Source organism: Lontra canadensis, unplaced genomic scaffold (assembly GCF_010015895.1).
Source record: "Lontra canadensis isolate GAN:19392208 unplaced genomic scaffold, GSC_riverotter_1.0 scaffold99, whole genome shotgun sequence".
Lineage (NCBI taxonomy): Eukaryota > Metazoa > Chordata > Mammalia > Carnivora > Mustelidae > Lontra > Lontra canadensis.
In genome coordinates, this window is record NW_022631093.1 from 896,813 (window position 1) to 1,018,708 (window position 121,896).

The 121,896-nt window shown below is 38.4% G+C and overlaps 1 protein-coding gene and 1 pseudogene across 5 annotated transcripts; one reads left to right on the forward strand and one right to left on the reverse strand.

Annotated features, from left to right (window-relative positions):
* The first annotated feature begins 5,822 nt into the window (after positions 1-5,822).
* On the forward strand, positions 5,823-121,245 carry CDC42SE2 (CDC42 small effector 2). Of its 5 annotated transcripts, none has more exons than XM_032837715.1 (6): positions 5,823-5,925; positions 46,664-46,832; positions 85,326-85,668; positions 114,750-114,851; positions 118,329-118,445; positions 118,890-121,245. In XM_032837715.1, the coding sequence occupies exons 3-5, from the start codon at positions 85,615-85,617 to the stop codon at positions 118,425-118,427; spliced, it is 255 nt and encodes an 84-aa protein (XP_032693606.1). In that variant the 5' UTR covers positions 5,823-5,925; positions 46,664-46,832; positions 85,326-85,614; the 3' UTR covers positions 118,428-118,445; positions 118,890-121,245. The 5 variants fall into 5 exon arrangements, with proteins under 5 accessions (XP_032693606.1, XP_032693602.1, XP_032693605.1 ...); XM_032837711.1 differs by having other exon boundaries at positions 5,825-5,925; positions 118,772-121,245; XM_032837714.1 differs by having other exon boundaries at positions 5,825-5,925; positions 118,848-121,245.
* LOC116855204 lies at positions 51,970-53,746 on the reverse strand (annotated as a pseudogene).
* Positions 121,246-121,896: the final 651 nt, after the last annotated feature.

The window sequence follows — 121,896 nt, forward strand, 5'->3', positions numbered from 1 at the left end:
TTCTCTAGTTGTCCCCAGGGGCATTTTTATTACAGTTTCTAACGCTTGTTGTTGTTGTTGTTTTTATTTTTGTTTTGTTTTGTTTCATTTTTTGGTTTTTGGTTTTTGTTTCGAGCTGAGGGGCTGTAATTGCGATTACATTTAACCCTTGAACATCATGAGTTTGAACTGTGTGGGTCAACTTACAGACATATTGTTTTTGATAAATATAGCATAGCACTATAAATGTATTTTTTTAAGGAACTTTTTTTCTTCCTTAGGGTTTTCTTAATAACATTTTTTCCCCTCTAGCTTACTTTATGGTAAGAATACAAATACATATCACATAAAAACTGTCATATGGGGCACCCGGGTGCCTCAGTTGGTTAAGCTTCTGACTCTTGATTTCAGCTCAGATCATGATCTTAGGGTTGTGAGGTGGAGCCCTGCATCGGACTCCCATGTTGGGCATGGAGCGTCCTTAGGATTCTGTCTCTCCCTCTCTGTCTGCCCCTCCCTTCCCAGCTCACACACTCTCTCTAAAAAAAAACAAAAAATATGTGTTAGTTGACTATCGTTATGTTATGTTATGTTATGTTATGTTATGTTATGTTATGTTATGTTATAGGTAAGACTACTTGTCAACAGTAGGCTATTAGCTAATTTTGCAGGGAGTTAAAAGTTAAACATGGAAGGGCTAGGCCCCTCCCTAACCCTGCATTGTTCAGGGGTCAGCTGTACATTTGAGGCTATGTGTTGAAGCTGCAGGTCCCCAAACTACCTGTCCCTATCCTTGCCTCCTCTATCCATGCTTCTTTTAAGTTTATTACCTAAAATCATCTCCCATACCACCAGAGGTATGCAATAAACAGAAAACACTACTCCCTTTTTCCCAGAGACCCACCTCAAATTCCTCTCCCTCTAAGAGACCTTTGCTGACAATACAGACCTCAGTGATCCCCTCCATGGCATTCATAAGGCTACTATGTCTAATTATTCAAATGCTGCTGTGTGACATTTCATTAAGGACAAATACCATGCTTTATACTAAGTTTTCCCACAGCACTTGGTATGCTACCTGGCAAACAGCAGGCATTCAATAAATATTTGTGGTTTGATGAACAGCAAGGGGCAGCTCTGGGTAAAAGTGTAGAGTGAAGTTTGACTTAGGTTCTTCTACCTTTGACTGCCTCCATCACGGAAAGGGCCATGGATCATGATACTCCTCTGAACTGGTCATTTTCTCCTTTCTCAATCAGTTCCAGATGTCTCCCAATTTTTCCTCAATCTCCCCAAATCACACTTCGTGTGCTCTGTGTCTCCTTATCACGTTGACTACTAGCTAAGGTATTTGGTGTTTGCCACGAGATTTTGTTCTATTTAAAATTGTGTCACAAAAAATTTTTTTGTATCTTCTATCACATCCAAGACAGACATATGTATACTTAATAGATGCTCAATAGATATTTATCATACAAATAAGTGAATCTGTGTTATATTGTTTGTGTCTTAAGGTTTTGCTGTTACATTTTTAGGAAAAAGTAAAAAATCACCCAAGTAATTCATTTAACATTGGTCAAGGGAATTTACTAAGTTTATTAACAAGTATATAAACATTTTATGGTTTTGATTCAGAATAATAAAAATAAGATCTTCTTTTTGCCTTTTTTTTTGGTTCTTCTTCAGCTCCTTCATTTGTCCACTTGGCCAATCTAAATGTTTCTTTTAAGGAGCAGTGTAAGTCTCTATAACTTTACATAGAACTGATGGTTCCTTCTCTGTATTCTGAGCATGCCATACATACTTCTAGTTAGGGGTGACCACATAATTTATTGTCTAAACCTGGACATACTGAGAATGAAAGTACGCACAAAAAACTATTAAGCCAGGATAAGAGGTGTCCCTGACAAACCAGGAAGTATGCTCATACTACTTTGAGAGTAGTTATTTGATAACTATATGTCTCTTGTCATTCAACTGTAAAGCTATTCTAGGTCTAGGCCTTATTTCTCTTAGCTTCCTTCTTATCTAGAACTGTGCCTACCACTCATGGTGGTAGAAGAAATGTTAGTGTCTCTTTAAAAATGTTCATTTAATTGCATATTATACTATCTTGCTGTAGAACTCAAACCATCCCATTTGGGTCCTATTATGAGCCATTTTCTCAGTAAAAAATATAGGGCATTGAGCTTAATTGTATGCTTGTGTAATGATGGTAGCTAGCATTTACCAGCACTTAGCATGTGCAAGGCCCAAGGCTAAGAATTTTGGTTGAGTTTGGATTTCTCACAGTTCTTGGAGGTAAGTGTTGCCATGATCCCATTAAGTTAGAAGAAAAGACACATTTAGAAAGATTAAGAATCTTGTTCAGGGTCACCCAGCTAATTATGTAGCAGAGTTTGAACCTCAGACTCTGATGCCATACACCATCTCTCCTATGTGTAAGAAATAACTGGTACTAAATTTTTAAAGTAATTTTAAAAGATTAATAATATACTTCTAGAAAAAAATTCATATGCTTTTGCATGTTTACAGGAGAATGTGTTTAAGTAAAGATTGCAGAATAAGGTCAATGTGGCTGCAATGTGAGGTCATGAGTAGTGATAGACAAACACATTCTTATCATTGTTCTTGGTGTTAACATCTCCATTTGTTATGAGACAAATATACCGTTAGTTTTGTTGAGATCATTTTCTTGTTTTCAAACTAGTAAGTGTGCAAAGCAGTTTGTAATACAAAAAACCTTTGTACTACAACAGTTGGGTGTACTTTTAGCAGTATTTTCAGTGCACATTATGTGAATAAATTATAAACAGTGTGTATTTTCTACCTTGTCCTTTTGACAAGATTCTATTTGGTAACAATTTTAATGATAGTATTATTGAAACAACATTATATTAACTCCAGAAAAATTATTATTTGTTACTATCGTAATTATAAACCATGTTTTGATGTTGATAAAACACATTATCAGTGGTTCTTAAGCAAAAATAGTCTAATTTTATAAAAAATAATCTAAATTGTGAGGATAATCTGTAGTTTTAACCTGTTTTAAATCATAAAGGATAAATTAAATGCATAAAGAGACTATACTATAAATATGATACTGAGCAAATAAATATATACACAGACTTTCATACAAAAGGTATCCTTCAAGAATTGTATTCTTAATTTTTTTTTCTACTGACAAGAGAGGTGTGTGAATAGCTGTAGCAACTAAAATTAGATTATTATCATGGGGCACCTGGGTGGCTCAGTTGGTTGAGCAACTGCCTTCGGCTCAGGTCATGATCCTGGAGTCCTGGGATCGAGTCCCACATCAGGCTCCCTGCTCGGCGGGGAGTCTGCTCTTCCTCTGACCTCTCCACTCTCACACTCTCTCTCTCTCAAATAAATAAATAAAATTAAAAAAAAATTAGATTATACGGGGCACCTGGGTGGCTCAGTGGGTTAAAGCCTCTGCCTTCGGCTTAGGTCATGATCCCAGGGTCCTGGGATCGAGCCCCGCATCAGGCTCTCTGCTCAGCAGGGAGCCTGCTCCCTCCTCTCTCTCTGCCTGCCTCTTTGCCTACTTGTGATCTCTGTCTCTCAAATAAATAAAATCTTTAAAAAAAAAAATTAGATTATTATCAGGGTATTCAGTTGCATATGATGTTTTATAAACATATGGGAAGCCTGAAAACAAATGTTTACATAATGAATGTTAACTCATAAACAAGTGATAAGAAAAGTTACTCTTAAGGCATTCACACAAAATAACTACATTTGCAATTCAAAGGAAGGATTAGAAACATACAGGACATATTAAGTTAAGGAATTTTGTTTTGTTTTGTTTTTTGTTTTTATTTTTTTAGCACCCCAAATTTCTTTTAATTTTGAGGTAATTATAGATTCACACAGAGTTGTAGGAATTTCCTGTTTTTTGTTTTGTTTTGTTTTGTTTTGTTTTTTGTTGTTGTTGTTTTTTGTCCGAGGAAGTTTTTAGAATTAATATGCCTTTGAATTTCAGGTCAGAAAGCTTCCTCTAGTTTATTATGTTATTCCTATTTTTTGAAGTAGGATACCAGAATATCACGGGTCAGGAAAAACTGCACTGAATGTCAAGTTTTCAATGTACTCAGGGTAACTAGAAAATTAAAATACTTAAATTATAATGTAGATAAAGATCTATGGTTAACTGATAGAAATTGGGACCAAGAGCAAGTTTAAAATTAAAAAAATATATATTTTTTTCTTTGCATTTTTTATTATCTCAGGGGATTTAAACATTTCATTTATTCTAGGTGCCAGGGTACATCAGCTGAACAAAACAGACAAAATTCCATTTTATATTGGGGAAGACAGGCATTAAGAGATACACATACGAAATAAATAAATTATAAAGACTGTTGCAAGGTTTAAAGTGTCATGGAAACAAAAAAGCCAGTTAAGGAATGAGAGTTTGGGTTGGGGCGGTTGCAATTTTAAATAGTGTGGTCAGGCTAAGCATCACTGTTGGGGTGAGATTTGAGCAAAGAGTTAAAAGAGGGAAAGCAGACATTGAGGAAGAATGTTCCCAGCAGAAGGAAGAACACTTCAAACGCCCTAAGTATTTGTCTGGACTATTCAAGTAACAAAGGGTGGAGCTGGAGTGAGAAAGGTGAAGGGAAGAGGCACAATCAGGGGCTTCGTAGGTCACAGTAAAGACCTTAGTTTTTACAGACGATGAAATAGGGAGCCACTGAAAGGTATCCTTCAAGAATTGTATTTTGGCCAGATGAGACTGGAGCTGACTTTTCTTGTAAGATAGTATTCTGTTTGTTGCTCAGACAATAGAGTTAATGGTGGGCAGAGAGACCATTTAGCTAGCAACTGAAGTAGGCCCCTGAAGTATGATCCAAGTCAGAGAAGACGGAAGTAATGCACTGATTGGCCTGATTCTGATTTACTCTGAGAGTACAACAGTCTTGCCTGACAGTGTGGAGGTGAAGATCAGTGAAGAAAGGGAGTCAAGGTCTCCACAAAGTATTTGTTATGAGCAACTAGCTAGGAGGACCGTGGCTAGGTCTTGAACTGCTTTTTGAGCAAGGGACAATTAGAAACTTAGGAGAGAAAGAAAACTAATATTGCACTAATATAATCAACCCAGATGAAGAAGACGTATATATTACTACATCATATTCCAAGTGTTGTAGGCCTGAAAACTTAATGTAGGGGTTTGGTGGAAGGCTGACGGCTGGATGGACACTCTTAGCTGTTACAAAACACAGCTAAAGAAGACTCAGATTCCAGGAGACAAGTAATTTCACACTTTTCAAATGTCAGGTGGAACTTCTAGGCCGTAAAAGCCAGTTAGGACAGATTCAACGATTCTGACGTTTACATTAATAAAAAGCGGTGGTCCGAGGATTTCAGGGCATCTTTCCAACAATTCCAACTGACAAGTGGTGCCAGGACTCTACGCCTAACCTGGGCAGCCTGGGAGCGTCCGCGGTCCCGCTAGGAGCGCAGGCACCGCCCCTCCGCGCGGTTCGGGGTGGGGGCTCGAGCCGCCGGGCGGAGGGCGAGGAGGGGCTGTTGTGCGCTCCCACCCAGCCCTGGTCGCCATCTTCCGACGCGTCCTTTCCCGCGCGGGCTCCAGCCCCAGCTCTCGGCGCTCCTCTCGCTTAGGAAGAGGCTTCCTAGCCCGCGCAGCTACACCGAGCTGCGTGTTGCGGGGTCGCTGGCTCAGTCCGACGCCCAGGCGGGGCAGGGGGTGGGGCCGGCGCGGCGGCGCAGTCCTCGCGCGGCTCTCCGGGCGCGCGCCGCCTCTCGCTCCGCCCGCGCGCGAGCCTGGGCGGGGAGGGAGGGGCCAGGAAGCGGCAAGCGCGCTGGGGAGCGCAGCTGCGGGCGTGGGGGTGGCAGGAGCCGCGGAGCCGGCACCGAGAGCGGCTGCGGCTGGAGCCGGCGGTCCAGACAAAGGCGACGGTGAGTGCCCCGCCGGCCCGGGTCGTGCACCGGCCCCCACACCTCGCCCTCGCGGCCTCCTGGGCGGGGGCCCGCAGCCTCGAACCCCCGCCGCCGAGGGTTCGGTGGGGAGCGCGGCCCGGCCCTGCCCCCCGCGCGCTGCGGGCTGTGGGCTGAGCCTGCGGCTCCATTTTCAGGTCTGGGCGAGGTCTTCCTGCGGACCCTGCCTTTGGTTTTTCTTCCATTCCTTCTGAGAAATGGTTACATGCTCAGTTCAAAATTGACGACAGGCGGGCGGCTGAGGGAGCCAACCGTCAGCCTGATGTAAAATGGAAATGAAAAGACCCCCTCCCCCCAACTTTGCAGGTCTGGGAGTCGGGAGGGGAGGGGCGAAGGGCAGGCGGAGAGGGCCGGGGTCCTTCAGGTGTGAGTTTGGGGGTGGGGCGGGAACCCCTGCCTGAGGAGCCGGGGCTCTTTCCTGAGGCGTGCGGCGCGTTCCGCTCGCGGGTCTCGCCTAGCTTCTCTTTGGGCCCCGGAGAGAAAGCCCTGCCTGACCACCTACACGGAGGAAGGAGCTCGTGTTACTCGTACAGGTTGTCTTTCCTTTGCCGCTTCAGTTGTGATTTTTGGTAACGGGTGTGGTAGGTAGCGGCTGTCCTATGCCCCATTTATCGCCGAAAAGCCCCGGTGGGCCGATTTCATGTGTACTTGAAACAACATTGGAATTTCTCTATAGTTGCTGTTATTTCAAATGATAAACTTTTGTAGGGGAATTTGGTGCTGATGTTCAGTTTACAGAACTGACATTTTGTTTAAAGAGTCTGGCTTATAGTAGGTGCTCAGTAAAAATTTGAATGAATGAACAAATTTTGAAACATGAAAACTGATTTCACAGCTATTAAAAATTTAGGCACAAACCCTCTTGACTCAAGGGAAAAACCGTTGGGAAACAACATGCAGTTTCTGTTTATATGCTGTTTTTTTAATTTTTACTCACCACACATGTAGTGTTGATGATCAGTTATTATCAATGTTACAAGTGTAGGAGATGTAGTTGAAATGTGAAATTTTTCATTTGGAGGAAAAGTCGGTAGACATTTTCTGTTATTTAAAAAATAAGTATTAAAAGACAAGGGTTATTTCTGATTTTCTTTCGAAAGAACAGAAATTAAAGAAGAGGTGTTTGGATTGTACTTTGTTCTTTTGAGACACCCAAAGTCTATTTCATTATGAATAGATAAGTTTATGTGCTTTTGGCGGGGCATGGTGGCATGGTCTTCAGTTGCTTTTTGAGCCAGAGGCTCTCTAAAGTTAGGGGAAAAAGAAAACTAATGTTACACTAATTAAACCCTACCGTTTATTCAGCCGGTGTTCATTAAGCACCCATTATATACTGGCACCTGTGTTGGTTGCTGAGTTTCTAGAAGCAAACAAAACCCACAATTATCGCTTTAACCTGAGCGTGAAGTTCTTTCCTCTTTATTGATGTTGCCAGTAAGGACTGTCTTACACCCCTACTGCCTACTTACAGGAAAGCTGGCAAGTGGAGTGCAGGAAGTATGGATCCCTAACAGGCTATTTAAAGGTTAATAAGTAACTTCATAGGGCTGAGATTATTGGTTTGCATTTTCTTATTGTCAGTTTAATAAAATCAGTCTACATTTTAAAATGAAGGGAGGAAAAGGTTTAACAAACTAATTTTTCCCCTCCTTCCATAGTGGATGATTTTGGTACAGTGTGTTTATAGAAGAGTAATGTACTTCTGGTTGTTTTCTCTAAATAATCTTTGCTATACAGTATTTCCTATTTTTTAAATTCTCCAAGGAGAAACAGTGGATTACTTTTCTACAAGAAATGTTTTAAATAAAGCACCTATTTGGAAGTTTTATTTTGACCTTTTAGTCGCTATTTACAGATAAATACAGTATTGACTTAATCATGGTGAAAAGGGAAGGACTACTAGTGATAATTTGTGGTTCCATATTTGGACTTTCCCCCTAGTATTGCGACTGTGATGGAACTGCTTACTAAAAGGAGAATGCTGTTTGTAGTATTTATTCTGAACATAAGGTTGCATTGTGTGCGTTTGTCTTAAATACATAGGATTTTTTTATATAAAAACACCTTGTTTTTATTTATTTTATTTTTTCTTTCTTTTTTTTTTTTTTAAAGATTTTATTTATTTGACAGAGATCACAAGTAGTCAGAGAGGCAGGCAGAGAGAGAGGAGGAAGCAGGCTCCCTGCTGAGCAGAGAGCCCGATGCGATGCCGGGCTCGATCCCAGGACACTGGGACCATGACCTGAGCAGAAGGCAGAGGCTTTAACCCACTGAGCCACCCAGGCGCCCCTACATAGGATTTTTAAAAAAATATATTTTATTTTTATTTATTTATTTGAGAGAGAGAGACAGCAAGAGAGAGCATGAGCGAGGAGAAGGTCGGAGGGAGAAGCAGACTCCCCGTGGAACTGGGAGCTGGATGTGGGACTCCATCCCAGGACTCCAGGATCATGACCTGAGCTTAACCAACTGAGCCACCCAGGTGCCCCATAGAATTTTTTTTTTAAAGTGCTTTTTTTATTTGGCCTTTCCAAAGGCCAAATTGATGTGTTCCAGTGTCATTTTTTTGAGCATTACAAAATAATGTAGATTAATAAATTTTTTCATAGATGGCATTTCAGTTTAGGTAGATTGACTTGTTAACACCTTATACATTATTGAAGATAATTTGTACTTTAAGATAGAACTTTCAGGTTTTTAGGTTGGCTGTTTTTTGTGGTTGTGCCTGGGAGTAATGTGGAAAGTAATCTCAAATTTTAGTGGTAGAGGGTTTTGTTTTATTATTTTTTTTAATGTACATTTATTGTAGGAAGAGTTACTTTGACAATATACTGTTGATAGTCTGGTGCTGATGAGAAACCTAGTGTAGTAGGTGATAATAGTGATGTTGAAGAAGGTGTAAGCAAGCTGTGATATGTTGAATAAAATGCTTGGTGTATTGTATTTGGTTAAGAACTTCATCATCAGAGCTCGTGACAGTCAACAGTATAGAGAAATACTAAAATTTTTTTCAAGAAATAAGAACCCATGGGAAACCTGGGTGGTTTGGTAGGTTAAGCATCTGCCTTTGGCCCAGGTTGTAATCGCAGGATCCTAGGATTGAGCCCTGCGCCTGCTCAGCGGGGAGCCTGCTTCTCCCTCTCCCTCCGCCACTCCCCCTGCTTGTGCTGTCTTGCTCTGTCTCTGTCAAATAAATAAATAAAATCTTTAAAAAAACCCATGATTACATTTTTGTACCATAAAAAAATACTATATTTTCATAGTATTATTTCTTTTTTTTTTAAATTTTTTATATTTTTTATTTTTTTTTGACAGGGATCACAAGCAGGCAGAGAGGCAGGCAGAGAGAGGGTAGGAAGCAGGCTCCCCGCTGAGCAGAGAGCCTGATGCAGGGCTAGATCCCAGGACCCTGGGATCATGACCTGAGCCAGAGGCAAAGGCTTTAACCCACTGAGCCACCCAGGCGCTCCCATAGTATTATTTCTATCTCAGAATAGTTTATAATGTTTTGAGTCTAAATAAATACCAGGATCATCCCATTTTATAATTGTTGGAGATTTGAAATGATGCTTTCTTCTTCAGGGTATGTGTGTGTGCGACAGGATGGGAGTAGGGAGTTTGTTCGTTTTTTTTTAAGACCCTTCAGAATGCTTTACAAAGTGTTTTATTGTATGTAATTTATAAAGTGATTAAGAATGATGCCCATAAAACATTGCAGCTGTGCTCATTTTTGTATAGATCATTAAAGTATCAGTTAGCATTTGTATAAAAACATTTCCAAAATGCTTTGTAAGTAATTTGTCACATTTATTCTCTAGGACAGGTTACTATTACATTTTTTATATCCCAGGTGTCACTTTTTGGAAGCGTTTACGTTTTCATCTGCTTTTGGATGAGTCTTGGGTACTTTTGTTAACATGTCTTAAGTTTTTTTTTTTCCCTCACACCTGGAAATGTGTATTGGTTTTCATCTGTTATAGTGTTCTTAATCTCAGTCCCCATGAAATATTTTAGCATTGTACTGAAAAATGTTAGTGATGTTTTTGAGAGGAACATTATGGATTCCCTATACATTCTTGAGAAGAACTGAGTGAAATGTGTACTTACCCTTAATTCTTACTTATTAGTTAGGTGAGGGAATTAATCCTGATTTTTTCCCCCATAGTGTGTGGAAAAACTTGAAATTTAGCTTGTTAATAATTAACTTCATGCATACTGCTGACTTACCTCAAAGCTTAAGAATACTGGAACTTTTCTATAATACAAACAAGTAACAGGGCAGGATTTAGCTGAAAGAGTTATGGGAATCCATCCAAAGGGAGTTTCTGAACTGAAAGCCAAAAGACTTGGTAATTAGCTATCTTTATCATGACACCATAAAATACCTGCAAATGTATTTTAGTCAAAATGGATTACAGTAAAACAAACTCCCTCTTTTTCCTAGAAAGCATTAGATAACTGCATGTTAAATTTAAGTATCTTTGAAAATGACTAAATGATGAGCACTGAAATTTTTTTTTTTTTAAGATTTTATTTATTTATTTGACAGAGACACAGGGAGAGAGGGAACTCAAGCAGGGGAATGGGAGAGGGAGAAGCAGGCTTTCCTCCGAGCAGGGAGCCTGATGCAGGCCTCGGTGCGGGTCTCAGTACCAGGACCCTGGGATCATGACCTGAGCGGAAGGCAGACGGTTAATGCCTAAGCCACCCAGGTGCCCTTAAATTTTTATTTTATATCTTACACTATTAGAAATTCATGCTAAAATTTGTTAAATCTTTGATTGGATTATTGTAAGCATCTTTTAGTAAAACAAAATCATTTTGTTCCATGTAGCTTAATAATATACTTCCACTTTTTGCTTAATAAAGCAAAAATGATTTTTTTGTATATTCAGAATTGTATATGTTTTCCACTTACATATGGTGAGAACCCATGGGTATTTGTGGAACTGGTATGTGCAGTGGATTGGACTTGATAAAACTTAAGGAGAAAACAACTCTTTCCCTGTACCTTCAAACTGTCGCTGTAGAGTAAGTATTTCCCTGCCTCTGGATGAGCTTTTAGGAAGGTCAGGTAGCTTTTCTAGTTAGTTTTAGGTAATAAGAATTCTTGTGCTTACTTGTCAATGATAGTGTTACTTTAGTCATTACAAGGTACAGTTCATTATAATCAGTGTTAAAACTCTTACACAATTCAGAACTTCTCTTTATGGCTCAGAACTTCTTGAGCCCTAGAAGTCTGCTTTGGAGTAAGAGTCCTAGTAGGTGTCTTTTATTTTACCTGTGCTGTCCATTCAGCTGCCCAGGGTCTACCTCGGTGGGGAGAGAGAATTGGGGGTGGGGGTGGTGGTATGTTTTTAATGTGGCTCATCCTCTTGTGCTCTGGCATTGGTGCCTTCTGAATCAGGCAGGTTGTTCAAAGTGGACTTTCTCCAGAAGTGCTGGAAGTGGTTTTCTTGGGGATTCCACATCTGGGAACCTTCCAGCTACAATTCTTGTGATACAATTCTTCCATTACTGTTCCTTCATCTTCCAGTTTCTCTCTGCAGGCTCACTGTGCCTAAGGAGAGATTTTGCTTTAGTCTTCACAGTAGTTCTGTAGCTTTTTAACCGGATCTGCTCTTTACTAAGATTATTTCATAAATATGCAGTTTTGTGCATTCCACTCTGACCTCAACATTGTACCTTTCCAGCTCTTTCTGTTAATTATCCCCACTTACACAGGACTTCTGTGTCTGGGACCTATAGCATGTTGCTAATGTACTGTCCCAAGCCTCCTTTCTCCATATCTATGCTTTGAATCCGTGGTCCTCTGTTACAGATTTTACTTTTGTACACCCTCAGTTCTCTGTCACACTTCTTTACTGTACTCATCTGGCTATCTGCCCCCTACCCCTTCTCCATCTAGTCTAGCCTATACATGGCATTTGAGTGGGACTTGAGGAAAAAAAACACCAATGCTCACCTCATCTCCCTGTAAATTCAGGAGGGTTCTTCATGCTCCCACAGTTCTGTAATCTTAAATATTTAATTTTTTAAAGTAATCCCTACACCCAACATGGCACTCAAGCTCAGAAGCCTGAGATCAAGAGTCACACATTCCACTGCCTAAGTCAGCTAGGTGCTCCAGTTCTGTAATCTTAGTACATTTGTTGATTGAATCACTCTCCCACTCCCCTAAATGACTATTTTACATCTCTCCTGAAACTCTCTCACCTCTTTGCATTTTCAGCTGATGACTTTGCTTCCTGTATATTAAAAATGAAAGCAATCAGAAGAAACTTTTTAATCTCTTTTTGCACTTATACCCACACTTACTGCATTTTCTCTTAAGCTATGAACATGGGTTCCATTCATCTTGCCCTTCTCTGGTCAAGGACATTGCATTGCCTCAGTATTCATCCCAGGCTCCTGCCTGCCAATGAGCTGTGTCATCCCTGTTTGCCATTTCTACTTGATCATTCCTGTCTGTGTAGAGATATGCTGAACTATCTCCCATCTTTAAAACAAACAAACCTCCCCCAACACCACATTTTTCTTATTTATGGCCATCAGTCCTCTGTATCTCTTTTGGGTCCATTACATTCAGTTTTTTTTTTTTTTTTTCTTTTATCTTCTTTTCTTTTTCACTCTAACTACTCTTGTTGAGGTTACTAATGACCTCCTTGGTGATATATTCCCTAGTCAGTTCTCAGTCCTAATCCTCTTGATACAGCAGCAGCAGCGTTTGTCATGGTTGATAATTTTCTTCTCTTTGAAACCTTTTTTTTCTTTGCTTCTGGGACACTATTACTTATTTTTAGTTTGTTTTTCTGATTCTTTTTTGTAGCCCCAACTTTTAAAAAATAAGGCAGTGTCCCAGAGCTCTATGTTTAAGTCTCTTCTATATTTATATGTTGTCTTTTGTAATCTCATCCTATTCTCTAGCTGGAATTACCATATATTTCAAACTAAAAATGTTCTCTTCAGCTTGGATCTCTTTCCTGACCTCCACACATGTGTACCCAACTTTTGAGTCGACATTCCTAATTAGGTATCCCATATTTCATAAGTCAAAACTGAACTTTTCATCTTTGTTTCTCTCCTACCCCAATTATTGTTCTTATCCCATCTCCCTCATCTTAGAGGTGTCAATCCCATCTTTTAGTTTTTTGTGGCTGAAACCTTGTAGACACTTTTTTTTTTTTAAGATTTTATTTATTTGAGAGAGAATGAGAGAGAGTGCACTAGAGTGGGGGAAGAGTCAGAGGGAGAAGTGGACTCCCTGCTGAGCTGAGAGCCTGATGTAGAACTTGATCCTGGGATTCCAGGGTGATGACCTGAGCCAAAGGCATCGCTTAACCATCTGAGCCACCCAGGCGCCCCCTTGTAGACATTGTTGATTTCACTTTCTCACACCCCCACATCTAATTCAAAATAATGTATCATGAATGTATGTCCTGTATTTACTTTAAAATCTATCATAAGACCACTCATGACGCTCTTTTCTAAGCAACCATCATCTTGCCTATCTTATTTTAGCAGTCTCTTTCCTGGTCTCTTTGCTGCTTCTGCTCTTTTCTGTTCTCAGGACAGTATCCAGGGTGATCCTTTTGAAATGAAGTTTAATTCTGTTACTTTGATGATCAAAATCCTTCAGTGGCTTTCCTAAGAGCAAAAGCCCCATACAGCAGGGCCTCCAAGGCCTTCCATCATCCGTGCCTCCTACCTCTCTGATGATATGTCCTATGACTTTCTCCTTGGTCTATTCCATGCCAGGCATATGGGTGTTCTTGAGCTTTCTTGAACCTGCCAAGCACAGTTTTGCTTTAGTATCCTTAGGGAAAGAGCTTTCTTTTATTCACTGCAGAATATCCAGTATTTGTAACAGAGACATGCCCATGATGGGCATTTACATTTGCTAAATGAGTGACTGCTTATCTTGTTATTCATGTCTTTGAAGAGAGCTTTTATGTATGTTTGTATAACCAAAAGTATTTTGACTAAAAATATTTCACTTAAAACCATGTAGTCCTAGAAGAATTAAGTAAAAACTTTTAGATACAAGGAGAAAAAGTATGTTAGATTAATTTTTGTGTATGGAAAGTGAAAATATATGGGAAAATGGTTATGGACAGAGGAGGTAGGAAAGCAACAGAGAGGTAAACGCAATAAAAAGAAAAGGCTGATTTGGAAGTAGGGTGACAACACTTAAACTATCTTTGGCTTGCTCCATACTTCTTTGGGCTCTTTCTTGAATTTTTTTTTTTTTTTTAAGATTTTATTTATTTGTTTGACAGGGAAAGAGAGAGAGAGCGCGCGCGCAAGAGAGCATGCACACAAGCATGGGACGCTGGAGAGGGAGAAGCAGGCTTCCCGCTGAACAGGAAGCCCAAGGCGGGGATCCATCCCAGGATCCTGGGATTCATGACCTGAGCTGAAGGCAGACAGTTAATGACTGAGCTGCTCAGGCGCCCTTATTTCTAGAATTCTGAGTGTTGGTAATTTACATGGACTTGGGCTCTTGACGTTGGGCTATAACACCTTTCTTTTATCAGGGATATTGGTTTAAGTGAGTTTGGGATCCAAAACTTGGTTGGTTTTCTATTGCCAAACTCCTTTTGTTAAAAAAAAAATAAGTTGCTGTTATCTGACTTTATCTGAGGATATTCTTAGTATTTATTAATTGTTTTGTAGAGAGCCCAAACAGAGGTGTCATAGCTTTAGAGAGAGATTTTCAGCACACAGAAATTTATTAGTATGCTGTGTTCTCTCGGTATTGCACAGCATGTTTACCACTCCCTCGGAAAAGGTGGGGCCTATAAGTAGTTTTATTGTAGTTCTGTGGTAAGCTAGCAGCTAGCTACATTAATGTGCACAATTTTATTGAGTGGTATTTATAAGCATACTTGTGCTCGTAAATGAAAAATACTTGAATGCATATAAATGCATTTTTAAAATTGTAATTTAATATTTAGGTAGGAAAAAGGAGTGTGGGGGAAATTAATGATAATGCAGACTTTCAGTCTTTCATTATGCTGAGATAAGATTTTGTAAACCCTTTTAAAAATTAATTAATTTTAGAGATTTTATTTTTAAGCAGTCTCTGCACCAAAATGGGCTCAAATCCACAACCCTGAGACCAAGAATAACACACTCCACTGACTGAGCCCGGCAGGTGCCCCTAAAATTTATTTTTAAACTCTTTTTTTTTTTTCTAAGTTATAAGTCTCATTTCCTGTTGATTAAAAAAATCTTTTAGGGGTGCTTGGTTGGCTCAGCTGGTTAAGTATCTGCCTTTGGCTTGGGGCATGATCCCCGTATTCTGGGATTGAGTGCCTGCTGGGCTCCCTGCTCAGCAGGAAGCCTGCTTCTCCCTCTCCTTATGCTCTGCCCCGCCCCCCAACTCCCCGCGCGTGTGTGTGTGTGCGTGCGCGCGCGCTTGTGTGTTCACACTCTTCTTGCAAATGGTTAAATCTTTAAAAAATCGTTAAAAAAAATTGTTAAAAGAGGTGGCTTAGAAGTTCCTGAATGAATAATTTTTTATGCATTAAGCATAAATTATTCTCCAAAAACCAGTCTAAACATTTTCCTATTTTTGTGTAATATGCAGTAATTTGTCTTGATTGACTTGTCTGATAGACAAGTCATGTGGCCATAATTTCATGTGGCCATAATGCGGACTTAATTTTCATGGCCATAGAGGTATGGGTATGTATGTGTTGGTATGTATCGTTTGTTATAATATGCAGATGTAATATAAACTTGTATATGCTTTATATTTTACTTTAACTCCTAAGCAGTGATATTTGGTCAGATTTGGTATATTTTTCTTTCATATTAAATAGGGAATTAAAATATAAAAATTTTCATATTAAAACATGACATTTTTAATTTTTTTTATTAAAATCTTTTTTTTTTTTTTAAGATTTTATTTATTTGACAGACAGAGATCACAAGTAGGCAGAGAGGCAGGCAGAGAGGGAGGAGGAAGCAGGCTCCCTGCTGAGCAGAGAGCCTGATGCGGGCTCTATCCCAGGACCCTGGGATCATGACCTGAACCGAAGGCAGAGGCTTTAACCCACTGAGCCATCCAGGTGCCCCGAAACATGACATTTTTTAAAGTTTATTTACAAATCTTGTAAAATCATTTTGGATGACATACTAACAAGTGTTTCCTTACGGTTTTGAATTAATTGTTCTATTTTGTAGGGTAATTATGTAATCTTCATTAGAATTTGACATTGGTCTATCTGAATTCATGTTACCATTTCACATATGAAATGCCCATATTGGATTAATAAGATTCTTATTTCTGGGACACCTGGGTGGCTCAGTCTGTTAAGCATACTTCTCTTGATTTTGATTGAGGTCATTATCTCAGGTGGTGAGATAGAGCCCTGCATGGGGCTTTGCACTGGGTGGTGGGCTCTGTGCTGAGCATGGAGTCTGATTAAGATTTCCCCACCTTCCCCATCTGCCCCTCTCCCCCATCTCTTGCGTGCATTCCTTTTCTTTCTCTCTCTCTCTCTCTCAAAAGAAAAAATCCCTATTTCTGAACTAGTAACTAGTCAAGCCTCTAAATTTATTTCAGGTATATTCATAGTTTGAGGCCTGCTATGGCCTGCTTTAACTTCATAATGTTCTAGGTGGATTGTGAAGTAACCAAAATAATCATATTGAGAAAAGTGAATATAAGTAATAGGCTGTCAACCAAGTCTCTTAAGGGGTTGTGAAAGTATGCATGCATTTATTCATTTAACAGATTTATCACACTACTCTTCCCAGTCTACTCAGAATAAAATACAAACTGTACTCTCCCAGAAAATACAAACTCACTCATACTCTGTCTATATAATATGGACCTTACAGCCTCTCAGAGTGGCTTACCTTTGCTCACTGCCTTTAGGCACAAATTAATTTCTCAGACAGGTCTTGCTTGTTCTAGGGTTATGGTTTTTATACTAGTTGTTTCCTCTGTTTGAAATGATGGTTCCCAGATCTTTGCAAGGGTAGCCTCTTATCTTTAAGATCTCAGCTTAAGTATCACCTCATTTCCTCGCCACTCAGTTTAAAATAGCACCCTCCCATCACTGTTACACTTTCTTTATAGCATTTGTCAGACCTTAAAGTTATATATATATATATATAGAGAGAGAGAGAGAGAGAGATGTACTATGTATTTTTAAAGATTTTATTTATTTATTTGACAGAGTGATCACAAGCAGGCAGAGAGGTAGGCAGAGACCGAGAGGGAAGCAGGCTGCCTGCTGAGTAGAGAGCCCGATGTGGGGCTCCATCCCAGGACCCTTGAGACCACGACCTGGCTGAAGGCAGAGGCTTAACCTACTGGGCCACGCAGGCGCCCCCAAATAATATATTTTTAATTTAAGTGTGACCTAAAGTAGATCATAAGCCTTATGAGAGCAAGGAACTCCTTTTTCTTGTTTCTTGCTGTCACAATGCTCAGAACAATACATGACACTAGATAAGTGTTTAGTAAAAAAGTGTTGAATGAATAAAATAAAGTAGTAATCTCATTTATTCTTTTTTAAAATTTATTCTTTATTGTGAATGAATTTTAGTGTATTGATGTCTTAAAGTGTCAGAAATGTATGCTTCCTAGCCTAGGGGAGTAGGAAATGGGATTATTCAAGTAAAAGCCTGATTTAAGGAAAGTATGAAAAAATTTAGGAACTGCTCTGATGATCCTTAGATGAGAGTACTGGGTAGAAAAACTATTGGTGTGTTGGAGCTGGTGCGCTGGTCTTTTGCATCTTTCCAGCTCCACGTTCAGTAACACTGTGTTGGCAGCCTGAAACTGGCTATGGTAGGACGATTTATGACATGGAGATCTACAAAAGCTATAAGTCAGGGTCTTTTTTCCAGAGAGGTAGTTGTTAAATATTTATCAGCAGACCACTGGATGGAACCATATGAAATTGCTGTTTTTATGGATAAAAATGCTTGACTATTGATGAACATTTTTTCTTATCATTTAACGTAGCAGAGTTATTTTGGTTTAAAGATGATTTCTTCCTTGTGGTCTGTGAAGTCAGTTCAGTCAGCGATTTACCTCAGTGCTGTACCTTTTTTGTTTTTCAAAGTTGCATTCCCTTCAGATCTGATGTTGGTTTGTAGATTTTTTTATTGTGTAAAAACTGGTTATTTGTGTGTTTGTATGTTAATTGCTTAACTGAACACCTTATTTTGACTGGTTGTTCCAACATAGGCATAAAAGATCTTGAGATGCCTTTGAAGGTGTTTTTGGTTTTCCTACTGAGTTGCTACGCCCATTGTAAGGTGGTCTTTTCCTGGTGAAGAAAGCGGAGTGGATTGGTTTGGGCCTAGATTATTAGATAACTTTTATTTTAAAATTTGCTTTTCAGAATGATTTACATAAATATACCTGAGTTCATCTTTTCTTTTCTTTTTTTTTTTTTTTTCTGGCTTGTTTTCTTCTTTTGCCCATATCCTCTAAGTGCTTACCTGATGTCTCTGATGATTTACTTCCTGCTACTCTGATTTTTTTTCCTATGGAACCATATCTCTAAATCAATGAAATGATGTGGTCCTATTTTTCAGGTTTAGTAGGTTTTCTCTATTGTCTCTTCTATGATCACCTGGACATTCCATTGCCATTTTTCACCCTTATCTCCCCTCCCCCCCAAGTTCTATAAAGAGATTATTTTCTTATAGGCACCTGAGGAAATTTATTTTAAAATTTCTTGAGGAAATTAAAAATTGAACTTTGTTGATTCACTGACAGGTTTTTTTTTTTTTTTTTAAGATTGTATTTATTTATTTGACAGAGACAGCGAGAGAGGGAACACAAGCAGGAATAGTGGGAGGAGAAGCAGGCTTCCTGCTGAGCAAGGAGCCTAGTGCAGGGCTCTATCCCAGGACCCTGGGATCATGACCTGAGCTGAAGGCAGATGCTTAGCGACTGAGTCACCCAGGCGACCCCCCAACTTTTTTTAAAAACCGAAATAAGATCTTAGTACACAATTTATCAAATACTGTGATCATAAAAGCATTACTTTTATTACTTCAGTTTGAAAAAAATCTCTTTGGAAAGTGAAAATTTTGTTTGACAGTGGGTAAAGCTGTAAGTAAAGTTGTGATTAAAAACAATGGTGTTTATGGAGAGAGAATTGTGGTAAGTCACCTCAACTCAAAAATTACTTGAGCAGTAATTTTTTCTTAAGAGCTCTTTTACCATTGCACAATAGCTTGATTGTGTTACACCAGCAAAGGAAAACAGTATGTGATTCTGTGTACAGTAGACTTATTTTAATAATAGCCCTAGGGTAAAATAAGGGGCTGTAGATAAGTTCCTGTTTTTTGGTCTGCCCCAAGTCCTAGTGATGCCTTAATATTAAAATAATTTTAGAAGAAAAATATGTTTTATTCAAGGCTTTTATCCGGTTTGTGACAATTTTATTAGATATTGCTATCCTTTTTAATATATCAATGAAGAATGAGGAGGTTCTTGGGAAAAAAAAGTTTTAGTTTAAGAATTCTTGTATTAAAAAGAATTATTGTATTAATGTTTGATTTTGTTTCATGTATGTGCAAATCCTTGTGGAAGAGTTCCTCAGATATATTGGTATATTCCATGCTTTGTAAATCAGTCCTAATCTTGTCAAATAGCTGTTTTGGACTAAAAGTAGTTCTTTAAAGCTAATGAAGAGTCCTTTGAAGACTGAATAATTTAAAGATTTTTTTTTCTTATTTGACAGAAACAGCGAGAGAGGGAACACAAGCGGGGGAGTGGGAGAGGGAGAAGCAGACTCCCCACTGACTGGGGAGCCCGAAGAAGGGCTGGCCCCAGGACCCTGAGATCATGACCTGAGCCAAAGGCAGATGCTTAACAGCTGAGCCACCCAGGTGCCCAAGGGTTGTATAATTTAAATGACTTTTTCTTTATCACAGTTATGTTCATCAGCTGTGGTAAAGTAGAAAGCTGGTTTCTTACCTTGTTTTTATTTATTTTTTTAACCTTGTCTTTTTATTTTTCTGTAAACTGCTTGCTCACAAGCTCCTGTACTCTGTATCTCTTTATTTTTTTTATTTTTTAATTTTTTAAAAGATTTTATTTATTTGACAGAGAGAGATCACAAGTAGGCAGAGAGGCAGGCAGAGAGAGTGAGAGGGAAGCAAGCTCCCTGCCGAACAGAGAGCCCGATGCGGGGCTCAATCCAAGGATCCTGAGATCATGACCTGAGTCGAAGGCAGAGGCTTAACCCACTGAGCCACCCTGGCGCCCCTGTATCTCTTTTTAAATAGCTGAAGTAGTCATTTCTCTTAATGTAGTTTTACTTCCTAAATGGTGCATATAATCCTGAAAACATGTCTCATGTGGTAAAGAAAAATAAAAGGCATTATAGTTGATGTGGCCTTTTCTACCAAGAAATGATCCATTTTTATATGAAGGGGAGATTGGCAGTTCCTGAAAAAATGCTTTTCAGCAAGTGATCACATGTTTGTAAATGTTGGAAGTTTCAGTGAATATTGATATAAATTCAAGAAAAATGTTTAGAATTATTTTGTACATTTGCTGTTTAAGAAATAGGTATTTTTTAAGACTTTGATTTCACAGTGGATTTTTAGCATTTTTGTACTTATTTTGTAAGTAAGGACCTTGTTTTTATAAAATGATACCTACAAAGCTCAGAAATTAGTCACATAATAAATGGCAGAAAAAGTGTTCCAAATGTCTGATTTTCAGAGCCATTGACTTTGGAAGCATTGTTAAGTGGCAGAAAGAGTAGGGACTTTGGAATTAGGCACACCTAAGTTTAATCCATAACTTTGTCACATACTCGCTGCATGGCCAAGGCCTCAGTCTTGGTGATTTTAATTTTCTTTCTCGATTAAATGAGGGTAAAAGGTTTGGTAGGATTGAAGTAATTGGCTTGTAGAAAGTGTTAATAATACTTCATTTCCTTTTTTGCTATCTCATATTATTTTATTATTATTTTTTTTTAAGATTTGATTGTATTTGACAGAGATCACTAGTAGGCAGAGAGGCAGACAGAGAGAGAGAGGGAGGAAGCAGTCTCCCTGCTGAGCAGAGAGCCCGATGCAGAGCTCCCCAGGACCCTGAGACCATGACTTGAGCCAAAGGCAGAGGCTTTAACACACTGAGCCACCCAGTCTCCCCACTTCATATTATTTTAAAACATCTCCATGGGCAACTGGATGGCTCAGTCCTTAAGCGTCAGCTCAGGTCATGATCCCAGAATCCTGGGATTAAGCCCCTCAAGGGGCTCTGTGCTTTTCGGGAGGCCTGCTTCTCCCTCTCCGGTTCCCTGGCTTGTGTTCCCTCTCTGTCTCTCTCTCTGTCAAATAAAAAAATAAAATGTTAAAAAAAAAAAGTCTCCAGGGTCAACTGGATATTTTACTTTAAAGTGAATTGCAGTCAGGAAACTGGAAATTCAAGTAACCCAGGTGAACTCATATTGTAGTGTCCTTTTAATCTGCCTATTTTAGGGGAGTGATTCTTGAGACTATTTAATTTAATTTATTTATTTGACAGAGAGAGGGACAGGGAGAGAGAGAACACAAGCAGAGGGAGTGGGAGAGGGAGAAGCAGGCTTCCCGATGATCAGGGAACCCGATGTGGGGCTTGATCCCACGACTCTGGGATCTTGACTTGAGCCAAAGGCAGATGCTTAATGGACTGAGCCACCCAAGTGCTCCTCTTGAGACTATTTTTAAAAACTTTCAGGAAAAGTTTTAAAGTTAAAAGCTGAAGTAGAACAGAGTGAGGCTGAGTTCATTATTGCTGGCCAAAATGGTAAGAAAGTAATTTTGGTTTATGGTATAACGGTTGTGTGCATAAAGAACTCTGTTTGTTTATTTTATTTTTAAGTAATCTTTACACCCAACATGGGGTTCAAAGTTATAACCCTGAGATCAAGAGTTGTGTACTCTTCCGACTGAGCCAGCCAGCCTCCCCACAGATGTGTATTTTAAAGGCTGAGAACTTACCCTTTGCAGAAAAAAAAAGTGACTAAAATGTGGAAAAAAGTGTTCAACTTTAATAACAGTAAGTTTCTCTTACCAGATTTAGGATTTAAGAAACGGTGCTGATTTACCTGAGTACAGTGACAAAGGTACTAAATTTATTGCTGGAGGGAGTATACATTTGTAGAACCTTTTTTTTTTTTTTTTTCAAAAGCATTTTGACATATATCAAAGACTGGCCTTTTTTTTTTTTTTTTTTAAATTTTAAGATTTTATTTATTTATTTGAGAGAGAGACAGTGAGAGAGAGCATGAGAGGCGAGAAGGTCAGAGGGAGAAGCACACTCCCCGTGGAGCCAGGAGTCCAAAGCGGGACTTGATCCCAGGACTCTGGGATTGTGACCTGAGCTGAAGGCAGTTGCTTAACCAACTGAGCCACCCAGGTGCCCAAAGACTGGTATTTTTTGTCTCTGAGGCTATAGCCTAAGAAAATAATCCTCAGGCTTTTTTTGAGGGAGGAGGTTCTTTTTTTTTTTTTTTTTTTTTTAAACCTATGGCAGCTTTATCGAGATAATAGGTGTGATACTGTGAGTTACAATAAGATATAACCTATTTAGTCTTCCCTTTTCTTTTAAAGATTTTATTTATTTATTTGACAGAGATCACAAGTAGGCAGAGAGAGGGGGGAGAAAGCAGGCTCCCCGCAGGGCAGAGAGCCCCTTCCCTTTTCTTGGTGCAGAACTCCTAAAACCCTTGGATTTCCTAAGAGAGCCATAAAGATGTATTTTGTTATGTTCCTGAGGTGACTTTTGGGAAGCACATACAGATGGTCTCTGGTTGCCAGGGGAACCAACTCTGTGATTTGATTATTGGAACTTTAAGTCCCACTTCTCTGACCTGGAGAGGGGCCAGGTGCTGGAATTTGAATTGCCAGACACCAATGATTTAATCGATCATGACTGTGTATTGAAGCCTCCATAAAATCCAGAGGATGGAGTAGGATAACTTCCTGGTGGTGAACACACGGAGGCGCTCCGGAGAGTGACATGCTCAGAGAGCAAAGAAGCTACAGACACCTTTCCTTTCCCTGGTTATCTCTTCCATTTGGCCTTTCAGAATGACATCCTTTCATAATAAACTGGTAATCTCATGACTGAAATGATTTTCAGACTTGTTTAAAATGCTCTGGCATTTTTTTTTTTTTAAAGATTTTATTTATTTATTTGACATAGATCACAAGTAGGCAGAGAGGTAGGCAGAGAGAGGGGGAAGCAGGCTCCCCGATGAGCAGAGAGCCCGATGTGGGGCTCGATCCCACGACCCTGGGGTCATGACCCGAGCCAAAGGCAGAGGCTTAACCCACTGAGCCACCCAGGTGCCCCTGCTCTGGCATATTAATCAAACCTGAGGAAGGGGTCCTGGGAACTTTAGAAGCACAGGTGACAGTCTGGACTTATGATTGGCCTCGGAAGGGCTGGGCAGTCTTGTAGGACTGAGCCTTTGGCCTGCCTGGGATCTGGTGCTGTGTCTAGGTATGTCAGGATCGAGGTGAATTATAGGACACTGAGGTGGTGTTGGAGAATTGCTTGGTGTTGGTGTGTTCTGCACCTCGGGATTGGTGTTAGGGTTGTTATTCACATAACGTATTTTACCTTTTAAGCATGTAAGTCAATGTTGTGCATCCATCAGTACTGTCTAATTTTAGAATATTTTCATCACCCCAAAAAGAAATTATCAGTTATTCCCCATTCCTCCATTTCTGCCAGCTCCTGGCAACCACTAATCTGTTTTCTGTCTCTTTGGATTTGCTTCCTTTGGACATTTTATATAAAGGATCATACAGTGTGTGTGTGTGTGTGTGTGTGTGTGTCTGTTTTAAATATTTTATTTTTATTTTTATTTATTTGACAGAGATCACAAGTAGGCAGAGAGGCAGGCAGAGAGAGAGGAGGAAGCAGGCTCCCTTCTGAGCAGAGAGCCCGATGTGGGACTCGATCCTAGGACCCTGAGATCATGACCTGAGCCGAAGGCAGAGGCTTAACCCACCGAGCCACCCAGGCACCCCATACAGTGTGTTTTTGTGAGTGGCCTTTTTAACTTAACATGGTGTTTCAGGATTCTTCTATGTTGTAGCATGTATCAGCACTTGATTCTCCCTTGTGGATGAATGTTACAGTTGTATGGATATACCACATTTCATTTATCCATTCATCCATTAATGGGTATTTGGGTTGTTTCCACGTTTTAGCTATTATGAATAATACTCCTATGAATATTCATATGCAGCTTTTTGTGTGGATATGTTTTATTTTTTTTAAGATTTATAAGAGAGGCATAAGCAGGGGGTGAGGCAGAGGGGGAGGGAGAGATAGAAGCGGACTCCCCATTGTGTATTACTGACAAATTCCTTCAGCCAGGATCATTCAGTGTTAGAATGTTACTTTTGTATGTTGCCCTAACAATTGTCTTATATTTTAAATAAAGTCATTTCGGACTACTGCTAAAAGAAATACTTTATGCTACAATTGAAAGACTAAAAAAAGCCAGCTGTCAACTCTGAAATGTGCTTTTATGGCAGTCAATATCACTTGAGCTGGAGAGAGAGAGAATGTCAAGCTGACTCCCCCTGACTGCAGAGCCAGTCTCTGGGCAGGATTTCACAACCCTTGAGATCATGACCTGAGCTGAAATCAAGAGTCAGGTGCTTGACTGACTGAGTCACCTAGGCACCCCAGCCATGTACATTTTAAACTTAACCATAGTCTATCTGTGAGAGTTCTTTGCAAGATACAAACAGTACTCTGGGATTTTCAGGTAGATATTATACAGGGAATTTGGTACTTAAAAAAATCATTGGATAGTTGGGAAGAGTTGGAGTCAGAGAACCATCACTGGATTGTGTTTGAGAACATGAGGCCATAGCTGAAAGGTCAGGAAGGTAAAACTGGGGACCCATCAAAGGAATGCTGAATATGTGATGTGACTGCTTCTTGCTGGCATCTGGTGACTAAAGTTACTGTAATTGCTTCTAATCACGTTGATTTTGTTGTGTCATTGCTTACCACTTAAATCAGCAGTGGAAGGATAACTTTGTAATTTTCTTTCCTTCACTTTTGCTTTCCAAATCTCAAAAGAGGACTTCTTACTGGTAGAAACTGATTTACATTCTGAATACAAACTATAACTTGAAGTCTGGGAAGTGTAGTTTATTGGTTTTATTTTGTTTTAGCTTTCCTGCACCTGAGATACAGGAAGGTGTGTATGTAAGGAGTAGTAGGAAAGAATGAATGCCAAGTGCTACTTGAGTAACCTAATATTCAACTGAAGCCTTCCTTTTTTTTTCCGGTGATAAGGCTAATTTATGTCTTTATATGCAGTGTATTTTGAAGATGGTAGGATGAAAGAAATCCACCTGAGATTTGATTTTTCTTTTCCTGTAATGTGAGCCCTTACCCTTCTATTACTTTCATAAAGTAGCATGTCTATTGTAATATTTCCATTTGAAAAACTCAGGTGTTTCTGGAAAGTTCTTTCATACTGTGTTTACCTCTGGGTTGAATAGGTGAGTAGGTGAATAGGTGAAATATTTTCAAAGAATATAACTGCAAAATACTATGTTTTTTTGGGTGCCTGGGTAGTTCAACTGTTGATTTCAGCTCAGATCATGATCTCAGGGTCACGAGGTTGAGCCCTACGCCAGGCTCTGAGCTAAGCAGGGAGTCCACTTCAGATCATTCTCTCTCCCTCTCCTACTGCCCCTCCCCCTGCTCATGCTCTCTGTCACCCTCTCTCTCTCTAAAATAAATGAACCAAAAAAAAAAAAAACACCTTAAGTTTTTCCTTTATTGTTTGTTTTTCTCAGGATTGAATTAACATGTAATTTATTTTTTTTAAGAATTTTATTTGTCTGGGAGAGAGAGAGTATGCACGTGCACACACAGAAGCAGGGGAAGGGGCAGGCAGAGGGGGACAAGCAGGCTTTCCATGGAGCAGGGAGCCCAGTGTGGGGACTCAACCTCAGGACCATAATGATCTGAGTTGAGGGCAGAGGCTTAACTGACTAAGCCACCCAGGTGTTCTCTAATACGTAAATGTCTTTTTAAAAATGGTTTATGCGGGGTACCTGACTGGCTTAGTGGGTTAAAGCCTCTGCCTCAGGCTCAGGTCTTGATCTCAGAGTCCTGGGATCGAGCCCGATTGGGGCTCTCTGCTCAGCAGGGAGCCTGCTTCCCCCTCTCTCTCTGCTTGCCTCTCTACTTGTGATCTCTATCTGATAAATAAATAAAATCTTTAAAAAAAAATAAATAAAAATAAAAAAATAATAAAAAATAAAAATCGTTTATGCTACCTCAGTTTGTTATTTTATCAATATAGGAGAAGCTGTAGTAATCTTTAAAAAGAATATGGGAGCTAGTAAAAGCTTTTCCCTTTATGATTTAGAATGAAAACATGTATGATTTCTTGATACTGAGCCTTTTTTTTTTTTTTTTTTTGATTTATTTATTGTGGCATCTATCTGGGTGGCTCAGTTGGTTAAGAGTCAGACTTTGGTTCAGGTCAGTGATCTCAGGGTCCTAGGATTGAGCCCTGCATAGGGCTTCTCCTCACTCAGTGGGGAGTCTGCTTCTCCGTCTGTGTGCCCCCTCCATCTTGTGTGCACATGCATGTGCTTTTTCTCTCAAATGAAATAGGTAGATGACCGGAGCCGAAATTAAGAGTCAGATGCTTAACAACTGAGTCATCCAGGGGCCATGATAGTGTTTTAAAGAAACTTTTATTTCCTCATAGAGTATTTATACCTCCCATATTCTGTGTTCAGTAGTTTGAGTATGGTGAGCATATCATTACATAGCCTTTTAATAAATAACTTTCAAATGCTATGTCTTAGGTTCTTCAATATTAAGTATTTTTTTTTAAGATTTTATTTATTTATTGGACAGAGATCACAAGTAGGCAGAGAGGCAGTTGGGGTGGGGGGGGGGAAGCAGGCTCCCAGCCAAGCGGAGAGCCCGATTTGGGGCTCAATCCCAGCACCCTAGGATTATGACCTGAGCGGAAGTCAGAGGCTTTTAACCCACTGAGCCACCCAGGTGCCCCAATATTAAGTATTTGAGAATATGTTGTTATATAGCTTCAGTTGGCATCTGATGTTTGCAAGAGAAAGTATTAAGTTCACCTGGAAACCTGACTCTGCTTTATTTATTTATTTTTTAAAAAATTTATTTACTGGGGGCACCTAGGTGGCTCAGTGGGTTGAGCCTCTGCCTTGGGCTCAGGTCAGGGTCCTCGGATCGAGCCCCACATCAGGATCTCTGCTCGGTGGGAAGCCTGTTTCCCCTCTCTCTCTGCCTGCCTCTCTGCCTATTTGTGATCTCTGTCAAATAAATAAAAATCTTTAAAAAAATTTTTTTTATTTACTCATTTAGAGAGAGTGCCTTCATGAGCAAGGTGGGGGGTGGGGAACAGAGGGAAAACCTCAAGCTGAGCCGGAAAACAAGAGCTGAGTACTCAAGTGACAGAGTCACCCAGGTGCCCCCTAAGTTTGCTTTAGAGATGGCTGTTGACTGCTTGCAGGGAACATGAAATTAGGGTTTTTTTGGGCACTGAAATTGAAGGGTTGGTCTCCATTTTTTTCCTCCCAGCTATTTTCTAATTTGATTATTTTTAAAGAGCTAGTAGTATTCTGTTGCTGTTCTAGTTAGTTCTAGAGCACTGTTATTCTATGTCTACAAGTTAATGTTATCTTTGAACTTTCTTATATATGTACCTTTAAAAGTTTTTTGAAAAACTTTGTACTTCATAAATTTTAAAACTGACATTAAAACTTCAAGTTTATGAAATTATCAAAGATGTAATTTCTGAAATACTGTATGTTGTCTTTGATTTTAAAGAATATGCTGCCAGACACTTTGACCCTATTTGTTCTGCTTACTCACTTTATTGGAAAGAACTGCTGTAAAATTTGTTAGCCCTCACTGTCAAGCCAGATTGTGTATGTTTTTCTTGTCAAAAGTGGCCGGACATTTGCAGTGCTAATAGAAATAATAACACCTGCACTGAACAACCACTGGACAACTATTTTCACTACCAGATTCTAACATAGATTGATTAGGCAATGAGTCTTGCTGTGAATTTCTTTGAATATTTCTTGCTTTGCTTAAATGAGACTCCATCTCTGCCAGTTATGCCTTTGGTGCATGGGGGACTTGTTAAAAATCAGTACCATATTAAGGTTTGAGATGAGTTAAGAAATGTGGCTTTCTCCTACAACATGGAAGTGTTACTGTGAAAGGGAAGGTGGAGGAAGAGAATGAATGATGCCTTGACACATCAATTTTATTTAATTAAAAAACATTTAAAGTAGGGGTGACGAGGTGGCTCAGTCCGTTAAGCGTCTGCCTTCAGCTCAGGTCATGATCTGGAAATCCCAGGGGGAGTTCCACATCAGATTCCCTGCTCAGTGGGGGAGTCTGCTTCTCCCTCTGCTCTTCACCCAACTCGTTCTCTCTCTCTCTATCTCAGATAAATAAATAAAATTCTTAAAAACAAAACAAAACACGTTAAAGCTCTTTTTAAAAAGTAGTTTCTATGCCCAACATGGGCCTTGCAAACCTACAATCCCTAGACCAAGAGTTGCAAGCTCCACTGACTGAGACAGCCCAGTGCTCCAGGGCTTTTCAGTTTCAGAAAGAAGCATAGAAGGAAGTTGGAGATCTGGAAATGAATTTCCTTAAAACTGTCCAGATCTGTCCTCTGTAGTACCTGGAAAGTATCAGACCTTACGCTGTGTTGAAGATCCTTGAGTGAAGGGAATAGCTTATCTTCTGCTTTAATTGGTGTTGTGTATTTATCCTTTTAAGTTTATTACCTTCCTCCTTTTTAATTTTGCCTTGAAAAGCTTTGTTTTGACAAACAGCAAAACCTTTGACCTTTGTGATGAAACCATTGTGGTTTTTCTTTTTTTTTCATTGTGGTTTTCATAGTACTCTATAGCCCTTTCATCATAGTAATCAGAACCTCATGAATATGATTGCCAGTGCAGAAATTAGAAAAAAAATAAACTGATTATCTACCTTACAGTTTATACCATGATAAGTTCTTGATTTTCCAGAGTTGATATGCAAAAGAAAACTTTAGAAATACTGGAAGAAAACATGAGTCAGTATAAAAACTTAGGTATGGGGAAACCTTCACAAGCCATCCAGTATATAGTAATCTCCATTATCTATGGCATAAGTATTTCTAAGACCCAAGTAGATGTCTGAAATAATGGATAGTAGTGAGCCCTCTGTTACTATACCTCTGTTACTATATTTTTTAATACATAAATATCAGTGATAGAGTTGATATATCAGGCATAGTAAGAAATAAATAACAGCATCTAATAATAGAACAATTGTAACAGTTTACTGTAATTTTTTGTGTGAATAAGTTTATATGAATGTGGGTTCTTTCTCTCAGAATAGCTTTTTTAAAAAAGTTCATTTATTTATTTTAAAGATTTTATTTATTGAGGGGTGCCTGGGTGGCTCAGGTGGTTAGGCGTCTCCTTCAGCTCAGGTCATGACCCCGGGGTCCTGGGATCTAGTTCCACATCGGGCTCCTTGCTCTGGGGAGCCTGCTTCTCTCTCTCTCTCTCTCTCTCTCTCTCTCTCTCTGCCTGCCTGCCTGCCGCTCCAGCTGCTTGGGCTCTCTCTGTCTCTCTCTTTGTGTCAATTGAATAAAATCTTTATTTAAAAAAAAAAAAAAGTTTATTTACTGAAATAAATACAGCAGGGGGAGGAGCAGCGGGAGAGGGATAAGCAGACTCCACACTGAGCATGCAGCCAGAGACTGGGCTGGATCCCCTGACCCTGAGAGCATGACCTGAGCCGGAACCAAGAGTCAGATCCTTTAACCAACTGAGCCACACAGGTGCCTGCTTTCATTGATTTTTTTAAAGTAATCTTCTATATCCAGTTTGGGGTTTGAACTCACCTCCTCAAGATCAAGAGTCAGGGGCACCTTGGTGGCTCAGTGGGTTAAGCCGCTGCCTTCGGCTCAGGTCATGATCTCGGGGTCCTGGGATCGAGTCCTGCATCGGGCTCTCTGCTCAGCAGGGAGCCTGCTTCCCTCTCTCTCTCTCTCTGCCTGCCTCTCTGCCTACTTGTGATCTATCTCTGTCAAATAAATAAAACCTTTTAAAAAAAAAAAAAGATCAAGAGTCATATGCTCTTCCAAGTGAGCCAGCCAGGCGCCCCTATCTTGATACAGCTCACTGTACTATAGTCCTCCTTCTTGTGATGATGTGAGATGAAAAAAATGCCTCTGTGATGAGTTGAAGTGAGGTGATCTACACAGGCATTGTAAGGCAATGTTAGGCTACTCTTGACCTGATTATATTTCAATAGGAGGATCATGTCCTTGTGACTGTGGTTGAAGATGGGTAACTAAAACCAGGAATAAGGGGAAGACTACTGTACTTTTTGTCATTAGAAAAGTAAATCTCTGGGGAGCCTGGGTGGCTCTGTTGGTTGAGTATCCCACTCTTGAATTTGGTTCCAGTCATGAACCGAGAGTTGTGAGATTAAACCCTGCATTGGGCAACCTCAGATTTATTGTTTGTGGGCCGTAGTGTTTTTTTAAGATTTTTATTTATTTATTTGACAGAGAGAGAGATCACAAGCAGGCAGAGAGGCCAGCAGAGAGAGAGGAAGGGAAACAGGCTCCCTGCTGAGCAGAGAGCCCGATGCGGGGCTCAATCCCAGGACCCCGGGATCATGACCTGAGCCGAAGGCAGAGGCTTAAACCACTGAGCCACCCAGGTGCCCCCCGTAGTTTTTTTTTTTTTTTTTTTAATACAGAATCTTACCTGTTTCAGAAATACAATTTTAAAAATACATGTAAAAGTTCAAGATTCTCATTTACATCTAAGTTATCTTGCAAATTTCATATATTTTCCCTCTTTTAAGTTTAGAGAAACCTTTCAAAGTGGTGTTGTAATAAACATGACCTAGTACCCATAAACCTTCCTGATGATTCCTTTGCTAAGTTTAGAGCTTATTTGGCTCTTGGTAACAGACAGGTTGTACATACACAGGAGTGGGTGGAATTGAAATTGTTAGGAAATTGGCTTTTGTGTTTTCTTGGAATAACGTATAGATCTTCCTCAACTTAGAATGGGGTTGGTTATATTGTACGTTGAGACTATCCAGAACCTAAAAGGCATTTGATGCACCTACCAAACATCATCCATTAGCTTATTACCTTACATGTTCTCCGAACACTTGCAGTAGCCTACAATTGGTCAATAAAGTGTGGAATATCTCATGTAATTTATTGAATGCCGAAAATGAAAAACGGAATGGTTGTAAGTTTATGTCATTTACCTTCAAGATAGTATGGCTGACTGGGAGCTGTGGCTCACCATTGCTGCCCAGCATCATAAGAAAATATTGTGCTCTATATCACTAGCCCAAGAAAATAACACAATTTGGAATTTATGAAGTACTGTTTTTTATTGAGTGTATGTAGTTTTCTCACCATGGTAAATGTTAAATATCCTTAAGCCAGGGACTATCTGTATTGATTACTAAACTGTTTTAAGATGGAGATCTTCATCCTGAGTAATACTATGTATAGTTGTTAATTGGAAATCTGAATGGTTGACCAAAGATATTTTTATAGCATATTATTTAGATTTGTTAAATTTTAATATAAAAATGAGAACTTCTTTTTCTTTTTTAAGGCTTTTATTGATTTGACAGAGAGAGCAGAGGCAGGGGAAACTGGAGAGGGAGAAGCAGACTCTGCACTGATCAGGGAGCCTAAGGTGGGGTTTGAACCTAGGACCCCAGGATCATGACCTGAGCCAAAGGCAGACACTGAACTGACTGAACCACCTAGGCACCCCTGTTCTTTATCTTTTCTATAAAGTATATACCCTCTTCACTCCCTCCCAGTGAGCAATTTGTCAAGGGCTACTTTGAGGCCCTGGTGTGCCAGGGCCTAATTGAAATGCGTACTGAGTGCTGTGCAAGAGAATGACGCAGTTTACCACATCTTAAGTCCTTAGAAAGGCAGTTGGGACAAATTAAATATGTATTGACTTTCTCAAAATAAGTTGATATTTCAGCACCCTCTGCATTTACCAGAAATAATACCACACTGAGTCACTCTTCTGGTGATTGAAAATGTACAGCTGGTAGAAGAAATTTCATGTTAATGGTTACTGTTATTGTGGGACGGCCACTACATAAAAGATGCAGAGACTTGTCCTTTAATATTCAGAAAAGTCTCAATATTAGCCTTATCTTTGGGCAAATAGGCTGAAATAATTGGAGACATTACTGTGTTCACAGCGTATATCAAAATCTAGATTAAATTAAATGTAGCAAACTCATTTCACATAATATAGCTAATTAATACAGGACAAAAAGGACAAATTACTGATCAGTTCGGAAACCATTATTTTGCCTTAAAGGGAAGATGTGTTGTCCCTTTTCATTATCATGTATGGTTTTCTTTTGTGGAATTTTATAAAAACATTGAGTTATTCAGTAAATACTTAGCACTAGCTGTGTGCCAGGAACTTAGGTAGTAGTTCGTTGCAAACTAAAATTGTTGTCTTCATGGAGCTTACTTTCTAGTTGGTGAAGACAAGCAGTGAATGAATGAGATATATAGAATGCCAGATAACTTGAAGTGCCATGAGGAAAAATAAAACATGGGATCAAGGCAGGGACCGTCAAGGTAGGGAACAGGTGATTGCAGTTACAAATAGGATGGCAAAAGAAAGGCTCAGTGACAAGACTATAAAAAGACGTCTGTTAGAGCATCATTTTTGATAAAGACAAATATTGGCAGCAGCCTAAATATCCATCTACAGAGGATTAGTTAAATATATTATGATATATCTATATAGTGGAATACTGTATAGCAAATAAAAATATAAGTCAGGGCACCTGGGTGGCTCATTTGGTTAAGCTTCTCCCTTTGGCTTAGTCATGATCCTAGGGTCCTGGAACCAGTCCCACATCAAGCTCCCTGCTCAGTGGGAAGCCTGCTTCTCTGTCTTCCTCTGCCCCTCACCCCCACTCATGTGTGTGGTGTGCATGTGTGTGCACTCGTTCGCTCGCTCTCTCAAATAAAAAAATCTTTTTTTTTTTTTAAGATTTTATTTATTTACCTGACAGAGATCACAAGTAGGCAGAGAGGCAGGCAGAGAGAGAGGAGGAAGCAGGCTCCCTGCTGAGCAGAGAGCCTGATGCGGGGCTCGATCCCAGGACCCTGGGATCATGACCTAGGCCGAAGGCAGAGGCTTTAACCCACTGAGCCACGTAGGCGTCCCTCAAATAAAAAAATCTTAAAAAAAAAAAAAAAAGTCATACCTGTAAGAATCATTTCAAATATAGGAAGTAATAAAAATTAGGTATGGAATGATAAATGGAGTATGCTACCATTATGCTACCACAAAAATTTGTATATTTTATATATGTAATTTTATAAATGTATGGAATATCATTGCAAGGATACATAAGAAAATGTTAATAGTGCTTATCTTGGGAGAACAGGGTGATTGGTAGACAGACTGAGGATGTAATAGTTCAAATTCCACCCAAGTGTCCGTGGATAGATGAATGTGAAAGTGATGTGGTGTGTATACCCAATGGAATATTACTCAGCTATAAAGAAGAATGAAGTCTTGCCATTTGCAGCAGTGTGGATGGAGCTAGAGTATTATGCTAAGTGAAATAAATCACTGGGACAAAGACAAATACCGTATGATTTCACTCATGTTGAATTTAAGAAAAGCAAATAAACAAAAGAGACAAACCAAAAAACAGACAATTAACTTTGGAGAACAAACTGATGGTTACCAGAGGGGAGGTAAGGGAGGGGGTAGATAAAATAGGTATAGGGGACTTACAGTGGAAAGCAGTCAATTATGTATAGAATTGTTGAGTCATTATATTATACACATAAAACTAATAAAACATTATATGTTAACTATACCGAATTTAAAATATTGAAAAGAACCCCAAACCAAAAAACTTTGAATTCATTGAAAAAAATTCACATTGCATTTATTTTGTATTTATATTACTTAGTCAAAATGAGTACATAACATGTAAAGAATGCAAGGACTGTTTGCCTAATTAGAAAGTGATGGAAAAAAATATGCGTATTTATAATACCCAATGGCCTAGATAGCAGTCTAGCCTAGATAGTGAATAAATTGATAGTTAATAGAAATATAGACTCAAAATTGTATTGAGCTGGAGACCTTGTTGTTGGCAGTTATAGTTGCAAAGCGATGCCAGTACTGTTTTCATTGGATGATGGATTGTAGCACTCACGATGGTAACATTTAGATTCATGTGATGTTTGTTTCTTTTCTTTTTTCTTTCTTTCTTTTTTTTTTTTTTTTTCCCTCTTCTAATCAAATGGAAGGTATTCATTTCCTTGGCCTGCCACAGTGAGGTACCATCAACTGAAATTTGTTATCTCATCATTCTGGAGCCTAGAAATCCAAAATTAAGGCATCATCAGGCCCAGGCTCCCTCAGAAGGGGAATCCTTCCTTGCCTCTTCCTAGTTTCTGGTGGTTTACAGGCGATCTTTGGCATTCCGAGCTTGCGGCTGCATGACTTCACAATCTCTGTCTTCCTTATCACATAGCATTTTCCCTGTTTTTATCTTCCCAAGGCTGCTTTCTTATAAAGATGCCTATAGTGGATTAGGGGCCCACCCTACTACAGTATGACTTCATTTTGACTGATTACATCTGCAACAGCCCTATTTCCACATAAGGTCATATTCAGAGGTAGTGGGGGTTAGGACTTGAACATGTCTTTTCTTGGGAGGGGGCAGTGGAGGGAAATGGATACAATTCAACCCCAAATAGAGGCTTGTCTCTTTACTGTTACAGCCTTCCATATCTACAAAAGTGTTTTGTAAAGTTGTATGGAAAGATAATGTTTCACAAATTTATTTTTAAATTTATTTAAATTTATTTTTAAAGACTCTATAAGGAGAAAAGATCCCATCTCTGAATCAAATCAAACTTAAGAGTGAAGTTTGTTTATTAAAAGTTATGTTTTGGGGTGCCTGGGTGGCTAAGTGGGTTAAAGCCTCTGCCTTTGGCTCAGGTCATGATCCCAGCGTCCTGGAATCAAGCCCCCATCGAATCGGGCTCTCTGCTCAGCAGGGAGCCTGCTCCCTCCTCTCTCTCTGCCTGCCTCTCTGCCTACTTGTGATCTCTGACTGTCAAATAAATAAATAAAATCTTAAATAAAAGTTATGTTTTAATGAGAATGGAGTATTTTTTTCTCAGTATTGTAAAGTAAAAGTATGGGGATTATAAATAGTAGAGAGTTAGAGATAAAACTGAATGACTAATTCAGACTTCGTGTTTATTAATAAAGTTATACCATGAAGATAAAGACCTCCTATTTTCTTGCGTGTTTGTTCTCACTCATGTAAAAGTGGCTTTTTCCAGATCAGTGTGACCTGAAGATATAACTAAATATGGCAGCAGAGAGGACAGAGTATTGAGCCCCCTTCCATGACCATTGAATTCTATAAAACATTAGGAAAACTTTAAAAATTATTTGTCCCCTTTCTCTCTTCCTCTTGTATAAATCAAAAGCCAAGTATTTGGTAGTCTACAAAGTCTCTTTAAAGATTATTCCCTAAGCCTTTTTGATACTTTTTTATCCTTTGAGAAATAAGCATCCTGTCTGAATAAACTGACCAATTGTCATTTAGATTTTCTTCCCCCCACCCCCCACTCAGGATCAAATAAAAAAAGAAAACTCTCCTTATTTGCAGTCTTACTTAATGTGCTTTTTTTCCTCTCTGAAATGTTCATTAATAGAGGAAAAATATGTATTCAGCTTTTTTAATGAGTGATTCCTCTGATTTCTTTGTGATACAGTTAAATCTTATATCTTAAGACATTTTGGTGTTTTTTTTTTAAGATTTTATTTATTTATTTGGCAGATTTATGTATTTGACAGATTTATTTGACAGGCAGGTGGGGGCCGGGGCGGGGGCGTGTGTGGAAGTAGGCTCTCTGTTGAGCAGAGAGACCGATGCAGGGCTTGATCCCAGGACCCCTGGGATCATGACCTGAGCCAAAGGCAGAGGCTTTAATCCACTGAGCCACCCAGACACCCCTTCAGACATGTTCTTAATAGAGTAGGCTATGGTAATATGTTTTAATTCAGCTGCCACCAAGTCATAGTTAAAATACTTTTATAAATTCATGTGTTTTTTAATAAATTTTGTATAAAATTTACTAGTTTATATAAATTTTATAAATTCAGAATGTTAGAATTTATTTGGTCTGTCAGTAATTGCTTAGTCTGATGTTCTCTCAAACGTGAGCATCTTTTCTTTAAATTTTTTTATTTTTAAAAAATTTTCATTGTTCCAAAATTCATTGTTTATGTACCACACCCAGTACTCCATAATACCCACCACCAGGCTCACCGAGACCCCCAATCCCCTTCCCTCTAAAACCCTCAGTTTGTTTCTCAGAGTCCACAGTCTCTCATGGTTGTCTCCCTTTCTCCACTTCCCCCAATTCACTTTCCTTTCCTTTTCCTACTGTCCTCCATGTTATTCTTTATGTTCCACAATCTTTTTAAATTTTTTTTTGTTTTAAGTTTTTATTTAAATTTCAGTTAACATATAGTGTAATACTGGTTTCAAGAGTAGAATTTAGTGACTAATGACTTACATATCACACCCAGTGCTCATCTGAACAAGTGCTCTCCTTAAAACCATCAAATGTAGGGATCTTTTTAGTATTCCTTATTTTTTAAAAATTTAGGGAGTATGAATTCATTACTTCTCTATCTAGTCCAGTATCTTTTGGCGGGCAGTTATACTTAATATGGTTCTTTTTTTAAATAAAAAATTGCCTTTCTGAAACTTATGCATAATGGCTTTGGTTCCATCCTCTTTGATAACCCACAGTAATGCTTCCTCTTTCTCATGCTGAATGCTTTGGCCTACACATACTTGAAGGCTGTCTTATCTCTGTTTTTTTGCTGAGCTAAATCTCTAGTTCCCTTAACTCTTACCTGACATCTTTTTCAGACTCCTCACCATTCAGCTCTTCTCTGGATATATTCCTTTTCTAATTTTTAATTTTTTTAAAAATTTGAGTATAGTTGACGTACAGCATTAACACTGGTTTGACATGTACAGCAAAGTGGTTCACCTTCTTTATGTGTTATGGTGTACTTACCACAACTTTAGCTACTGTCTGTCACCATATGATACTATTACAATATTGTTGACCATATTCTAAACGCTATGCTTTTATTTCTGTGACTTACTCATACCATGACTGTATCCCTGTATCACCCACTCCTCTTCACCAACTTGACCTACCCCCGCCCCAGTTACCTTGCCTCCCCTCTGACAACAACCATCAGTTTGTTCTCTGTATTTATAGGTCTAATTCTGCTTTTTGTTCGTTTACTCATTTGTTTTTATATATTCCACATGAGTGAAATCATATGGGGTCTGTCTTTCGCAATCTGATTTATTTTTACTTAGCATAATATCCCCTGGGTCCATCCATGTTGTTGCAAATGGCACAATCTTTTTTTTTTTTTTTTTTTTTTGTGGAGAGTGTGTGAATATCTTCACCCATTCAGTAGTTGGTCTTTTTGTTTTGTTGGTGGTTTCCTTTGCTGTGCAAAAGCTTTTTACTTTTTATTTTTTTTATTTTTATTTATTTATTTTTTTAAGATTTTATTTATTCATTTGACAGACAGAGATCACAAGTAGGCAGAGAGAGGCAGGCAGAGAGAGAGAGGAGGAAGCAGGCTCCCCGCGGAGCAGAGAGCCCGATGTGGGGCTCGATCCCAGGACACTGGGATCATGACCTGAGCTGAAGGCAGAGGCTTTAACCCACTGAGCCACCTAGGCACCCCAAAAGCTTTTTATTTTGATAAAGTCCCAGTAGTTTATTTTTGCTTTTGTTTCCATTGCCTGAGGAAACATATCTTAAAAAATGTTGTTAGGGCTGATGTTAGAGAAACTACTGCTTGTGTTCTCTTTTAGGATTTTTATGAATTCATTGCTTTAATCCATTTTGAGTTTACTTTGGGTATAGTGTAAGAAGGTGGTTCACTTTCATTTTTTTAACACATAGCTGTCACATTTTCCCAGCACCATTTATTGAAGAGGCCATCTTTCCCCCATTGTATATTCTTGCTTCCTTTCTCATAGATTAATTGACCATATAGGTGTGGGTTTGTTTCTGGGCTCTGTATTCTGTTCCATTGGTCTGTGTGTGTCAGTGTTGGTGTCAGTACCATACTATTTTGACTACTACAACATAGTAATATATCTTAAAATCTGGGATTGCGATGCCTCCAGCTTTGTTTTTCTTTTTCTGGATGTGTTCTGGTTAACAAAAATGTCTCTTAAGATACAGTACCCAAGACAGGGTGCCATATTCATGAACTTGTGAATCTGAAATTATTGACCTAAGTTCCTTTTCATGATGTGGAGGTATAAGCAGGATTGATAACTTCTTTAGTATAAGTGCCCTAAAGGGAAGGTGCCTGATACACTGTAGGAGCACCTAATACAGATTTGGGGGTTGAGGAAAGCTTCCTGAAGGAAGTGATGACCATACCAAGTTCTGAAGGGTATGCCAGGCAAGAGATGGACAGCAAGTGTGATGGCCTGTAGTCACAACAGAGAGAACCTGGTGTTTCGTGGAACACAACGAAATTGAAAATGGTTGGATGGCACAGTTATGGGGCATTGAGTGGAAAAGGAAGTAAATGATGTTAAAGGGAAACGGGGGACCATGTCATAAAGACCCTTAGAAATTGTATTAACTGAACTGTTCCTGAGGATAATAGTGAATCATTAATGGCAGTTTTAAGTAAAAAATAAAAAACACCACCAGCCATTCATTTTAGAGGGATCATTCTGTCCCAAATGCCAGTGAATTGGAGGGGCTGAGATGTGCCTGGAGATTGGTTAACAGTTATAATGGTATTTTTTAGATATAATGGTGGCACTCAGACCTTGACCAGTGGCTCTTAGGTTGGAAAGAAACAGACTGGAAAAATAGTTCAGGGAATTCCATTGTTGTTTGGCTATAGCTGGGAGTGATGGAAAGGTAGGAGTCAAGGATTTGGTTTGTGAAACTGGGTAGATGGGAGAATTTAATGAAAATCATTTGAATGGGGCGGGGGGGACACCTGGGTGGCCCAGTTGGTTAAATGTCTTCCTTCTGCTCAGGTCATAATCCCAGGGTCCTGGGATCAAACCCCACATTGGGCTTCCTGCTAAGTAGGGAGCCTGCTTCTCCCTCTCTCTGCAGCTCTCCCTGCTTGTGCTCTCTCTCTCTGTCAAATAAATAAAACCTTAAAAAAAAAAATCATATGAATGGGATTGGGATAGAGGAGTGCTGGGGAAGAAGTGGGGTTCAGTTAAGCTTGAGACAGAGTAGCACATGGGGGTGAGGTGTACTAGGTGCCTTTGGTTATGTGAGGTTGAACTGAAAGACATCTAGGCTGGAGAACCTTGGATAGAGCTTTGCTGGGAAAGTAGGTTTGGCTGTCATCAGTATACACATGGTAATTGAACTCAGGAGAGTGAGCTCAAATAACTTAGAAGAGCATTTGTACAGTGAAAGAGGAAGGCACAGGCTGAAACTCTTAAAGAACTGTGACCTTATTACATTTGAGCTAAACACCTTTGGTGTTTCTGATTGGATTAATTGGGAACCAGCAAAAAGAAAGAAATCAGGGCTGCTCCAATTTATTTATTTAGTAGAAACCCACCTAATCCTTTGATTGGAGAAATGAAAAATGATTCCTAAAATATCTCCCTTAGTCAGCTGTCAGTGTCTGAAATTCATGTTACTAGAGGTTCTCTACATTGGGGTAAGGCATTGTTTCTCAAGGAGTTAACCTGTTAAAATGTAGATATTCCTAAAGACAGCTAACATATTAATTGGTGGTGGTGATATTTCTAGGTCAGTAGGTTTTTTTTCTGGAATTCAGACTGAAGGAACAGATAGGAATTTGAGACAGATTAGGCTTGGAAAAAATATGACATTGTTGCGGAGTATAGGGCAACAAAGAGGCCTGGAGGTTACCAAGCACCTGGATAAAGAGATAAGGAGAGCGAGGGCCAGAGACTCTGTGTGTGTGTGTGTGTGTGTGTGTGTGTGTGTGTCTGCCAGTGTGTGTGCAAAATGGGGATGGTGAGTTGGAGAGCAAAGAGGTAATGCCATTAAAAAGAGCTAAGAGGGGCACCTGGGTGGCTCAGTGGGTTAAAGCCTCTGTCTTCAGTTCAGGTCAAGATCCCAGGGTCCTGGGATTGAGCCCTATGTTGGGCTCAGCAGGGAGCCTGCTTCCCCATCTCTCTCTCTGCCTCATTCTCTGCCTACTTGTGATCTGTCAAATAAATAAAATCTTTAAAAAAAGAGAGAGATAAGAGAACATTTGAGAAGAACTAAATAGATGGAAAATCCTGAAAGTATTTCAGTTACAAATTAGGGCAACCATATAATTTATCATCTAAAACTAGGACATATTGAGAACATGTTTTATCTAAACTGGGACATACTGAGGTAGGGGAATGACTTCTGAGTAATCACATTGTGAAAACTTGCATAAACTGGAGCTATCATTAGCAAATAACAAATGGTCACTGTAGTTATAATGTGCTTATTTCAATACAGTATAGTAAAATACTGTCAGTTTTTAGCTACTATGTGTCAAGCATTGTACTAAGCAAGCACTTTATACATCTTAAATACATTCTTAAAATACTCCTCTGAGGTAAGTAGCTGTTGTTTCTTTATAGTTGATGAAACCAAATCTCAGGGAAGTTTGCCTATAGTTCTCCATGGCAGTCAGCCTTGGAAACAGTGAAGTGACATAAATAAAATCCAAGTAAACTTTTAAACACTACATTATACGGCACTGGCTGTGGGTGCGCATCTGTATTTTAAAATGCCCTTTAACTTGGCTCAGAAAAATTACTCTTGTCATGTTACATCATGTATTAAATCCCATTCCCCTTCTGATTGCCATTTATCTGAAAGCTTACTTTGTGCCAGGCTACATTTGAGGCATTTTACATGTATTAACATAATTTAAACCTCACAATAGCCTTATGAATTACTTCCTTTTTATAGTTGAGGAGATTGAGGCATGGTGAGTAACTTGTCTAAACTCAACACATTTAGTAAGTGGCAGAGCCAGAATTCACACTCTGACAGTTTGACTCCAGGGCCCGTTTTCTTTTTCTTTTCTTTTCTTTTTTTTTTAAGATTTTATTTATTTATTTGACAGAGACCACAAGTAGGCAGAGAGGCAGGCGGGGGTGGAGGGGACAGGCTCCCCACTGAGGAGCCTTTTCCATTAGTTTTGAAACATTCATTCTCCCTGTTTAAAAGTTTTGCCTAATTCACAGCTACTCGTGTATATACCGTCGCTTCTATCCGTTTCTGTAACCCTACCACATCCTACACTTGTAGGGTCTAGGAATGTTAACAGCACCAGTGAACAGTACCAAGAAGCAAAATGTCTTGAGTCTTTAATTGTATCACCACTGCCTATGATACTATTGCCCAGATAACTTTTCACTTAAATTGTGTATCTGAATGGTTATATGCCTTTCTTTACAGTGTACTTGAGGAAATAAATGGTAGTGATTTATTGCAGTACTAATAGGTATTATAGTGTACTGATTAGTTAAGAATTTTAGAGCAAATTTCTTTACCTTTCTGAATGTGTAAAATGAAGAAATTGAACTAGGTTTCTCATAGATCTTTATTATTTTTTGCCAGGTCCATATTTCTTTGGGAAGAAAGAAAGAATTAGCATTTGAAATTAAATGAGCAAGGAGATGGAACACATACATAGTACATATTTTTCTTTCAGTATCAGAGTAATTTAATAGGGTCAAGGTCTGATAATTGAAGCCATTATACGTTGAGGAAAAGTGGAAACCAATCAGAAATGTTACTGTAAGACTTAGGGCTTTAGCTTCTTATAATTTGATTGGCTTAATAAGACTTTTGAATTGCAGGAGATTTGGGGACTTAAAAATGGATTTTTATTTTTAAATTCAGAAGAGCATTTGAGGGTTGCAAGGAATCATAAAGTTGGTCTAGATCAACTATCAGCTATTTTCAAATCACTGCCAGTAATATCCTGACTGCTGATGATAGGTGTCCTAGGCAGGACATCCCCTTTGAGGCAACAGTGGCTCAGAAAGGTATTCTAATATGTGGAAAATAGAGCCTCTGCTCATTCATTCTAGTTGTGTCATTTGTGCTGATGCAGAACTAGCATAATTTTTCTCTGTGACTGCCCTAAAAGTATTATAAGGTAGTGCTGTTAACCCATTTCTCTAAAGATGAAGCCCTTCTTTCATAGCAGTGTCATGGAACTGAGACTGATAGCTTGGAGAATAGATATCTCTGGATAGAGATGGGCTTACACACTTTTGATATTACCTAAAATAAAATTTAGTGATTAAATTCACCTGAAGAAGTAATGTAATTTTCTGTTATCAGTATAAATAACAGGTAGATGGGGGTAGAGGTGCCATTTAATAAGGTGTAAAAAGCACCAAGCCATGCCAGCAGTTAACAATTAAAATGGATCTTACTTCATCTTTTCTTCATCAATTCTAAGCAGAATGTGAAATACATTGTAGTAGTGATACTGAGATGAATGCTAATAAAATTCCTATATTAAAATGTTTTTGGTTGACAGGGAGAATTTTTTTTTTGTCTGATTCCTACCAAATATAATGAAAGCCTGGGGTACTTTGTGGACTGCATGTGAACGAGTAGTAATGCCACTAAATTTTCTTTTTGCACATGCCAAATTATATGAGGTTAGCTAAGAGTGCAGTTTTGGTATATGCTTTTTTTGTGATTGGTAATTATGGTTTTGATCTTTAGCATTGAGATAATACAGTTTTCAGTGGAATTATTTTCCAGAAAGAAAGATAATGGCCATGATTTTCATAGTTAATACATTGAAAGGGTCTTGCCTTTCATATGAATCCGTTTTGCTACCAGTTATTAATATGCAATCAATTTGTTTTAAACTTAAAATGAACTGCACCATTTAAGTGTTCAGTTTAATAAATTTTCAAAGTTTTTATACGTGTGGAATTACTACTACACTCAAAATAATGAAAATTTCTGGCACCTCCAAAAGTTCTTTTTTCAGCCATTGTGGATCTTCTTGTCCACCATCCTCTATTCCCAATCAACTGAATTGCTTTCTATCCCTAGAGATTCTAGAGTTTTGTGTATATGGATTCTACAAAAGGTACTCTTGGTATGGCTTCCTAGCACAATTATTTTGAGATATATCCATGTTAAATAGTGTATAATAGTTCATTATTTTTCTTACAAGTAGTAATGTATTGAATGGCTTTGCCATACTTAGTGTATTGATCCACCTCTCGATGGATAATTGTGTTGTTTCCACTTCTGAGTGTTAAAAATAAAGGTGCTAAAAACAGTCTTCTGTGGACATAGACTTTCATTTCTGTTAGGCAAATACCTAGGAATGAAATAGCTGGGTTTTATGTTAAGTATGTGTTTAATTTTTTAAGAAACTGCCAAACTATATTCTAAAGTGGTTTTACCATTTCACATTCTCATCAATAGGATATGATAGTTCCACTTGCTCCATATCCTTGCCAACGTTTGTATTTTTCTAATAAATGATGATGATAAGGTATATTTCCATGTGCTTATCTACTGTGGGTACATCATTGGTAAGTATGTTAAGATCATTTGTTCCTTTTTAAAATTGGGTTTTCTTAATGAGTTTTGAACATTTCTTTCTTGTATTCTTTATGGATACAAGTCATTTTCAGATAATAAATTTGCATCTATTTTTTTTTTCCCCAGCATGTGGGTTGTCTTTCACTTTGTTAAGTGTCTTGCAGATAGCAGATATTAGTGATTTTGATGAAGTCCTGTTTGTCACTTTTGTCTTTTACATAACATGCTTTTGTGTTTTATCTAAGAAATTTTTGCCTACGTTAAGACCACAAAGACTTTCTACTATGTTTTCTTCATGTAATTTTACAGTTTTAGGTTTTACTTTAGCTCTGTGATGGATTTTGAATCAATTTTTATATGTGGCACAATGTATGGCCATCCAGGCATTCCACCTCCATTTGTTGAAAAGGCTGTCCCTTTACCACCGAACTGACTTTGCAGAAAATCAATTGACCGTATATATGTAGTTTATTTCTGGACTCTCAGTTTTGTTTTATTAATCTATTTGTTTCTCTTCAGTACCACAGTGCCTTGATATTTGCAGTTTTTAAACAAGTCTTGAAGTCAGGTAGTATAAGGCTTCCAGTATTAATGATCTTTGAAGTTGTTTTGGCCGATCTAGCTCATTTGCATTTCTATGTGAATTTTAGAATCAGCTTCTCAGTTTCTACAAAAACTGCTGGGATTTTGATTAGAAATACATGGAATCTTTTGCTCAAGTTGGAGAGAACTGACATGTTAAGATCATTGACTCTTTGAACATAGTAGTGTATCTCTCCATTTATTTGTCATCTTTACACATCATTTGATAATTTGTAATTAATATTTTCCAGTGGTAATATTTCCAAAAGTGGACTTTTTTTTCTTTAAAGATTTTATTTATTTATTTAACAGACAGAGATCACAAGTAGGCAGAGAGGCAGGCGGAGAGAGGGAAGTAGGCTCCCCGCTGAACAGAGAACCTGATATGGGGCTTGATCCCAGGACTCTGAGATCATGACCTGAACCAAAGGCAGAGGCTTAACCCACTGAGCCACGCAGGTGCCCCCAAAAGTGGATTTTCTGATTGTTATTTGAATAGTTCTATAGAAACGGTTGATTTTTAAAATTCAAACTCTTTTCTTAATTTTGTTTTCAGATGAAGCATAGCATCCTAGTTCATTGTTAGTTTAGATTGGAAGAAACATGTAAGCTTACAAAATGTAATGGGTCAGTATCTTGCAAGGAATTAGGAATTAGGTATTACCCCCAGTATTTTGTCTTCATTTTTTTTTTTTTTTTTAAGATAATTTCTTTGAGAGAGAGCATGCACAGGTGGAGGGGCCGAGGGAAAGAATCTCAAGCAGACTCCCCGGAGCAGAGAGCCCCATGTGGGACTTGATCTCACCCAGAGATCATGCCCTGAGCTAAAATTGTCAGACACTTAGTTGACTGAGCCACCCAGGCACCCCAGTTTTTTAAGTAATCTCTGCACCCAACATGGGGCCTGAACCTACAACTCTGAGATCAACAGTTGCGTGCTCTACCTACTGAGCCAGCCAGGCACCCGCCGTCTTCATTTTCTTAAAATGAAATATTAGTATTCCTCATGATATGCAACCTTGAAACTTCAGAGTACCATTACTTAGTTGAATTTGTAGGTAATTTCAGGAAAGTAATTGATTCTGAAGGAGGAATTATTATTTTTATGGGATTCTGAAAATTCATTCAAATTACATATGTTAGAGAATCAAGTACTGTGGTACTAGTTTTGGGAGAATGAAAGAAAGTATATGATTAGGACTTTGAGGTTTGAGGCTTATGCGCATGAATCACATTGCAGCTTACCAAGATTCAGAAGACTGAGGAAGGCCTGAATTTGGGATTGTAAGTTCAGCTTGGACATGGTAGATTTTAGGCCAGTTGTTTGTTGACTGTGTTAAGTGCTTATATGTTTATTAGGAGGCTTGTAGATGAAGAAATATATCTTAGGTTAAAAATCTGCCTGAGAGGGGCGCCTGGGTGGCTCAGTGGTTAAAGCCTCTGCCTTCGGCTCAGGTCATGATCCCAGGGTCCTGGGATCGAGCCCCGCATCGGGCTCTCTGCTCAGTGCAGAGCCTGCTTCTCTCTCTCTCTCTCTCTGCCTGCTTCTCTGCCTACTTGTGTTCTCTGTCTGTCAAATAAATAAATAAAATCTTAAAAAAAAAAAATCTGCCTGAGGTCATACAGCTAAGTTATATTCAGAATTAGAACTCAAACCTAGGGCCTGCTGACTCCAAAGTGAATGTAGTTATTAGCCCTATACTATATTGTATTGTCAAGGCAGAAAAACATGCTTGGCTTTGACAGTAAAATATGTTCCCTATGAGCTATTTTAGAAATATAGGAGAATTTGCAAAGTCAGATGCCAGCAGGATCCAGACAGATAATTGAGTTGTGTTGCAAGAGAGTGATGACATCTGCAGGGAACTGCAAAGCCTGTGACCCATCCAAAGGATTAGCTGCTCATCAGCTCCACCAGATTGTTAGTTACCATGTGGGAATGTGGGCCCATTATTGCTAGATCTTCTGATTTTTTTTTCCCCCCAAGAGAGGTCAGAAATCTTAATTTTCATGTAGAGTCGTCTTCTGATTTATAAATGTAGGTAGGCAGCTGTCCTTTAATATACTCTGTGTAGGTCAGCCTTAATTTGGGTCCACCACACAAATGTGTGTTGGATTCTGTCTAGTGGGCAACCTTTGCTAAGAGTTTTACCTGGTACACTGTAGACACAATAATATGTATGATGTGAAAGGGTGATAACTGTGTAATAATCACACTACAGCTTTTGAAATGCAAGTTGCTTAGTTTGAACATGGTGCTTATTGAATCCAGTATTTAAGTTCAGTTTCCTTATGGATCAGTTAGTTATCGATGGGGGAAGAGGGAATTGTTCCCCGTAGCTTTTTTTGCCTCCTAATTGCATGCTTTCATTTGCACACAGGGCTGGTTGTGAAGTTTGTGGATGTTTGACCGAAACCTGGAACCCAAATGAGAAGAAACCTTCAAGGAACAAATTCTATTGATAGTGAGTCTACAGTCGTCTGTATGCATAATATGGAATGTTCTCAACCCACAGATAGCTAAATGGGTGACTCCATTGACAAGGAGTGGTGAGTCTGACTGTCCCCACTGATAATTAACTAAATCCTATCTTAAAAAGAGAACTCCTCCTCCTCCATTCTTAGCATTTACTCACTGTTGAATAGTAAGTTAATTTTTGTATTACAGAGAATGACAACAGTGCAGTTTAGGAAAGTTCCTTGTGCCTAACAGTGTATTTAGTGTGTGATTGCAGTTTGACTTTTTTATTCAGTTATGCACATCCTTTCCTTTGCCATTGTATTTTTCTCTTTTATTTCTTTTCCTAATTATACCATCTTCCAAGTCCTGTCTTCTTAAAATATTCAGCTAACACTAAAATGATGGTCGTGATAATTAACAGCATCTACTCAAATCTTGGTTAATGATAGGTGTTCTTGCCTTTGCAATCATTTTAGGAATAGATCCAGTTTTGGCCACTGAGTAATAGAAGGGAAATCTGTAAGAGGATTCTGGGAAAGGTTTCCTTGATTTTGAGAAAGAAGGAAAGCGTTGATCCCTCTTCTCCATAGAAGTGGTTTTATCTGGCTGTGACATCTGGAACTGCTGTGGCCGTTTTGCTACTAGCCTAAAAGTGTTGCCCTGATATCAAGGAAGGCAGAGGCAGGAGAACAGCAAAGAAGTAGAACTGGACTCTACATAACACATGTAAAATCACCCTCACTGTGCATTCCTTGTTAGCTGAGATAATACATTTCCTTAATGTTAAGCAGTTTCCCTGTAGGTTTTGTTACTTGCTGTAGAAATCCTCTCATTTGATTTCTCCTCTTTCTGATTACCCATTGTCTTTAGTGTCTCATGCATTTATTTCTCCTTGATTATGTTCTGTGCTGTCCAGTGATGCTCCTTTGTGTATGTTGCTTTTGAGGCACATTGTAAACATTTTTGAAGTTAAGGACTGTGTTTATATCCCTCCTTTGTCTAACACCAGTATTGTCTTCTTAATGAAGCCATCAGAGCTTATTTACTGAATTGAATTGTTTGAACAAATGAGAACAAATTTGAAAGACCAGTCTATAGAATTGAAAAATTACAGAGATTTTTCCTTCCTTCCTTCTTTCCTTCCTTCCTTCCTTCCATTCATCCATCCATCCATCCATCCATCCAAATTTTTATTTATTTCAGAGAGAGAGAAAGAGAATCTCAAGTAGAGTCCCTGCTCATGACGTGAGCCAAAACCAACTGACTAAGCCACCCAGGCACCCCTACAGTGATTTCCTTTTAATTCACATCCTCTTCTTTGACCACGCTGTTTCTCCTCGGGATTATAAATCTTGGCTTTTAAGATGATATTGTATAACACATATTCCAGTTCTATTCTTAAGAAAATGGTGGTTGTATTTTGCCTTTTGTTTTTTGTTTTTTTTTTTTCAATTTTATTGTAAGTATCAGAGCTTTTCCTATATATTTGAGTTCTGGCTTTCAGTGAAATAAATTTCACTCTCTGTTATAAAAACTGAATAGTTTATGTTCTATTTTCTCTGCTAATTATAGAAGTAAGGGTTGTTAAAAAGTATGAAACTTAGTAATTTGGAAATAATTAGTATTTGGCTTTGAAATGCACATTTACAAAAAGGCTCTCTATGCTGTACATCTCTACTCTATTCTTAGGACCTAGTTGTGTGTCTGTGTGTGGAGGTAGGTTTCGTGGTGAATCTCGTACCTTGTAAGAGGAGTCTTGAGTTACAGGATGGATTATTTACTTATTTTTTATAGCTCTATGAAACAAAACTACTTTTTTTCCCAACTCAAGATACTCATGTACTCTGCACTCTTTATTTAAATTCTAATGTTGTAATCTTGAAAAAGTTGAATGTAAACCTCTTTTGCTTTGAGAAAATATATAGTCTTGGTTTCTGTTTTATTAAAAAGGAAAATCATAAAGCCTGTGGGTAATTTTGTAATACATTTTGAATCCTTGAAAATGTGATTTTCACTTAGGGAAGAGTTAATTTTTTTTTCCTTGATGGGTTGTTATTAAAATTTGGGGGAATAACTTTTTAAGAGGGAGTGAAAGGTGTATGATATGCTTAACCTATCAATTTTAATTCAGTAATACCATTCAGTAATACTAGAAGTTGAAATCACTAAGGTCAACTCTAATGTGCTTTATTTCATAAATGTTATGAAGAGTTTGTCAGAATGGAACATGTGCCTTGACCCCAGGCAATCACAGCAGACATGTGATCTAAGCTAGATGAATCAGAATGATCTTAGGATATTTGCTAGGAATGCTGGGATAAAGGCACAGTTTTTTTTTTGTTTGTTTGTTTTGGGGGGGGCTGTATTTCAACAGAAATCAAAATGTACTGTCATTAAACTCCTGGCACCTACCTTCTGGCCATGAAAGGAAACCAGTTAAATAAGTAAACACTGAAGGAGAACAGAGAAAAACTATGCTCTGACCACTAGATCAAGTCCTCCCTGAAGATAGTATACCCCTAGACTTTATTTATTTTATGTGAGCCATTAAGTTCCAGTTTAATCCAGTGTGCTTTGGATTTTATGTTTCATGTATATTAAAACATCTTTTTTTTTTTTCTTTAAGATTTTTATTTATTTATTTGACAGAAATCACAAGTAGGCAGAGAGAGGGGGAAGCAGGCTCCCCGCTGAGCAGAGAGCCCGATGCGGGGCTTGATCCCAGGGCCCCGAGATCATGACCCGAGCTGAAGGCAGATGCTCAACCCACTGAGCCACCCAGGTGCCTCGTATATGAAAACATCTTAACTGATACATCCTTTATCAGCACCCATTCTAAACTATATAATGATAACTCAAGGACCTAATAAAACTTGTGAATTAGGCAGGTAAGTCTGATAATGCAGTCCATTATCAGGTGTATAGATGGCAGATAAGACTGTTCATTGATTGATTACAAGGATTGAAGTATTAAGTAGAAGAGTTAAGGTGGTGAATACTTAGTCCATGCCATTGCTAAGCAGTTTATTGTTAATTGGAATAGACTGACATGGTGTCCTAAATACTAGTAGGATTATTAACAGAGATTAATAATCTCTTACTAAACAAGGTTAGGGTTGTGGAAGAAAAGGAGTATCCATCATCTCTTATGACTAGCTCTTTGTTGGAGACGCCTGCTGAACCCTTCCTACCTTTGAAACAGTTGTGGAATTGGCAATCTTTTTTTAAAAAATATATAAATTATTATTATTTTTTAATATAAATTGTTATTCATTTTTTCTAATAAACCATTAGAAAAAGGTATAGTTCTCAATCCTTTATTCAATTTTTGTTTGTTTGCCTTATTCAGAATCTTGAGGCCAAATATACAGGGGGTTTCAGAATTCTTCTAATTTTAGAAAGGTTAATATAGTGCACACATTGTATTAATATCTCTTTTTTACTTAAGGGACAAGGTGGTTTCTGTTATTAATAAATACAAATAATAATGCCGTATATGAGTTGAATGAGTTGAACTGCTAAATGACATACTCTTTATACTTTCAACATTATCTTAACTATTTAACAGTTTTTTTAGTAATAGCCATAAAACATGAGGGATATGCATTCCATTTCTTTTTCTGTTCAGATTATCAAAACATAACTTTCTTCACATTTGAAAAATCCCCTTTCTTATGCTTTCACCTATACATCCTGTATCTCATTTCACCCATTTCTTTAACTTCTTTATTGCATTGTGTGCACCTTTACCTGACTACAGAATCTACAAGTAATTACATCTGACACTTAAGTAGAGCTTAGAAAGGAAAAATCTTCTCTCCCAAAGGTTTCCTTACTTCACTGATAAGTCTTCAAAAAAGAAAAAAAAATGCTCTTCATTCATATATTCCAAACTTGCACATTTCATCCACAAATCAGCAAGACAGTCTTTTCTCATTCAAAACAGGATTAGATAGAATTCTTTTACTGAGCATTTTGATGCTACAATCCACTAATCTGGGAACCCAGGGTGCTGTTCTACTGTATAAGGTCGTTTAGTGGAATAAAAGTCTATATAATTTATGGTTAATTTCAGTCCATCCTGTGTTGAATAATTAGTAATAGCTGGGAAGTAAATTCAGTCATCAGAATAAGGATCTTTGTAGATCTGAGGAGACTGCAAATACATCTTTGTATGTCAGGGTTCTTTCTGTTGGAATCATTTTGACTACAATACAGCTGTTGGTGCAGTAGCCTTCCATTTTCTTGCTGGTGAAGAATAAGAACTCATGTAAGTAGGTGAAAATTTTCTGGAGCCAGAGTACAGGCCTTTATGCTTGGTTTTCTTTTGGCTATTATAATACCACATAGGTGGCTAGATCCTATTGTGTTCAGAGCAAGGGTTTCTGATTCTTAACTGGGCTGGTGAGGAGGAAATGCTGCTGATGGATGACCTTTGTTAATCAGTGGTAGACAAAGAAGGATGCGAATTGAATTGGTTTCACTCTAACATGAAATAAAGGTATAACAAAATAGTTCTGATTGCACCCATTCTTTTTAGAAATGCTTTGGAGATCCTGATGCCATAATGTATTCAAGACCTGGGCTGCTTTCTTCACCGCTTTCAGCAATGATCTGTCTCCTCTGCTCTTGGTTATGTTTACTACCTTCTCTATCTCCCCTGAGTTGGCCAGGGCTTTGTTGTCCTCCATGTTTTTGCTGGTAACCTCATGCAGAGCACAGCAGTTGGCTTGTTTGGTCTTATCAGACAGTACATGGGGGCCATTGCTACTGGGAAGGTGGTTGGCCAGTTCTCTCATGCTGTGAGCTTCTTGTTCCAAACATCTAGCACCATATCCCTCAAAGCAGTTACTTCAGATGGAGCATCTATCATTATGTGCTCTCAGAAGTCCTAGAAGGATGGGTACCCCTTTGTCTTTGTGGGTGGTCACCTGGATGTACTCTGCAAACTAGTTTCCAGCAGGGAGGCTCTGGAAAGTTCAGTAGAGCCTTTCAAGGTAGCTGGTGTGCAACTTTCTGGTAGAAGAGTCCCGTAGCATCTTAAACCCGTTGGAGGACTTTGGCAGTCTCGGGATATGACCAACTCCATCCCATTGATCCTCTTGTGTCCTTCTCTTTTTTTTTTTTGTCCCCTGACATCCGGGATCCAAGTCCTTGCTGGGAGAGTCTTTTCCTGGTAAGGCATCCAGTTAATTCAGCCCCAGCAGCTGGGCCTGAGGGCCATTGGACAGGTTCTATGGGGTGCAAATGCAGGACACCACAGTCTTGGTGTTGTAATCACATGTGTTCACACATGTGTGGATCCCATGCAAAAGTGAGTTTACTAGCACCTCACAAGGTCGATTGCTTCTTCACTTCCTCCCCTTTGGAGCTGGCAACCTGTCATATTAGGCAGAATAAGTAAAGTCTGAAATTTAATTTTGTGATCATCATGAAAAGAGCTATTCCATCCAGAATAACTGGAACATTCACAGTGTTTGTTAAGGCCGAGAGAGCACCTTGATTGATTGTTGTCTTTATAATATCACATGGAAATAAATTCCAGAGAACTCCTGTAACAAATTCCTGTACTTCTGCATCAGTAGATTTGTCTCATCATTTGGAACAAGGCAGGTATCTTACCCCAACCAATATTTTTTATTGCCAATTTATTTTATTTTTGTCTGTAGACTTGGCAGACACAAGGTTTCCAAGGGCACCACAGCATTTGCTCTGAACTTTGTCCAAAAAGTCTACCAGATGCTTGATTCTTCCTTACCTGTACACTTCCATCTGTCCTTTGTTGTTGCCAAAGCACAGGTGCTGCAGGTAGGTGGCTGCATTTGCCTCACCTGATGGGAGGGGTGCTGCAGCATGTGAATGACTTCAGGTAGCTTGGGGTCATGCCAGGCAAACTCCCTGGGGTCTTTCTGAGTATTGTCTATTGATGGGGATCTTGTGCCAGCACCTCATGTGCTGTTGCATGCTGAAGTGTGCTAAAATGGCACTCCTGCATTCAGTGCCTTATTGGCCCGTAGGGCTCCATGCAGGTAGCTGTTGTGTTCAGAGCATAATTATTTCTTTGGTATATAAGGGTGCTCTGCTGACTGGACATCCTTTGCACGTTTCCAACACCTACTGTACCTGTGTGATACAGTGCTGCCTGTGATCTTTGGAGTTCACGGTTCCGAGATTTGGTCTCTGATAACATTGAGCTGTAACAGGTCTTCCCCTTGTATATAGGAGTGATGAGCAGCTTGGGAGACAGAGCTGAACTAGGGTCTTTCCTAAGCTGGTTGTACTTACTAGAATAGGAACTGTAAGCCTTTCAGGCTGTCTAGCCAGTGTGGAGCCATACTCTTCATAAATGGCATACTGCTGCTGTCCAAGTTGTTCTGTGTCATGAACTGCCCTTTACAGTGAATGTCACAGGTGTTGTGCAGTGGTCATCCCTGAGTGTTTGGGGGACAAAGAGCCCACTTGGCCTTGGGATGGGAAGCTACCTGAGTCTGTGCCTCCCATCAGGATCAGTGGGGATCCTGCTTTGGTGATGGTTTGGTACTGAAAGGTTGGTCTCTTTGGATTGGACATCTGCTGGGAGGTTATCGATCCAGCCCAATGGACAACTACTGGGGAAGAGAGTCTGTATGCAGAGTATGGAGAGGTTGCCTGCTGAACAAGTAGTGGGGTAAAGGAATATGCACTGGGGTTCAGTGGTTCGGAGTCACTCACTGACAGCCAAATCTACTCTCCAGAGAAGTTTTCTGTAACCCCTTTGAAGGAGACATGCCTCCTGATAACAAAAGAAAGACTGCTCTAGATGGAGCTGAACTAACCCTTCTCATGGCCTGATTGGCTACTGATGGCTGAACCAGTGTTTGTCCTTCAGCTCTTGAGTTTCTCACCAAATGGTTATTAGTTGACCTATGAATGAATGCTATGGTCTGTTGTCTGTCTTACTCAAATTCTAGCTGTTGTGAAAACTCCTTGTTTCCTGGTATTTACTCTTGGAATAAGAATCCATATATGTTGAACTTCTTGAATTATCTGGTGATGTTTCATGGAGAGATGTCTGTGCTGGTGAATAGAAGGTCCCTTGTGCTGATGCTGTCCTGATGACATCGTTGTTGGGATGGACAGTGTCAGAACTCCAGGCTCCTTTATACCTATACACTGGTATACTTTATACCAGTGTTTGGCACATCTGTTGATCTCTAAGGAAATGACTTCTCCGTTGAGCTGCTCCTTCAGGAAAACTAGAAAGGTAGTGGCCATGGTGTTTGGTTTCATGCCTGGGCCAGTGGAGGCAGATTTCTTTCCTTGGTTTCCGGTCCTGCACCAGTGAGGGCTGCTCAGGAATGGGTATTCCTCTTGCTAGGTTAGGCAGTGGCTATTGTCACTCTGGGAATGAGGTCTCTCTGCACTGAGGAGTTGCCCCTGCAGCACTGGAAAAAAATTAAAAAGTGCGTAGGGGGCTGCCCAACCCTCTCTCCCCATGTATACCCCTTTCCCTAAACTAGCTCTCCCACCACCTGTAGCGGTGGGTTAGAGCGGCTAACTTGCCTCTCTACCCTTTGCCCATGGTGTCACCTCCATGGCCAACATTGACAAGCACTCATTTTTATGCTTGAGAAAACTTAGAGGCATTAGGTGATTTTATGGAGGTTTATGTAGCTATGAAGTAAGAGTTGAGATTATACTCTGCATCAGTTTGGCTCTGATATGCATGTGCTTAACCTGTGTTGCCCTGCTTCTTCATGGTGCTGTACTGCTTAAATTCATCTGTTTATCATTAACATGAGTAAGATGATTATTCTTTGTTAAGTTTATTCAGCCAGCCTAACAAATATACTTCGTATTTCTAATAGTCCTGGAATTGATTCACTTAGCTTTTCTGGGAATATAGTCTGTTTGTAACAAAACGTAATTTTAAATTTTGCTTATCCTTTTCAAATTTTATATCATATTGGTTCACTTAGTAGTTACATTGGCTAGAACTTATGGGACATTGTGATTACAGTGAGCATGTTGTCTGGTTAATTTAATGCACCTAACATTTCACTAAATGCTTAACCATTAATTGGAATGTTGATACTATTTCACCCCTGAGCATGAAGCCAGATGTTAGTATTCTTTATAAATAAAATATGAAAGGGATTGAAGTACTTCTGTTATCTTAATAGTTTTTAAAAATCTGGAGTGCCAGGGTGGCTCAGTCAGTGAAGGATCTGTCTTCAGCTCAGGTCATGATCTCAAATAAATAAATAAAATCTTAAAATAAAAGCTATTAAAAATCCTATTTGGACATTTTTGTAAGCCGGATTTTAAAGTCTTAATTGTTGTTGTATCAGAATTGCTATAAACTAAAATTTGCTGTTACTTGTACTTGCTTATACTACATTTCATTTTTCTTTTTCAAGATTTAATTTATGAGAGAGAGAGCGTGCGTGAGTTGGGAGGGGGGTGGGCAGATGAAGAGGGAGAAGGAGACTCCTCGCTGAGCTGAGAGCATGATGTGGGGCTGAATCCCAGGACCCTGAGATCATGACCTCAGCTGAAGGCAGAAACTTAACCAATTGAGCCACTCAGGCACCCCATACTGCACTTCATTTTTAATCTCTCATAGTCTGTACATACATCTTTTAAATCTTCGGTATAATCATTTTTATACATTTAAAAATCTGTTTATTATGCTGTATAACTTGCTGAGTTATATTTGTCTATGTATTTAAAAAAATTCACTACATATCTCCCAGAAAGTACATATTTACTATTGTTGTAGTTTCTTGGTTTCATGGTCATGTGGCTGATTTCAAATTTGCCAGTTTTGCTGACTTGATAGCATCTTGCTGTGGGTGCCAGTATTTAGAAGCTCTCTGGTGGGGTTAGGTATTTCTCTCTCTCTTTTCTCTCTTTGTCACACACACAAACACATGCACATACACATGAGGAATAATTCATTTACCAAATGTGAGAGCGTAAGGACATGTGCATATAAAGAAAAAGGAGATAGAATGGGATTCCCCCATTTGGATATTGCTCCTGAATGGTTCAGAGTTTCTCCTGTTAAACTTGTAATTATCTGTGAAGTACTTTCGGAGTTTTTTAGGGAATGGAATAATTTGGTATTAGCTCTTTAGTTTTGTCAGTATGATCCAAAATATCTGTCTCTATCTATAGCTAGAAAATATTTTTGAAAAGTCTGATAATAGTGTTACAGTTTAAGGGAATGAAACTGATGTTAAATTCCTAGTTACTTTGGCTAATGATCCAGGGTTTAAGTATCTGGAAATAATGTCATTTGAGGGGCTGTGCTTTGCTTAAGTAAATAGAATTGGGGCTCAGTGTTGGGCCCATTCAGCAGCTAACCGTAGTATAATCATTCTTACCACAGCAGCTGGAATTTATTGTAGCTGTTGTTCTATGTTCTCACTGTAAAGGCTATGATTTCCATGAAGAAATCATAAAGGCAGGCCTTTTGTGGTTTTGATTACCGAGTGTTTTTCTGACTAGCATGAGAAAATGCTCTGCATGTTTTGTGCTATGTGGGTATAAGACACGCACACTTTTTATAAAGGAAGCCATTCTTTGGAAAGTAGTCACATGCAAGAAACCTATTTTCATTTATTGTTAGCATCTGATATTTGTGAATGGTTTTAATGTACCTGTTCACTGAAAAATACATAGAGGAAATGTTATTAATTAAAGGAAATGTGTTGATCTTAGGGTGGATATAGAAATTTTCCACTCAAGACCATATTCCCATGGTCATCTTCTTCTGTAGTTTTCTTTAAAAATGGTTGACCCATAGAACTGACCACAAGTTGAGTGCTATGAGTATTGTCATTGGGTATTTTAATTTATTTTAATTACAGTGTAGTTAACATACATTGTTGTTTTAGTTTCAGGTGTACAGTATAGTGATTCAGCACTTCCATACATCACTCAGTGCTCATTAAGATAAGTGTACTCTTAATCCTCTTATTTCACCCCCCACCTCCCCCTGGTAACCCTGTTTGTCATCTCTAGTTCATAGTGTGTTTATTGGTTTGTTTCTCTCTCTCTCTCTCTCTTTTCCCCTTTGCTCATTTGTTTTGTTTCTTAAATTACACATATGAGTGAGATCATAAGGTATTTATTTTTCTCTGACTGGCTTATTTTGTTTAGTATTATACTCTCTAGCTCCATCCATGGCATTAAAAATGGAAAAATTTTACTCTTTTATGGCTGAGTAATACTCCATTGTATACATATATACACACACTACCTCTTTATCCATTCACCTATTGTTGGACACTTGGGCTGCTTCCATAGTTTGGCTGTTGTAAATAATGCTGCAGTAAAATAGCGGGGTATATATTCTTTTGAATTAGTAGTGCTGTATTCTTTGACTAAATAACCAGTAGTGTGATTACTGGATCATAGGGTACTCCTATTTTTAATTTTCTGAAGAATCTCCATGTTGTCTTTCATAGCGGCTGTACCAGTTTGCAGTCCAGCTAACAGTGCACGAAGGTTCCTTTTTCTCCACATTCTGGTCTACACTTATTATTTCTTGTCTTTTTTATTTTAGCCATTCTGACAGGTGTAAGGTAAAATCTCATTGTAGTTTTGATTTGCATTTCTCTTATGGTGAATGATGTTGAACATCTTTTCATGTTGTCTGTTGGCCATTTGTATGTCGTCTTTGCAGAAGTCTCTCTTCATGTCTTCTGCCCATTTTTAAATTGAATTATTTTATTTTGTGTTGAGTTGTATAAATTCTTGATGTATTTTGGATACTGATTTTTTTTTTTAAAGATTTTATTTATTCATTTGATAGATAGAGATCACAAGTAGGCAGAGAGATAGAGAGAAGCAGGCTCCCTGCTGAGCAGAGAGCCCGATGCAGGGCTTGATCCCAGGACTCTGGGATCATGACCTGAGCCGAAGACAGAGGCTTTAACCCACTGAGCCACCCAGGTGCCCCTGGATACTGATTCTTTATTGGATAGGTCATTTGCAGACACCTTCTCCCATTTAGCAGGTTTTGTTTTATTTTGTTGATTTTTGCCTTTGCTGTGCAGAAGCTTTTTATTTTGATGTAGTCCTAATAGTGTATTTTTGCTTTTATTTCTTTTTCCTTAGGATGTATCTAAAACGATGCTGTTATGGCTGATGTCAAGAGAAATTATTGCCTGTACTTTCTTGTAGGATTTTTATGGTTTCGGATTTCCATTTAGGTTCTCAGACCATTTTGAATTTATTTTTGTGTATGGTATAAGAAAGTGGTACAGTTTCATTCTTTTGCCTGTAGCAGTCCAGTTTTCCTAGCACTATTTGTCGAAGGGACTTCTTCCCATTGCTTATTCTTGCCTCCTTTACTGAAGATTATTTGACCATATAATTATGGGTTTCTTTTTGGACTTTCTACTCTAGTTCCACTGATCTATGTGTCTGTTTTTATACAAGTACCATAGCGTTTGGAATTCTTCAGCTTTGTAACATAACTTGAAGTCTGAGATTGTGACACATCCAGTTTTATTTTTCAAGATTGCTTTGGCTATTTAGGGTCTTCCATATAAATTTTAGGATTTTTTTCTTCTAATTCTGTGAAAAATGCTGTTGCTGTTTTGATAGGGATTGTATTAAATGTGTAGGTTCCTTTAGGTAATATAGACATTTTAACAGTATTTTTTCTTCCAGTCCATAAGCATTGAATGTCTTTTCATTTCTTTGCGTTGTCTTCAATTTCTTTCATTGGTGTTCTGTAGTTTTCAGAGAATAGGTCTTTCACCTTTGATTAAGTTTATTCCTAGTTATTTTTTTATTCTCGGTGCAGTTATTGGGATTGTATTCCTTTTTTTTTTTTAATTAAAGATTTTTATTTATTTTTTTGACAGAGATCACAGGTAGGCAGAGAAGCAGGCAGAGAGAGAGAGGAAGGGAAGCAGGCTCCCTGCTGAACAGAGAGCCGGATATGGGGCTCAATCCCAGGACACCGGGATCATGACCTGAGCCGAAGGCAGAGGCTTTAACCCATTGAGCTACCCCAGGCGCCCTGGGATTGTTTTCTTAATTTCTCTTTCTGCTGCTTCATTACTAGTGTATAGAAATGCTGTGGATTTCTTTCTTTTTTTTTTTTTTTTTAAAGATTTTATTTATTTATTTGACAGAGAGATCACAAGCAGGCAGAGAGAGGAGGAAGCAGGCTCCCTGCTGAGCAGAGAGCCCCATGCGGGGCTCGATCCCAGGACTCTGAGATCATGACCTGAGCCGAAGGCAGCGGCTTAACCCGCTGAGCCACCCAGGCGCCCCTGCTATGGATTTCTGTACGTTGGTTTTGTATCCTGTGGCTTTACTGAATTCATTTATCAGTTCTAGTTGGTTTTTGGTGCAGTCTTTTGGGCTTGCTTCCTTTCTTTTCCTTTCTTTCTTTCTTTCTTTCTTTCTTTCTTTCTTTCTTTCTTTTCTTTAAGATTTCACTTTAGAGAGAGAGAGTGTGCATGTTCGTGAGGACATGAATGGGGAGAGCAGAGAGTTAGAGAGAACCCCAACCAGACTGCACTGAATGAGGAACCTGACAGGGGGCTGGATCTCACAACCCTGAGATTAGGACCTGAGCCAAAATCAAGAGTCGGAGGCTTAACTGACTGAGCCACCCAGGCACCCCTTTAAGGTTTTCTATATATAGTATCATGTTATTTGCAAATAGTGAAAGTTTTATTTCTTTACCAATTTGGATGCCTTTTATTTCTTTCTGTTGTCTTATTGCTATGGTCTTATTATTTTTTGTTTGTTTGTTTTTTAAGATTTATTTATTTTAGAGAGAGAGCAAGAGTGCATGTGAGTGGGGGGCAGGGGAAGAGGGAGAGAATCTTCAAGCAGGCTCCCCACTAAGCACAGAGACCCACGTAGGGCTCATTCTCCATGACACATGAGATTATGACCTGAGCCAAAACCAAGAGTCTGATGCTCAACCAACTAAGCCATCCAGGCGCCCCTTGTCATTGGGTTTTAATGGCCGAGAGGGAAGAATAAATTTTACTCTTTAAATGTTGGCTAACACTTTCATCCCTAATTACATCCCTAACTATTCTAAGGTAGAGTTACATTTCTTTGGTTCCCTTATATATTTCAAGTAGTTTACAAGGCAGATTTACCAGTAAACAAATCTTCCTAAAACTTTTTAATCCTTTTTTTTTTTTTTTAAAGATTTTGTTTATTAATTTGAGAGAGAAAAGAGAGAGAACAGGGGGAGGACCAGAGGGAGAGGGACATAAAAAACTCCCATGATGAGTGCCAAGTGTGACTTGGGATTCCTGGACTCCTGAGATAGTGACCTGAGCTGAAACCAAGAGTTGGACACTTAACCAACTCAGCCACCCAGGTGCCCCAGAACTTAAATAATTTTTAAATGTCCAGTAAATTAAACTTGGAAATTTATTATATCAGATTTTCTTATCTTTTAAATATTTTAATAAATAGAATATAAAATATAATAAATTATTACAGATACATAAGAGCACTAAAATATTAATAGTGTAGGTTTTGCTTGACTTGATCATTTCTGTATCAATTTCCATATGTTACCAGAGTTAGAATATTATTCACCCAAGGGAAACAATTACTGTCAAGGCCGGTCGAAGTAATATGGTTAAAAATCATGACTGTGTGCTATTAGGGTGAAAAGCTATAGATTTCAAATGGATTTCTGGGCAAAGAAACTTGAGGCTGATAGAGAGCTCTAGGACCTAGATGTGCCTGCCAAGGCTGAGCTGGTCATGGTTAGGATGGGTGTTTTTCTTAGGGTGAAGTTCTACCTGTCACTTAATAGGACCTTGGGAGCCATTCCTTTCTTCTATATACTTGAACACATAGGTTTTTAGTTTTATGCAATTCTTTGTACTCAAGTGAAATTCTGGTCTTTTAAATGAGTGGGGAGTAGAGGTTGGGACAAACATCCTTCCTGGTTCCCACTGTTAATTTTTTTTCTCCCTCAGATTCAGGGTCCCACTTCATCCTGGTGTTCTAAGCGTGTAGTAAACCACTCATTTAAAGCTCTTTATACAGGATAGAATTCTAAACCACTTATTTCAACTATAGTTCTCTACACTAGAGCCACAGAAAGTGATTTGGAGAACAGTTTCTGCCTCTGGAAGGAACTTCTTTTTGTTTCATGAACAATGACAAATCTGTATTGAGATGAAACATAGAGGCTGTAGTTACCCTTCTAGATACAGCCCCACTGTGTAATGGCTCCCCTTGTCCCTTAACCAGTACAGTTTTTCAGTTGGACACACAGTTTATTTCTCAAAAAGTAGATTACCTGTAGTAGAATCACCTTAGACTCAAAGAGACTTAGATAGAGACTCATTATTAGAATTCAGTATCTGAAAAATACTGTTCTAATTTATAATACAGCATGATGCCAACAAAAATATCAGAAACTGGGTTTTAAAGAATTAGGCTAGATGAATGTAAAATTTAAAAAGACAAAAAATACCCAGAAAAGTTATGAAAGAAAAGGAAGTAGTTCTTTCATAAAGTAAAAATTTATTCTAGGGGCACCTGGGTGGCTCAGTGGGTTGAGCCTCTGCCTTTGGCTCAGGTCATGATCTCAGGGTCCTGAGATCAAGCCCCGCATCAGGCTCTCTGCTCAGCGGGGAGCCTGCTTCCTCCTCTCTCTCTGCCGGCCTCTCTGCCTATTTGTGATCTACCTCTCTCTCTCTCTCTCTCTCTCTCTCTCTCTCTTTCTCTCTGTCAAATAAATAAATAAGTCTTTAAAAAAAAATGTATTCTAAAACAATAATGATGGAGGCACCTGGGTGGCTCAGTTGGTTATTGGACTCTTGGTTTTGGCTGAGGTCATGTTCTCTTGATCATGGGATCAAGCTTAGTGTTGGGCTCCATGTGCAGTGGGGAGTCTGCTTGAGATTCTCTCTCCCTCTTCTCTTCCTCTTGCTCACTCACTCTCTATCTAAAATAAGTAAATCTTTAAAAAAAACCCCATAAAATTATAATGATGAAAAAAATAAAATAGTGGAAACATTGTGATTCTGTATATGAGCTAGGTCAGTAGTATAGAATAGAAGTTGTTCCAGATTCATAGGGAAGTTCAGAATACAATAAAAGTGCATTTCAGGGGCACCTGGGTGTCTCAGTGGATTAAAGCCTCTGCCTTCAGCTCGGGCTAAGATCCCAGGGTCCTGGGATCCAGCCCCGCATGGGGCTCTCTGCTCAGGAAGGAGCCTGCTTCCTCCTCTCTCTGCCTGCATCTCTGCCTACTTGTTGATCTCTGTCTGTCAAATAAATAAATAAAATCTTTAAAAAAAAATGCATTTCAGATCAGCAGAGAAAAGGATTATTTTTTTTAATTGTAGTATTATAGCAAGGTAGTAGTCCAAAATTAAAAAAAAAACCAGATCCTTCAGAGGAAGAAAGCACATTTTTTCTTTCTTTTGGAGTTAGGAATTTTTTTCAAAGATTGGAAATACAAATACTCTAATGCATTGTTAATGGGCATGCGGTTTGGTATATTCTGTTAGGAGGAAATTTGGAAAATATTTGTGAAAATCTAAAATGCCTGCCAAAATTTAAATCTGTAAACCATCATACTGTACATGTGTGATATACAATATTATTCTGTGCATCATGTTTATAGACGTAAAAGATTAGAAATAACTCAACTTTACATCTGTTGGAGACTAGTTATACTCATGATAAAATACAGCCTTTAGGGCGCCTGGGTGGCTCAGTGGGTTAAGCCGCTGCCTTCGGCTCAGGTCATGATCTCAAGGTCCTGGGATCGAGTCCCGCATCGGGCTCTCTGCTCAGCAAGGAGCCTGCTTCTCTCTCTCTCTCTTTCTCTCTCTCTCTCTCTCTCTCTCTCTCTGCCTGCCTCTCTACTTGTGATCTCTCTCTGTCAAATAAATAAATAAAATCTTTAAAAAAAAATACAGCCTTTATAAATAGAGGGAGGCAGTTTTTTAAAAGTTACTGATACTGTCTGATTTCTAAGATAAAGTGTTACGTGAAAAAGCAAGGTGCCTAATGATGTGTGCAATCACATGAAAATATTTTAAAAAGGGAAAAATATATATGTGCATTCTTCTATGTGTGCAGAGCATCTGTGAAAGATTACACAAGAAACTAATACTTGTGGCTTTGTCTGAAGGGAAACTGGATGGCTAGGGATAATGGTGAGAAGATTTATTATTCATGATTTACTCTTGCATCTTTTGAGTTTTATACCATGGTGATATATTGGCATATTACTTACCAAAAAGACACACACACACACACACACACACACACACACACACACATTAATATGTAGTACTGAGGAACAAACATACTTATCCAAATTTTCATCTTTATCAACTCATCAGAATCTCTAAGAATCTCTAAGGGTGAGACTCACTTCCAATTACATTAGGAAGTTTTTTTTTTTATTGTGATATAAAACATATAACATAAAAATTACTGTCTTAACCATTTTTTAAAAGTATAGTAATATACTCCCATTGTTGTGAACAGATCGTCATCTTGTAAAGTGAACTCTAAAACCCATTAAACAAAAACTTCTGTTTACTTCCTCTTCCCAGCCCCTGGTACTCTCATTATACTTTGTTTCTGTGAATTTGAGTACTTAGATTAAAAGTGGAATTACTCATATAAGTGGAATATGGTATTTGTCTCTTTGTGACTGGCTTAATTTCAGTTAGCATAATGTGTTTAAGGTTCATTCATGTAGCATGTGGCAGGATTTCCTGCCTTTTTAAGACTGAATAGTATTGCATTATATGTGTGTATCACATTTTGCTTATATATTTGTTGGTTGATGAACATTTGGCTTCCTTCCACCTTTTGGCTATTATAAATAGTATTGCCTTGAACCTAAGTGTGTAAATATTCTTGGTGACTCTGCCTTCAGTTCTTTTAAATAGATAACCAGAAGTGAGATTGCTGGATCATTTGGTGGTATTATTTTTCAGATTTTTCAGGAATCGTCTATTGTTTACCATAGGAGTTGCACCATTTTATGGTTTTACGAACAACACAGAAGAGCTCCAGTTTATTCATGTTCTCACCAGTACTAATTGTCTGTTTTTTCTTTTTCTTTTTTCATTTATTGATTGATTGATTGATTTTGGTTACTAGCCATCATAATGGATATGAGGTAATCTCAATATATGCTTTTAACAAGCATTATAATCATATATTTATTGTATATGTAAAAAAGTTTATCAAGTATATTTAACCTAATGATTTCAGTTTGATTACCTAACATGCAACAAGTAGCCACTTTTTAGAACTTTTTCTCAGTATGCTTTGTTGTTGTAACTTGAGGTGTGTGTTGTATAATCAGATCTTAAAGGGCTAGTACCGTTTATTGTGCCTCCCCTGTTTTTTCCTTCTATTTAACCATAATTGAATGACCCAGGAACAGACTAGGCTGTATTTATTCCCAAAGAACTTTGCCAGTAGTTGAAATTCGAAGGTTCTATGTGTTATGAGAATTCCTACTGTGTACCAGCATTATAAACACTATGATTTAATAAAAACACTTGTCATTTTCACTTTGTAACATAGTATTTGACCTCTGTTTATTTCAGTTTTTAAAAAAGATTTTATTTATTTATGTATTTGAGAGAGAGCACAAGCTAGGAGAGGGGCAGAGGGAGAGGAAGAGTGACTACTTGCTGAACAGGGCGCCCAATGTGGGACTTGATCCCAGGACCCTAGGATCATGACCTGAGCTAAAGGCAGACTCTTTTCTTTTTCTTTTCTTTTAAGATTTTATTTTATTTGAAAGAGAGAGAGAGTGAGCATGAGAGGAGAGAGATCAGCAGGAGAAGCAGACTCCCTGCCCAGCAGGGAGCCCAATGTGGGACTCGATCCCGGGACTCCAGGATCATGACCTGAGCTCATGACCGAAGGCAGTCGCTTAACGAACTGAGCCACCCAGGCGCCCCTGAAGGCAGACTCTAAATAGACTGAGCCATCAGATGCCCTTGTTTACTTTTATTATTATTATTATTATTATTATTTTATTTTAAAGCTTTTATTTATTTATTTGACACAGAGAAATCACAGTAGATAGAGAGGCAGGCAGAAAGAGAGGGGGAAGCAGGGTCCCTGCTGAGCAGAGAGCCTGATGTGGGGCTCTATTCTAGGACCCTGAGATCATGACCTGAGCTGAAGGCAGAGGCTTAACCCACTGAGCCACCCAGGTGCCCCCCCCCGTTTACTTTTAATTGAAAAGTTTTACCTTCATAGTGAAAGTTTTGTGTTAACTCTTCTCACAAGATGAATTCAGTCTTAAGTTGTCTTTTAAGAGGAAGGTCAAACAGTCTTGAAGGATTTTATCCAGAGAACAAAAGTACATGAAATCCCAGTGAAAAATGGAAAAGGGCTATAAATCGTCTTCCAGTTTTTTTTTTTTTTTACTTCTCCAGGAAAATTTTAGGGGCATTATTTATTTGAAAGAGAGAGCACAAGTCGGGGTAGGGACAAAGGGAAAGGGAAGAGCAGACTCCCTGCAGAGCAGGGAGCCCAATGTGGGACTCAAAACAAAATTAATGCCTGGTAAAATATTTTCCATTTTAAGTAAATTAATTGCAGTTTTCTTTTCCTGACTTGAAGTTTCTGAAATTATTTTTTTGGCATTACTATCACAGAATTGCCTATTCTGTCTTGCTAGTATTTATTCTTTAGAAGTATTTAGTAGTGGTATTTAAAAGTATTGCATCATTGTATGAGTATCTAGCTATAACCTAAAATTACACTGTAAGTATTAGAAGTCATTTGAAAATAATTTTTGCTAGACTTTAAGTTTCACTACTGTGCAGTTTATGATTTTTCCTTTAAACATTTAAACTGAGCAGTTGGATTTATGATATTTGGTGTGTGAGTTGGTAAAGAAGGCTGCTAAGTGATAATATGGCTTGGGAAGGGTGGGGGTTTAATCCTCACTGTCGGTTTTGAGAAAGATAATGAAATCCTTTATATCCCTTTCCATAGACATGCATTTCAAAGACTTACATTTTAATAAGAATTGGTTGTGCAGCTGCAACCCTGGCAACACAGACTAGGAGAGAAGAATTGGGGCAGAATTCCAGAAATCAAGGCAGGCAGTGGTCTCATGTGGAGCTGAGCTAATGAAAACTGATAAAAATATAAAGCACTTAGTAGAAATAAGACCAGTCCTTTCTTTGGCATAGTGGATGTTGAAATTTTCCATACTATATTTTATTATTTAATAAGTCAGAAAGCTGTCATAAGCTGCTTACTCAATAAAAATAGCTGCATTATATTGTCCTTTAGTATAAAAACACCCTACAGACTCTGGGAAGCTAATATTTCTGGGCAGTATATCTAAAAAGTAATTGTTGCTGGCCCATTCTTGGTAAAGTATTGAGAACACAATGTACCAAGTTTGTCAGATTTTTAAAAATACGTTTTTTTTAAGTTTTACTAATTTAAGAACTAAATGCTCACAGTAGTTTTAATGTAAATTTCTTGTGGTTTTTGGGCTCTTGAGGTGCCCTCAAATGATATAATTTGTAAACATAGTCTTCTCTCTTAACACTATGACAGTGGTATAAAATCTGTCATGAAACGGTAATTTAATTATTACCAATATTTAGATTGTGTCTGGGATTTTCCCTGCTGCCATAAGAAGTATTGCCATAAAACATTTTTTGTGCATATAAAGATTTTGCTTTTTTTTTTTTTTTCTGGATTAATGTCAGTAACTTTTGGATTTTCAGAACTGATACTAACACAATACCTGTAAAAATTTTTGGTATTTTCTAAACATACTACCAGTTTACATCATCTTAATTTTTCTAGGAATGAGTTTTTTCCTTAATATCTTATTTGAGCTTTTAAATCTTGACTTTAGTTCTGGAAAGGTTTATTCTCATCATTTTTTAAAAAAAGATTTTATTTATTTATTTGACACAGAGAGAAAGATCACAAGTAGGCAGAGAGAGAGGGGGAAGCAGGCTCCCCACCTAGCAGAGAGCCCGATGTGGGGCTCGATCCTAGGACCCTGAGATCATGACCTGAGCTGAAGGCAGAGGCTTTAACCCACTGAGCCACCCAGGCGCCCCCTCCCCCACGACTCCAGTTTTAATAAGCTTTCCTTCCTTCAGTTTTATAGTTACTCCGTGTACATTTCTGGGTTGTCCAGGTCAGGCACTCTTCTTCAGATGGTATAAGTTGTTTAGTGTTCGTCTTTATTTTGCAGTAGTTTTCTGATCCAGATGTCTCTTTATTGTGGTTAGTAAGGTAATTATCCCCTGGGGTGGGGGGCTAGGGGACTATTATCTGCTGAATCTAATAGTATGTAGTGGGAATGACTAATAGCCACATCTTAGTTTGTGTCAGTCCAGGTAATTTTAAGGAGTGGGAGAGCTTGAGTCTCAGTACAAATAGCCACCCAGCAGCACCAAATTGCTCTTAAGTTTTCCTGTTGGTTGCTACTGCATCAGGCAACTTCTGTTCAGGGTTTATTTTTTAAGCTCTTAGAAATAAGTAGTAATACTTTCTGGAGATAAGAAATACTTATTATTTAATAGAAATAAGAAATAATACACTAAGAGGTAATTTCTTTTAGATTTTATTTAACTACCAGATTTGTAGGGTTTTGGTGGTATGGTGGGGAACTTAACTGAATGGAACCCCAAAGTGAATTGTATCATCCGTAGACAGATGAAATAGAGGGTGACCCTATAGATTTAGGCATACTACATATTATATGTAACCTAGTTAGTAATACATTTTTTGAAGTGTTCAAATCTCTTTTAATTCCTCTGTTGATAATTGCTATATTGCTAGGCTTCATACATGGTTATTGCTAAACAGTATCTGCCAAGGGGTTTGGATGCATATTGTGGATTTTTAAAATTATTTTGTTCTGAAATTAAAGTATGCAGAATAAAAAATCTGTCAAAATAAATGCATGTATATGTACATATGTACATACCTTTATAGTGAAATCGTACATTCAAAAATATATGCTGAATTTTTTAAATTGAAGTGCAGTTAACATAATATTGTAATAGTTTCTTATGTTACAACATCATGATTCAGCATTTTGTATACATTTGGACGTGATCACAGAGATAAAAAAATTTAGCTACCATCTGTCCCATACAGAGTTGCTAAATATTAGTAACTATATTTCCTGCGCTGTACATTGTATACCTATAGTTTGGCCTTTTAATCCCCTCCCCTTATTTTAAGTATTTTCTATTCCTCATCCCTCTAGCAAACACCAGATTGTTGTCTATATCTGAGTCTGGTTTCTATTTTGTTACATGTATTCATTCATTTGATTTTTTTAGATTCTATATAAAAGTGAAGTCATAGGGTATTTTCCTTTACAGTTTGACTTACTCTTTACTAAGGATTTTTCTCTAGGTCCATCCGTGTTGCTGCAAATGTAAAGATTTCATGCTTTTTTATGACTAATATTCTAGTGTGTATATAGAGTACATTATCTTTATCCTTCCATATTTGGTGGACATTTAGATTGCTTCCATATCTTGGATATTGTAAATCATGCTGCAGTGAACATAGCGGCATATATTGGTCCAAATTAGTATTTTCCTTTTCTTGGTATGAATACTGTGACGTAGAATTGATGGATTATATGGTACTTACATTTCTAATTTTTTGAGGAAACATTATGCTGTTTTATCATAGTGGCTGCACCATTTTGTATCCCCACCAAACAGCACATGAGGGTTCTCTTTCCTCCACATCTTGGCCAGAACTTATTTCTTGTGTTTTTGATACTAGCCATTCCAAGAGGTGTGAGGTGAGATCTCATTGTGGTTTTGATTTACAGTTTGCTGATGGTTAGTAATGTTGAACATATGTTTATGTGCCTGTTGGCTCTCTATATATCTTTGGAAATACCTATTCAGATCATCTGCCTAATTTTAATAGATTTTTTTGGATACTGAGTTGTGAGAGTTCTTTCTGTATTTATAATATTAACCCCTTTTTGGATAGATCTTTTGCAAGTATCTTCTCTTATTGAGTAGGTTGCCTTTTGTTATGTTATGGTTTCATTTGCCATCCAAAGCCTTTTAGTTTCAGGTAGACCTGTTTATTTTTGCTTTAATTGCCCTTGCTTGGTGAGATGATCCAGAAAAATATTGTTCAGACTGATGTCCAAGAGCTTACTGCCTGTGTTTTCTTCCAGGAATTTAATGGTTTCCAGTCTTACCTTTAAGTTGTTAATCCATTTTGAGATTATTTTTGTATATGGTGTAAGAAGGTGGTCCACTTTCCGGGGGGTGGCTCTGGCTCAGTTAATGTAGCGTGTGACTTTCAATCTCGGGGTTGTGTTTGAGTCCTGGGTATGGAGATTACTTAGTAAAAAAAAAAAAGAAAGAAAGAAAGAAAGTAAAAATATTGAAAAGGGAAGCTGGTCCACTTTCATTGTTTTCTTTGTAATTGTCCATTTCCTCAATACCATTTATTCAAGAGACTGTTTTTCCCATTGTACATTCTTGCCTCCCTTGTTGAAAATTAATTTACTGTATGTATCTGTGTGTGTTTATTGCAGGACTCTGCTATCTTCCATTGATCTGCGTGTCCTTTTGTGTTAGTACCATACTGTTTTGATTTCTGTAGCTCTGTAGGATAATTTGAAGTCAGGGATCATGATATATCCAGCTTTGTTCTTTCTTCACACTGCTTTGGCTATTTGGGTTCTTTTGTTGTTCCATACAAATTTGAAGATTCTTTGTTCTAGTTCCGTGAAAGATGCCATTGGTGTTTTATACAGATTGCATTGAATCTATATATTTCTTTGGGTAGATGGATATTTTAACAATTTTGATTTATGCTATCCATGAGAACAGAATAGCTTTCCATTAATGTCTTCTTCAGTTTCTTTTGTCTTTGTCTTACTGTTTTCAGAGCACAGGTATTTTTACCTCCTTGGTTAAATTTACTCCTGCATATTCTTTTTGATGTGATTGTGAATGGGATTGTTTTCTTAATTTCTCTATCTGATAGTTCATTATTAGGGTATAGAAATGAAACAGATTTGTGTACATTAATTTTGTAACCTGCAACTTTGCTGAATTTATTTAGTATTCGTAGTAGGGTAGTAGGGTTTTGTTTTGTTTTGTTTTTGGTTTTTTTTTTGTAGAATCTTTAGGGTTTTCTGTATATAACATGTCATGTACCAGTAGTGACAGTTTTACTTAGTTTTTTTAGTTGGATGCCACTGATTGATTGGTTTTTCTCATCTGATTGCTATGGCTAGGGTTTGCGTTACTATGTTAAATAAAAGTAGTGAGAGTGGGCCCTTTTGTCTTGTTTCTAATTTTAGAGGAAAACCTTCCAGCTTTTTACTCTTGAGTATGATGTTAATTGTGGGTTTGTCATATATGGCCTTTATTAAGTTCAAGTATATTCCTTCTGTATCCACTTTGTTGAGAGTTTTTATCATAAATGGTGGTTGAATTTTATCAAATTTTTTTTCTGTATCTGTTGAGATAATAATATGATTTTTATCCCTTTTTGTTTATGTGGTTTAACGTGTTGATGGAGTTGAGGCTATTGAACCATCCTTGTATCATAGAATTCGGTTCATTGATGTTCTGTTGAGGATTTTTACATCAATGCTCATCGGGAATTTTGTTCTGTGGTGTTTTTTGTCTCATTTTGGTATCAGATTATTTCTGGCCTTATAGAATGTGTTTTGGGGGTAGTGTTCCTTTTTCAGTTCTTTGGAATAGTTTGAGAAGGATAGGTATTAACTCTTTTTTAAATGTTTCCTATAATTCGGCTATGAAGTTCTCTGGTTCTGGACCTCTGTTTCTTGGGAGTTATTTAATTACTCATTAAGTCTTCTTAATAGTAATGGGTCTGCTTAGATTTTGTCCTTGAGGAAGACTTTAAAAAAATTTTTTTAAAAACCTTTATTTGAGAGAGAGAGAGAAAGAGCACAGCATGCTCATGCACAAGCACCAGTGCGGAGAGGGCAGAGGGAGAGAGAGGGAGAGAATCCTCAAGCAGACTGCCTCCTGAGTGTGGAGCCTGATGCAAGGCTCAATCTCAGGACCCTAAGATTATGATCCATAGTGAAATCAAGAGTCAGGCACGTAACCAACTGAGCCACGTAGGTGCCACTCCTTGACTCAGTCTTGGCAGATTGTATGTTTCTAAGAATTCATCCATTTTTTCTCTTGGTGGTTCATTTATGTGCATAGTAAACTCTTATGATCCTTTGTATTTGTGTGGTATAGGTTGTCATTTCTCCTTCTTGAGATTTTATTTATTTGAGCTCTGTATGCTTTTCTTGAGGAGTCTGTCTACAGATTTATCAGTTTTGTTTATCTTTTCAAAGAACCAGCTCTTAGTTTCATTGATTTTTGCCTATTTTTAGTATCAATTTCATGTATTTTTGCTCTAATCTTTATAATTTCCTTCCTCCTGCTAACCTTGGGTTTTGTTCTTTTTTTAATTTGCTTTAGGTATAAGGTTTGATTGCGATTTTTCTTGTTTCTTGAGGTAGACCTATATGGCTATAAATTTCTCTGTTAGAGCTGTTTTCACTGCATCCCAAAGATTTTTGGATCATTGTGTTCATTTTCATTTGTCTTCATGTACTTTTCGATTTCCTCTTTGATTTTTTTTTTCTTGACCTGTTGGTTGTGTAGTAGAATGTTGTTAAGCCTCCATGTGTTTTTTTCCATTTTTTTCTTTGCTTTGTGGTGGTGGTCAGAAACCCCTATAATGTGAATATTAGTATACTTGATGTCCTAGTATTGACTTAAAGTATTTCATTTTTTGGATTCCTTTTTTTTCTTTTTTTGCTGTGTTTATTTTTTAAAGATTTAAAAAATATTATTTATTTGAGAGAGAGAGCCAGAGTGGGCGGAGAGTCAAAGGCTGAAGGAGAAGCTGACTCCCCACTGAGCAAGCAGCCTGATATGGGGCTCTATCCCGGGACCCTGGAATCATGACCTGAGCCAAAGACAGATGCTTAACCATCTAGGTGCCCCTCCTTTTGCTGTTTTCATTGGGTGTTAACCACTATACTGTCTCTCAGATTGCTGATCTGCTCTTCTGCATCATTCAGTCTGCTGTTGATTCCTCTAGTGTATTTTACATTTTAGTTATTGTATTCTTCCACTTTGATTTTTTTTTCCCCAAGTATTTTCCATGACTTTACGTTTTTAAATTGTGTTCATTCTTTTTTCGAGTTTGGTTAGCATCTTTAGTTAGTTACTTTCAACTCTTTATCTGGTAGATTGCTTATCTCTGTTTCATTTTCTGTTCGTTTTCTGAGGTTTTGTCATGTTCTTCATTTGGAGCATACTCCCCCTGCCTCCATATTTGCTTTAGTCTCTGCTTATTTCTGTTAATTAAGTAGATCATTTCTATCTCCTGGTCAGTAAGGAATGTCTTCATGTAGAAGATGTTTTGTGGGGCCTTGTACAAATTCCCCTGGTCACCTGAGTCATGTGCTCCAGGAATGTTCTCAGTGTGGTTTGCATTTCCCCTCTTGTTGTGGATGGATCATGATTGATGCGGACTTGCTGGTGTGCAGGACTTTCCCCTGGTCTGTCTATCTCTTGAGGTCTAGCCACTAACTGCTGCATGCATGATGGTAAACAAGGAGGTCCTATGTCTTATCTGGCTGAGAGGTCCAATCATGACTGCTGTAGGTGCAGTGATATATGTAGTTGGCCCACAGTGCGGCTGGTTGTAAGGATATGCTGCAACAGCTGGGGTTTACTGGTCTTTTGGACAGCTTGCTATGAGGTATGGCTGTGTTGGTTATGGGAGTTTCAGTATTTGGGACTGGTCCCCCAGGGCAGGGTGTTTAGGAGGGGCTCAGGGCCAGCCAAGGCCACTGGCCAATTGTGGTGGGGGTAAGAGGGGTACTGTTTGGGAAGGACTCGCAAGTTGTGTGGGTGGGTTGGGTGAGGCGAATACACAGGACAGTGTTGGATCAGGGTTAGTGGAGCTACCGCAGTGAATGGAAAATATCAGAAATTGTTCTCACAGGCCGGCTAAGTAGAGGAGGGTAAGAAAAGGGACACCCACAAGAAGTTTGCTCCCCAGAAAACTTGCCATCAGATTGCTACCCCTCTTTTACTAAAATTCATTAGTGGATTTCCTTCACATGTAACCCAGGCACAGCTGCCTCTGTGCTGGGACTCTGAGCCATTGAGATGAAGCATGCCCTTTAAGAGCAGAGTCTTGTTTTCCTGCTGCCCTCTGGCTTTCTTGGATGTAAGCCCCATTGGTGTTCAAAGCCAGACATTGTAGGTGCCTGTCTTTCCAGTGCAGGAGCCCTGGACTGTGGAGTATCATGTGGGGCTTGGACCCTCGTTTATCAGGGATGGCTTCTCCAGTTGTGATATTCCTGCTGTGGGTCACTGTGCCTGTGGTGTGGATCCTGACTAAACTGCTTGTTGGCTCTTCTACCCTCTCACTGTGGCCTTTTTTTTTTTTTTAATATATCAGTGTGTATGATCCATTCTGCTAGTCTTGAGTTAATTGTCGAAGATAGTTGTTAAATATGTTTTTGTGGATTTTGGCGTTTCCCTGAGAGAAGGTGGGCTCAGGATCTTCATATTACACTTTCTTGATCCTACCTTCTGAAGTTTGTTTCTGTTATCCAGTTAAGAGGTGGTATTAGAGGGTTATTGATTACGTGATTGGAGTAAAATACTTTAAAAGATGCTAAATGTGAGTGTACTTTTTAAATTTTCTCACTGATACACTGCACTTTAATAAAGCAGTGGAAGACTTCATTAGTAATATGATATTACAGGTGTTTTATACTTTGTGTTTAAGTATTCTTTATCTTATACTCAAATTGAACTTACTATCTTTGAGATCATCATACTATAAGATAATCTATTCTAAAATTTTTTTTTATATTTTTACATGTAAAGTGTCAACACCATTTATAGAAATAATTTTTTTTTTTTTTTAAGATTTTATTTATTTGACAGAGAGAGACATAGCAAGAGAGGGAACACAAGCAGTGGGAGAGGGAGAAGCAGGCTTCCTGACAAGCAGGGAGCCTGATGCGGGGCCAGATCCCAGGACCCTGGGATTATGACCTGAGCTGAAGGCAGACACTTAACCAGCTGAGCCACCCACGCACCCCTAGAAATAAATTTCATTCTGGGGCTAGAGGATAAAAGGTTATAGAGAAGTATTTTTCCTTAGTTTTTCTCTAAGCAACCAAAAGGGCAGTAGCTTTTAACCACTAACTAGAATCCCACATAGATACATTTTTATCATTTCATGTGAATTCTAACTTAATTTTTCTTGATTTTAGTAAAACATGTATCTTACTCCTGTAAAGTTCATGTGTGGGCAAGGAACAAGAATAGCACATTAATTTTGGGGAATGCCCTGTAACTTTTGGGAGTTTTCATATCATCATGTTTTTAAAGTTTTATTACATAAATGCACTGAGGATGTTCATAAGAAGAGCTTTTTTAAAGATAACAGCAGGTTTTCTCCTTTGACAACTTAAATTTTTCTATTATTTTACTATGCCAGACACATTAAGTTTTAATGAACCTAATCTTTAATCTGCCTATAATGTATTTTACTAAAGAGTTCAGTGATTTTTCTTTTGGGAAAATACAAACTCATTACTACAGGCAGCATATTGTATTCCTTCTCTGTGTTCGTGAGAATATAGTTCGAGATACCATGTTCTGATTTGCAGTTGATGGCATTGATTTAATTTGTTTTTTTCTCATGGCTTCTGTAAAATTAGCAAAGGATTTCAGTATGATATTTTCTAGAATTTTTTTAAGGCCTGTGGAAACAGTTCTGTAGATCTGCAGATTAAAAAATCTCTTTGGTAAGGGTGAGAAAGACCAGCTTTTTGTATAAATTTTATCTTCTTGGTACCAGAAGCAGTAGTTTAATTACACATTATTTATTTTTTGGTAAGGATTCCTGTGGCTTTTATTTTTACTAAATTTGGTATATCTTTATTATTTTTTTTTTGTAATAAAGCTAATGGTTTATTTTTTGATTCACATTTTCCTGGCTTCCTAGTCCAGCTCTGTATAACTTCACATAGAGCATATTTTTCTACAGTAGTTTCCTTTTCTCCTTCCTGTCTACCCTAAGAAGATGAGAACCTATTCAGCCTTAGTGACAACCACATACAGACCTAAGCAACTATTGAAAAAATAATATTTGATTATTAGTTTGAGAGCTGTAAATAAATTGTACTCTGGTAACTCTAGCAGGGGGCAATGCTTTTTTTGCCCTTGTTGTCATTGTTGATCTTTAACTTACTAATGATGTGAAATATTTAAGTAAAACGTGATGTGTACAGCTTTTTTGTTTGAGCTCATATCTTCCATCTGGAACTTAAAAGATAGTATGTACATACGTAATTCTTAGAAAGTTTTTTTCTGTAGATATTATTGGTCTCTTTAACAAGAAAATCTTTGAACCATTTTAAACTTATAGGATGTACTGTCTGATGCTTGACCTTCTGTTGATATTGTTTGATGTTTGACTTGAGAGGAAACTGATAACCTAATAACGTAAGTCAGCTTTTACCTTGTGCAAGATAGAATGTTAATCACTTTGTTAATACAATTTGATGTTAATTTATGGTGGTGTTGAGGTGGAGGAATTTAAAACCGCTAAGAGAGCTCTTTAAGGAGTGACAGAGTTCTCTCTCTCTCTCTCTCTTTTTTTTTTTTTTTAAAGATTTTTTAATTTATTTGACAGAGAGATCACAAGCAGGCAGAGAGGCAGGCAGAGAGAGGGGGAACCAGCCTCCCCACTGAGTAGAGAGCTCGAAGTGGGGCTTGATCCCAGGACCCTGAGATCATGACCCGAGCAGAAGACGAGCTTAACCCACTGTGCCACCCAGGTGCCCCAGGAGTACCAGAGTTCTCTTGTCTTAGCAAATTAATCATGTAAAAGTTTATCCCAGCCAAAGAATCATTGACAGCTGAGAATACCTCATTTATTTAGGGAAAAGACCAAGTTAGCAAAAAATTTTCAGGCAATTATCACAAAGCAGATAAGGATCAAATATAAATCACAGTGATCTTTTCTCTCTGGGATGAATCTGGAACACAGTATCAAACCCTGGTCTCTGCCTTACCTAGTTCTAAACCCAGAAAAATGACTGCAGTTTGTGCTCATTTGACTTTCACCTTCTCAGGGGATTGATAGGAGAGTCCATGCCTGAGTAAGAAGCCTGAATTACACATACTTTTCATTCTTCAAGCCTTTTAATTACCTTCCCTCAGCCTTGCTTTTGCAAAATAGATTTGGCAGCGAGTTCAGGCAGTAACTAGGGTATGGACAAACATTCCCTTCTAAAAGTTTAAATCTCTGATACCAAGGCCTTTTATACCAGGGAGAGAAACCCTGAATAAATAGAGCTTATTATAAGAATGTATCTTTAGGGGTGCCTGAGTCATTGAGCGTCTGCCTTCGGCTCAAGTCATGATCCCAGGGTCTTTGGATCGAGCCCCACATCAGGCTCCCTGCTTGGCACACCCCCTGCTTGTATTCCCTTTCTCACTGTGTCTCTCTTTGTCAAATAAATCTTGGGGGAAAAAAAAAAGATAAAAATTTGATTATTGAATTAAAAGTCAATAGTTGGGAGAAAATATTAATGGTGAAAATGAAATAACAGTTGAGAAACAGGTGAAAGAATCATAAATAAATAGAAATGTATCTGAAGCTAGAGAGTCTATGAAATTGGAGTCTAATGGTAAGACAATTTTTAAAGTATCCATAGGGAGAAAAAACCCAAAAGTTTATGTTCAAAGGACCACAAGTCTGATTAACAGTGAACTCTTCTCATCAGCAACAGTGGAGGTCAGAATAATAACTGCCAAGGACTGAAGGAAAAGCACTGTCAACCAAGAATTTCATTCTTAGCCGTTAAGCTCTCATGAAAGAATAAGGGCACAATAGAGAAATTTGTGTTAACAGTGTTTCTGAATAAAGATTAGATGTGAGATTTCTGTTTTAGCAATTCCTTTGTAAGTAAATTGTTTTAGAATTGAAATTTAAACCCTCACTGTTTTAGAGAAGTGGAAGGTTACCACTTGCAGATAATTATTAACAGCATGTATTATGGAAAAAGAAAACTCTTGAAGTATGTACTTGATGAAGATGGAAGTTTGTCTTTAAAGGAAGGGTTGAGGGGTGCCTGGGTGGCCAGTGGGTTAAGCCTCTGCCTTCAGCTCAGTCATGGGTCTCATGGTCCTGGGATCAAGCCCCGCATCGGGCTCTCTGCTCAGCAGGGAGCCTGCTTCCCCCTCTCTCTCTGCCTGCTGCTGTGCCTACTTGTGATCTCTATCTGTCAAATAAATAAAATCTTTAAAAAAAATAAAAAAAATAAAGGAAGGGTTGAAAAGAAACAATGGTTATCAAAGAAATTAGTAAATGTCGATAACCATTGATTATCATCACCATTCTGTACTTCCATGTGCCAAGTGTAAGTGTTTTGTCTAATTCACACAGCAACCCTATGATATAGGTACTTAACATTTTTCTGAAGTCAAGGACACCATTCTCCTTTTTGAAGGAACTCTTTCAGTCCTTGACATACTGAGTGAAAAAGGACAAAACCAAATTATGTGAAATTTGAGAATTCTGAGTAAAGAGAAAATTGTTAAACCTTTGAGAGAAGGAAAATTTTTTCACCTAGAAGGCAAATTAAAATGTCACCAGACTTACTAGCAGCAACTCTAGAAGGTAGAGGATCATGAAACAGTTCCTCTAAAATCCTGAGGAAAAGATCTTTCACCTGATACTGTGTACTCAATCAAATGTCAAATGCAGGGTTTTAAAAATTTTCCTTCCTATGTACTATTTCTTTTTTTTTTTTAATTTATTTTTTTAAAAGATTTTATTTATTTATTTGACAGAGATCACAAGTAGGCAGAGAGGCAGGTAGAGAGAGAGGAGGAAGCAGGCTCCCCGCTGAGCAGAGAGCCTGATGTGGGGCTCTATCCCAGGACCCTGGGACCATGACCTGAGCCGGAGGCAGAGGCTTTAACCCACTGAGCCACCCAGGCACCCCCTATGTACTCTTTCTTAAGAAGCTACTGGACTTGGAAGGTATAAGTAAATGAACTATTTTCACACACAAAAAGCTATTGGAATATGTGATTTTACAAAATAAGCTGAGGAGGATGAAGAAAAAGGAATACATAATAACTAGAAATAGGAAAGGAACTGAGGGAACTTGTTTAAGGAGCAGCTAGTCAGACTTGAAGCAGTAGGCCAGATTTTGTGAAGAAACAAAAAAAAATTTTTTAATCAATATGTCTACATGTATAGTTAGGTATTTGGAAATTACAGGTCTTTTATAGCTCTAATTAAAGTATTTTACAGTTCTGATACAGATACACAGAGAAACTAAGCAAATAAAAAAGCTTAGGACTTATTTACCTCAGGGAAAACAAAAGATGATTCAAGAAGGGATAGCTGATTCTAATATATTACTTGTTTTAGCAGTGACAGTTACAATAGCAGAAACACTGAATATTGATTCGCTGAAAAATTATAATCTAGTGGTGATGGTGATGGTGACAAGGAGTTTGAGGGTAGGAGGTGATGTGATTAAAAAAAAAAGACCTGTCATAATATGTTTTAACAGAAAATTTAAGTTATTTAAAAATCAACAATTTAAGAATCTTATTTATAAGTACCAGAGGGAAACATGTTGATAAGTTAAAAATGACTACAGCCAACAGATGAAAAGGGATAGGTTAGAGATTTGTCTTTCTTCTTTCTTTCTTTCTTTGAGATTTGCCATTTTTGGTAGCTTTTTATTAGTTGAATTTTTTTTTTTAAGGCTTTATTTATTTGACAGACAGAGATCACAGGTAGGCAGAGAGGCAGGCACAGAGAGGAGGAAGCAGGCTTCCCGCTGAGCGGAGAGCCCAACACGGGGCTCGATCCCAGGATCCTGAGACCACTACCCGAGCCGAAGGCAGAGGCTTTAACCCACTGAGCCACCCAGGCGCCCCTATTAGTTGAATTTTAAAAATCTATGTGGTAAGGATTTGTTTAAACATAAGAAAGTATTGTACAAGTATGGTTTATTCAGAGAACTGCCAGTAGTAGGATAGAACTCAAATGTGTGTTCCTTGGTAAAGAGTTTGTGGTGGTACCACCCACCAAGAAAGGTAACATAAAACCAGATACAGAGGAAAGGGCAATGAATTCTGTTCTTCAAATACCAGGTTTCAGGTAAGTAGGGGACTAAATGAGATGTTCTTTTCCAGGTGTATATAAATGTGTCCCTGGACTCAGGAGAAAAGTTTAGAATGATAATAGAGATTTCTCTAAGATTGCAGTCTATCACCTAATACATTGAGAGTCTATTACATAATTGTTACTTCTAATCTAGGACGCTAAAGAAGTGTTTAAGGAGAGGGAATAATACAATGGAAATGGGAGAAAGAAAAAGGGAGAGAGAATGAAAAGCAGAAAAGAAGAAAAGTAACAGAAAAGGAAAAGGAGAAGGATTGTTAAGGAGAGGGAAGGAAAACATGGCAGTCATTCTCATACAAGAGGGAGAAGAAATGGGTGTAGGGCATGAGAGAGTGGTGTTCATGAACGGTACTTTCGTCTGTGTTCATATTGCAAACTCTTCACATTGCAAACTCTTGCACATTTGAGCCAAAGATATCCCTAAACATAATGTATATGTTTAGTGTTAAATACTTAAGTTTTTAATTAAGAGGGGAAAAGGAAGATGTGAGGGGGTAAAAAGCCTGAGTAGACTGTGAAGATGTTACCTAATGAACACAATATCAGTGATTAATGTTCTGGGTGGCTCAGTTGGTTAAGCATCTGCTTTCGGCCTAGGTCATGATCCCTGGGGCTTGGCGTTGAGTCTGGCAACATCAGGCTCCTTGCTCAGCAGGGAGTCTGCTTGTCACTCTCCCTGTGCTCCTCCCCCTGCTTGTACTTCCTCACCCGCTATCTCTTGCTCTCTCTTAAATAAAATCTTGAAAAAACAAAAACAAAAACAAAAAAAACCCCAAACTGATGAAAAAACACATGTAAAGCGTGTACACTGAAAACTACAAATTATTGGGTATGTCATGTTGATGAATTTGAATACTCAATATTGTTAAAATGTAACTATCCATTATGTAGTTGTTAGTATAAATGCAGTCCCAATCAGAAGTGAAGGAGGCTTTTTTGTAGAAATCGACACAAAGTGAATCTAAATGTATATGGAAATGCAGAGAACCTAGACAATCCACAAAAAGCATAACTTACAAAAGATAAAATTGATAAACCAGACTACCAAATTAAAAAAAAACTTTGAGGGGCACCTGGGTGGCTCAGTGGGTTAAAGCCTCTGCCTTTGGCTCAGGTCATGATCCCAGCGTCTGTGGGATTGAGCCCCGCATTGGGCTCTGTTCAGCAGGGAGCCTCCTCTTTCCCTCTCTTTCTGCCTGCCTCTCTGCCTGCTTGGGATCTGTCAAATAAAATAGTAAAATCTTTAAAAACAAAACAAAAAAAACACCACTTTGAAAGATTTTTCTTTCCCAAGATTTCATTTCTTTATCTGAGAAAGAATGAGAGAGAGAGAGAGCACACAAGCAGGGGGAGGGGCAGAAGGCGAAGCAGGCTTTGGGGCTAGGTCCCAGGACTCCGAGATCATGACCTCTCGCTTAACCATGGAGCCACCCAGGCACCCCGAAAGATGTTTAAAAAAAGAAAGCCCAGGAAAAGATATTCACAGTACATATTTTGGACAATGGACTTTATCTAGAATATATAAACACAACTGAATAAGACAACTAAATTAAAAATGAGCAAAAGATCTCAACATATGTAACCAAAGAAGATAGATAAATTACCAATAAGCTTAAGACTATCATTAGTTACCATCAGAGTGCAAATTAAAACTGCAGCAAGATACTACTTCATACCACTTGAATGACCAATATTGAAAAGACTGACAATTGTGAAACAATGGGAATGCTCATAGATTGCTGGCACAAGTGCAGAATGGTACAATGGATTTGGAAAATGGGTGAACAGTTTCTTACAAAATTAAAATTAAATTAGCGTAAGATCCAGCATTTCTATTCCTAAATGTTTACTCTGGAGAGATGAAAACTGATAAAAGTGCAGAATGAGGAGAGGAAAGCTGATGGTGGAGAGTACTACTACAGGATTGTGGGTTTTTGTTTTTTTGGTTTTTTTTTTTTGGATTCATGCCAGTGTCTTTAAAAATGGGGAGACTGAGCTTTTAATTCAAGGGATCTCTGCCAATCACTAAATGGCTAGGTAATTTAATTTAAGCTGTTCTAAAATTGTATGTCTTGTGAATCTATGCATTTGTGAAATAACCCTCTGGTGCTATAGAGCAGTCTGACCACTTATATATGTGTGGGATGTGCTGAACTGTGTTTTAAGCCAAGTTTAGATGTTGATATTGCAAGGTGACACTCCTTTCATTGTCTTAAGATTTTAAAAGTATAAGGTTTTCAGAATGGAGATGTTTAAGCACCTGTCAGCTTAAGAAATGAAAGTAATTGAAGTTTATATATTACTAGGGATATTGTGATAAATTTAATACTTCTCTCAAGTTGTTCATATATAAATGTTTCAAGTCTATATACGTTTGAAAAATAATTCTGACAAGGAAGTTCGTTTAGAAAAGCAGGAAGATGGAAATGTATTGGCATGACATTCCAAGGCATGTTTGAGACCTTTTTAGATTTATATATTTACTTAACAAATACAGAGGTGTGGAGTTGCAAACATCTGCTTAGTTTGAAAGTACATTTCACCAGATTGATTATCTCGGTGGAAATAACTTAAGCTGTATATCCTGTCTCTCTTATTTCCCAAAATGAGGCACAAATTATTGCACTTTTATTTATTTATTTATTACTTAAAAGATTTTATTTATTTATTTGACAGAGATCACAAGTAGGCAGAGAAGCAGGCAGAGAGAGAGGAAGGGAAGCAGGCTCCCTGCTAAGCAGAGAGCCCGATTCAGGGCTTGATCCCAGGACCCTGGGATCATGACCTGAGCCTAAGGCAGAGGCTTTAACCCATTGAGCCACCCAGGCACCCCAAATTATTGCACTTTTAAAAAAATCATTCTTCAACTGAACATGAGAGAAGAGGAGGTCTTGTGAATGTTATTTTCCCAGATACATGTGAGTGGGAAATTGTATATTTTAAAATTCACAAGTTAATGAATAGCTTTGTTCTAAATGGGAAGGAGGTTTGAATTTGGAAAAATGCAGGGTGATAAGTGATAAAGTATTACAGATTGTATATTAGGAAGCTATTTATTTTAGTATTAAACAGAAAGAACACTTAGTTAAAAAGAGAAGAAGTTGATGCCTGGGTGGCTCAGTTGGTCAAGCGTCTGCCTTCGTTTGGCTCAGGTCATGAGATTGAGTCCAACATAGGCTCTTCTCGGCGGGGAGTCTGTTTCTCACTCTCACTTTCCCTCTAACTCTGTTCTCACTGTCTCTCTCTCTCTCTCTCTCTCTCTCAAATAAATAAATTTTTTAAAAAGAAGAAACTACACCTCCCCATCCAAAATTAATATTTGAAGATGCTTTCTGGAAAACACAATTTCCAAGTAAAAAGCAAATTTGCCTGCCTTTATATGTAGATAAGAAACTAGAGTAAATTAAACCATAGATTTTTAAACACCAGATTTTTTTAAATCCAAAAGATGTGAAGTTTTTCCATGTGTGTGTTGCAACGATGATGAACATAAAGAATTTTCAGTTTCAAACAAAAGTTTGTTTTTATAGATAGAATTGGTTAAAAGAGATTTCATTTCATGTGGTTCAGTGGGTTAAGCCTCTGCCTTTGGCTCAGGTCATGATATCAGGGTCGTGGGATTGAGGCCCCGCATTGGACTCTCTGCTCAGCAGGGAGCCTGCACCGCCCCCCTCCAACTCTGCCTGCCTCTCTGCCTACTTGTCATCTCTGTCGAATAAACAAATAAAATCTTAAAAAAAAAAAAGATTCCATTTCACAATGTCATCTTTTTTCATTAAAAAAATTTTTTTATAATGAAGTGTAGTTGACATAGTTTCTGGCTTGCAGCATAGTAAATCGGCAATTATATACATTATAAAATGCTTATCAAGAGAGATGTAGTTACAATGTTTCACCACCATTGTTATTGCCGTATTATTGACTGTATTCCCTATGTTGTGCTTTTTTCATCTTCATGACTTATTTTACAGTTGGCACAATGACTTGTTAATGCTTAAGGTCTTTGATCAGGGTGGAATTAAACTTCTTCAGTGCAACACTAAAATAATGTTCCTGTTATTGTGAATTTTACCCTTTCCTCTTAGATTCTTCCTAAGAAGGAAGTAAGTGAAACCTAATGTTCTCTTGAGCTTCTGAACCTTCACAGTATTTACCTAGTTCATTGGACAAAGTCAGTTACAACATTGCCACTTCTTTGTTTTGGAAGTTTGGGTGAGATGAGGAATATTCATCCCTGCTTAAAAACAAATCTTCCAGGTTCTCAATTTTAACTATGGCAAGAATGTAAATTTTCTTCCTTCTTGAACATAGGCTTAAGTCTTAACCTGTCATTTTCCTGTAGTATGTTAGGGCACTTGTCCACTGAGCTCTGTAGAATCAGAGTCCCACATTTGTGACATTAAACATATATGCATTTATGTTATTGAAGATTTTCATCCATACAAATACAAAAATAACTCATTTATGTCTTACCACGTTCCCAGTCATGGCTTTGGAGAACACGAAAGAATGTTATTTCGCTTAGTGTTCAGGGTCTGTGATCCTGTAATGTAGCTAGCTGTCTTTTACTGATTTATAGTTGGCATAGCTTATAAATGTATGGTATCTTTTTCAGAGATTTGTAAATATGTGGTATCTGTTTGATGACTTGGGACAAAAATGTTAATACCTCTTTGAGTAATCTGGTTAATGCATCTTTGATCTTTGATCTTTTCATTCCCAGATAGCTTTTTTCTTCCCTGTATCTACCACCCTACCATGTCTTCTCTGGGAAATATTTCCTACATTTGTTGACTCTGCTTCTTTCCCTTCACTCACTTCTCAACTCACTCAATCTGATTTCTGCCTACACTACTTCAGTGAAACTGATGTAGCCAGGGCCGCCTAGTTTCTTCTGCCCATTCTGATGGACATTTCTCTTTGTTATTTCCTTAGCAGTTAATACTATTCACAACTTCCTCCTTGAAAGAGGCTCCAGTGACACCACATTAACTGGTTTTCCTCCCCAGTCTCTCTCTGTGGTAATACCCAGATATTCTTGGTGGACTTTTTTCCCTCTACCTATAGTTAAATGATTCTATTACTTAAAGTTCTCTATTAGGCCCTCTTTGCTTTTCATGATGCAGCTTTCTTTAGAAATTAGGATGCTACAGCGCTTGGATGGCTCAGTCAGTTCAGTGTTGGTGAACTTGGGTTCTCTCTCCTTCTCCCTCTGCCCCTCTTTCCTCTCCCCCGTTTTCTCTCTCTCTAAAATAAATAAATAAATCTTAGAAAGGAAAAGAATTTAGGATTCATGTCTTAATTTATGATCTGCTGGTAATTCCAGCAGAATTTCATTGGCTTCAGAACTGTACATCCAGGGGTCTAGTGGACATCTTTACCAGATGATTGTACTGGGCTGCAGGTGATAGAAATCCACTTCAGTGTAGCTTCAGGATCAAGAGAGAGAAACACAGCCTCACAAAACCAAAGCTCAGGCTCATAGGTCAAACTGGTCTTAGGAATGAATGGAAGTAGAGGTTCATGTCCTCTAGACTTGCTCTCCTCTCTTGTCTGTGCTTGTCAGCATTATTATCTCAGAACAATCATCTACATGAAGTTTGGAATTTGCTGGGCTAAGGCCTTTCTTAAAGTCAACAGCTTTGGCATCACGAAGAAAGCATAGGTTCACTCTTTGCCCAGCTCCACATAGAAAATTGCCTGACGTGATTCTGAATGAATTATCTTGGTTGGCTACCAGTGGGATATAAACTGTTTTTACTGACACTGATTCTGGTGATGGTGGTGGCAAGAATCTAATGTCTTAATTCACAAAATGAAGCCAAAATTAGACCCTGTCCATCTTTCATGTTCAATTTCAACTTCATTGGAGAGGCTGCTACTTTTGTTTATGGTTATTGATGAGTTAAACAGCAACTTAATTATCTAAGAGGAGTTGATTGCTCTACCAGTTACTTTCTGGGTTATCTTTGAGAACAGAAGTTCAGGTGAAGAAACCTGTATGAAAATGAAAATTCTTTCGGAATTTCAGACTTTTGTATGTCTATCTTAGTGTTCTAGTTAGTGATTTAAAAAAATAAAGTTATTAGAATAATTCAGAATTTTATAGTCATAAAATAGAATGCACTGTGAAGTCAAGGATTTCTTATTTCACTGCTATATTCCTAATACCTGACACTCAAGAGTATTCAGAAAATTTTATTGGATATCAGTTTATTAAAATTTTGTGTTTTTTTTTCAATGCTTACTTTTTGGGGAAATATTTTTAATTTTGTCACAGAGTTAAAAAAAAAGCATCTAAGGATAAGTACTTATTTTCTTGTATTTTTCCTTCTTTTTAGACTACCTGTTAGACGCCCTGCGTCAAGACAACAATTTTTATACCTTCCTGGTGGTTGAGAAGCAAGTCTCTGTAGAACAAGAAGGAAAGAAAGGAAAACAGATTGACTTTCTTCATTAAATTGACTGTATAAGATACTTGACTTCCAGGAACAAGAACACAGAGAAGTAATAAAATTATTTTTTTGGCATCATTGGACATTCAGCGTATCAAGGAGCTTGCTTTGTGAAGTTTCCTGAGCCAAGATTTGAAAACTTCATTGGTGCTCATTTATACTGTGGACTATAAGCATGAGTGAATTCTGGTTGTGTTTCAACTGCTGTATTGCAGAACAGCCTCAGCCTGTAAGTATGAAGTAATATGTGTACAGATTGGGTGGGGTGCTTATTAAATGTACCACTGGTTCTCAAGCTGGGAGTCAGGCCCCTGGTGGTAATTGCAGGGCAGATCTAAGAAGTGTCAGAAAGTAGTTCATGGAACTCTGAACATCTGGTTAAAAAAGGAGAGAGAAAAAACTTTGAGTAAATACTGTGTGTTAAGAACTGTGCTAGACATTATACATGACTGAGGAGATTGTCTCCTCTACCAAGTAGACGGCTTCTAGAGGAACAGTGAGAGGTTGACACCCCAGCTTGAAGTAAAACAGTGGAGTCAGCCTTGAAAGTCATTGGGTAAAAGATGTGGCAGCCAGATTGTTCACATCATTCTGGACCTACCACTTCTTTTTCCTCTCAGCTACCATCCAAGGAAGATAACATTACCCTTATTCAACTGGAATAGATACAGTCTTTGCTCAAAGTTCTGTAGATAGTAATGGGTCTTAGGTGAATTTTTGGTGCATGCCCTGCTTTTGTGCCTTCTAACCTGCGCACTCATATTGTTGTTGCCAAATCTTGCCCTCCAACTCTAATTTTCTGTTCATCTGTTAAGATGCCTCGATCAAATGTCACCTCTGTCAGATCTTCAGCTTTTTCCTGACTTAGCCATTACCTCGTGTATTCCCACTGCCTCCTTACTTTATTTTTCTATTATAGCCTAGAACTTCTTTACGGTAAATAACTGTTCTACAGTTTTTCCACCACATTTTTAGTTCTTTGGGGGTCCTGACCATATTTACTTTGTATTTTCAGGAGCAAATCTATTATCTTGGAGCATGTAGCTTTACATGCCAGTTGGTTAGCTGGCTGGCTGGCTGGCTGAATAAGTGACTTTATATTGTCTCATTTACATTTGTAAGAACATAAATGGAAAAATGAGGTGTAATCTTGACATCTCCTCAAATATTTTTAGAGCCTGTTCCTGGGCATATGCAGTCACTTTCTAATTTTCCTCAGGTATGCAGTGTTTTTTGAACATCCTAGTCTTCCATGTCTGGCTCCCAAAGGGAGAAAAAGTGAAAAATGTCGGGGGTTGGAGGGAGAGGAGAAAGAGTGCTGGCTTTTAAATCCCCTGCAAGTGATTAACTAGAGGGGGAAGCGCAAAGGCTGCCCCTCTTTGCTCCTTCATGATGAAAAGCACAGGTAATTGAAGGAGAGGTTTATTTTTGCCCATCCTGGTTCCACAAGATGTGCATTAAGCCACTCTAGGAAACAGCTAGGAGTGGGTGGGGATGTGTAGCTGCTACTGTAGTAAGAGCTGAAATTGACTGAAATTAAATGTAGTTTATTTTCCAGGTCTTCCCTTGGAGGCTGCAAGCCTTGAACAGACTCCAGAGTTCTAAAGTAGTTGTATCAGATAGATCCTGCCAATGCATTTGTTGCAGAATCCTTGTGCTACTACTCCGCCATTTGCCCTTTTACAACTTTTATAATTTTGTTTTTCACATTTGGCTCTTTGGCCCATGGAATAGGGAAGATTGTTCTTTGTGGTGTGAGGCAGGGGTGTAATCGTTCATGCTAATCAGCTACCTAAAGACAGTTTATTAAATAATCTTCTTAGGAGTTTTTTCGAATGTCACTTTTGCTAAAAACCGTGTTTTCATATATTTGAAGGGTCCATTCCTGAAGTCTTTTATTTTTTTGGTACATGTGTTTACACCTGTGCCATTACCATACTGTTTTAACTGCTGTAGTTACTAAGTAAATTTTTGCTGTATCATAAAGGAAATCTCTTTCATGGATCTTTTTCAACAGTATTGGTAATGTCTTGTGAGTTGGCTTGTTGTTCTGTGGTTCCTTATCAGGTCTTTTTCTATCTTTTCTCTCTATATGAAGTATTTTGTAATGTGTATTTTTAATCCTGTAGGTGCTTACTTTACAATTGTGTTATATGTAGGTGCAAATGAGTGAGATTTGATGTCTTCAAAATTCTGAACCATCCCTTTAAGAAACATGGCATATGTTTGGGGCACCTGGGTGGCTCAGTGGGTTAAAGCCTCTGCCTTGGCTCAGGTCATGATCCCCAGGTCCTGGGATCAAGCTTCAGGCTCTCTGCTCAGTGGGGAGCCTGCTTCCCTTCCTCTCTCCCCCCCAGTCTCTCTGCCTACTTGTGATCGCTGGCTGTCAAATAAATAAATAAAATATTTAAAAACAAAGCATATATATATGTTTTATATAGTCCCTTTCTATTCTTTGAGTAAAGCTTAAAAATTTTATCATTAAATTATGCACATTTCTTACTAGATTTGTTCTAAATATTTTGGGGTTTTTTCTTTCTGTTGTAAATCAAATTCTGTTCTTTAATTACAATTCCTAAGAGAATTTTAATAGTATATAGGAAATGAATAATATTTTTCCACTAATTTTCTTAACCATGCATCTTACTGAATAGTTTATATTTTCAAAATACCTTTGTATGGTGACAGGTTCTTTTTTTTTTTTTTTAGTCTTTTTCCTCATGAGTGAATGTCTTATCCTGGTGTCTTATTGCATTGACTGAGGTCTCCAGCTTAATGTTGAGTACTTCCAGTGATGTGTGGGAAAGGGAGAAAGGAAATGGGACAGATTCTAAATAAAGCATAATATGGGTATATATGTTTACATTAATATATGTTTACCTGTACATTTAAGTTATTGTGTATAATTTGTTATGCATGATACTATCAAGGATTTAATTTTCAACAGTTTTTAAATTAAGGAGTTTAAAAAATCTGTTGCCATATTGTTTCAGTATGCCTTGTAAAATTTTGTCGAAAGTCAGATATAGGGTAACACTGAGTAAAGGAACTAAGGTAAACATGAGGTTTTAGCATGAGGTTTTATGTTTATCTATAGTAGTATTGGGCTGTGATTACTGAAGCTATAGGTGTCAGGATAAAATTTCCACTGGTGTCCTTGTTTTTGTGCCTTTTCTTTGGGTTTGCTTGGAGACTTCTTAAAAAAGGTCTGAGATGTCTCCTTTCATTTCTATCCTTTTACTGTGAAACCTTATTGATGTGTTGATAAGGCGTGGGGGAAGGGGAAGCATTATGTGCTGTTGTGGTTGGGTTTGGTTTTTTTAGTGAGTCTATGCCCCTGGGCTGTTACTCAGGGAAGTGCTATTTAGTGTTTTGTTTTGAACTCCCTGGTTGAAGCAAAAACCTTAGAAGGGGCTGGAATTAGGTATTTCTCTTTCTCTGCGGGGGGTGGGGTCGGGGTCTGGGATTGGATAATTCCCTTCCCAGGAGTTGGTTAGTTCATGGTAAAACCCCAGCCCGTTAGCTCTGGTAGAAGTGTGTGTCTTGAGGGTTGGCTTTTGTTTTTTTTTTTAAAGATTTTATTTACTTGTCAAAGAGAGAGCGCCTGCACTCGTGCATAAGCAAGGGGAGTGAAAGAGGAAGAAGTAGGTGCCCCGCCTGGCAGGGAGCCTGATCTGGAACTGGATTCCAGGGCCCTGGGATCATAACCTGAGCTGAAGGCAGATGCTTAACTGACTGAGCCACCCAGGTGTACCAAGGGTTGGCTTTGTTAAGAACAGAATGGCCTGCCTTACTGAGAAATGTTTGTCTTTCCTTTTTAAATTTTTTTTCTTTTAAGATTTTATTTATTTATTTGACAGAGATCACAAGTAGGCAGAGAGGCAGGCAGAGAGAGAGAGGAGGAAGCAGGCTCCCTGCCGAGCAGAGAGCCCGATTCGGGGCTCCATCCCAGGACCCTGGGACCATGACCTGAGCCGAAGGCAGAGGCTTTAACCCACTGAGCCACCCAGGCGCCCCTGTCTTTCCTTTTTCTTGGCTGAAGCACAAGGAGATGTTTCTCTCATCTTCTCTTGAGAATAGGGTGGAATTCCTGGAGGTAAATCTAAGACTCCCCCCACCCCGTGGCTTTTAACCCTTAAATTCATATACATTCCTCTTCCACTAATTCATCAGATACAGTTTACATTTTCCTGCACTGGTCCTGGATACCTGGAAGTTTCTCATCTTGAGTTTCTGCTCCCATAAGTTGTGATTTTCTGTGTCTGTCTGTCTGGTTTTGGAAGCAATGATTCTGTGATCTATGTTCTCTATGGATTTGAGAAGAGTTGGTGGTTTTTAGTTTGTTCAGCATTTTTCTTGTGAGTGGATGGGAGTGAAACCTTACAAACTCTTTATGTGCCACACCAGAAACCAGTATTTTGTTTTGCTTTTTTTTTTTTTTAAGATTTTTAAAAAATTTTTTTCTTTTTAAGATTTATTTATGTATTATGTATTTTAGAGAGTGTGAGAGCATAGGGGAGAGCAGGGGGACAAGAGGGAAAGCGAGAACCCAGGCAGACTCTGCATGAGCGCAGAGCCCATTGTGGGGCTGGATCTCGCAATCCTGAGATCATGACCTGAGCCAAAACTAAGAGTTGGATGTTCAACCGACTGAGCCACCCAGGCGCCCCAGTATTGCTTTATTTTTTTAAGATTGATTTTTTTCACTTTGTGTTTTTCTAGTATTTGGGTATTCTTATTTTTTTTTGTTTGTTTTTATTTTTAAAAAAGATTATTTATTTATTTGACAGAGACACAGTGAGAGGGGAACACAAGCAGAAAGGAGTGGGAGAAGGAGAAGCAGGCTTTCTGCCAAGCAGGGAGCCTGATGTGGGGCTCAATCCCAGGACCCTGGGATCATGACCTGAGCCTAAGGCAGCTGCTTAACAACTGAGCCACCCAGGCGCCCCATTGTTTGGGTATTTTTAATCAAGTAAACTATGATGAATACTCATGGTACATCAGGAAATAAAAAGGAGTTCCCTAAGTTTTTCTTTATAATTTACTGTTATCACTCAAAACTGACATTTTATAGTCATTAATTCCTCAAGACAGTGTAATAATAATTTTCAGAGCTCACATTCTACTGTCAAACTTTCCAATGGGGTTATAATTAAAATGTCAACTCAAAAAGAAAAGATTGATTTTTTTCATGACTACTATTTGTAATGTGTATAATAAAGTGAGTCCTGTTGCAGTATGTGATGTAGGTGTAGTCACTAGTAGCTAAAATAGGAAAATATAGATTTGGAGTGCAAACACCAGGAACAGAAGGCCTTGGAATTACAAATAATGAGACTTTAGAAATACATTTTCTGCTACTTGAAGGATTTATAGCTTCAGTTTTTTGCATACATATAACGTGTCAGTACTGTGTTACTGTTGACTAATACATATTTGTGTGAAGTACTCCATAAATGTTACATGGGCATGTGATTTTTTATTCTTTTTGGCCTGCTGAGAAAAATAACACAAAACTTAACAGGGCCATGTGGTTATTACAGTACAAGAATAATAGCTTATTGGTATCAGAAAAACATTTAAAGGATGCCCTAATAATTTTACATATGTTTATAGTTTACAAAAACATATCCTTGCAGTTCTATAAGACAGTATCAAGAGTGCCTTTTTTGAAAGCTGCTTGGTCATCTCTAAAGTTTTCTAAAGTATTTTCTGAAACGAAGTGTTGAATGCCAACTCTCCTACTCGTTCTTTGCCACCCCCTACTCTTGCACATTCCATGTGTGAAAAAGAAACAACCCAATATGGGAAGAAAACAGAATGCATTTTTCTGTGACATGGCATAAGAATCATGCTTTTTCTTCCTACTCGTTCAGTTTAGCACAGCAGAGTACAAAGTATAATAGAGTCCCAGTTTTTTTGAGTCTTGGCAATCCAAACTTTTCAAGTTAACTGTATTTTATAAATGCTGTAGTTGTTGTTGCTAATTATAGCTAAAGTTAGAAATTTGAAAGTGGGTGGTTGCTGCCTTGCAATTTTTTTTTAAAAAATGAAAAGATAGGCAGCTCTTTATAGGTTTGTAGTGATTATTTACCTTTTTGATTCTTTACCTTTCTGATAATCTTTTGATTTACCTTTCTGATACCTTTCGATTTTTTACCTTTTTACTTATTGTTGCATGTTGGATACTGGTGGACTTTTATTAAAGTATAACTGGTATACCAAAAACTGCAAATAATTCATGTATACAATCTAATGAATTTGGACATATGTACGCACTTGTGTTACCATCACAATCAAGGTAATAAACTTCTAAGGTATCCTCAAAAACAATGAATATTAATTACAACCTTCCCCCACTTTTCATTTCATTTTATGATATTTTGTAATGCTGTTTGTCTCTGAAATGTGTTACTTTACTTAGACATACAGACATAGTCATATAAGTTCGTGCATATACGAATGCTCCAGGATTTCTGCAGTGAGCTGGGTATTGATGAAATAACAATGAGTAAAGCAGACATTGTTTCTGCCATCATGGGTCTCATTCTAGTGAAGGAGAAACTTAGTGAATAAATAAGTGTATGTGATGTCAAGTGATGATAAATGCTCTTTGGAAAAGGAAAACAGGGAATGAAGATCAAGAAGGAGAAATAGGGGTATTAAGGTTGGTACAGTTAAGACCTCTCTGGTGAAGTGTTATTTAAGCAAGGATGTAAGGGAATAAGGCACATGATTTTCTAGTCAGACTAGAGAGTGCAGTGCGTGTGTGTGTATAGCATCAGAGAAGGCCAAGTGGCTATAAGCACAGGGGATGGTGCTTGGAGATGAGTTCACAGAAATTGCTAAGGGCCTATTCACGTGTGGTCTTTCAGGCCATGAAAAGGCTTTACGGTATCTGTTCTTTATGAAATGGGAAATCATTGAATGGTTTTGAGCAAAAATATCAAGTAGAACATACTCCTTTTTTTTTTTTTTTTTAGATTTTATTTATTTATTTGACAGAGATCATAAGTAGGCAGAGAGGCAGGCAGAGAAGGGGGAAGCAGGCTCCCCGCTGAGCAGAGAGCCCGATGCAGGGCTCGATCCCAGGACCCTGAGATCACGACCTGAGCCAAAGGCAGAGGCTTTAACCCACTGAGCCATCCAGGTGCCCCAGAACATACTCTTTTTCTAGTGGTTTGAATGTTCCTGTAAGCCCAGACTGAGAGTGAGCCCTTACTGACTATACTGTCACACTCGGGGCTGGTGAGTTACTCCCTTATTGCACACTCAGCCGGCAATTCTTTCTTTCTTTCTTTTTTTTTTTTTTTTTAAAGATTTTGCTTATTCATTTGACAGAGAGATCACAAGTAGGCAGAGAGGCAGGCAGAGAGAGAGGAGGAAGCAGGCCCCCCGTGGAGCAGAGAGCCCGATGAGGGGCTCCATCCCAGGACCCTGGGACCATGACCTGCAGAGGCTCTAACCCACTGAGCCACCCAGGCGCCCCTCAGCCGGCAATTCTTGATCAGCCTATAGAATGTTCTGCAGTAAGGTTGTTTATTCCCTCCATAGCTTTTCTTTCTGCCATTTTTGTTGTTTTTATTGTTGTTCTGATACAGTTTTAACCTACAGTTGTATGTTTGTATGTGTGTGAAGATGCTGGACAGGCCACACCAACACTAAGAACATTGTGCTCAGTGTTCTCAAGTGCTTGAGGTTTCTTCAAGGGAAATGGTTGAGGAATTGGGAGGAGGATGGCATGTGTCACTAGATGTTTAGGAATTGAAAGAAGACCGTAGACATCCTGACGAGCATCAAAGCCGTGACTGCAGCCTGAGAGGAGAACTAACAATTCTGTGGAAGGCTCTAGAGGAAACTAGCTAAGGGTGCTGTATGATTTCAGGTGCTTTATGTAAAGTCGAGGAGCACTTACTCAAATGTGGTGCTTCTTCAGAGGTGCTTTATTCTGTGACCTCAGGTGGTATGTTCATTTAGAATGAAGTTCCTCTTTTTCTGAAGCACATTCTGTATGCCACATATGCAGTGTGAGTATGGTAAAAGTGTTATCTTCATTCCTTTTTCTGAAAACAAAAATGTACATACTTCTGATTTAAGTACATTTAAAATCATGTTATATAATCACAGAAATCTCAAAACACTTAATAGATGAATTACTTAATAAAAAGGCAATTATCCTTATCTGTTGAGACATGAAAAATATCCCTACTTTTTAGAAAAGTATTGCAGAGGACTGATTAAAATGTTTCCTGATGGGGCGCCTGGGTGGCTCAGTTGGTTGGGTGACTGCCTTCAGGTCAGGTCATGATCCTGGAGTCCCGGGATCAAGTCCTGCATCGGTCTCCCTGCTCGGCGGGGAGTCTGCTTCTCCCTCTGACCTCCCCTCTCATGCTCTCTCTCTCTGAAATAAATAAAATTTTTTAAAAAATTGTTTCCTGAGACTATTTTATGCCCTGTCTCAGGAGTGGCCACCGTGTTTCCTCAGAGTCAGCTGCTTTGGCGTGTGGTGGTTTGTATTCCCTGTGTACTTAATATCCTGAGGAGAAAGCTGAATTTGTGTAGATGTGCTTAAAGACAAGTTAGAAAGGCTATTGACATGAGGATAGAGTGGAAAGTTTTTGCCCTTAACCAGTCAGGACGCCCTGGTAGTTAGTGTCCCTAGCAATTCATATGAGTTCAAGTTTGGAGATGAGTGGGGGAAGATAGTAGAAAGCCATTTCTTTTCAGAGGTTAGAATGCTTTTATAAGTTTGTAAATGTTAGGTTTTTTTGCTTATTGCTTTTCTTAAATTGATCTTTGTTTAGATTGGAGTTTTTTTACTCTATTCCTCAGAGTCAGCAAGCTATTTCTTAGCAAGCCATTGATGATTGCTGCCATCTTTTGTTACTTAAAAGGGGGTAACAGTGGGACATGCAGGGCAGGGGTGGCTCATTTGGTTAAGCTTCTGACTCCTGATTTTGGTTCAGGTCATGATTTCAGGGTCCTGGGATTGAGTCCCACGGGGCTCTTCTCCCTCCTGCCCTCCCCCTGCTGTGTGCTCTCTCTCTCTAATTAAATACATCTTTAAAAAGGGGGAGAACAACAGCAAAGGTAATAAGTATTAAATGTAGACAGTAGGTTATTAATTCCATGCACCCATCTTTCAGCTTCAACAATTTCATTTCTTAAGTGATTTTGTTTATCTTACTTCATCCACTTTTGCCTTTATTATTTTGAACACCACTACCAAGTATTACATACTTCTATCCATAAGTATGTCAGTATTTATTCCTGTAAATGACTGTTATTTAGCATAACCACACTACTTTTACACCAGAAGATCAATAATTTAAAAGTTTATTTTACATCTAAACATACAGTATAATAATTATGAAACAAAATATTAGGAAGAAAATATTACCTAAATTAAGAAATGGGGCATTACATCCTAGAAGCTTCCTAATGTGCTTTCCAAATACACCCCTACTCCAACAGTTGGAGGCAACACTACCTTGGGTCTTAGAGTAATCACTTACATCTGTTTTTTTATTTTACCATCTATGTATGTATCCCTAAACAGTGTAATTTAGTTTACCTATTCTAACTTGAAATGAATGGGGTTCTTCTGGATGTAATTTTATGTTTTCTTCTTTAATTCAAATATTAACTTTCTGAGATGGGTCCATGTTGATCCAGGTAACTAAATTTCATTTTTCTTGCAAATTTTCTTATATGACTACACCATAATATATTTATCCACTATCAGCCTTTTGAAAATCTGAGTTGTTAGCAGTAACCTTCTTGTGCCTTTCTGTGAGTGTGTTGTCTGGTGAAATACGTATTTGAGTTTCTTTAGGGTATATACGTAGGAGTGGAATCGGTGGCTTTAAAGTCTAAGGGCAGTAATTTTTACCATGCCAGACCAAATTATTTTAATTTGTTGTTTTAATTTGTTGTGGTCAGTTTACATTTCCACCAGTATTTTGAGGGTCCCATTGTTCCATATCCTCATGAATATATGGTATTGACAGACTTTTACATTTTTATCAGTCTGGAAGAAAAGTAATGGCATCTCTTTGAAGTTTTAACCATGGTGTGTTTTCTTGGATTTTAATGTAAGGGAATGAAAAGTAACCTGACTTTTTTCAACTCTTCTGTTGGGAGCCTCAGGATTATACACAGATTAGAGATTTCTTAAAATAGAATTCCCCAATTCAGCTCTTGAAACTTTGTTCATCAGCACATTCTACTTTTATTCTAGGATAAGATCACTTCTCTAAGTGTACAGAAAAGACACATTTAGATAGGGGTGTCTGGATGGTTCAGTCGGTTAAGCATCTGCCTTTGGCTCAGGTCATGTTCCCAGGATTCTGGGATCCAGCTCTGCAGCAGGCTCCCTGCTCAGAAGAGAATCTGTCCCCCCAACCCCACTTGTGCGCTCTCTCTGACTCACATGCTCTCACTCTCTGTCTCAAATGAATAAAATATTTAAAAAAAAAAAAGAGATACATTTAGATAAATCTTAAAAATACTACGAAAAGGAAAAGAAGAATTTTTTGTATGAACCAGGAGGGGAAAAAGCCCATTGTGGTCAAATAATTAAAAAGTATGTATGTATATGACAAATAATCCATTTTTTTTCTTTACGCTAGTTAGAAAATCCATATCCTTATGTTCATAAAGAAAGTCTTCCTCATCTAGGAGGTCATGTTAAGTAATGTGAGCTTATATTAACTAGCTACTTATAGGAATACTGAAACATTTCTTAAAAGGTCTGTTGTTTGCAAATCAGCTGACCACATCTGGGATATTGTTAGGTTTATTTAGAAAACGTGTCTTCATTTATAACTTGTGTCATTTGTGTAAGTAGTGTGAAAGTCTGTATCATTTCATTTATTTGAGAGAGAGTGTGCGTACGTGCTCATAAGCGGGAGGGAGGAGCTGAGGGAGAGGGAGAAGCAGACTCCCTGCAGAGCAGGAAGCCTGACTTGGGGCTTCATCCTATATCATGACCTGATCATCTAAGATCATGACCTGAGCCGAAGGGAGATGCTAAATTGACTGAGTCACCCAGGTGCCCCAAGGTTGTAAATTTTTAAAATGGCTAAAATAAAGGCCCTTCTAAAATAGCAGCATAAGTTTTATTTTCTTTTACTGAATCTTAGGGTTTTTTAAACCCAGAAAACAGCAAGAATGGAGAAGAATAAGTCTTTATATGTCTAGAGTTAGTGTGGATTGGGTTCTGATTCTCACATTGTCTTGGTATTATATACAAACAGGAAAGAAAATAATAATACTGTTAAGGATCATAAATTTTATTATTTTAAAAATTTTTAAAAAGTGAGTATACCAGGCAGGTAACAAGCTATTCACTATTGTAGAAAAATGAAGTGTTTATACAAATCTTATGTACTCTGTGATGAAAGGAGAAATTAGAATTTAAATATTTTCTGGAACCTCATGCTATAGTGGTATTGTAATAATTATCTGGGATAGATACTTATGTTTATAGTATATTGAACATTTTTAGAAGCACTTCTTAAGAATATGTTTCTCACTGATAGAAAAAACCATTCTGTTTCTTATCCTTCTCTACTTTAAACTTATTTGTAGGCTCCTGGGTGGCTCAGTCAGTTAGTTAATTGTCTCCCTTCAGCTCAGGTCATGATCCTGGGGTCCTGGATTGAGCCCTGCATTGGGCTTTCTGCTCAGTGGCAAGGCTGCTTCTTTCTCTGCCTCTCTGCACTCTCAATCTCTTTCTGTCTTTCACTCACTTTCTCTCAAGTAAATAAACAAAAATCTTTAAATCTTTAAACAAAAACTTGTTTGTAATGGGTAGAAAATATTACAGATAAGTTTTAACAGCAGCAGATTGTAAGATCTCAGCTGTTATCTCCTTTAAGTCCCGAGTACGCTGAAAGGTACTAAGGTCCCTTAGCACAGTTGTACATAGTAAAAATTCTTCTGATTTTTTAGATAAGACATTTCTGGTACTTAATATTCCATTTGCTTTTGTACAATGAACTTTCTTTTAGTTCATCGAAAAGCAAATTTTCTGCTTAAATTCCTCTGTTTTAGAAGGTAAGGTGTTGTTTGTGATTTTTCTGTTTTTATTTGTGAACTGAAAGTAATTTTTGTACAGACATCTAGTCAAATGCTTTTTTGTGCTGACATGCAGATTTGGAAACTCTCTTAACTAGTAAACTAAGGTGAGACTAATGAGTTAATGGTAGAGCCTTTGCATTTTACGATTGGTTTACTTTTTAGTGTGTGTTTCCAACTTATATCCAAATGGAAATGAATAATGTATTGGATATGAAATTGAATTATGAAAGTATGCAAATGCACATCAGTAGTTTTAATAAGATGAAGTCAGCAGTTCCAACATTTTAAAAGGCTATCCTTACCATCAAATGTTAATTATTATCTACCATTTTATAGACCTTCTTAGTTCAAATACTTTCATATATATTAACTTAATGATATACATATCTGTCATTTTCATTCCTTCTGTCCTTCTTTGTATGGTTTTTTTGTTACTGCAGTGTCTACCTGGGTAATTTCCTCACTGGGATCTTAACATACACAAGTACTTCTGCATGTACTCATTTATGAATATATTCAAAAGGCTTTAAAATACTGGAAAAAGTATTAGCTGAGTGAGTTCTGCATATAGATTAAGTAAACAGAACTTTCTTTTCATTTAACACAGAAAAGCTATTACTAGGTACCATATTCTTGACTACTTTAAGAACAGGTAAAATTAGTAAGGAACATAAGAACATAAGAGAAATTTGCTTTCAGTAGTAGTCAGCTATGGGAAATTGATCTCATTTTTAGGAACCCCAAAGTTAAGGGTAGTTATGAAAAAACAAATTCCCCCCCCTTTTTCTTATGATATCTGGATTTCTGGGGGGTTTAGAGTTGTTCAGATCAGGGTTTGAATTCCAGTGCCAGTACTTACTTACTCTTTGACTTTGAGGAGATTAAACATTTGCAAATAGGAATAATGATAGGAAAAATAGGAGTAATAATCCTAACTCCTAGGATTGAATATATTAAAATAGATAATAGGTTAAGTATGTCAAATAAGATAATTTATGTAAAGTGCTTAGTGTAGTGCCTGGCTTACAGAGTGCTCTTATAATAATGAATGTTGAGTTGATAAATTGTGGGTTCCTCTCATTTAGAAACATTTCTTTCTGCCTTTTCTTGTTTTTATCTCCATTGATTATTTCTAAGTATATTGTATTTGAAATGAACAGGATCTTTCAGGTTTGAAAAGTTGGTCTCTTGCCGCAAGTATTTTGGCTTGGTTTGCAGTTACTAGGAAGAGATATCCAGTTGCCTAACTTAAGATGAGAATGTTGGACTTCCTCACACACACTTCCCCCATTTCTTTTCTCCTGAAACCCACTTTACACCACATTAAAGGAATTTAAACAAAAAGGTATGAACAGATAAAATTCACAAAGAGAAAGAGGTTAAAGAGGTAATTACCATGGAAGAGAGATAATAAAAAGTGGTTGATAGAGTAGGAATTGGCTGAGTGACAGCCACAACCTAGTTGCCTACAGAGGGGGATTCTGACAAGAAGCAGCCTCATGCCCTGCTCTTTAGAATTCCTTCAAGAATAAATTACCAAAGTAACAATACAGGAACAGTTCCTGAACTGAAATAAATAAATAAAATCTTTATTTATAATAAATAATAAAATAAATAAAATCTTTTAAAAAAATTGGGGGTCTCCTTCAAACCTCTCATCTGTTACCAACTGCAAAATTTATAGTGAAAAGGGGGAAAGGTTAGTTATCTATTAAACTCTAAAGGGCAAAATAAAGAGGTCTCTACTTAGGATTGGATTTTGAATTCATTTTCAGTAACCCACCATTGGTAAATATTTCTAGCATGAAATACCCTGCCTTTTGGTACTTTGAGAGAATCCCTTGCTTGTAACTCTAGCTGGGTGATATGTAGTGTGGCTCTCATCTTTTATTGAAATGTCTCCTTAATATAAGCCCTTTGACCTGAGGGCTAGTGCTGGCATTCCAGTGAGTGTACCAAGATCTAGAAACCAGAGGAACAGAATTATCACTTATTGCCCCAGAGTAGAAGATATAGTATAACTTGTATACTGAAAAGTCTTACTATTTTTGGAAGTTTTGACCTAAATATAAGAATATGGAATTTAAAGTAGGCTACTAGTTATTGAAGGGCAGATTTTTTTTCTTTTTAAAAGATTTTATTTATTTATTTGACAGACAGAGATTATAAGTAAGCAGAGAGGCAGGCAGAGAGAGAGGAGGAAGCAGGCTCCCTGCTGAGCAGAGAGCCCAATGTGGGGCTCCATCCCAGGACACTGAGATCATGACTTGAGCCGAAGGCAGAGGCTTTAACCCACTGAGCCACCCAGGCGCCCAGGGCAGATTTTTTTTTTAGTCTCTGCAGTATATCACTTTTGGTTTCTCTTCACTTTGCACCTAACCTATTAATGGGGTGGTTTTGGGTTATAATCTTACCAGACTTCCACAGGTGGTTCTATCAGCTGTATTACTAGTCATGGGAAAACTGGATCTGGCTTCTTAAACTTCTGTATCTTGGGCCTGGGGCACTGTTCTGACCCACCTCTGTCGCTTTCTTGATTCTTGGCACATTAGTTTCTTACTTTCTGACTAGAGGTGGGTGTTTTTCTTCATAGGAAACATGGTTGCCCTCAGCTTCAGGTTTATCATCTCAGTTTAACAACCATTAGGAGCAAAGGGCTTTTGCCTGCATTAGTCCTTCCCAGTGAAGGATTCTGGCACAGTTTGTGTTGTATGCACATCCTTGGAATCAGGGTTGTGGGCTATTGTCATTGGCAGCCTATCAAAATCGTATGGTTGGGTTTGGGAAGAGATGACTTCCTGAAAGGAAAGGAAGGAGACTGGTGTTTCCAGAACAAAAAATACGCAGAAAGAAATGGCATGTGTCCACTATAAAGATTTGTATCTATTTATGCACAAGAATAAATCTCACTTGGTCACTTTGGATATCTATTATTCTTTCTAGTAAACATGTTAAAAAACTGCCTTAAATAATTTAAGAACAATAAAAAATTATTATTGTAAGTCTGGAATACCCTAAGCTACTATATGAAAAAAAGAAGTTACCCAAATCAGTAGAATAGGAGCTAAGGGTATGAAATTGTAAACACAACTCTTGATCTTTTGGTAAATGGTAGCTTTACAGTCAGAAACTTATATCTGTTTACCAAATACTGAAATAAACTTGGAGACTATTTTACATTGACAGAATAACTGAAGTGAAGAAGTAAAAGAAGACTAAAGATCTAATGCTAGTTATATAACTTTGGTAGGGTTTTAGCAAAGCTAAGGTCTGGTAAGCTCTTTTGACTTTTGTGCCATATTTAATAAATTTTGGTATGAAAGATAATAAAAGATAGAGGCCTCCTATATTATCTTACACAATTTATTCATATGGTTTTCACCCCCTTTCCCTTAAATTTCTAAGTGTTGTGTCATTTTGAACAGTGTATTGAAACTCATTAGATACATGTTGATGGATTAATGGGTAATAAAATCTTGTGAGGAATCAGATATTTTTGTATATTTTAAGTGACAATAACAGTGCTTGTTTTTCCAGAGTTGCTTTTTTATGTCTGATTAGTGAAAAAACTTTTCTTGCTCTATTTTGTTTTCCTTACTATTAATAGAGTATAGGGCGCCTGGGTGGCTCAGATGGTTAAGCGTCTGTCTTCAGCTCAGGTCATGATCTCGGGGTCCTGGGATAGAGTCCTGCATCGGGCTCCCTGCTTATTGGGGAGCCTGCTTCTCCCTCTGCCTCTCTGCCTCTCACTCTTTCTCTCTCATGAATAAATAAATAAAATCTCTGTCTCTCATGAATAAATAAATAAAATCTTAAAAAAAACAGAGTATAACATACTATCATTTACAGACTCTCTTCAAAGTTGGTCTGACTCATCAGTAAAAGGGCTCATGGACACAGATGGGAGATAGTAGATTGGGTAGGTCAGATCATCAGCGATATCTGTAAATAGGTTTTTATGACCTTTGTATAGTCATCCTGGTATGCTTATGATTTATCAAATCATTATTCAAATAAAACCGTGACTCACACTGGAAGTGTGTTGTAGAAAACTTGGTTAGGGTCCACAGGTAGGGAATGAAAATGGTTAGAGGTAATTCTTAGGAGAGAACAATGGAGCTATTTCCCTCTGTGAGATTGGGATAGGCTCTTCTCTTCCCCTACAGTTTTGAGATATAATTGATATATAACATTATACTTGTTTAAAGTAATACAGTGTAAAGGATTTGATGTACATATATGCAGTTGACCCTCGAACAGTGCAGAGGTAGAGGCAGATCCCCCACATAATCGAAAATCCATGTATGACTTTTGACTGCCTTAAGACTTAACTGCTAATGGTCTACTGTTGATCAGAAGCCTTACTGATAACATAAATAATTAACATATACTTTGTATGTTATCTGTATTATATATTGTACCTTTATAATAAGGAAAAAAGAAAATATTATTAAGATCTTTAGGAAGAGAAAATACATTGATAGTACCATACTATATTTATCGGACAATCTCCACATATAAGTGGACCTGCACAGTTCAAACCCCCTGTTAATCAAGGGTCTGCTGTATTGCAAAATGATTACCATGGTAAGTCCAACTAATAGCCATCACCTCATATTAGCTACAGATGTTTGTTTCTGGTGATGAGAATTTTTAATATCTACTGTTTCAGCAACAGTCAGATACACAATACATGATCATTAACTGTGCTGTACACTGGGTCATCCACCATGCTGCTCTGTAGTACATCTCCAGAACTTAATATCTTGTAACTGGCAGTTTGTACCTTTTGACCACTTTCACCCATTTCCCCTACCCCCCTAACCTGACTGCCTCTGAAAAACTGGTATGTTCTCTGGTTCTGTGAGTTTGTGTTTTTTTTTTTTTTAAGATTGCTTATATAAGTGAGAACATAAGGTATTTGTTTTTTTCCAACTTAACTTCATTTAGCATGCCTTTCTTCCAGGTTCACCTATGTTGTTGTGAATGGTAGGATTTCCTTCCTTTTTAATGGCAGAGTAATATTCATGTGTATGCATAATACATCTTTGTGTTCTGTTCCTCCATCATCAGTGGATGCTTAGGTTGTTTCCATGCCTTTTGGCTATTATAAATATATTGCAGTGAACATGAAGGCACATACCTTTTGGAGCTAGTCATATTGTTTCCAACAAATATATAGCCAGAAGTGGAATTGGGGGATCACATGGTAGTTTTAATTTTTTAGGAACCTCTGAACTGTTTTCTATAGGAGCTAACCCTAGTTAACATTCTCACCAGCAGTGTGCTAAGGTTTCCTTTTCTTCCCGTTCCTGCAAACATGTGCTATTTCTTGTCTTTTTTTTTTTTTTTTTTAAAGATTTTATTTATTTGACAGAGATCACAAGCAGGCAGAGAGGCAGGCAGAGAGAGAGGAGGAAGCAGGCTCCCTGCTGAGCAGAGAGCCCGATGTGGGGCTTGATGCGGGGCTCGATCCCAGGACCCTGAGATCATGACCGGAGCCGACGGCAGAGGCTTTAACCCACTGAGCCACCCAGGCGCCCTATTTCTTATCTTTTTGATGGTAGACATTCTAAGAGGCATGAGGTGATACCTTACTGTGGTTTGAATTGCATTTCCCTGATAATTCCTAATGTTGAGTACCTTCCCATTTACCTGTTGGTCATCTATATGTCTTGTTTAGAGAAGTATCTGTTGAGATTCTCCACTCAATTTTTAGCCAGGTTGTTTGTTTTTTGGCTGTTGTATGAGTTCTTTATGTATTTTGTGTATTAGCCCCTTATATATATATAAGTTGCAAATAATTTGTTTCATTCTATAGGTTGCCATTTAATTTTGTTGACAGTTTCCTTTGCTGGGCAAAGGCTTTTTGGTTTCATGCAGTCCCACTTATTTTTTATTTTTATTGTTTTTCCTTTTGGTGTCAAATGCAAAAAATTACTGCTAAGATCAGTTTCCAAGAGCTTATCCCCTATGTTTTTCTCTAGGAGTTTTATGGTTTCAGGTGGTATGTATGTATGTATGTATGTATTTATTTTTAAAGGTTTTGTTTATATTTATTTGACAGATAGGCAGGCAGGCGGTGGGCGGGGAGCAGGCTCCCTGCTGAGCAGAGAGCCCAATGCGGGGCTCAATTCCAGGACCCTGAAATCATGACCTGAGCCAAAGGCAGAGGTTTAACCCACTGAGCCACCCAGGCACCCCAAGTTGTTTATTTTTAATGAGAAAAACCATTCAGCCTAATGGCTTTCTAAGTAATTAAAAAAACAAAGATTGTCGGGGCGCTTGGGTGGCTCAGTGGGTTGAGGCCTCTGCCTTCGGCTCAGGTCATGATCCCAGGGACCTGGGATCGAGCTCCACATCCAGCTCTCTGCTCAGCAGGGAGCCTGCTTCCTCCTCCTCTCTCTCTCTCTGTCTGCCTCTCTGCCTACTTGTTATCTCTATCTGTCAAATAAATAAATAAAATCTTTAAAAAACAAAAAAAAACCAAAGATTGTAATATTTTATTCAGGGAGTATAACAGGTGAACAAGTGAGAGTATAATTCATAGACTTGAGCAAAGGTCAAGATACACTAAGTGAGAGTTGGCCAGAGGCCCTGAGATTTGAAGGCAATATTAAAATGTCACATTCTGCTATTCAAGGTATTAGCAATTGAGTTCTTGTGTTTAAAGTGCTTAGAAATGGGCGTGACATGTAGTAAGGCTCTTAAGTATTAGCCATTATTCATTTTAAAATATGCAGCTGTAAGTCTTTAGAGCCACTGCTTCTAAACCATGGAGCCATCAGCATCACTTGGACTATTGTTAGACGAGCAGATTCCTGGCCTTTCCCCAACACTGCTGGATTTAAAATTCTGCAAGTGGAGCTCTCCAGCCTGCATTTTAACAAACTCTCCAGGAATTCTGATGTGCACAAAGTTTGAGAACGACTGCTATTGAGGTTCTACCCAATCTAAAACCAAAATAGTGATGCCAGTTGAGCTCTATAGACAGCATTACTGTGAGGCAGAGGGGGAAAAAAGCCATCAAATGAGGGATTTTTTGCACAGAAATTAAACTCCACTAGAATTTGCATTACCCACCTCCCCCTTTAAACGTGTTCCATATAAAATAGGTCCTTGAAAAACACTTGGTCTGGATACTGGATAAGACCAGTAGGTTTTGGAAGACTGAGCTGAAATTGTTTCTTCATGAGCCATTTATCATACAGCAGCCATTTATTGTCTATTTTTTGTCAGGCACAGCTATGGTCCTAGAAGAATATGTACTATGGTAGGAAAATCAAACTACAAGTAAACTGTTTTGGTGTTTTAAGTGCTGTCATAGAAATATGAGCCTTGTTCTCTGAATGCTCAGATCATGGATTAATCAGTGACCACAATTTACAAGACTGAGTTCGAGCTGGGTCTTAAGGAGTGATAGCCAGTTGCTAAGTGGAATAGGTTTGGGGTGAGAGCATTGGTGCATTACTACTGTGAAAGTCGTTTCTGTTTTTTGTGTGAGCGAAGACCCACTTTTCCTTTTCTACAACGAATGTTAAATCCATTTTTATAGCTTTTGTTATTCTGTTTTTTTCTGTTGAATGAACTGGACGGACAGTTGGAGGCCCCTCAAAGTCACCTCATGTATCCAGGGAATCACTGTCAGTAGTCTCATAGAAAAAAGTAACTATTTTCTTTAGAAATGCCTGTTGCCTAGTCATACTGTCAATATTTCAAAAAAATAAACCTACTTGAGAGGCTCTCAAAGTTTGTTTTTGGTGCCCTTAACACTTGAGTAACATTTTTCATGGCACCTCTAGGCCAAGAGAAATTCTTTACAGATTTGGTAACTAGTTTTGTGCAGACAACGTAATAAACACTTATGTCCTAACATTTTGGTCGACTTTAAAAATATAACAAAAGAAAAATGAATTTTTTTCCCCTTCTGATACAATCAGGATGGCTTACAGGATGTGGGTGTTAGGTATTATGTAACTCCTCAAACCATGGAATCAGAATGAAGACCACTACCCTCTCTTCTAGTTCCATGTTATCTTTTGTACAGTACTTGGGTTCTTATCACAGCACTCCAGAAAGCACCGCTTTGCAGACATGTGCTGTTAAAAAGAGTGGGTGCTGTCATTGTAGCTGGAGTGGAGGGCTGCAGGAGCACCTAGCTCTAGCAGTCCCAAGCAGACCAGGTCTGGCCATTTGCTGCTGACAAAATCCACAGACAGCTAGAAGAGTGGTGGTAAAAGGAATTTATTTCAATGAGTCCCAGCACTGGGAGGACAGTGGACTAATATCTCAAATACCGTCCAAAGTCCCGAAAATGTCTCCAGGTTTATGTAAGGAAAATGTGGGAGAGAGGTTGTTGAGTTCATGCACCGGGTGGGCAGTGAAGGTCAAGTTGACCATTGTCTTACAGTCTGTTAGGAGGGTCTTGCCTCTTCAGGGCAGTCCTTAGTGCTTAAGGGAGTAGTTTCCGTTCTGCAGGGTCTTTTGCTTGAGTTAAGAGATAAACTGGAAAGAAGAACTTAATCAATGAAAAAGTACTCACTGGAGTCCCAGTGTTGGTAGCTGAAGTTCTTTCATGATATTGAAATTTTGAATTATCTTGCTTTACTAGTTCACACAGTATCATACATAAGTATCATTGTGTTTCCCTCAAATTGAATATACTGTGTGGGGCTCGTGGATATTTGCTGGGGATCATGGGTATATTTGATAAAACACATAGGCTGGGATATACTTTGTCTAGGTCACCAAGTTAAGTCAGTAGCGTATCTTTCTTTTTCAGTTGTTCATTTACTTAGGCTGCCCTGGTGTAAGTGATTCCTGTCTTACAGCCTAAAGGTACCAGCTTTTTTCACTGCCCCAAATGGCAGGCACATTAATTTTTCTTGTAAGTTTATTGGTTTTTTTTTTTTTTTTTTGTGATCTTGACGCTGAACATGTGGCTTAAAACTCAAGACCCCGAGATCAAGTCACATGCTCTTTGAGCCCACCAGGCACCCTGGCATATTCATTTTCTATTCACTGTGTCCATTTCTAGAAGTACCTACCTGTGCTCTTACCTAAAGCCTCCTGTTACCCTGTGGAACCTGGCCCTGAATTGCTCCTCAGTGGCATGTGTTTGTGCACTAAATTGCCCAGACAGAAGTCCTAGAGGAAGTTTGAACTTTTAAGTTAAGTGATCACTTAAGTGATAAAGTAATCACTATTTTTCTAGAAGCTCTATTTAGTTAATATTCAAGAAATCTGAAGGAGTTGGTGAATTTATTTTATTTTGGGGGGAGCGTTTATATTACTGCAGAAATGCATTCGAAAAATTATGGCTTAAAAACATGAATTGTTGAGGCATGTGGGTGGCTCAGTCAGATGAGTGTCCAACTCTTCATATCAACTCCAATCTTGATCTCAGGTCATGAGTTCAAGCCCTGTGTTGGGCTCCACACTGTTATTACTATTACTTCATAAATTTATTCATTCATAAAAAGTTCTTTTGATGAATTGCTGTACATTATGTACTGGGCCTTGTGGATTCACATTTTACGTGGCAACCTATATAGGAACACATCTCCCATCCAGGGGACAGTTTAAATCGAGTGTGAGATGCCAGTTTACTTTGGTAGGTGAACATGTGGTCCCGGAATACTGAGGGGCCATAACCCCAGACTCAAGGGTGTAAGGGAGGCAGGACTGAGTTAGTGAAATTAAAGGCAGTCGGAAAGATTCTTCCAGGAGGAGTACTGGAAGAGCACAGTGTATGTAGGAAACCTGAAATAGCAGATGAAAGCTTAGAATGCTTGAAGGAATGTAGTTAAGTTGGCAAGAAAGACAGGATTTCCATAGGCTCTGGAGTTTTGAATTTATCCTGGAAGTTTTGGGAAGCCATTGAGTGATTTGAAATGGATGAGTAACATGATCGGTTTTGTAGTTGAGAAAGGTATGTCTAGATTTACGGTGAAGCATTTTGGGAGGGGAAAGGAGGTTGGAAGCAAGTTAGTGAGGGGCTCCTGTAGGGAGGCAGGTAAGAGGCTCAGGGGCCTGAAATAAGGCTTTGACACTAATGTGGGGACCGAGAGAGGAAGTGGGCTGACTCCACAGGATGTTTTGCTAATTGGATGTGACCATGTGTGAGGGAGAAGACGCAGTGAGTGAGGGACAGCCCTCTAACCTGACTGGAAATACTGGCAGAAATGTTGTTTACCAAATAGGGACTGGAGAGGGGCGTGGGCTTCACGAAGGTTATGTATTCAGTGTTGGACTCAGGAAACCTGCACGTCCTCTGGATTTGTCAGTAAGCAGTTGAATGTACAGTCTCAAGCCCAGAAAAGTAGAAAACAGGCTTAGTAGTCATCACCATAGCCTTAATAAGATGTGCAGGAGGGAAGAGGAATGTTGGTTTACACAAAATAAACAATAGCACAGAAATGGAAGTAGTAGGAGAGAGAAGTGAGAAACCTGAGAAGAGGGATCTGTTGGAAGGAGTAATTCTTTCTCCAAATGGTATGTTCCAGGGTGTTTTCTTGTTTTTTGTTTTTTGTTTTTTTTAGGATTTATTTAGAGAGTGTGTGCTTTTGTGCACCTGGGGAAGGACAGAAGGAAAGAATCTCAAGCACACGCCCCCCTGAGCTCGCCGAGCCTGCCATGGGGCTCGGTCTCATGACTGAAGCTGAAATCAAGAGTCAGACGTTTAACAGACTGAGCCATTCAGGTGCCCTTTCCGTTTTGTGGGTTTTTTTTTTTTTTAAGATTTTAAATATTTATTTATTTGACAGAGATCACAGAGAGAGAGGAGGAAGCAGGCTCCCTGCTGAGCAGAGAGCCTGATGTGGGGCTCCATCCCAGGACCCTGGGGTCATGACCTCAACCAAAGGCAGAGTCTTAACCCACTGAGCCACCCAGGCACCCCCTGTTTTTTGAAATAAATATTTGACTAGTAATTTTAAGGTTTCATAACAAATGCCTAGATGGATATAGTTATCATTACAAGCCCAGCATCAGTTCTTCCCCTCCTCTGTGATACAGGAGCCATAGTTGAAGCGGCTGACCCCTTGCTCTTGGGGACCCATGATGAGGTCTGTGCTGCTCCTCAGCGACTGCCTGTCCTTCAGCAGTGATTGGTTGGGTTCAAGAGTTTGGCTCAGGGAAGACATTCTCTGGATGAGAGGGGTTGTTTCAAGACAGGGCTTAGGACTCAGATGCCAGGAGAAGTTTGTGGAGACCTCAGGGGAAATTTGCCTTGTTTTTTATTTTTTTTATTTTTATTTTTTATTTTTTTTTAAAAGATTTTATTTATTTATTTGGCAGACAGAGATCACAAGTAGACAGAGAGGCAGGCAGAGAGAGAGAGAGGAGGAAGCAGGCTCCCTGCTAAGCAGAGAGCCCGATGCGGGGCTTGATCCCAGGATCCTGGGATCATGACCCGAGCCGAAGGCAGAGGCTTTAACCCACTGAGCCACCCAGGCGCCCCCGCCTTGTTTTTTATAAAGCACTTTTTTTCTCTATGTCTGTAAACACAGATGGAAGGCCTTAGATTGCTGCAACTCTGTTGGCTACTAGCCTGAGACTGAAACTGACAGGAGGGGAGAGCTGAGAACACTGCAGAGAAACCTTGTGGAAGCTCTGAGTACACCAAACACCTTGCCACTGGGCCTTACTGCTTAAGCTGTTTTTTTTTCAGTTGTAATTTTTTTTTTTTTTTTCAGAGAAAAAATTTATGCGATGGGAGTGCATGAGTGATACAAATGAATGGCACAAACTAAATTGATGTTGTAGCTGTTAGCCAAATACTGTATGGTAGCTCTGCAGTGTAGTTTTCAAAAACTTAAAATATATCTTCTAATACTTTTGGGAGGAAGACAGGAAGTAGGGAATGATGTTAGAATTGTATCAGAAAGAATGAGGACAAAACTCAGTTCTGGTGGAAATCAGAAAAGAGATGAAGTGTTGATGATTCATTCTCATATCAAACAGTTTTTACTTGTAAGCAGTACTTGTTAGGTTTTTGTATAAAGGTGTAAGAGTAGGAGAGAACTCACATCTTCTTAAAAAACTTATTTTGAAAAACTCATTAGGAAAATTACCAAATATACACAGAAATAGAGGGAAGAGGACCCCTCCCCCCAATCCACGTACGGAGCACGCAGCTTCAGAGAGTTGTCATTGGAGGGCATCCTCTTATACTGTCAACTCCTTCCCCTAGTTGGAGAATGTTAAGCAAATTCTGGACATCACATTTCATCCCCAAATACTTCAGTATGGGGCACCTGGCAGGCTCTGTTGGTAGAGCGTGCGACTCTTGCTTTCCGGGTCATGAGTTCGAGCCCCATATTGGGGATAAAGATTACTTAAAAATGATATCTTTTTTTTTTTTTTAAAGATTTTATTTATTTATTTATTTGACAGAAAGAGATTACAAGTAGGCAGAGAGGCAGGCAGAGAGAGAGGAGGAAGCAGGCTCCCTGCTGAGCAGAGAGCCCAATGCGGGGCTCGATCCCAGGACTCTGGGATCATGACCCGAGCTGAAGGCAGCGGCTTTAACCCACTGAGCCACCCAGGTGCCCCTTAAAAATGATATCTTAAAAGAAATTTTCATTATGTATCTCTAAGATTAAACCACTTTACTGAGGGATCATTGACATTGAGTAAATACGAAGAAACATTTTCCTTAATCTTATCCCTAACCCAACTAAAATCCTTGACCTTATGTAGAATAATAGTATTTCAAGGATGGCAAGAATTATTCAGAAGGTTGACAGTCTTAATAGAGTACCCTATAAAGACCAGAGTGTGTTTCCAGGAAAAACGATGACTCTGCTACTGACAACAGTTAATACGCATCAGAGTGAGTGCACCATTTCCTGTTTTTCTTTGCAGAGGCCCAACTCTGGAATTCCCCTTGTTTGCCCATGATTTAAATCTTGTCTCTGTCTTGTATTCTTAATACAACACACCATAGAAGTGTCCTATTTTTTAAGTGTCCGTAGTGACTGAAAAATAGTACATTTTTGTATTTTGAAATATGTAATTATACTTAGCATCTAGGTTAATAGTGTTACAATACAAACCCAAAGAACATCCTAACCTGTGTCTAGATCTGTCCTTTGTACCCTCCCTGGAATGTTACCATGTTGATGATCATTTTACTTTCAGACTCTTTCACTGGATATTACCAGAAATTAACCTTTAGATCAAGTCTTTCTCATCTTAAAGGGAAAAATTAAGTCCTCTTTTCAGCTCAGCCCATTCTTTCTTGTCCTTATCCAGATAGATGGCCAGACTGTGTCCAGTTGTGTTCGATGTTCCATTTCCTGCCTCTTGCACACTCGTACGGCTCCTCAGAAGTCCTCCACTCTTACCCCTCCATAGGCATTCTCTTCAGTCTTTATCTGACCTCTCACCTGCTTTCAGTTGTGTTTGCCTGAACCCTCCATGACACCTTGAAGAGATCACACACCTGATTTTCCTCCTTCCTTTCAGGCTTTTTTTTTTTTTTTGATGGCTAATTTTTCTCCACTTGATGGTGGGGTGCACTTTCCTTCTTTATTGTGCTGGTGAGACTTGATTTCTTTTGTCAGAATCCTATATCCATGTATCCAACTTGCCCTCTTGATAACTTTACTTGGATGTCTCAGACATAACTCAAAGTCAGTGCGTCTTAAGCGCTTTCATCATCTTCCTAAAGCTTGGCCCTCTTCCAGTGTTACCTGCCCCTGTGAATTGTGTACATTCTTCTCGGATGGGAAATCTGTGCATCTTTCTTAACTTACGCTGCTCCTTACTTCTTAAATCTACCTAGTTCTTTCCACCTCAGCTGCTGTAATTGAATCCAAATAATCTCTTTCCACCAACATTACTGTAATGACTTCTTTGGCTCCTCCAGCCTTCCTGCCAGCTGTATATTGTGGACTGGACTTTAAAAACCAACTTGTCATGGAGCTTGTGGGTGGCTCAGTCTGTTAAGCATCTGACTTCTGCTTTTCCCTCTCCCTCTGCCCCTCCCCCATTCGTTTTCTCTCACTGCCCCCCCCCCAAATAAATCTTAAAAACAACAACAAAACCTGTCGTATTATTAGGGAAGAAACCTTCAACCTCTGTACTTTAAATTGATGTTAGATTAATAGCACAAAGAAACCTTCCAAAATCAAAGGGGAAAGCCTCTTAACTCAGTGAAGTTGAAGTTAAAACATATTCAGTTTTCAGATTTACAAATTATCTGTCCTTTCACTTTCAGTATGAGAGTAGTCTCTGTTGAACGTCCTTCCTTAGTATTCAGAATGTTTGTTATAGTCTTTGATTTTGATTAACCACCTGATCCATTCATTACTTTGAGGAAACATTTCTGGTGAGTTGGGTAGTGCCTGGTGATGATTTCTCTCCCAACATCTTGCTTCAGTAATTCAGTTGTTAGAATAAATCATTTAGTGTGGAGATGTGGGCTAAGCGTAGCCTTTTGCTAAGCCCTGAACACACCATTCCAGAGGAAATTATGAAGTTAGAACCTGAGAAGTTTCTCCTCTATGTTCATAGGGCAAGGGATGGTCAAGACTCCGAGTGTCCTTAAAGTAGATCTTACTCTCTGAAATGTTCCCATCCCTTAACCTGCATGAGAGGGCCCTCCGGCTGAGCCATGTGGAGCTGTCTGACCTATAGTGAGTTGCACAAGGCCTTAGGAGGAAGAGTCTGCAGGCCCGTAGATGCCATTAACCCCTGGAACTTCACTGCTGTCCTTTTTCTTCAACTGGAGGCGTCCACCCTTTCCTCCTGTGTGGAGAGTGCCAAGAAGCTAGAAGTCCTTCTGTCAGTCAGGGGCCTTACTGGGGAAGAAACCCCAACAATTTGTCTGGCCCAGGAATTGAGACAATTCTTATATTTTTGATGGTGAAGATACATTTATGTGCCTGGATATACAACTTTCTAACAAAGCAGATTCAGTGGACGGTAACAATATTAGCCAAGAAGAAAATAGGCACAAAACTATTAGCATCTTCTTTCCTTACCTTACTCCTAGAAAAGAGAAGGTAGCTTTGCTTCTTATGGCTCATTTATGCTGTGTTATCTTAGAAGAGAATAGTGTGAAGGGGAAGTACACTGAATGGACTGGGTAGAAACAGATAAACTGAGAGTCCAGGGGAACCAGCACACTGCTGGTATGGGTGTTCCTAGTCAAAGGATGCTGTGGGTGTCAGGTCTGTGCTGAGGGGCATGGAGTCTGAGGTACATTTAGGGCACCTGAAGTAGCAGTGAGTAAGAGATAGCAAGAAATCCGTGCCTTGTGCTGACAAATAGAACAATTGAAGAACATAGACAAAGTTCTGGATCCTCTCTTGGTTTTCTGACACTTTCTTAACCTGAAATTTTTCTAGAATCCTAGGGAGAAGGGCCCCAAAAGAATGAATTTATCAACCCTTGAACAAGGGGCTTGAAGTAAATGAATGAGAATATTTTGCTCCTACTGTTACAGACTATAATTCATATAGTCAAGCATTTTGAAAATGGAAACCTGTAATACAAATTCTCAGAAGAAAAAATACTGCAGTGATGTAATTTCATAGCAGAGCTTCTGAAAAAATAACTGTAATTGAAAAATAGTCTGATGTAGCTCCTGCTAAAAAAAAATAATTTCTAGAGCTGGGATCTGCTCCCCGTTCCCGTGAGAGAGTGAATGTTCACTGAAATGGAGCTATCCTTGCTTTTTTTGTGCACTGTGTGTAGTGGCTTTCATGCTGCAAGGACAACCGTGCAGTTGCAGCTACAACACATGGAATGGCCTCTTTACGTCGTGGTCTGTAAGAAAAATTTGTGGATTTCTGAAGAAGATCAACTAAAGTTAGTTTTCAATACAGCAAAACTATAAAGAGAAATAAAAATATTAGATAAAAATACCAGAAAATTGGAAGATTATACAAACACACACACACATTCTCACACACAATCTACTGTTCACCTAAGAGTGAAACAAATTGCACAAATGAACACAGGAATGTTATAAAAACATAATAGAAAAAAACTTTTCCAATATGTAGGAATGCCTGTGTTCAGATAGACAGGGACACCACCTGCCAGGGGAAGCACCGGATGGAGAAACTAGCAAACTTGGAGAGAACCCACTCTCTGCATGAACATAAATATTTCTAAGGAAAAACTTGGGCTTCTTAAGGAATTCTGAATAGCATCTGTAAAGCTAGAGGGTGGCCAAACAATGTACGCTGGCTTCTGAAATTAATATATGAGCTCCCCATTTTTGTAGCTTTGTATAAGATTGTATTTTAATCCTGAGGTGGTGTTACTTGGGTCTGTCTTGCTAAGTGTTTAGGATTTACCAGCATTTCAGTTGAGGTAGACACAGTGTAATTTCTGGAGTATATTGTTCAAAGGGAAGTAGCAGCATTGGTGTTGGGACACTGAGCCATCTGTGCAGTGTCCCCTCTCAGATCACAGTATCTAAAGGGTCATGGAAAACATGGGACTGATTTAAGATAACCTTTGTCTCTGGAAAGATCTCATGATCAGTGGAACAGTAGGATAAGGAACTTCCTCTAATGAGAATGCGCATATTGGTGGGGCAAGGATTAGAGCTAGTAGCAGAAGTTACTGTGACAACAGCATTCTGTACCCTGTAGGAGGTGGTTGGCAGAAATTAGGAGGGGTCATTAAGCCCCAGCCTAGTAGACTGAGTTTGGATAGGGTTTCGTTCCCAGCCATCTCAGACCAGAGGAGAATGAACAGACTGTTCATCTCCTCCAAACAAAGCAGCTGATTCATTCCAGTGTGGAATGGTTGTGGGGGTATAATCTAAGTAAAAATAATCAAAATAATGTCAGTTTGTTAATGAAAGCTAGAAAGTGATGTTAAAATCAATGTTCTATTCAAATCACACTGTATTCTTCGCTAAGCATAAGGGTCACTGGTGATAATTTTACAGTTACCTCTTTTGAAACAGTAAAACCCAAATAGTTATTATACAAATAAGTCAGTGGCCAAAGCTAGGCGAAATAATGTATTTTAAGTTCTAAATGATAGCCTGTTGTTTTGCTTTACCAGTCATTTTGTGTGTGTGCGCGCGCATATGTCTCTCTTGAAGTAATCTTGATAGTCCCAAGATGTTGGGATCCTGATGTCCTGGGGAAATTGTACTGTGGTCATTAAAATCATTCATCCCCAGTAAATAAACCCAACAGAATAAGCATGTTGCTAATAAAAACATTTCTCAACACATTCTTTCCTGTATTTTAGAAAAGGCGCCGGCGGATTGACCGAAGTATGATTGGAGAGCCAACAAATTTTGTGCACACGGCTCATGTAGGATCGGGAGACCTATTCAGTGGAATGAATTCAGTAAGTGTATTGGTGGAAGATGCAAATGGGTGTTGGGGTGTAGACTTAGGTCACCTGTATGACAGCTACATACATTCCTTAAGATTATACAGCACTCAGTGAATTTGTAGACACTGAATATAAATACATAATATGAGCAAAGAAGAAAATGAGCAGTGGAAAATTAATCTCTCCTCTAACTTGCTATTATTTCTACCTTTCTCCTGAAAAAATACTGAAAAGGAGTTGAGTTTACAATGATAGTTCTATCCCTTTGGCTCTCCTGACTCCTTGCAAAGGAATGTGAATGTCATCCTTTTAGTAATATTTAATTTCTTCTCTCTTCAATTAAGTTGCCTTTTGCAAACATTTATTGCATTTACTTTATAAAAGACTAGCCTTTTCTTGATATTAGAATGTTTGTGATTTATTCATAATTAATGTAAATACTTATATGTATTTGCTATCTTTTATAGAGATTTCAGTGAATTTCAAAACATAATTTAGATTTACTCACTTGAACATGTGTACGCCTTAATGTTCAGCCAACAAAACAGTGCTCTGTAAGATAAGCACTGCCAAGTCAGGGAGCCCTTCTTTTCGTCCTAAAGTAATAAGCTACAAAGTATCGAGAGCCTCTTTCCCCCAAATGTAAAGTAAACTGATGTGTCTAAATGACCTCTAAAGTGTTTAGAACCAGAAAGTCAATAAGGCTTGTATAAATATAGAATTATCTATTGTATACTTGTTTACTGGGCAGAATTAACAAAAGACTTAATAAGAGCTCAGAGACTTTTAAAATAGGTAGATCATATATCCTGGATACAGCAAGAAGTTTGTCACATCAGTTACTAGGTGAGCAAAGGGATAACGTGTAGCTTCCTGAAAGGAAACATCTTGTTTGTTTTAAATCTGTAGGAGAAATACTTTGTTTTGTTCAACTGCTTTTGTGGAAATGTAAGAGGTGTCAGGTTACTGTCACAATACAGTTCAGTAGCTTTGTTTCCTGGATCAGCATGAAATGAAAAGATCAAATGAGAACCTATAGCTTTTGTTAATAGGGTTATTATTACACATACAAGTAGAGCGAATGGCTTCAAATTTATTATACATGAATTTTATTTTCTTAACAAATGTGTTCTTGCCCATTTCACATTTTTTAAAAACTCCAGAATGAAATTTTTAGTTCATGGTATTTAACTTTTTAAATACTGTTTATACACATTTCAGGATTTCTTTAAAAATTCCTCTTTGACATTTTGTCTGCACTAGGAGCCTGTCATGGATGTGGGGGACGCTCGTTGCCAGCAGCGTAGCTAGAGCTTGAGGACAGTCTCCTTCCTGTAGGGCATCCGGGTCTGCAGCTTCAGCTGAGAGCTGGTTCTAGACAGCCCTCTGCTGTTAGTCTGTCTACCTGCAGAGTCCAGGCAGCCTGCTCCGTTCACGGACTAGGTGTTTTTATGAAGTGTTTGAGCTTTTTAGAACCCACTGTGTCTCCAAGAGGTTTTCTGTCTGTGTGATGATGCGTACACGCGGTTGCAGGCTGCTGCTTGAGCGGGTATGTTAGGGTCAATGTTACAGAATCCCTGAGTTCCTGCAGGTGACATCAGTGGAGAGATGTCACTGATATGAGCCTGATTTGGTGAGAGAACTCTTTTCTTTTGTGCAATAATAGTATTGCACAGAGTGAGACAAAACCATAAATGTGGTTTATCTGCAGAAATAGGATAGACTAACTTAAGGCAAACGAAGAACTGAGCAGCATGGATGAGGTACTTGGCTCTGTGCAAATGGAATGGCCTGGTCGCACTGGATTCCTGAAGGGGCAGATGACTTAGAGGAGTGTCTCTTTTCCTCTAAACACACTATTCTTCCCAAGATTACCTTTCATACTAGAAATAGATCCCATGACTCTTTTAATAAGAGAGTGTTATTGTGTTAAAATATAATATATACACAGTCAAAAATAATCCATTAGAAAATCCAAATTGTATTGTATGAAATTGAACAATTGACTTTTGGAGGAAAACCAGTTTTTTTCTTGCCTAGAATCAGCATGACATTATTAATGCACTATGGAAAAGCACAAAAATGTTGCTTTTTATAAATAGCCCTGAAATGCCTAGAAAAGGGTAACATGTTAGGTGGGGGAATTTTTGGTACCTGCATAGAAACATGTTCATGCCACAAAATTGGTTACCTGAAAGGAACAGGAAATGACTTTGAACAGATAGTTTATGCTGGTAGCCTTCTCAGACTGAGCAAGGTTACTGAAAATAAATAGGCCTATAGATTTCAGGGTTTTGTTTTTTTTTTTTTTTAATACTTCTAACTGAAGTGGTCATTTGAATAATGTGAATATAGATAAGGCCATAATTAGAGTAGGATGTTCCACCTAAGATTTTTCTCAGTGAAACCCTTCTGGATTCTAAAGAAGGTATACATTTTATATTTTTGCTTTTCTACTAGAATACATTTAAACCTGCCTTGCTCAGAAAATAGGCAGATCTTACTTCCTTTGCTTAAACATACTGACTCAGGATCGTCGTTGAAAATACCTCACACAGCATATTTTCTATCAAGTGCACAGTAAGTATTTGATAAGTAGATTAATTAATGGATATTGTTCCCATCCATTGTCCCCCAAGGGAACCATGGACAGGTGAGGGACCCTTCGAGCAGATCACCCCTGCTTGGCCTCAGCACTGTTCAGTCAGTAGCTCCAGCACCTTCTCACTGCTCCTTTTTCTGGCAATCTAGCCTGATTCTCTTCTTCTGTACTTACCATTTGTTGCTAGTTGGTATGAATTAAGATTGGAGTAATTTTGGTCCACTAAGGGCACTTCTCAGCTTGCCGATAAGTTCATTTGCCTTTGCTTCCACCAAGTAAAAGAAGAACCCAGCAGTTCGGTCTCATACAGTCCATCAGAAAATAGCCCTGTTTGGTGGGGAGGAGAGATTGTCATGTTAACTATTTCACAGATCTTTAGAGAGGATAAATACTTAACCCAGGTTACAATGACTATAGATGAATAAATCTGGACTACCATCCGAGTCTTTGGATTCTTTAAGGCTGTATCAGTTATGTAAGTTTTATCACATGGGACCTTTGAAAATTTATCTTTGGTCTAATTTCATTTGTATTTATTTTTATTCGATTCTCAGTAATTGAGGTGATCACCTATGTGAACGAGGTGTCTGTAAATTAAGAACTGGAGTTGCTCTGTATACTTCTGTTTTTGAAATGTTACCAAGTACATTGTGAATCACAAAACAGTTATTTTATCACTGCTAAGTGGGGAGAGGGAGTTGAAGCCTGAAATGTGTTTTTAGTAGCTTCACCATTTCCCTAAGGGCAATCAGAAATTTAAGTCTATAAAAACAGAATTTTTCCTATAGAAAGGATCCTTCTCAAAACTGCTTGGCTAAAACGTTGAGACCAGGATCAGTTGCATTGTCCCTAGTTCTTGATTTCGTTCTGTTTTTGTCTTATTTTAGGTTAGCTCCATTCAGAACCAGATGCAGTCCAAGGGGGGCTACGGGGGTGGGATGTCTGCCAGTGTGCAGATGCAGCTTGTGGATACGAAGGCTGGATAGCCCCGAGTCCTGTCTCCTGTGAGTATCTGCGTCATATGCTGGAAAAGGCCAAAATATTTTACCCTGCTAAGGGTTTCACAGGCTGGTTGTAGGCACTTTGAGTAGTAGTTTCACTTGTTCTTTTCCTCATGACCAACAGCCAGGTGGGGAGGAGCCTTTGACAGATAGTGTCCTTTAAACATGAATGAAATTACTATTTTGAGTATTGATACTTTGGGGAATGTCCTGTGTAGTGAAGTACCTTGATGTTTTAGACTGCATGATTGAGAAATCTTTGATGATAAACTTTATAAATTAAACATCAAAGTGTAAAAATAATTTGGATTTTTCTTTTGGTTTTATAGGTCATTGTGAATTTGTGTTTTCTCTTTTCACTCCTCTTTAATTTGTTGTTGTGATTCCTTTTCAAATACAAGAAAGAAGTGTGATGGCATCTTGTTCACCCTGTTGTGATTTCTCCAGTGAGACGTTCTTGTTCTGCTCTGAAGAAGCTGTTGTCAGATGAACCTTGCATTTCCTTCGGCTGGCATGCATGCCTTTGGACTCACGGACTTTGGATCGTGGCTTCATTTTTATCAATTATGGATCTGATCTTAGCATGATCTTTTTTTGTGAATGCTAGCACTATTTTGCATCCCCACCCCCCATTTTAAACATTTCTATTTCCATCTCCAGCCCTCTGCCTTATGAGTTTGTTGGTAAGGTAGGACCTGCTATTGTTAGTCACTGTTTCTGTATATTTTGGAAGGTATGACATCCATAAGCACAATGATCATTTTTATTCATTTGAAACTTGAGCAGAATAGATACCGCATGCTTTATGAAGTTGCTTTGTCTGGGAGCCCAGAAATGAGTGTTTCTTTGCTGCTGTGGGCTGAGGGTAACTGCTGCTGTTAGAGAGAGGTTAGCTGTGGCACCAAGTCATATCAGTTTCACACACACAAAGGTAACCTGTAGCTTACTCTATAATTAAAATCTGGCATTCATAAGGTGTTTATTCAGTTGTAAATGTTCGATGTATTTATTCTGAGAGTGAGGACCTGTGATTTTGTGAACAGGTGTGGTTGTGTGTCAGAGTGTTGTGGTGAGGCCCTTGTCCAGGCTAATTGTGTACTCACTCTGTTTTGACTTAGTGTAATATGATGATCTATGTGTTTCCACTATTAACTTCTGGCCGGTACTACTAACTGCAGTGTCAGTGGCCTTTCCATATTCAAACCTGTTTTGGGGCAGTGGAAGTTAACCCAGAGCAATAGAGTGACTTGGCCGAATTGTTGCCAGTGAAGAAATCTATATGGTGATTTGTTAGGAGATTGGTGAGAAACCATTGCTCAGGCTCCAGAATCTTTATTCTTCATAGATGATGTGTATTTCAGATATTTCTGTAAGTACTTTCCCTTCTCTGTGAGGGCGTGGTGTATGTATTCTTGTTTAAATCCTATGTCCAGTGCAGTCCTGACTAACTACATTTAGTAGGATTAATATTTTATGCAGCAAATGGGACTTAGGTGAAAATGTAGACAGCTAAGAAATTAGGTAAGTAATTATTTTCTTTGCATCTTAGTCCCAGGTTCTTATGAACCAGGTAACTGGATAAATAGCTTATATAAGGCAAACCAGGAAAGTGGTGCTTCTGAATAGAACTGACCTGTGCAGTGAGGCGCTGGATTCCTCAGTGCTTGTATTTCAACAGTTGGAGGCTTCATAGGTGTCAGTCCCAGAGAGAATCTGTCAAGGAAACATTCATTCTTACTAATAAAAAAAGGCTGTTTGCAGTTTAATTTACGGTGTATATACTGCGTTCTGGCATTTGCTGAGGACCCATGTCGTTCTTCTCAGCCAGAGTCTGTGTCCTGCCATGGATAGTGCTTTGTCCAAGGTCTTACAAGACATTGGATTTTCTGGGCCTTGTCCATAGTGATGCTGTTTAGTCTATTTTGACTTTAAAAATTAGTAGAACTTTTATATATATCCTATAACTCCAGGATTCCTAGTACAGGGAGCCCTGCTCCTTTGTCTTGAACTCCTGATTTGTTTTACTCCTCTTTTTTCTAATCAAGATCTTCTGTGTGGACCAAATACTTCACTGAGTTCCAGAGCATATCTCCGTGGTGACCCCAAGGCTATGCTCTTGAGTGTGTAACTGACCTGCAGTAGCCACCCCGTGTGCAAGACCATATGCTGAGGGAAGGTGCCAATAAATTCAAGAAGAAATGACAAAAAATTTTAACACAGTAATCCTAAACACAGATTTTTTAGGGAGGCTTGAAGATAGTGAAGGGTGGCAAGTTCCCCACATCATCCGTGGGATTGTAAATCTTGGGCCATGTGTCTCATTTTAAAATTGAATCTAAAGTAATAGGATTGACTGTTAGTAGTTTGCTGAAATACATGCTAACATTCAGTGCACAGGAAACTGAATGAAGGTTTAACCAGTGCCATGGATTCTGTCAGTGATCTGCATTCGCTACAAGAGGTGCTTTCCCATGATGTAGGCAGAAGTTGGTGCCAATAAGAAATGTTCACTATGGTGACTGGGTTCAGCATTTCCAATGCAGCATTATCGCCTTTAAAGATATTTTGTGAGTATATATTAGCTTTCACTTTTGTTATTAAATTATAGCGGTTTCATTATAGAGAGCAAGTAAGTTTGCCTTGATTTTGTTTAAAATGACTTCTGCTCAGCACCCAGAAGATAAAATTGACATATTTTTATAATATAAGCATACTTTTTTTGTACATTGTGTTCATTCAGTGTTGGCTTGTAGATATTAAAAGAAAGTATTGATTTTGATTCAATAAATGTTTTCTTTCCATCCTGGTTTGGTTTTTCCTTTCTTAGTTCAGGCCAACTAGAATTCACTCAGAGGGAATTTTTAGCATTCTTATAGTTCACTTAAGATTAATGTCCTGCAAAACCATCCCTTTTTAAAAGCTGGTAGCTACCATATTGGGCAGGTATGGATCATTTCCAACATGACAGCAAGTTTGGAGGTAGCTGACAGTTTGCTCCTCAGGAAAAACTTCCAGTGCCTAGAGGCAGTTTGGGTTGTCACAGCTTGAGGCATGGGGGCTGTCTGGTGGGAGGGAGTAGGCAGCAGGAGGGGCTGCTAACCATCTGTGGTGCAGAGAACAGCACCCTCCCAGCCCCAAATGTCATAGTGCCACAGCTGAGAATCCCTGGCTTAGGACAAAGAATATGGATATACTCACCAAGTACATCCAGTTAGAAACTCCTCACTGCGTGGAACCTAGTGCATTGGGCCGTAGGTTTGGCTGTATTAGGAGATGGGCCAAGTAAGGTTGGTTCTAAAGTAGAAAAATCGATGGGAAAAATATTAACATTTCAAAAAATTTTCATTACATTTGTCATTTCATGGCCAAAGACAGGTAATTTGGTTAAGGTGAAGTTCTTTCCACAACTGATAAAATAGAATAAGGCATCCTGATTAAAGTATCTGAAGAAACT

What these genes read in the sequence shown, in the direction of transcription:
- CDC42SE2 (XM_032837715.1), top strand. Translation starts at nt 85,615, where the DNA reads ATGAGTGAATTCTGGTTGTGTTTCAACTGCTGTATTGCAGAACAGCCT. An exon ending in TTGCAGAACAGCCTCAGCCT is followed by an intron (nt 85,669 to 114,749) that starts GTAAGTATGAAG and finishes CCTGTATTTTAG; the next exon opens with AAAAGGCGCCGGCGGATTGA. An exon ending in TATTCAGTGGAATGAATTCA is followed by an intron (nt 114,852 to 118,328) that starts GTAAGTGTATTG and finishes GTCTTATTTTAG; the next exon opens with GTTAGCTCCATTCAGAACCA.